Below are 137,077 nucleotides of genomic sequence, written 5' to 3' on the forward strand. Positions count from 1 at the left end.
TGAGACAGGGTCTTGCTCTGTCATCCAGGCTGGAGTGCAGTGGTGCAATCTCGGCTTACTGCAGCCTCAACTTCCCAGGGTCTAGCGATCCTCCCACCTCAGCCTCCCTAGTAGCTGGGACTACAAGTGTGAACCACCATGCTTAGCTAAATTTTTTTTTTTTTTTTTTGAGACAGAGTCTCACTCTGTTGCCCAGGCTGGTGTGCAGTGGTGCAATCTTGGCTCACTGCAACTTCCGCCTCCTGGGTTCAAGCGATTCTCCTGCCTCAGCCTCCCAAGTAGCTGGGACTACAGGCTCGTGCCACCACGCCTGGCTAATTTTTTGTATTTTTAGTGAAGACGCGGTTTCACCATGTTAGCCAGGATGGTCTCGATCTCCCGACCTCATGATCCACCCGCCTCGGCCTCCCAAAGTGCTGGGATTACAGGCGTGAGCCACTGCGCCCGGCCTAATTTTTGTATTTTTTGTAGAGATGGGAGTCTCACTCTGTCTCCCAGGCTGGTCTCGAACTCCTGGGTTCAAGCAGTTCTCCCGCCTCAGCCTCCGAGTGTTGGGATTACAGGTGTGACCACCGCGCCGAGCCCCACTCCCTTATTAAACCAATGCACAAGGAGCATCTACTATGTGCGAGGCACCCTCCATTTTACAGATGGGGAAACTGAGTTCCAAGCAGCTTTTGTCAGGAGTGGGAGCGAACCGTCCCCGCCCAGCCTCTCCAGTTGGGCGTTCCGAGACCACCTATGTAGGGTATTCGGCTAGCGCTCAATTAAACCGAAACACTGTCGCAGCGACCACAGGTGCAGACCACCAAGTCCACACCACCCGCCGCCCGGGAGTCCCCGATTAGCAGTTGGGGCGGGACCAAGTCCTCGAGCTCCCGCCGCCACAGCGGTTGAAAGCCCCACCCCCTGCGCGTGCGCGGTGCGCGTCCCGTCCTCCTGCTGGGCACCCGGCGTCCGCGAAGAGCGCGCGCGCTTCCGCCGGCGTCGGGCTCGCGCACGCGCACGGCGACGGCGGCGGTGGCGGCAGTTCCTGCTCTAGGCTGCGAGCGGCGGGCGGCTTCGAGGGGAGCTGAGGCGCGGAGGGGCTCGGCGGCAGCGGCGGCGGCTCGGCAGTGTTACCTCTCGGTCCGGCTGGCGCCGGAGCGGGCGGTTCGGTCCTTTCCGGGCGCGCGGGGGCGACAGCGGCAGCGACCCGAGGCCTGCGGCCTAGGCCTCAGCGCGGCGGCGGGCTCTAGTGCAGCGCGGAACCGGCCCGAGGGCCCTACCCGGCGGCACCATGAGCGTGGAGGCGTACGGGCCCAGCTCGCAGACTCTCACTTTCCTGGACACGGAGGAGGCCGAGCTGCTTGGCGCCGACACACAGGGCTCCGAGTTCGAGTTCACCGACTTTACTCTTCCTAGCCAGACGCAGACGCCCCCCGGCGGCCCCGGCGGCCCGGGCGGTGGCGGCGCGGGAGGCCCGGGCGGCGCGGGCGCGGGCGCTGCGGCGGGACAGCTCGACGCGCAGGTGAGCGGCACATGGCGGCGCCGGAAGCCCGGGCCCGGCCTCGGCGCCTGAGACCTTTCCCGAACCCGCCTCGGGCCCGGCCTGGGTTTGCTCGGAGTCCCCCATCGCGGCTGGGCTTGGGGCGACCTGTCCCGGGTCCCCTACTCTGGCTGGGCCTGAACTTACCTGCCCCAAGTCCTGCAATCTGCCCGGGCCTGGCCTGATCTGCCCCGGATCCCCCGCTCCGGCCGCGACCTGGCTGAGTTCCTTCGGCCCTCAACTCCTGGGCCGGGCAGACTTGCCTCGAGTCCTCCACTTCGTTCGGGTCCGAGCTAACCTGACCCTTTTCCTTTACCCCGGCTGGGTTTGCTCCCCGCCTGGGCCTGGGCTGACCTGCCTTGTGTCCCACAACCAGTCTGGCCTGGAGTAACCTGCTGCCTGACTTATCTGAGTTCTTCCATTCCATCCGGGCTAGGGTGACCTGCCCTGGTCCCTCTTTCGCAGGTCTCGGTATTCTGCCTCGAGTTCCCCTACGACCTGGGCCGGGTCTTGCTCAGGCCGGATCTTGAGTGACTTCCCTCAGTCCCCTTCCGGGAGTATCCAGGGTGACCTGCCCTAATCCTGTCTCTGGCCTGGTCCGGGGGTCCCGCCCGGTCTCCCCACTGGTGGGTCCGGCCGCCTGTCCCACCTCCCCCATCTGTGGTCGCAGCCATCTGGGCACCCCCCCTTTCCCAGTCACGGAGCGTAGGTTCGACTTTCCCCATGCATAGGGGCGCTGGCCAGCGGAAGGTTGAGGTAGAGAAGAATTTTTGCCTCCCATGGAGGAGCACATATTGGCTGGCTATTAAGATCATTCAGGAAGCAGGTTGTATTTTGTTTTTTCTTGCATCGCCTGTTGCTGAAACCGACCTGTTACATAACTCCACAACTCTTGCCTTGGAAAAGTTGGGTTTGAGTTTTGTTCCTCCAATAAGACAGCAATAATGGGTTTACATAAACGAGTCTGCCACGTTGGAAACTTTTATTTTTAATGATGTGGATGTTTAGAGAAGGTGACTTAGGTATTTTAAATGGGGGCTTGGGTTGGGAGAAGTATCGGGCATGCATTTCCTGGTCCTGGGTGCTGCTTGCCTGGGGTGGGAGAGGGGCTGGGGGTGCGCGTGTTGCACCGGGGTCTTGGGGAATGTCCTCATCACTCTCTGGATTTCAGGTTGCTTTCACCTTAGGCTTGCTTTGTGCCTGACCTCTCGCTCAGGTTTATTTTCTGAATGCTCCGACAGGGAGAAGCTCCGAGGCTCACCTTGGCACAGGTGTCCCTTGGCGTATGCTGGTGTTTCAGAGCTGAGGGAACCACTCCTTGCTCATCCAGAGTGAGCTCAGACCCTGTCCTTGCATGGGGGCTTACGTGGTAGTCGATTGAGTCACTCCCGTGGGTAGACCACCCACTTGGGCTTTCTTTTAGCCCCTAATGGAAGCAAAAAACATTTGACTCATTCTAACCCCATATTCCTTAAAATAGAAAGTGGGGTGTGAGGAGAACAGGTGTGCACGTATGGGTGTTTTTTTCAGTTTTGTTTACATTTTGTGAAGGGAGGGAGGGAGAGAGGAGAGTTCTCCTGAAGAAAGGAGCCTGAGCTGCGGAGGCCCCACCTCCTTGTAGTTTTCATGCCCTGTAGACCTTTCTGCTTCCGCAGCTGTGAAATGGGGGTGGCAGTTAGATTTTTATTCCTTTTAAACATAAAGGAAACCTAGATCCATGTGTGAGTCGACTGTAAAGGCTGTCTGTAATCTGACGTCCAGCCTGTCGGGGAGACTCGGTAAAGATCTCTGTGGAGCAGTGAGCCATGAGCGTGACAGCGCGGATGGGGGGGTTGGCTGGGTGTGAAAGGTAATCATTTTCTTGTGAATCCTTTTAACTGTAGCCAGCATAAAACAGCAAACCTGGGGCAGCCTTTAGTTCTGCTTTTGTTTCTGGCATTCCGTTTGGGATTAATTGTGGGGCATGTCCTTCTCTTTCAGTTGAAGGAATTGATTTTTTTTCCTGCACCTGAACACACTGGGCTGTACAAAAGGAGAGCATTAAAACGCTCCCCTGGAGGTAAACATTGCAGTTGAGCTCACTAGAGTTCTGACGACATCAGAGGGTTTGTCCTGTGCTACTTTTAATTGACCCAGATGCCCCACCCACCTGTTACCTGTAATTTGGATTTGTTTGTGGGGAATGGGAGTGGCACCCCTTTGCATCACAAGGGGAAGACCGGAATTTGGGGGCAAGGAAGTCTATGAATATCATTCAAGGGAAAGCGGAAGAAAGTTATCTCTTGTGTGGATTGATGGCAGTGTCTGCTAAGACATTTGGGAAGACTTTCTCTGTTTGTCCTCAGGAGTTGGCCGTGTAACCAGCTGTTAAGTTGGGGGCTCTTGGAAGGACCCAGAAAGCCTCTCATTCTGCTTTTTTAATTTTTATTTTACTGGGCAAGTGGCTATCGGCTGTCAAGTGCCCTGCAGTCACTTTTGCTTAACGGCTTTATTGAAATAGAATTCACTTGTCACAACATACAGTTTACCCATTTAAAGTGTACAGTTCGGCGGCTTTTATTTAGTATATTCAGAGTTGTGCAGCCATTACCACAGTAAACTTTAGAACATTTTTGTCACCCCAGAAATAAACCCTGCACCCCTTAGCCCATCCGTCTTACCTCCACAGCCCCAGGCAACCACTCACCTGCTTTCTGTCTCAAGATGTGCCTGTTCTGGGCATTTCACATGAACGGAATCATATCATATATGGTGTTTTGTGTCTGGCTCCTTTCACTCTACCTGATGTGTGAGAGGTAGCTACAAGGTGAGCTTCGTAGCTGTTCCCTGGCCGAGCATTCAGGAAAATGAACCTGATCGAGGTTCATCCACGCTGTGGTATGTGTCATCATTTCATTCCTTTTTTTTTTTTTTTTTTTTTTTTTTTTTTTTTGAGACAGAGTCTTGCTCTGTTGCCTAGGCTGGAGTGCAGTGGCGCGATCTCGGCTCACTGCAACCTACGCCTCCCAGGTTCAAGCGATTCTCCTGCCTCAGCCTCCCCAGTAGCTGGGATTACGGGTGTGAACCACCACACCCGGCTGATTTTTGTATTTTTAGTAGAGACGGGGTTTCACCATGTTGGCCAGATGGTCTCGATCTCCTGACCTTGTGGTCTGCCCGCCTCGGCCTCCCAAAGTGCTGGGATTACAAGCGTGAGCCACCGCGCCTGGCCAGCATTTCATTCCTTTTTAAGGCTGAGTAATATTCCATCGGTGGAATGGTCCAGATGGATGGACCATGTTCTGTTTATCTCGTCATCTGTTGATGGACATTTGGGTTGTTTCCACCTCTTGGCTTTTGTGAATAGCGCTGCTGTGGCCATGCGTGTACGGGTTTCTGCATGGATGTGTTTATAGACGTACTGGGCCGCGTAGTAACTCTGGGTTTAATGGTTTCAGCAACTGCGAGACTATTTTCCAGTGTGTAGCCACTTTCCATACCAACCCTACCTTAACTGGTTTTGCACAGTTGGTTTTCCCTTAATGTGTGTTGAAAGAGAGTGTGTCCCCACCGGGATGGGAAGGTGGCAGCAGGGGTGACTCCCTGCACTCAGGGCTGGTTCAGATAACACTCCTTTTCTTGTTTATGAAATGAAACTGATATTTATCAAAGCCCTTGAGATCCTGAGATGAAAAGCACTGACACAGTATTGCCAAGTGTCCTTAAGATAAAGGGACAGTTTTCGAGCATCTGTCCCTTTCCTGGGCCCTTCTCTGCCGCCACTTCTGCTCCCAGGACAGTGAAGGTAATTTCAGAAGTCCTTTGCATAATAGCTGGTGTTACAAGCCTTTTGGTCTGCCTGGTTGGAATATTGCCTCTTGACTGTAGCTTCTGCCCTGCATCCTTCAAACGGGAATTAGAGTGAAACTCTTTAAGAGTTGGAAATACTGCTCAGTATTAAGAAGGAACAAACTGTTGATACCTGCAACAACATGGATGTGTCTCATAATAATTACTTTTTTGAATATGTCATTCATCATATGATTTAATTCATAAAAAAATTCTAGAAAGTGCCAGCTAGCCTACAGCAATAGAAAGCAGACCAGTGGTGGCTGGACAGAAGGGTGGGAAAGGGGAGGCAGGTGACAAAGGGCACAGGAAACTTGGGGGTGATGGATGTTTTTATTATCGTGATTGTAGTGATAGTTTTATGGGTGTTTAAGTACATTGACGTATGTCAGTTTCTAAAATGGCACACTAAACATTTGCAGCTTATGGTATGTCAGTTATGCCTCAATGAAACTGGAAAGAAAAGTCAGGGAGATACCACTATCCACCCATTTTTTTTTTTTTTTTTTTTTGAGATGGAGTCTCGCTCTGTTGCCTAGGCTGGAGTGCGGTGGCACAATCTTGGCTCACTGCAACCTCCACCTCCTGGGTTCAAGCAATTCTCCTGCCTTAGCCTCTCGAGTAGCTGGGACTACAGGTGTGTGCTACCATGCCCGGCTAATTTTTTGTATTTTTATAGAGGCAGGGTTTCACCATGTTAGTCAGGATGGTCTTGATCTCCTGACTTTGTGTTCCGCCCTCCCCTACCTCCTAAAGTGCTGGGATTACAGGCGTGAGCCACTGCGCCCGGCCTGGCACACTTTTTTTAAAAGGCTGAAAGTGCTACTTGGGTTTTTTGTTTTTGTTTTAAGGCAAAGTCTCATTCTGTCACCCAGGCTGTAGTGCAGTGGCGTGATCATGGGTCACTGCAGCCTCGACCTCCTGGGCTCAAGCGATCCTCCCACCTCAGCCTCCCAAGTAGCTGAGACTACAGGTGTGTGCCACCACGTCTGGCTGATTTTTCTTTCTTTGTAGAGATGGGGTTTTGCCATGTTACCCAGGCTGGTCTTGAACTCCTGGGCCTAAGAGATCCTCTCACCTCAGGCCTCCCAAGTGATGGGATTACAGAGTGAGCCATTGAGCCTGGCGAAAGTGCTGCCTGGAACTCTCATGCCATACATCTACCTGTGACCTTAGCAGAGATGAAGGTGTGCGTACATAGGGCTGTGCCAAATGCTGACAGCATCTCTATTCATGAGAACCCCAAACTGGAAGCAGCCCCAGTGGCCATCAGCAGATGAATGGGTAAACAAAGCATTGTGTACGTTCAGTGGGAAAAATGTGTGCCTATTGGTTTGACTTGCTTTTCTTAGCTCACCTGAAAGTATGAGGTCTGTGGGTAGGTACAGACCTTTTAGGCAGCAACACGCATGTTTTTGTGCAGGTGCTCTGGGTGACCTTGTAGATAGATGCTGCTTGGTACTGGTCCCACTTTGTTCCTTCATCCTCAGGTCAGGTCTGCACTGCCTGTTCCCTCTCCACTCCTGGTAGCCTGTGGGAGTCACAGCTGAATAGTCATCTCGTACTGGGATTTTACTCTGAGTGCATGAGTTGTTTCCCCAGGAAAAACATGCTGTCTTTCTGGATTGTAAGGGACAACTAGCTAAAGCTCCTAGCCGACCTATTGTCCAGCCCTCACTCTCCTCCTGCCAGACTTCTCTGTATTGCCTCCACTTATCTTCAGTGTATAAACCTGGGCTCATTTTTCCTTTTGAAGTGGTAAAATACTCAGGATAGAAAGTTGCTACTTTGTCTTCAAAGCCATTGTCCTGACCCATCCTTGACTGTCCAGGTGAACACACCATCTTCTGCTGAGCCCTGAGATTATGACCAAGGCGGGGTGAGTTCCATGCAGTCTTGGGTTCCTAAAAGTGGTGAGTTTAAAATTTGCACATGTGGCTGGGCACAATGGCCTATGCCTGTAATCCCAGTACTTTGGGAGGCTGAGGCAGGCAGATCATTTGAGCTCAGGAGTTAGAGACCAGCCTGGGCAAAATGGTGAAACCCTATCTGTACAAAAAAAAAAAGAAAAATTAGCTGGGCCTGGTGGCGCCCGCGCCTGTGGCCTCAGCTACTCAGGAGGCTGAGGTGGGAGGATCTCTTGAGCCTGGGAGGCAGAGGTTGCAGTGATCCATGATCGCACCACTGCACTCCAGCCTGGGCGACAGAGTGAGACCTTGTCTTAATAAAAAGAAGAAAATCCAGGCCAGGCTTCGTGGCTCACGCCTGTAATCTCAACACTTTGAGAGGCCGAGGCCGGCGAATCACCGGAGGTCAGGAGTTCAAGACCAGCTTGACCAACATGGAGAAATCCCGTCTCTACTAAAAATACAAAATTAGCTGGGTGTGGTGGCACATGCCTGTAATCCCAGTTACTTGGGAGGCTGAGGCAGGAGAATCGCTTGAACCCGGGAGGTGGAGGTTGCGGTGAGCTGAGATCGTGCCATTGCACTCCAGCCTGGGCAGCAAGAGCAAAACTCCATCTAAAAAAAAAATGCTCATGACTTCATTTTGGCTTTTTGAATCCTCGGGTAGCCCGGGTGTGGTTTTAGGGTGCCAGAACGTTGGAGATAAGATGCCATTTACCTGGAGGAGTGTTGGCAAGTGTTTGGTTAGCACTTACCCCTTAGTAGACTTATTAGTGTGTTTTCAAATTGTTAGGAGTCTCCCAGTGATTATGTGAAAGTGACCTGAGCTGACACTTAATAGTTAGTGGTGAATACACGAAACAATTTCTATTTTTATCACAATTAATTACCCGGATTCAGGATGACGGGTTGGGGGGTTATGACTAATACTATACCAGGACTAACTAAAAAAAGAGTTCCCTCTCAGCCTAGCTACCACCACCACAAAAGCTTACCACCATCAGCTACCACCACATTTCTCTCATTGCTTGATTGAAGTCTGATGACCTACCAGGGAACCCCCTTCTTTTCTTTTTAGACGGAGTCTCGCACGGTCGCCCAGGCTGGAGTGCAGTGGCGCGATCTTGGCTCACTACAACCTCTGCCTCCCGGGTTTAAGTGATTTTCCTGCCTCAGCCTCCCGAGTAGCTGGGATTGCAGGTGCGCACCACCATACCCAACTAATTTTTTTGTATTTTTAGTAGAGACGGGGTTTCATCATGTTGGCCAGGCTGGTCTGGAGCTCCTGACCTCAGGTGATCTGCCCACCTTGGCCTTCCAAGGTGCTGAGATTACAGGCATGAGCCACCACACCTGGCCCCTTTAAGTGTACAACTTAGTGCTGTTTCGTAAATTTATGGAATTGGGCAGCCACCACAGCAGTGCCTTGCTGTCTCTGATTTCTCTGGTTTCTCTTTTGCTCCTTTCCGCTTCCTCCCCACCACCCCTTGTCAGACCCTGTGCTCATGCCCAAAGTCACCACCCGTTAGGGAGGTGTGTCCACTGCCTCAGATTGAGCCCTGCCCTGGGGAGGTCAGAAACATGGCCAAGCCCTGGCCCCATGCTCCCGCCTTTGAGCCCCGTGTCTGTTAACTTTTGCACCTTCTGTGAGCTGCCGGGCAACCTCTTCAGCCTGGCCCTGGACTCCAGGCATCCCCTGCTGTTTTCTTACTTCCTGGCCTTGCTGTGCTTGTGGGACTGAGGGCAGTGAGGCCAGCAGAGGGAGAGTGAAGCCTTTGACCCCCGCGGTTGCACTGTTAGAAGACAGCACATGCCGCCTGGCCAGGGTGCTGTGAGGGCCCCAGGAGTAGGAGTGGGCTCCCCTGTTAAGGGAAAGCCTGTGGGAATGGCGCCTCTGGAGTTGTTCAGAAGCTGTACCTGCCAGGCAGAGGGGTGGGCACAGCACTTTGCCTAGAAGGAGGGAGGGTGGATGTGGGGCCAGTGGGGCCAGTGGGGCCAGGGCAGGGGCCGGGCTGTGTCCTGGAGCCTTTAGGAGCTGCTGGGGTGCCTTGACCAAGGCTGGGAGGAGGGCTCTGAGATGGCAGTGGCGGGGGTTAGGGGAGGGGCTGTGGTATTGGAGGTTGGGCAGTGTGGCCCAGGTTGGACCCCGAACGGATGGAGGGGCCACGGGGCAGTGGAGACGGAGGACACCGGGATCAGGGCTGTGTGTGTACATGTGTGTATGCATGAGTAAGTGTGTAAGTGTGTGTGCCTGTAGGAACCGCCAGGGTACCGGGTGTCCCCTCCCAGTCCTCACAAGGAGCCACAGACTTAAAAAGCAGCTCCAGCTCCTGCCTGTGGTCTCATCAGGGTCCATAATTCCCCAGGCTGAGCCGGGGCTCTCTCCACTGGGGAGTCACCGTCCTGAGGGCCTTGTGAGAGGGAGAGGCCTCCCCAGAGCGGCTGCAAGGAAGCTAAAGGGCACATGCTAGGCAGCAGCTCACAACTGAGGGGCAGTTTGTGCTTGTCATGGTGGTGAGAGTGCTTTCATGGTGGTCGGGATAGTCTAGCTTGGCAGAGAAGGGCCGTGACACCCAGCTATGCTCTGTGGCATTCAGAGCCGAGGGGCCTGGCTGGAGGGGCTGGTGGGAAAGGTGGGTCCGGGCCCTGGCACCAGTGCTGTTCAGGGCTCCGCTGTCACGGAGGGTTCATGGCCTTGAACTGTCCTTGCTGGAGCACGTACCTATGAGAGCAAAGTTCTGCTTTCTCTGATACGTGGAGGGCTGCTGGGTCCTGGAGTCCGGTGGCTGGCAGCAGGTCCTCGTACCTTTTTCTGTGTTGGTCAAATAGCAGCTTAAGAGCCAGGTAACTCAGCCGGGCTTCTCAGGTCCTGTGGGCCTTTGCCAGGATGGTGTCTAGATGTGTAAGGGTGGCTCGTTGGGCTCTGGAGAGCCCTTGAGACAGTGAGCATGGCATCTTCCTGAAACATCAGCTCCTTGCAGAGCGAGTGCAGGCTCCTGGCGGCCCCGGGAGAGGGGGCTGCAGATCCCAGGCAGAGGTGTTTGGTCAGAGCTGCGCTGCCTGCACCGTCCTCACCTCTTTTTCAGTATGGGGATCCATGGCGCATAGCTTGCAGCCCCGCTGCATCCTCGGTGTAGAAATGTCTACGATGAATTCTTTAACATACAAGAGCTGGTGAGCCCTGTGCCTCCGTCTCCCTGATGTGACAGTTGTGAAGGTTTTCTTCTCCCTGTTTTCTTTTTTTTTCTTCACTGGTGTGTGTTTTTAAAGCAAGTCTTTTGTGTCCTTTCACCTTTGCGTCTGAGGTGGAGCCCTGTGAATTGGCGATACTCAGCCATTTTGACCTGCAATATGTAGTATGCATTTCTAGAAGCAAAAAAGGGCGCCTATCCTGAATAGCTGCAGCGCCGTTATCAGACAAGCAGCGTCAACAATGGCTTTTCACGATTGTCCGATATGTAGGGACAGTTGGCCTCTCTCCATAGTCAGATTCTTTCCTGGGATCCTGGAGGTCCGCTGTTGAGATGACGGCTGTCTCTGGGCCCTGCTTTCTGAGCGGCCTCTCCCGCTGCTTTTCATCCCGCAAAGCTGCAGTCTGGTCTGGGTTGTTGTCCTGTGAGGTGTGCAGCTTCTGGACTGAACCCCTCATTGTCACACTTCAGCTTCTTGCTGCAGGTGTGGAGTGGATTTCATCTCAGGCTGTGGGCTCCTGGGAGAGTGGCTGATCCCTGGGCTGGGAAGGCAGGGGCGGCCTGAGGTGAGCTGGGGATGCCTTGCACACTCGGCCCGTTGACATGAACCTCACGCGGACTCTAGCACACCTGGCTGGAACAAGGGTCTGCCGGTCCACACAGGTGCCATTGGTGAGAGGGGAGGCAAGAGGCACTTCCTCTTTGGGAAGAATAAACGTGAGCCTAGGCAACATATTGAAAAATTAAAAAACTTTCCAGGCGTCATGCACACCTGTAGTCGCAGCTACTTGGGACGCTGGGGCAAGAGGATCTCTTAAGTTCAGGAGTTTGAGGATGCGGTGAGCTATGATTCTACCACCACACTCGAGCCTGGGTGGCAGAGCAAGACCCTGTCTCAAAAAAATAAAGGAATGGAGAGCCTGGGGACCGCTCTGTTGGGTGGTGGGACTATGTGAAAGATGGTCAACTCCTAGCAGTTTCACGTGGTTCAAACTAATAGATTAAAGGAGGCTAAAGAGACATCACAAATCACGTGCAGTCATTAACTGGGACTTGGATTTTTAAAAACCTGTAAAAGACATTATGAAGACATTGGGGTGATGGGTGAATGTGTATTAGCCAACAGTGTGGCAGGCTGGGTGCGCTCATGAGCCAGCTGTTTTGTGGGGATGCGGAGAAAGCCCTCCCCCTGGGGCCCGCCACTGTGAAGTGGGTCAGGAAAAGATAAGTGTGTGAGAGCAAGAGGGGGAGTCGGAGTGCAGGGGGATGTGATGGAGAGTGTCCAGCTGGAGGGGTGTGGGGGTCCGATTTCTGTAGCTTTGGAATTTTTCAAAATAAGAGGAAATATCAGGGCAGAATCCTTCCAGTTTGGGGGCCAGACCTCCTGGCAACCCTCTGCCTTGAGAGGGCTCAGAGACCCTGCAGCTTCTTGGCAGTCATCACTCTGAGGGTGTGGTGAACTTCCTATTCCCTCCCCTTTTTTTCTTTTACAATTTTTTTAATTAAAAAAAATTTTGGGGGGGTGCTGGGTGCGGTGGCTCACACCTATAATCCCAGCATTTTGGGAGGCTGAGGCGGGTGGATCACCTGAGGTTGGGAGTTCGAGACCAGCCAGACCAACATGGAGAAACCCTGTCTCTACTAAAAATAGGCGTGGTGGCGCATGCCTGTAATCCCAGCTACTTGGGAGGCTGAGGCAGGAGAATCGCTTGAACCTGGGAGGCAGAGGTTGCGGTGAGCCGAGATTGCGCCATTGCACTCCAGCGTAGGCAACGAGAGTGAAACTCCGTCTCAAAAAAAAAAAAAAAAAAAAAATTTAAATAGAGATGGGGCCTCACTATGTTGCCCAGGCTATTCTCGAACCCTGGGCTCAAGATCCTCCTGTCTTGGCCTCCCAGAGTGCTGGGATTACAGGTATGAGCCACCACGCCTGGCCTCCTGCCCTCTCTTTTATTTAAGCCTTGGACTTAGAGAATCACAACGAGCTGCTTTGCCTTTTGAGCTTGGCCTTTAGCCAACAATGTTGAGGGCCTCCTGGGGTGCAGGCTCCATCTAGGTGCTGGGCTCATGGCAGGGAGTAGGACAGACAATGCCCCACGGGGGCCCTGAGGTGGGGTCAGAGGATGCCTGCCTGAGAGGCACCCTGTGGACCTCACCCTGAGGCTGAGGGAACAGCAGGTGCAAGGCCTGCACGCTGGCAAATGCAGACAGTGGTGCAAAGGTTGGAGTAGATGTCTGTGGCCTGGGAGTTTATGATGGCACATTTGGGGGGATTTTTGAGTTTCTGAATTTGAATTTCTGTGGTTTTCGTCTGTAGGAATGAAGTGACTTTCTTTTTTTTTTTTTTTTTTTTTTTTTTTGAGACAGAGTCTTGCTCTGTCACTGAGGCTGGAGTGCAGTGGTGTGATCTCGGCTCACTGCAGCCTCCGCCTCCTGGGTTCAAGCGATTCTCCTGCACGAGGATTACAGGTGCGCATCACCATGCCCAGCTAATATTTTCTATTTTTAGTAGAGACGGGGTTTTGCCATGTTGGCCAGGCTGTGTGTGTGTGTGTGTGTGTGTGTGTGTTGTTAAGAGAGACAGGGTCTTGGTCTGTTGCTCAGGCTAAAGTTCAGTGGTACCATCATAGCTCACAGCAGCCTTGACCTGCTGGGGTCAAGCAATCCTCCAGCCTCAACCTCCTGATTAGCTGGGACTACAAGTGCGCGCCACCACACCTGGCTCATTTGTGTATTTTTTTGTGGAGACAGGATCTTGGCTGTGTTGCCCAGGCTGGTTTCAAGAACTCCTGGGCTCAAGCGATCCTCCCAAAGTGTTGGGATGACAGGTGTGAGCCACCATTCCTAGCCTTGAAGTGACCTACTGTTGTGCTGCCCTGATGCATGGTCTGAGTTCTGGAGCGTGTCTATGGGCAGAAAGCCCCTGTATAGCTCTTAGATGGACTTCCAGAATGTGGTTTTAGTCGTAGCTAGGTTCACATCCAGAACTAAAGGAGTTAGAGACCCCAGTTCTGGGGCCTCGTGTATGACTAGGAAGTGGGAATTCTAGGATATGTCTTTAAATACTGTGTCCAGAGCAGAGGTGATGGGAGAAGCTGCTGTTTTTGTTTTTGTTTTTTTTTTTTTTTGAGATGGAGTTTCGCTCTTGTTGCCCAAGGTGGAGTGTGCAGTGGCACGGTCTCAGCTCACTGCAACCTCCGCCTCCTGGGTTCAAGCGATTCTCCTGTCTCAGCCTCCCGAGTAGCTGAGATTACAGGCATGTGCCACCACGTCCGGCTAATTTTTTTTTTTTTTTTTTTTTTTTTTTTGTATTTTTAGTAAAAACGGGGTTTCACCATGTTGGCCAGGTTGGTCTCGAACTCCTGACCTCAGGTGATCTGCCCTGCCGAGGAGCTGCTTCTTGGGCTTCCCAGCCCAGTGGTGAATGCCTGGGATGGGTACAGGGAGGCCTTGCCCCTCCAGAGCCTCCCTGGTGAGGGGATAAGTTGACAGCCTCAAAGGACTTTATTGGAGTGGCAGCTCTGTGCCAGCTGAAGATGATGACCCTCTTGTCCTTCACCCATCATGTCCCCTGGCGTGGGCTGTGGAACTTCTCTGTGCCAGGCACTGTCCCCTACTGCTGTTTTAGCTCATTTCATGATAGTTCCTAGGGTCAAATGTATTTTTGAAATTAATGTTTTATCTTGAAACTTTTCAGAGAGTGAAGGGAGAAGTTAACCCAGAAGTCAGCTTGTGTTGTGACCAGATCACTGCAGGGCAGCAGTGGGCCCAGTGTGCATCTGCGCGTGCAGGTAGCACGTGCCCACGCACCCCAGCCAGGCGGGCTGGAGGGGCCTCTGTGGGGTGCTGCGCCCCATGAGCACCTGTCCCTAGGCTCGCACAGGTGCTGCATCACACAGCAAGGGCATTAGGCCGAGGGGCTGCCTGGGGTGCCGGGACTGGCAGTGGGGAGATTTGGTGCCGTCCCTAGGGGAGCTCCCATCACTCCTCCCTGGCCCTTAATTTTGTGCCACCTTGTGTTCCGCCATGACACAGTGCTCCCGCTGCCTGACCCCGTGCTGGGGTTAGGTGGCCTATGGGGGCCATGCCAGGGACTGTTGGCCATGTCATTTGAGGTGCTGGTACTTGGGAGCGGCATGAGGAGCCCCAGTGGCTGTGTGGTCTCCTTGCAGGTGTCCTGTGCAGTTGTGGCCTGATGACTTAGAGCCATGCGCTGTCTGCCTTTGCTGAACATGGAAGAGGCGCCTTCAGTGAGGGTGTGGCCTGGGTTGCCAAGGGTATTTCAGTGTTCAGTTTCTACTTCATCCTCAGGAAAGGGCTGCCTTGAAGAGATGGGGAGGGTGAGGTGGCAGTGGATGTGGCCAGTAACATTTCCACATCCGCATGGGTGGCAGCCTCGTAGTGTTTGATGAGCCTTACACCGTGGTGGGTCTGGCATCATGAAGCTGTCCTCAGGGCACACTGCTGTCAGTCTGTAAAAGTCACCCTGCTCGTTGTGGTCCTCAGTCATGGGAAAGAAGCGTCTTCCTAGGCATCCTGGTTGTGGGCATGGACGTGGCTCTGTGGCTAGGCGGGAGTTAGACCAGCTGTGTGGGGGACCAGGGGGTGCAGGAGGCCACCAGTGGCCCTTTTTTGGCCAGGTAGATTTGCTAGAGAAGAGTGAAATCCAGTCAGAACAAGGGAAACTGTCACAAAGCAGAGATGAGGCCAGGGTGTCACACCAGACTCATCGAGGCTGGTTCTTCTGCACTGAGTTCTGGAAGCTGCAGCCTCACTCAGGTGACACTGCGTTCTGCTGCAGGTTGGGCCCGAAGGCATCCTGCAGAACGGGGCTGTGGACGACAGTGTAGCCAAGACCAGCCAGTTGTTGGCTGAGTTGAACTTCGAGGAAGATGAAGAAGACACCTATTACACGAAGGACCTCCCCATACACGCCTGCAGGTGAGCTGGGCTCAGCTGGGCCTGGGCATGTGCTGGACAGGTGGGTGCCTCTGGCACGAGCCTGGGACACTCACCTCCCAGGTACAGGGTGGCGCCCTTGTGCTGTGACTCTGGGTGGCGGTGTCCTCAGGAGTAAGGAAATTGCTCAGGCCATGTGCACAGCCAAGGCCTGTTACCGGTCGGAAGGTGGGCTCAGCAACCTCCGACACCCTGAATTCACCAGCTGGTGGGAAGTTTTCCTTCCTTTGGCCTCCTCAGACCCTGGGGGCATTGCCTGGTACCTGCGCACTCACTCATAGAAAGAATTTGTCATGGCATTGGGTGAGCATCTGGGGTGGGAGAGTGAGTGGAGCAGCTGAGATACCCTCACAAAGCGGTTGCTGCAGGGTTCTGGGGCATCCCTGCCTCCCGCTGCCTTGGCCGTGCCTGGAGAATTGGACGTGAAGACAGTAGTTAGTGGATAGACCTGCATGTTGACAAATTTAGAATTCTCATCTTGAGTGGGATCGTCCCTTGTTGAGGCTTATTTCTGTATTTTTGTGACACACAAGTGAGGAAATGTAGATTAGAAGAGGGGAGAAGGTTTTGGCCAGGCACGGTGGCTCACTCCTGTAATCCCAGCACTTTGGGAGGCCGAGGCGGGCAGATCACGAGGTCAGGAGATCGAGACCATCCTGGCTAACACGGTGAAACCCCGTCTCCACTAAAAATACAAAAAATTAGCCAGGCATGGTGGCGGGCACCTGTAGTCCCAGCTAGCTACTTGGGAGGCTGAGGCAGGAGAAGAATGACATGAACCCAGGAGGCGGAGGTTGCAGTGAGCTGAGATCACACCACTTCACTCCAGCCTGAGCGACAGGGCAGGTTTGGGCCTGAGCCCTGCCTCTGTCTGTGGCCACCCACCTGGGCCCCTCCCTGCAGCTCCTCGCCCGCGTGCTGCCCAGTGCTCCGGGAATGAGGCTGCTCTTCGCTAGGCTTGGTGGGCAGGCGCTCTTTCCTGCATCTCAGCTCTTCACTCATTCTCATTTACAGATGTTTTCATGTATGTAATTGTGTTCTCTTAACACACAGAGATGGCTATAAGTCCTGGTGCAGCTCTGGGGAGCTAGCATTTTGGGGTTTGGTATGTGGATTTTCAGAAAACCACAGCCAGTGGTGGGGTGAGGCTCTCCTGAGGCTCCTCGCTTGGGCTTCAGGGCCTGAGCTTGAGGGCGCTGCCGACCCAGGGTCTGTGCCCAGCTCCTTGGGAGCACAGTGCCCTCTGCTGGAGCCCAGAGCTCACCATGACCACTGGGTCTGAGGCTGGGTTCCTGAATTTCAGGCCAAAGAACGGGGACTAGAATGGCCCTGGAGGAGTGAGGCCTTCCTCCAGCAGGACTCTCCTTGGAGGTGGCTTTGCTCCTCATCCCCTCGGAGTTTCTGCCACATACCCAACCCCTTCCCTGCATTCTTGGATTTGGGAAGCCCTGGTTAACTGGTTTGATTTGGTTACTGGGATTGTTGGGGTTGAGTATGTGTTTAATGAAGAACTTAAAAATGTTGTCAGAGGAAAGAATTTTACATCTTGCCAAATGAAAACCAGAGAGCAAGCTTCCAGCTGTGACTGTCGCTGTTTTGATTTTTTAGTTACTGTGGAATACACGATCCTGCCTGTGTGGTTTACTGTAATACCAGCAAGAAGTGGTTCTGCAACGGACGTGGAAATACTTCTGGCAGGTAGATAATCAGACCATGCATGTGTCTTTAATCAGTGCTGTGCTCAGATTTGTGTGTAAATTATGGAAATGTTGAAGCAAAGCGCAATATAAAATCACGCTAACAAACCTGGTTTTTTTCCTCCTCTGTGACTGGTTTAACTTGAAACAGATGGTGGTGTGTGAATGCCTTAATGTATTTACCCTTGATTTATTCTCTGTGGCTCTTTTTATTATGCAAGTAGGGTTGGCTTAATTCTCCTTCCCAGTTTTTATTTCGATTTTTCTGCAAGATGAGCTCTTGGCACACCCGCTGATCTTCATTAATGGGAGGATGTTCCCAAGGCAGTAACGGGCATCCAGGGGCGCTGGTTCCTGAGCAGGCTCGCTCTGGCCTGAGCTCATCGGAGCTGTCCGGAGGCTAATTCAGGCCAGATCCTGAATCATCGGCTTCAATTAAGTTCACTTGACCGTCGGCGCTGGGCTTGCCTTCCTGATGTTGATCAGCTGCAGCTGGACTGGGTCGCTTGTTCTGTGTTTGGGACAGGACAGTGTTCTCCCGGTGCGCAAATTCCAGGGGGGGGAGTTCGATGGTCTTGCCCGAGTGGTGGGACTCTCGTCCTGGTGGGTCCCGTGCCAGCGGCTCCCCTTCCCCTCCAGGTTGCTGTGTACAGGTCACTCCACTGCTGGAGAGGATGGAGCAGAGCCTGGGAGGCAGAGCTCCGAGGTGCTAGCAAGGAAGTGTGGGGTCTTTTTCTGAGGTTCACGTTCTGGAGAAAGAAAATGACCAAAGCCCAGAGGCAGGCTTACTTGCGCTGACACAAGCCCCTCGTGTGCCTTTGACAGCTGTGGGTCTCGGAGGGTTACAGATGGAGCAGTCAGATCTCATGGCATCTCTGAGTTAGTAACTTGAAATATGGTGTTATGAGCAAGGCGAGAAAGGGGCTGCTGTTTTTTAAAAGATTTTAAAGAGGAGTATCTTCTGGATAACCAAAAGACGTTCTTGTCCCATTTTCAGAATCTTCTGGGTAATTTAAGTGTTGCTATGTTTGCATTTAGTTCCTCTTGTGCAGGAAAAGCAACTAAATAAAACTTCTCTTAGCTGGCAACCCCAGCTTCCGGTCAGCATAGCCAAGAACAGGGAAGTGAGCAAAAGGGCCTCTGAGAAACAACAGGCTCGAGCCAAGCACCACTGAGCATTCTGTGCGAGGCCCAGGGGAAGGTGAGGAAGCAGCCGCTGGCCCTCAGGGAGCTTGGCTGTGACAGGGTGAGGATGCATGGGAAGACACGGAGACAGCTGATTTTACCCACGTGGCCGGCAGGGCTCCAGAGTGGAGTCGGGCTTTGGAGATGCCCAGAGCGACCATGGCTGGTTAGAGAATCCTGGGCCTCGTGGCAGGGAGAAGGGTTAGAAGATTAGCTGAGCTGAAGCTTTTGGCAGGAATGGTTTTCCAGAGGGGAAGAGAGAGGGCGCAGTGAGGAAGGCTGGGAGGCCCTGCAGGCATGTTCAGAGCTGCTGGAGACACCGAAAGAGCCCAAAGGCAGAGTAGCTGGGCATCCTTGTTGGATACGGCAGATAGGTGCTGGAGGGTGGCTGGCTTGGCGCAGGGCAGGGTTCAGCCCAGACTGCGGTTTAGGTGAGCAGTGTCCTGGCCACGTCGCAGCAAGGAAGGAGCCGAGCCAGCCAGGGCTTCACACACAGCCCTGGGCTTCCGCAGAACAGCCCCTGCCTCTGCTCAGCCCTTTTATGCTTTTTATGGGGGTTTCCAGTCGCCTGCTTATCAGATTTCCTGGCCTGCAGCAAAGCAGGAGGGACTGTTGCTCCTGCAAGTAGGCACAGGGCCTCTGAGGAGTGATTTCAGAAGAAGCCACAGAAGATGGCGGCGGGGGGTGACCTTGGAAAGAAGGGGCCGGGGCCTTGTGGGAAATGTCTCCGACCCCACGGCAGCCCTGGGCCAACAATGGGTTAAATTAGGCCTGGTAAGTTGGATTTAAGAAAGCAGGATTTTTTAAAAAGGCAGGAACTATGTGAACCGTGTTAAGGAAGTTTTCCTTAAAAGTGGTTCAAGTTGGGATTGATTTTTGTGCTCAGTGGGGAGCTAGTTTGGGGGAGGGCTGGTCCCCAGAGATGCCAGATGGATGAGGTGTGACTGCCTCTGCTAATGGACCGTGAACGGTACCGGAACTTTTAACAGGGGCCCGAAAATTGGAAGTGGTGAAAAGCCAAACTTTGGGTGTTAACCGTTTATCATTTCCTGGTTTCAGCCACATTGTAAATCACCTTGTGAGGGCAAAATGCAAAGAGGTGACCCTGCACAAGGACGGGCCCCTGGGGGAGACAGTCCTGGAGTGCTACAACTGCGGCTGTCGCAACGTCTTCCTCCTCGGCTTCATCCCGGCCAAAGCTGACTCAGTGGTGGTGCTGCTGTGCAGGTGAGTGGTCCCCAGATGTCTCCTGGGGGTGACCTTTAAGCTCCAGCCGTCTCCTCACAAGCCTTGGCCCAGCCCAGCCCAGCCCAGCCGTGGCTCTAACTCCAGGGAGTTGTCCTCCAAAGATGGTTTTTGCTGAAGGGTGAGGCATGAGAGCGTTTAGGGCTGAGGCTTGTTAAGGAGTTGGCAGTGCCGTGTAACTCTTTTGGGGCATTCTGGCTAAGTCATAAAAACAATTCTGTAAAAACAAAGTCTGTTCTGAGTTTTAAGAGTTCAGAGCTCAAGTGCACGGGGAGATGCGATTTATTACTAACAGTTTGAAGGTAATGTGATCACATAATAAAACGCAGGGCACGCCCCTTTGGGTGAAAGGTCAGCATGGGAGGGGGCCCTCCCTGCTCTGGGGCTTCAGGGAGGGGAGCTGGTCCTCACGGCCCCCTCCCGCTCTGCAGGCAGCCCTGTGCCAGCCAGAGCAGCCTCAAGGACATCAACTGGGACAGCTCGCAGTGGCAGCCGCTGATCCAGGACCGCTGCTTCCTGTCCTGGCTGGTCAAGATCCCCTCCGAGCAGGAGCAGCTGCGGGCACGCCAGATCACGGCACAGCAGATCAACAAGCTGGAGGAGCTGTGGAAGGTGGGGCTGCCCAGCGGGCCGACCCGTGCCTTCGTGTGGTTTCTAGTTGCGGGGAGGGGAGTGTCTTCAGAGACGGCTTGACCCAGTGAGACCGCTGGAGATTCTCTGAAAGGAACTCAGGCAGACCTCTGCCACCTCTACGTGGAATGACCTCAGGGCACCTTGGTCACCTTCCATCCAGGCAGCCTTACCTGACCGAGAAGATCCTGGCCTTGGGGAAAGGAAAGCTCTGGCTGCTGGAATTTTTGTCTTGCCGGGGTGAGGATGGGTGGTGGGAGGGAAGAATGGGGCTGGCTGTGGGCAGAGCCTGGACCTGCACAGACAGGTGGGCTGCGAGAGTGTCCTGGGGAAATAGGTTGGTGTCGAGATCGGCACAGTCAGCTGAGACAGAGGGGAGAGGAGAGGGTGCCGGGTCAAGTAGTGGGTGCCTGGCCCTCCTTCAACAGACAGCCCTCACTTTTCCCCCACGGAAGCCTTTCTGTGATTCCAGCTGTTTAGGATTTTGTGATAAAGTAGTTCTAATAACTAGGCTAGAAGTTTTCATTTGCCTCCCATTCAGTCAGAAATCTCACATAGGAACTGAAGTGCAAGTTAAAATATTTTTTTAAGCATTGTTCAGCCGGGTACCTTTCCACTTGGATTTTCGGGTTGCCAGATGATTTCATCATTCCCATTTATATCTGAACAGACCAGAAAATGTCCTATCCCCACCAGCTTGGCACTCACTGAGGGAGCTGGCCCCCAGGGGAAGAGCTGCGGGCCCATGTTGGTCTGGCTCAGGATTAGCAGACGTGGGAGACAGGCCTCCCAGGCTGTGGACACAGCGAGAGAAACCGGTGGTCTTTGTGGCAGCCTGCGAGGAGGGTTAGCTGCTCTCGTTCACAAGCTGGGCATGCTTGGAGGAGGCAGCTGGCTCTGAAGGTGCCTTCTGCTGTGGACAGTGTCAGGCTGGCGCCTGGGGCTTTGTAGGCAGGTTCACCCAAGTACCGGAACCCCGCTGGGGTGAGGAGCAGCAGCTGAGGCCCAGGCCGGTGTGCAGCTCCCTGTGTGGCATGGAGTTCCCGTTCCCAGGGTTCTCCTTGCAGGTGGGGCTGCGCCAGAACCCCTCCATGCCACCCACCATGGCCCATTCTGAGAAGTGGCATGTGTGCTCCATCCCTCTGGTGCCTCTGCGCCCTCGTTCATTTGCATGTAGGGAAAAACAGGATGAGTGTGGCGCGGTGTTGTTGTCTTCTAGGAAAACCCTTCTGCCACGCTGGAGGACCTGGAGAAGCCGGGGGTGGACGAGGAGCCGCAGCATGTCCTCCTGCGGTACGAGGACGCCTACCAGTACCAGAACATATTCGGGCCCCTGGTCAAGCTGGAGGCCGACTACGACAAGAAACTGAAGGAGTCCCAGGTGATGTGTGCAAGAGGGCTTGGCCTGGGCTGGGCTCTGGCTCTCACAGCTCTCTCCTCAGGCTTCCAGAGGGAGGTTTTCTCTCCAGGCTGTGGGAGCTGATGTGGGCTGCAGCCGCGACGCCTGAGAGTTGGAGCTTGCGGATCCGGGCCTGGCAGCCCGGTGGTCTGGACCCCCACCCTCAGATCTGACATCAGCCTCAGTGTTTTCTGTTTAAATCCAACACATCTTTCCCGGTGGGGTCCACAGCTTTGCCCACAGTTGCAAGAGTTAGACTTGGGCGTGATCCCTGTGAAGACCACATTTAGGCAGCGGGAGCCCTGGAGCGCTGACCTCCCCTCCCTCCCTCCCCTCCTCTTTCTGTCCCTCCCTCCCCTTCTCTGTCTCTTCCTCCCTCCCACAGCAGCTGCTCCCTGGCCACGGATGCCTCTGGTGTGCGGTGAAGCCTTCAGACGGGATCGGCCCGTGTGTGTTCCGGGGACTCCTAATGGCTTCTCTTTCAGATGTGCCCTTGGTGGCATTTGGGGCTGTCAGGTGCCACTCACGGCGCCTGCTCTCATGGCAGAGGCTTGCTGTAGGGCCCGCTTCATGGGGCCTCGGGCATCTGGAGGCCAGGCCCGGGCCTGTGCTGGAGGCTAACCGGGGCTCTTGTTTTTCATGTGCTCAGACTCAAGATAACATCACGGTCAGGTGGGACCTGGGCCTTAACAAGAAGAGAATCGCCTACTTCACTTTGCCCAAGACTGACTCTGGTAATGAGGATTTAGTCATAATTTGGTTAAGAGGTGATTTTAAGTTTTAAAATATTTGTGACCATAAGTAGCATAAAATTCCTAGTTCCACCCTTGTAAAGTGCCCCTTAATTTGAACTCTCCCTGGTGGAAGCGACGGCATGGGTTAAAATGGCCACCTCTCTCACTTTTTTACCGCAAGACATGCGGCTCATGCAGGGGGATGAGATATGCCTGCGGTACAAAGGGGACCTTGCGCCCCTGTGGAAAGGGATCGGCCATGTCATCAAGGTCCCTGATAGTATCCTTCATGTGAAGAGGGTGGGACCGGCTGGTGGGAGAGGAAAGTGGGGGCATCACGTGGAGGCCACCGTGGATTTGATGCTCACTGCTGGGCCAGCATCTCATGCTCTGTGGTGGGTGCTGGTTGGCATCGCCCTCCACTGCTCTTAGGAGAATCGCAGGGCCTTCACCTTCAGGGGACAGCTGGTTATATGGTTGTTTCCCCTCTGCCCGAATGGTGATGTTGGTGATGCCACTTGTGTGGTGCGTCCCTGGACTGACTCGAGATTAATGTGGCTGCAGGAGCGCCTTACCTGGACGCTGACCCTGCACACGGAGGTTCCAGAAGCCAGTGGTCACATGCAGACCCTCTGAGCACACACTTGCTCCCAGGCCACGTTTGGGAATGTGCAGTGACCTCATGGTGACGCAGGCTGCCGGCCAGAGTGGTGCAACTATAAGGCACAGGTGCAGTTAGAGGCCTGGGGCGGGGATGGGTCCTAGGAGAAGACACCGCGGGTCGGACTGAGGCTGCCTGTAGGTGACTGGCCAGTGCTGCTGGGGCCTGACCATTCAGCGGTGGGCTCCACAGGGGTAGGGAGAGTTGTCTCCCACACCCACCCTGGGCCTGACAAGCTCATCCTGAACACGTGAGACCAGTTTTGGGGCTCGGGGTCGAGGGAAGGGTGTTGCCTACCCGCCACAGCCTCCTGGAGGGCAGGTTGCTTGTGTATGTGGAGCCCTGTGCTTGTCCGTACTGGGAGAGGCGTTGTTTCCGTGGAACTGTGAGAAGAGCTGCTCTGGCCAAAGCTGGGTTCCCCGAGCTCTGCCTGCCCCTGCTGGCCACATGTGCAGGAGCTCCTGGCGAGGTCCTGGGGCCCTGGATGTTGCTGCTCCCTGCTGGTGAGCGCTGCTGGCTTCACTGCCGCCCTCTGCATCTCTGAAAGGGGCCTAGATGGGTGGCTGGGAGTGGCAAGGAGGAACTCCAGGCTGGCTGGGGGTGGGACACCGGCTCATGGTGAGGTAGAGTCTTTCCTCAAGGATGCTGTCCTTCTGGTCTCTGGTCTGGTGTTGGCTGCACGTTTTTAGCGTTTGGTGCAGAGCCAGCGGTGTCTTAAGTAACTAAATTTTAAAAACGCTGTTTAAAGAGCGTGTACCAAGGGCGGCCCAGAAAGGTCAGCCCGGCTTTTGACAAGGATGCAAACTTAACTCAGCACACAGATTATGGCGATGAGATCGCCATTGAGCTGCGGAGCAGCGTGGGTGCACCTGTGGAGGTGACTCACAACTTCCAGGTGGATTTTGTGTGGAAGTCGACCTCCTTTGACAGGTACGTCTTCTCATCGCTGCCGCCTGTTCCCTGGTTGCCACCCGTGGCATCTTTATGAGCCCTCCCCATCACTGTGGAGTGGGGTTCCCCACCCAGCTCTGCAAACTCAGGATGCCGGTGAGGCGGCCACGGCTGTGCATGTCGCCAACCCCAAACCCTCCTCACAGGATGCAGAGCGCATTGAAAACGTTTGCCGTGGACGAGACTTCGGTGTCTGGCTACATCTACCACAAGCTGCTGGGCCACGAGGTGGAGGACGTAATCATCAAGTGCCAGCTGCCCAAGCGCTTCACGGCGCAGGGCCTCCCTGACCTCAACCACTCCCAGGTGCGCGCCGTCCTCAGCGCGCGGGGCCTCGCCCACGGGCCGGGACACAAGCGGAGGCTGCCCCTAACGGCCGCTTGTATTGAAGGTTTATGCCGTGAAGACTGTGCTGCAAAGACCGCTGAGCCTGATCCAGGGTCCGCCAGGCACGGGGAAGACGGTGACGTCGGCCACCATCGTCTACCACCTGGCCCGGCAAGGCAACGGGTAGGGCTGACACAGCCCCTGCGGGCAAGACCTGGGAGGGCTTTAGGGTAGCCAGATAGAAGGCCTGCTGCTGGGAGCCTCGGGCTCTGTCACACCGAAGAGAGCACGTGGCAGGTAGTGTCGCTATGGTGCCTACCGCTCTCTATGTGACATTATTCGTGTCAGCTCCAGCCTTGGGATTGCATTTTAGTAACCAGATCTGCTACTGGTTTAGAAAACTGGGGGCAGGGGGGGCATGGCTGCAGCAGCATGAGTTCCATGTGCGGCACTTTATAGCATGGCGGGAGGGTGCAAGTTCCAGCCTTGGCATTGCTTGCAGTGGGTAGAGCTGTGAAGGCTGGGCTGTTTGGATCTGAGCTCCTTCAGTATCGTGTCATTACTGCCTGTTAAAAATGACAGGAGTTTAAGGCCAGCCTGAACAGGGTGAGACGTCTCTACAAAAAAAAAAATTCAGAAATTAGCTGGGGGTAGTGGCGTGCACCTGTGGTCCCAGCTACTCAGGAGGCTGGGGTGGGAGGATCGCTTGAGCCCAGGATGTTGAGGCTGCAATTAGCTGAAATCACACCACTGCACTCCAGCCTGGGCAACAGAGCAAGAAAGACCCTGTCTCAAAAAACAGAGTCTTGGCTTATTACGTTCACCGAGCTTCCTCTGGGTAAGCACTGAGCCGCCCCAATGGTGTTGCAGGCCGGTGCTGGTGTGTGCTCCGAGCAACATCGCCGTGGACCAGCTAACGGAGAAGATCCACCAGACGGGGCTAAAGGTCGTGCGCCTCTGCGCCAAGAGCCGTGAGGCCATCGACTCCCCGGTGTCTTTTCTGGCCCTGCACAACCAGATCAGGAACATGGACAGGTGTGTGTCGAGGCCATCCCTCCCAGTTGGTCCCTGAGCTTCTGCGGGTGACGTGTACAGAGCTCAGGCACCCTGCTGACCCGCATGTGCTTCCAGCATGCCTGAGCTGCAGAAGCTGCAGCAGCTGAAAGACGAGACTGGGGAGCTGTCGTCTGCCGACGAGAAGCGGTACCGGGCCTTGAAGCGCACCGCAGAGAGAGAGCTGCTGATGGTGAGTGCCCCTCCCGCCTGCAAAAGGGCCTGTGGGCTGGCAGCCTGATGGTTTTTGTTTGGGCCAAAGCACCTATTTGAATTGTTGCTTTGCTTCTGGAAAGAGAACTTAGATGCTCTCTACTTGGCCTCTCTGTGCTCAGTTGTACAGTAAATTAGGGACATCTTGCTGCCTGGAACACGGTCTTCTAGGGAGTCTCCACTCCCTGCTAGCCTCCACTGGGATCCGGCAGTGGATCTAGAACACTCCTGCTCTTTCATAACCAACCAGCCTGAACTGGAATCAGCCTGAGTGCAGGTTCCAGCAGCTCAGCACTGCCCCTTGGAGGTTGTCGTGAGGCACAGAGCTCTTGGTGTGGAGGGGTTGCCTTCTGTGAAACATGACCGTTTAAGGACCTTAAAAGTTTGTAATCACCACAGCCTGGACCACGTATCTTGTCCGGGAGGGACAGCTTGTTTTTTATAGTGTCAGGGAGGGTGAGAGACAGGAGAGCTTCTGTGTCCTGTCCCACCTGCCCTCCGGGGTCTGGTGGCGTTTACAGTGCAGGTGCCCTGATGCCTCTGCACCCTTCCCCAGAACGCAGATGTCATCTGCTGCACGTGTGTGGGCGCCGGTGACCCGAGGCTGGCCAAGATGCAGTTCCGCTCCATTTTAATCGACGAAAGCACCCAGGCCACCGAGCCGGAGTGCATGGTTCCCGTGGTCCTCGGGGCCAAGCAGGTGGGCTGCCTCCCCTGCCCTCTCCTGTGTGAAAACTCGTGTGTGTGATTCTTGGTGTTTGTCTTTTAAAACACCTTGTATTAACGCAGGATGCCCAGCAGAGTGTGCACACATGGGGCTCCCTGAGGGGTTTATAGAGGGTGGGCTCTGCCAGCTGCACGTCCAGTGTGTGTGGTGAGCAATGCCCCTGTGGCCAGGTGGTGTCCTGTGCACCCTGGGGCCCCTACTTCCTTGCTAGTGTGTGTTAAGGCCGATTCACACCTGAGCTTCTTGACTTGTGGGGGCCCCTGTTCCTACAGCTGATCCTTGTAGGTGACCACTGCCAGCTGGGCCCAGTGGTGATGTGCAAGAAGGCGGCCAAGGCCGGGCTGTCACAGTCGCTCTTCGAGCGCCTGGTGGTGCTGGGCATCCGGCCCATCCGCCTGCAGGTCCAGTACCGGATGCACCCTGCACTCAGCGCCTTCCCATCCAACATCTTCTACGAGGGCTCCCTCCAGAATGGTGTCACTGCAGGTAACAGGGCTCTGCCCAGGGCAGGGGCTTTTACAGAGAAGTGGCATCAAGGGAATGTGGACTGGGGAGAAGGAACTGGCCCATCAGTTTCCCCTGAGTGGCTTCACATAGCCACTGCTTGAGTTCAGGGCACTGTGTGCCCAAGGTCTTGGTGGTATGGTCTTGGATCAAGTGGTGTCTCTGGGGCATGTGGGGAGCCTGTGTTCTCTGTAAAACTCAGTCATTGCCTGAGAATTCATCCAAGCCTCATGTGGCAGCATGCACAGCAGCCAGGACAGGCTGTTAGGGGAGCTGAGCCCAGGCCTTAACATGGGCCATGTGTTCAGTGCTTCATGAAGAACAGCTGTTCTCAGGGCCTTGGCCCCTGGGGTCCACAAGACTGTGTCCGGCTTCCCTGGATAACACAGAGGCCTCACCTGCCCTTTTTCACTCTGCCGACGCTCGCACTGCTGGTGACCCACTGGTGCTTCTGCAGGAGTCGGCCCAGAGCAGCCAGACTGTGCCTGGATCACAGTAAGAAACGCCCTGGATGAGGAAGTGAACAGTACATCTTACTAAGCCTCGAGTGTTTCACTGTGACCAGATAAAATTTCTTGTGACACCTTTGGGTATGCCGGCGCTTGAAGGAAGGCCTTGTGGACACACCCTGGGTATTCATCCCAAGGCGTTGGGCAGACTTTTTCCAAAAATGATCGAACCTGTCGCTTCATGGAGAACAAGTGGCAACATCTGTTACAGTAGTAAAATTCAAGTGAAAACCAGAATTTTGGAAAACTTAACGTTGCTTGCCATGAGCTTGGTGTCTTCCCAGCACCTAGAGACTTTTCTGGTGAGGTCTTTGGGGGTGACAGATGGAATGTTTCCACCATTGCCGGTGAAATGTGTCAGCCTTTGGAAGACCTACTTGACTCAGTGGGAGATCCTTCCTAAAAATGACCAATGTAGTGTCACGAAGTCACATGGGGATGGAGCGGCAAAGAGTTGTCACAGGCGTGCGGAAACCTATCTCTGTCCAGCTTGATGTGGCTTCGGGGCTGGAGACTCCCAGCCGTGCAGAAAGGCTGTAAAAACAAACCCATCTCCCTTTCCAGCCACAGGCATCCATGAGGCCTGGCTTCCCCACGGCGTCCCCAGAGCCCAGGAGGGTGGACTGAGCAGAGGCAGACCCCAGGGCCCAGCTGCCTCCGATTCAGCCAGATAGTAAGGAGATTTGCAGAAATGTGAGACAGGACCACTTTTCTTACTTAGCTTATTTTTGGAGAAATAACTAACATGTAATGGGTTATTTTTAAATGAATTAATATATTTTTTAAATTTCCAAGTTTAGAGAATACAGTTATCCTTATAGCTGTTTGGACTCCCTAACTTTTGAGAGTGTAAAGGGTCCTGAAAGCTGCCGACACAGCACCTCATGAACTCCAAACCTGTGGGGTTGGTATTGTCAGGCCTAGTTACAGGAGAAAGTGAGGCTCAGAGCCCACCACCCGGGTTGGGCCGCACCACTCTGCCGAGTGGCAGGTCGTGGGAGTTGACGCCACTGTTGACACCGCAGGGACACCGCTGTTCCCAGCGCATGGCAAGGCTGAAAACAAGCCCGCAGAGACCTCGCTTATGCTCTGGGGTGTCTGAGCACTGGCTGGGAAAGGCGTGGCTCGGCGGGCGCAGGCTCAGACCCCTGATGGTCCCCAGGGCATCGGCCCAGAGGGCAGACGCTGGTGCACACTGCTCTCTAATTGATGCACAGCACATAGTTCACACCCAGTAAGTACATTTCAGGAAATTCTCTATTGAAGTGTAAACATGTGGCCACATTACAAGTGTCTGGCTCAATGAGTGGTTACTAAGTGAGCATATTTGGATAGCCAGCACCTGAAGCCAGAACCACCTGACCAGCTGTGAGAAGCCGCCTCATCCCTGCAGGTGGCCACCATCCAGGAGTGCGCATCCACAGCAGCCCTTGGGCTGAGGGACTTCTGAGCTCATCCGGCGGCCCCTGCGCTCACTGTAACAACAGTGATCCACTTACAATGATCCACACATACGGTGATCCACACATAACGGTGTGTCCTGGCATGTCTGGCTTCCTCTGTCCATGTCAGGCTGGTGCTGTGCAAAAACACTGGTTTTCTCACACTGATCGAAGCTCCCAGTAGAGTGAGGAGGGCACCTGTGAATTGAGAAACTGAATTTACCGTTTTAAGGAAACGCAACAGGGCCCAGAAAAGCCAAGATGAGCACGAAGAGCCCGAAGAAAGTGGCTGCTCACACAGCAGGACGCCCCGGCCCCCCAGCTGCAGTGTTGGGCCCCGGCCCAGGAGGGAGCCCAGAGACAGAGCCACCGGTCCACAGGCCCTCAGCAGGAATGGACAAGGCTGAAGGGCAGGGGCACACAGTTGGCTCAACAGTGTCACACACAAGTCAGTTGTAGGGGCTGTGGCGCCTTTAAGGCAAGCTTCTGGAAGGAAGCAGGAGAATAGCCTGTATCCTGGGGTTGGCAGAGATCCAGGCTGCAGGAAAGCCCTGGCTGAGACCCTGTTCCCTGTTCAGGGGCTGAGCCAGCTCTGTGCTGGCCATGGTGCTCTCGGTGGCCTCTCCTCAGCCTTGCCCAATCCTGGGCATCTCTGGCCGGGGGACCGGCTCAGGTGACCTCACCAGGGCCTCACAGATCGAGGTCTCCTGCCCCAGGACCTGCAGCGCTGTAGTGTAGCATCTACATTGCGCTGTATCTGAACTCAGTTGAGGCAGGCTAGGGCTTTTGAAGTGTTACCTCTTTCCCTCCCCTCACAGCGGATCGTGTGAAGAAGGGATTTGACTTCCAGTGGCCCCAACCCGATAAACCGATGTTCTTCTACGTGACCCAGGGCCAAGAGGAGATTGCTAGCTCGGGCACCTCCTACCTGAATAGGTGAGCAGGGACAGGCCCACCAGCATCTGCAGGCCTTGGGGACAGCTTGAGAGGTTGCTGACTCATTCTACTTATTTTATTTTTAACATGGGACTGAAACTTTTTTTGCCTTCATCCCCTGTTTAGACTCTAAACCATGTTGTTTCTGCCTCCTTTTCCATTGTACTTGTTTTTTATTGGGCAGATACTTGCTAATCCCACATGGCAGCCTTTTCTGCCCCTCGAGACTCCCCTGGTGAAAGCTGGGGAAGCTCAGCCGTGCAAACGCCAGTGATGGCAGCTGCCTTCCCGCAGGGTGTCATGTGTCTGCACCCCTCACGGCCTCCAGCCTCAGGGCTCGGGATCCCACAGGTGGAGCCCAGCACTGAGAGCCTGGGTTTCTTAGGACCGAGGCTGCGAACGTGGAGAAGATCACCACGAAGTTGCTGAAGGCAGGCGCCAAGCCGGACCAGATTGGCATCATCACGCCCTACGAGGGCCAGCGCTCCTACCTGGTGCAGTACATGCAGTTCAGCGGCTCCCTGCACACCAAGCTCTACCAGGTGCGCCGCACCCTCGGGCACACTTGGTCTCCTGGGTCATGCAGGGGTATTGACCCTTGACCTTTAAGTTACCTCCCCAAGAGGGGCCCATCCTGGCTGGAGCTCAGAGTGGCCCAGGAAGCACCAGCTGGCCCACCCTCTGGGGAGGGCACAGACAGCACATCCCCACGGACCCTGCGAAATTCCACATGGTCAGGACAGAGACGTTGAGAAATATGTCACAGGGATCAGAAACACGGGCTAAGATTGGCACATCAAGGTGTTTTCTCGGGACAGTTGAAACAAGTCCAAGGTGGAACGGCAGTGGTCTGTGCCTGCTACGCAGTGGATGTTGTGCTGTGGAGACCATGGTGTTAACACCTTTATTGACACCCGGATGAAACACCCACCGCGGGTGTGTGGGGAGGAGGCACAGCTCTGCCTCCACGGGGAAATGAGCCCAAGTGCTGAGTCTCAGTGGCTACATGGCAGTGGTTTCTGTTCTGTTTTTGAGCACGGCTCAGGTGCTCTGGGATGAGCACGTGTGCTCTTAGTGCTGAGAAACAAATCCCTGTGGCTAAAAGAGAACAGGCTGGGTGTCATGGCCCACACCTGGAGTCCCAGCACTTTGGGAGGCCGAGGTGGGGGAGTCGCTTGAGCCTAGGAGTTCCAGACCAACCTGGGCAACGTAGGGAGACCCTGCCTCCACCAAAAAAAATAATACCTGGGTATGGTGGCATGTGCCTATGGTCCCAGCTACTCAGGAGACTGAGGTAGGATCAGCTGAGCCTGGGAGGTCAAGGCTGCAGCGAGCTGAGATCGTACCACTGTACTCTAGCCTGGGTGACAGAGCAAGACCCTGTCTCTAAAGAAAACAAAACAAAATGGCAGCAGAGCCAGGACAGCCCCTAGGTGCGGTGAGCAGGCACCAGGCCCCAAGCTCCCGGGTGGGATTTGAGGGTGGGTCTTGGTGTGTTTCCTGCATTTTGGGGGGACTGGGAAGGCAGCCTGCTGGCTTATAGTGACCACAAAGCTCCCTTCCAGGAGGTGGAGATCGCCAGTGTGGACGCCTTTCAGGGACGCGAGAAGGACTTCATCATCCTGTCCTGTGTGCGGGCCAACGAGCACCAAGGCATTGGGTTTTTAAATGACCCCAGGCGTCTGAACGTGGCCCTGACCAGAGCAAGGTAGGGAGGCTGCCTGCTGCGTGCTGCCCAGCCGCTCTAATCGGTCCTCACTTCCCAGGGAATTTGGGGCTAGGGTTTGGGGGTTGCCAGGGCCAGAGGTCAGAGGACTCTGAGCAGCAGTTGAGAAACAATGTCTCACTGCAGAGATCTTTGTTTCCGTGTCCTGGGGGTGTGCTGTGGCCCCTGTGCCTCAGCCCAGCAGGATGTATTTTTCCAGGCCCTTCTGGTCTGATTCAAATAAATCTTGTGTGTGTCTGTCAAGTTGTTTAATCTGAGAGCCTGTAAGTTTTGGTCCTGTCCACTATTTTTGGTTCTAAAATACGACTTTTGTGAACTGCTGATAGCAGAAGGGACCCCGAGAACAAGGTGTCCATTCTGTCATCCCACATAAAACTAGACATCAGGCCGGGCGCGGTGTCTCATACCTGTAATCCCAGCACTTTGGGAGGCCGAGGCAGGTGGATCACCTGAGGTCAGGAGTTCTCGACCAGCCTAACATGGTGAAACCTCGTCTCTACTAAATACAAAAAAATTAGCCGGTCGTGGTGGCACATGTCTGTAGTCTGAGCTACTTGGGAGGCTGAAACAGGAGAATCGCTTGTACCTGGGAGGCGGAGGTTGTGGTGAGCCGAGATCGCACCATTGCACTCCAGCCACTGGGCAACAAGAGCAAAACTCTGTCTCCAAAGAAAAAAAAAAAAAACACTAGACAGCAAGGACCCATTCACCAGCTGGAAGTCGGGGGGACCTGGCCCGTGGCTCCACCCAGCACAGGGAGAGAGCCTGGCGCTCCTTCCGGCTCACATGTGCGGTGGTTCTCCTCTAGGTCACCATGGCTTTGTCATTGGTTACTCCCTCTTTCTAAGGCGCCCTCTTGTTTGGTGGGCAGTATTGGGTGGGTCCCCCCACAGCTGCGTGAGGTGGGCTAGAGGAGCTGGGCATCGGGTCAGTGCCCCAGCCTGCTAGGGGCCCTGTGGGGCCGCCTGTGCCCCGGTGCCTGGAAGGCCGACTCTTGACAGCAGGTCTTCTCTTCAAATGTATCCACCCAGCCAGTTGTCTGCCCTGGGGCTGCTTAGAGTCGGCCACAAAATCAACCTGTGTGCAGGGTCAGTGGCTTGGCATTGGGCTGTGGGGCCTGTCCCTGTGGCTGGCAGCCTGCCTGCTGCCCGGTCCATGCCTCTGTTGCCTTGGATTTGGGTTCTGAGTGAATGCAGCCTTGCCTCTTGGACCGTCCTGTGAGACGGGCAGCTCTCCACCTGCGTTCTCAGCACTGCGCCCTTGTTGCAGGTATGGCGTCATCATTGTGGGCAACCCGAAGGCACTGTCGAAGCAGCCGCTCTGGAACCACCTGCTGAACTACTACAAGGAGCAGAAGGTGCTGGTGGAGGGGCCGCTCAACAACCTGCGCGAGAGCCTCATGCAGTTCAGCAAGCCGCGGAAGCTGGTCAACACCATCAACCCGGTGAGCGCCTGCGCAGGACAGCAGGGCAGCACGGAGAAACCCGGGCCCGAAACACTGCTGGGAATGTGCCAGCTTGGCCCGTGTGCCCGTGAGCTGAGGGAGGGCTCTCCTAGGGGAGGGTGGGCCAGCCCACTTCCTGTCACCCAAGCTGTGTGTGGCATTTTTGGCTTGGGGCTGCTAAGTCCTGGGTGGCCTCTGGGAATTGGGCTCAGGGTTGCTGTGCTGCATGCAGCAGCCTGGGACCTTGGACACGGGCAGTTGGAAGCTTTGCAAGCCCAGGGTGCCTTGGTAGTGAGGGGGTGTGAAGCTTCCTGAGCTGAGGCCCAAGGGTCAGCATCAGAGCCCAGGTCTGCCGAGGAGGGCAGGCGAGACCCAGAGGCCATGAGACAGCAGCTCCCTCCTGTCTCCAGGGAGAGCCCCTGGCACAGTGTCAACATCCCACAGCTGCATACCTGCCACCTCCCAGGCCACTGGGCCCATGGGAAGTTGTTCCTTCTGTTGAGATGACAAATTCCTCACCTATCTAAACCTTCGCAGGGAGCCCGCTTCATGACCACAGCCATGTATGATGCCCGGGAGGCCATCATCCCAGGCTCCGTCTATGATCGGAGCAGCCAGGGTGAGTTGCTCAGCAGGGGACCTGGCCGACCCCTCGTCCTCACACCGGGATGCTGGCCATTCCCACCGCTGCAGCTTTAGGTGCCCCCATCTTTCTCCTCTTCAAGGGCGGTGCCTGGCTCCCTTGGCCTCCCCGCCCCTAGGGCATCTCTAGCCCCGGAGCACCCCTAGGGTGTTTGTCTTTAGCTAGAGTTTATTCATTTGTGTTTCCTGGTGATCAAGCTAGTTAGCTTTTTCTTGCCTTTTGGTAGGGCAGGGACTGCATGTAGTACAAATAGAACATTTACATAAAAAGGATTTTTTTTTTCCTTTGGTAAATGCAGGGTGATTTTCATTTATTTTATTTTTTTTGTTTAGAGACAGGGTCTCGCTATGTTGTCCAGGCTGGTCTCGAACTCCTGCCTCAAGCAGTCCTCCCGCTCAGCCTCCCCAAGTGCTGGGATTACAGGCGTGAGTCACTGCACTTGGCAAATTTGCAGGTTGTTTTTTTTTTTGTTTGTTTGTTTGTTTTTTTTTGGGAGACCGAGTAGTATCGCTCTGTCGCCCAAGCTGGAGTACAGTGGTGTGATCTTGGCTCACTGCAACCTCCCCCTCTGGGTTCAAGCGATTTTCCTGCCTTGGCCTCCCGAGTAGCTGGGATTACAAGCACCCACCACCATGCCCGGCTAATTTTTGTGTTTTTAGTAGAGACGAGGTTTCGCCATGTTGGCCTGGCTGGTCTCAAACTCCTGATCTCAGGTGGTCCACCCACCTCGGCTTCCCAAAGTGCTGGGATTATAGGCTTGAGCCAACACGCCCGGCCCCAATTTTCAGTTTTTAAGATCTGTGTAGGCCAGTGATTCCCAGCAGACTCTCCTCGGGGAAGGTGCCTACCCAAGCACCCAGCCCCAGGCAGGCTGCTGTAGTTAACATGGAGTCCTGCGAATCCGCATCTTCAGCCTGGCCAGAGCCAGGACAGGTGTGCAGCTCCGGCAGACTGGCTGGTGGGGTGGGTCGGGCATCGCTGGGGTTTGACCGAGGCAGGTGATATCTGCCGTGTTCCACTGTGATTTGCAGGCCGGCCTTCCAGCATGTACTTCCAGACCCATGACCAGATTGGCATGATCAGTGCCGGCCCTAGCCACGTTGCTGCCATGAACATTCCCATCCCCTTCAACCTGGTCATGCCACCCATGCCACCACCTGGCTATTTTGGACAAGCCAACGGGCCCGCTGCAGGTGAGCATCCGTGGCTGCGGCTGGGTGTGGCCCTCCCGAGAGCTCTCGAGGGTGTGCTTGTCTATGAGGCGCTGACCTCCTTCGGATCACCCTGGACTGCTGTCTTTCAGGGCGAGGCACCCCGAAAGGCAAGACTGGTCGTGGGGGACGCCAGAAGAACCGCTTTGGGCTTCCTGGACCCAGCCAGACCAACCTCCCCAACAGCCAAGCCAGCCAGGATGTGGCGTCACAGCCCTTCTCTCAGGGCGCCCTGACGCAGGGCTACATCTCCATGAGCCAGCCTTCCCAGATGAGCCAGCCCGGCCTCTCCCAGCCGGAGCTGTCCCAGGTGAGCCCACCCCACGTACAGAGCCCTGGGACGGGACTTACCTGAGTGAGGGTGGGGCTATGCACCTGAAACATGCCCTCTGAAGAGCCCCAGAGAGCTGGCCTGGCCCATGTCCACTGTCTGAATTACCTGTCCCTGAGCTGGGATCATCAGAGTGGGTCTCCTCCTGGGTGTTAGTTTGGGGACGGGTTTTCCATTCTTTTCTCTGGGGCTGCTGAGGGCTGGGTGGATGTGAGCACCCTTGGCCTGTGGCTTGCTTACCTCCCAACCTTGTCTTTCAGGACAGTTACCTTGGTGACGAGTTTAAATCACAAATCGACGTGGCACTCTCGCAGGATTCCACGTACCAGGGAGAGCGGGCTTACCAGCATGGCGGGGTGACGGGGCTGTCCCAGTATTAAAAGGCAAGCCCCCCTGGAGCAGGCCTGGCCCCACCCCAGCCTCAAGGAGAAGGATGGGAGGGGGCTCTCCCCAGGGAGCTGCACTGGAGGGGTGGTATCTGGAAATGTGTGCTGTGCCTGGTGGGGGTCACAGGCCTCCAGGGTCAGCTTGGCCTGTGCCCTTCACCGCTAGTCAGGGTGGCTCCCCACGGAAAGGGATGTGGAGGCCCCTCACCCCACCCTACCCCATCCTGTCTGCTCCGGGGATCACCGCAGGACCTCAGTTTCCTCATCAGAGTTGGGGAGGGCAGCTCGGGCTCTCCGTCACTGTCCTGTGTGCTGGGTACCTGTGGGGCTCAGGTTGCAGCCTCTCACCGCCTCCTGCCCTTCTCCCTCCTGACAGGTGGCGGCGGAAGAGCTAAGCAATGTGGCTTAGTCCATCAGCATCTTATTCTGGGTAATAAAAAATAAAAATAAACGGATACCTGTTTTCCACTGCTAAAACTGAAGCACCACTGTGTGAGCGACAGGAAGGGAGAGCGCACGAGGGAGAGGAGCCGAGGCCGAGCGCCCCCTGCTGGCCCGCGGCGGCGAGGAGCAGAGGGAGCGGAGGAGGGGCCGGCCCGCGGGAGCCGCGGCCACCAGGAGGCCCCGCTCCGTCCCACCGGGGCTGCGGCCAGGGCGGAGGGAGGAAGACCCTCATCTCAGAGTAGCCCTTTCCTCTGTTCTTTTATTTCTTTTTCTCTTTGATTGAAAGGGGACTACGTCTTAGCAGGAAAAAACTTCGCATTTCTGTGCCCGAGCAGGCTCCTTGCAAAGACAGCAGCGTGCGGGGCAGAGCCCCGGGAGGGCGCGTCTGTCCACGCCTACCGGACGCGCGTCGCACTGCCTGTGTTCTCCGAGGGCCTTCATTTAAAGAAAATAAGGGTGTTTGGGGTTTTTCTGTTTTTTTTTTCAAGATTCTTTTAAAGGAGTACTGAAGAATACTTTCCTAAGTTTGTCTCTCAAATCTTAGCGGTGGACCTGGGAGATGTGAGAAGCTTCCAGAAACAGTTTAAATAAGCCAGCGCCACTGGAGAAGAGGAGCAACACCTGTGCCGTGGCCGGAGGAGGATTTTTGTTGTTGGTTTTAGCTTCCAGTGGCTTCTTGCTGCGGGGCATCGGGCCGCTGGGGTAGCCGCCCGCCGAGCCTGGAAGCTGCTCGTTCTCCGCTGGACTCAGAAGCCAAGCTGCTTCCCACCTGGACTCGGCGCAGGGCCCCGCACCTGTGAGGAAGGTGCTTTTGGCCCCATTGCGAGGGGCCTTGGCCAGGACTGGCCCTGTGGCCAGGAGGCGAGAAGGTGGCTGTTCCCGGATTGACGGCTTTTTCCTGGGGGCCTTTGTGGAAGATTTGGTGGAAGGACAAGAGGGCCTGTCCCTGTCCCCATCCCCAGGAGGTACCGACGGTCCCTGTGCTGGTTAGACACACGGAGCACTGCATACCGAAAGCCCAAATTGGGAGCTCTGCCTGCCGGCAACTTTGCTGATGGGGTGATTGCTGCTTCTAGGGGGTAAGGAAACAAGTTACAGAAATTACCGCGTTCTGTGTGAAGGGGCTGAGGGTGTGGTGTCATTGGCAGAGGGTCATTTTAGGAGAGCTGCCCCAGTCCCTCGAACGCCTGGCTTGGGGTGTCATTCTGCCTGGCAGCCAGGCCTCCAGCCTCCCCTGGCCCGGGCCTGGGGCCGTCACTGGCCCTGATCCGAACACCTCCAGATTCCGGCTTCTACATGGGACAGACGGGGACGCACAGGCCACCTTCCTTCTGGCAGGGACTCTTATTTATTCCCATTGCTCTAGGGCTTTCGGTTTCCCCTTCTTCCGGTAGGCCGCGTAGAGGCATGCACTGGGTAGGTTTCCGCGGTGACTCCGCGGCGGCCTGAGGGACGCTCCCTGCCCCATCCCGGCTGTTGGGCTGGGCCGCTTTGCCTCTGCTTCGCCCTGTGCTGTGTTCTCCAGCTTTGTAGCAGCAGCCTTGACAAACCCAGGCGCACTGTACCAAGGCAATGTAACTTTTGATTTTCGGTCAATTTAAGTTCTTTTGTCACCAATAAAATATTAATAAACAGTTTTGACTTCACACCAAGGTTGGATAAAATGCAGGGGGTGGAGGGTGCTGGGGTTGGTGCCCTGGCTGAGTGAGGGGTTGGGGTGTGAAGGAGGCCACAGGGCGACAGGCAAAGCCCAGAAGGGACAGGTCTGCCTTGCAGGACTGAAGAAGGGCGACCCCTGCCCCTGGGCCCCTCCCGTAGGCAGCACCTGGGCCCGTCGGGGCGGCTCCCCGGAGTGGCGCGTTAGGCCTCTGGCAGGTGGCCTGGAGGTGGAAAAGCCTATCCGATCACCAAGGCTGAGGGGCGCCCTCCCCATCCCCAGGCAAGGAGTCCAAGGAGACCAGCGGAACAGACCACGCGGCGTTTATTGTTGGGTCCGCGTCCCCGCCCGCCCCGGGTTAGCGGCAGCCGCACTCGTCCACCACCATGTCCTCATACTGCCGCAGCACCACGTTGTCGCTGTTGTCAAAGAAGAGCACGGAGATGGGCGACAGGCGCGCGGGCACGCAGCAGGGCAGGTCGGCGGCTCCCGGGGCGGCCGCGTGCATGAGCGCGCGCAGCACAGCGTGGTTGAGCGCCGGCGGCCCCCCGGAGCCCGACAGCGCGACGGGCAGCGCGCACTGACCCTGGCAGTAGTTGGCCAGGAAGCCGCGCGGTGCGATGACCCAGCGGTGCCAGCCCACCTCGCGGAAGCTCACGTACAGCCGCCGCGCGCGACAAGCGCCCCCAGGGCCGCCGCCCAACACGGGTTCGGCGTCGCGCCGCGGCCGGGCCAGGGGGTGGCACAGGCGCGGGTCGAGGGTCACCAGCAGCAGCGAGGCCTCGGCCAGGCGCGCGCAGGCGGCAGGGGCCCGGGGGCGCAGCGCCAGCGCCAGGCGGAGGCTGCGCGGCCATGAGGCGTTGAGAGCCCAAGCGGCGCCCAGTAGCTCCGCGCGCACTGGCGGCCCCAGGGCGGGCACCAACTGGCGGAGCAGCACCGGCCCGGGGTCCGCGCCCGCGCCCTGGCCCGCTTGCGCCACGCTCAGCTCCCAGCCGCCCTCCGGGGCCGCCGCCGCCGCCGCGAAACGCAGCTCCAGGCGGGCCCGGCTCGGGCGCTCAGCGGGTTCCACAGCCGACAGGTCGAAGACGACTGTCCACTCAGGGCAATGCCCCGCGGCCGAGGCAGGCTCCGAGGCCCGGGTGGGCGCACCTGGCGAGGTAGGGACAGGACTTGGCTCGCGCTGCGTCCCCGGCCTGCCCATGGGGTCTCGGTTAGGGACAGGGAGGAAGGTGAACGCTGGGGCTTGGGGCGCACCGTCCGTGGGAAGGCTGTGAAGCGGCGGGGTGGGCTGATGGAGTGGGGGCAGGGCATGAGTTCCAAGGAAGGCGCCCTGCGGGGTGCGGCGTGGGGGTGGGCTGCCCTCGGCGGGGGGCTTAGGAGGAGGGGTGGCCGAAGTGGGAGACATGAGCCAGAACCTGGGCCCCTGGGGAAGCCATGCTAGGGTGTGGGGGTGGCATCTACACGAAGGCATTAGTGTCAAGAGGTGGGGGTGGGGATGGGGTGGGGATGGGGTTGGGACAGGGCTTCAGCATCAAGCAGAAGGACTGGTCTTGGGAACCCCCTGACATGTGTCCCCGGCGTGCAGCAGAGGACGAGGAAAGGGTGGGGTGCGGTGGCCGAAGTTGCTAGTAGCCTGGACAGGGCGGGTGGGCACCCTCGGAGCCGCTCGGGCATCCCCGGGCCACTCTCGAGGCTCGCCCTGCGAGGTCTGGCCTCCAGGACCAGTGCCCCCAGCGAAAGCCCCACTCACCGCGGTCCGGGATGTGGCGCACGATGTTTCCGGCGACCCCCAGCTCCTCCACGTGGCACGGTTGCAGGGTGACCCCTGGGAACGTCCGCCGCGAGCCAGACCTGGTCTCCTGGGGGTCCCGGCGTCGAAACAGGCGCCACATGACCGGGGGAACCGGCCGGAGCCTGGGGGCACCCTGGGGCTCATCGCGCAGCCCGAGAGCCTGGAGCAGGGCGGCGGCTGGGCCTGGGGGCACGGGGGCGCTGGTCGGGGGCAGCGAGGGCAGCAGCAGGGCCAGGAGGAGGAGGAGGTGGTGGCCGCAGGGACCTTGCCGCGGCGGTGGCATCTTCCTCCCAGGTGATGACCAGAGAGTGCGCAGGGTCCGCGGCGGCCGGGGACCAGTGGGCTGAGGGCGGGGCCGGTGTCCCCGGAGGGGCAGGGGTCCTGGGGGGGCGTGGCCGGGAAATGGAGGCAGGATGAGGGGGCGGGGTCCCAGGGGAGGTGGCGGCGGCCCTAGAGGAGCAGAGTTGGAGGGGGTGGAGGGGCGCCAAGGACGGGGGGTGTGGGCGGGGTATTCGGGGTGGGGCCGGGTCCACGGGGGCGGGGCCGAGGGGTTCAGAAGCGCTTGTCCTTCACTAGGCCGTTCCTCAGTGGCTTCCTGGGGGTCAGAACCGGGGCAGGTTAGCCTGGGAACCCCACGCGGCCGCCTGGCCCTCTTTCCTGCTTCTTCTCTGGCCGTTTCACACCCCCTGGCTCCTTTTACCTGGCCAGGCCCGGGCCTCGCCTTCACCCTGCCTCTTCTTCAACCTGACCCGTAGGCACGTATGTTCCTCCTGGCACCCTGGCACTTCCTCCTTGCTACCCCCTCTCCAATTAAACCTTCCTCTTCCCCTCCTCCCTGCCTCTCCAGGCCGCTGGAGGGCAAAAGCCACGTACCAGCCTGGGCCTGACAACTCCACCGCCTCCACAGTGGGACCCTGCACATCCTCCTCTCCTCCACCACCCACCCCACGAAGGCTAGTCCTTGACTCCAGTGGCCCTGGCTGGCATCTGCTGTCCCTACTTACTTCCCTTCCATGTTCTTTTCTTTTTTTTTTTTTTTTTTTCGGTCTTACTCTGTGCTCCAGGCTAGAGCTGTGGCACGACTTCCAAGGCTCAATGGATCCTCCCACCTCAGCCTCCAGAGTAGCTGGGATTACAGGGGCATGCCACCACTCCCAGCTTTTTTTTTTTTTTTTTTTTGAGACAGAATCTTGCTCTGTTGCCCAGTCTGGAGTGTGGTGGCACAATCTCAGCTCACTGGAACCTCTGCCTACTGAGTTCAAGCGATTCTCCTGCCTCAGCCTCCCGAGTAGTGTGGTGGCACCTGCCACCACACCCAGCTAATTTTTGTATTTTTAGTAGAGACAGGGTTTCACCATATCACCCAAGCTGGTCTTGAACTCCTGACCTCAGGTGATCCGTCCACCTTGGCCTCCCAAAGTGCTGGGATTACAGACGTGAGCCACCGCTCCTGGCCCCAGCTAACTTTTTTATTGTTTGTTGAGATGAGGTCGCTATGTTGTAGAGGTGAGGTCGCTATGTTGCCCAGGCTGGTCTCAAACTCCTGGGCTCAAGCAGTCAGCCCTCCTCCGCCTCCCAAAGGGCTTCTGTCACTTTAATTCGCTCTTCTCTTAGGCTGAAGCTCAGCTTCTCTGCATGCATTTCACAGCCAACTGGCTGTCCCCATCCAAGGACTGTTGGTCTTTATCTGAAAGGAGATAAGCCTTGCTTGGACCTCCCATCTGTCACTTGTCTTCTGATTTTGCCTGCGATCCTTGAGACCGTAAGTGGTGTTTCTTCGTCCACCCTTGTGGCTTCTCGATTCTTCCCGTAAGTGACACACTCTCCCCTTTTGGCTCTCGGAATGACTCCAGGGATTCCATTTCTGCATCAACACCTTTGGTATAAGGTGGGGGTTTGCCCTGAGGCTTACGGGAAACAAAGACACACCCTGACTGTTTTCCAGAGGGTTCCCGTGCTTTCCATTCCTGCCCTCCAGGATGGTCTTTAGTATTTGCTAAAGGTTTTAAGGTCTTAGGTCAGTTTCTCCACTCAGTTCCCACAGAGAGTATAGATTCCTCTAATGGTAAAGTTTAGCATCGGCGCTTTTTATCAGAGCTTTCCTGCTGATTCTTGTTTGTTTTTTCTGCAAAAGCTTCAAAGTGTTCTCTACCCACTCAGAAACAGCTGTCAGTATTTGCCTTTTGGGGTGTGGGTGGGGGTGTACCCACCTTGGGGGAGATAGCTTTTCTCTGTTATCTTTTTTTCTTGTTTTGTTTTTTTTTTTTTGAGACGGAGTCTCGCTCTGTCGCCCAGGCTGGAGTGCAGTGGCACAATCTTGGCTCACTGCAACCTCTGCCTCCCAGGTTCACAGGATTCTCCTGCCTCAGCCTCCCGAGTAGCTGGGATTACAGGCATGCACCACCATGCCCGGGGTAAATTTTTTTTTTTTTTTTTGAGACGAAGTCTCGCTCTTGTCCCCCAGGCTGGAATGCGGTGGCATGATCTTGGCTCACTGCAACCTCTGCATCCTGGGTTCAAGCGATTCTCCTGCCTCAGCCCCCCAAGTAGCTGGGATTACAGGTGCCTGCCACCACGCCCAGCTAATTTTTGTATTTTTAGTAGAGATGGGGTTTTATCATGTTGGCTAGGCTGGTCTAGAACTCCTGACCTCAGGTGATCCACCCGCCTCGGCCTCCCAAAGTGCTGGGATTACAGGCGTGAGCACCGCGCCCCGCCAATTTTTATATTTTTAGTAGAGACGGGATTTCACCATGTTGGCCAGGCTGATCTCGAGCTCCTGACCTCAGGTGATCCATCCGCCTCAGCCTCTCAAAGTGCTGAGACTTATGGGCGTGAGCCACCATGCCGGGCCCAGATGGCCTTACTCTGATTGACACCTTTCGGCTTCTATCCACCACTGTGGTGAAAAGAGTCAGAGCGAGGGTGCAGAGAGAGAAGGATGATGCAGGCACTTTCTAGATGTTTCTTCATATATGAGGAGGAGAGGGAGACAGAGGAGACAGGGCCCCCTGGGGTCTTGCAAGGGTTTTGCCCCAAATTGCTGTCAACACTGACAGACTAGTGTTGACACTAGTCTATCACTAGAGAGGGAGTCTGGGGTGAAATTGGGGGCTGATTTGAGATATTTTAGAAGATGCTGGAAATGTCAAACATGGGAGATGGAGAATGACACTCAGCGGAGCTTCGTGGCTAGGAGAGAAATGTGGGAGTTGGTGTGGATTAAGTGTGGGCAGAGAAAGGGCCCCAGAAGAGGAAGAGGCCAGCCAGGAGGCCAGAGAGACAGAGCAGGAGTGCAGAGCAAATAAAGGGCTTCAAGGGCCAGGAGCAGTGGCTCACGCCTGTAATCCCAGCACTTTGGGAGGCCGAGCCAGGCGGATCACCTGACCCTAGGAGTTCGAGATCAGGCTGGGCAACACAGTGAGACCCCATCTCTACAAAAATTTTAAACATAGCCGGGGCCAAGCATGGTGGCTCATACCTGTAATCCTAGCACTTTGGGAGGCCGAGATGGGTGGATCACCTGAGGTCAGGTGTTCAAGACCAGCCTGGGCCAACATTGTGAAACCTCATCTCTACTAACAAAAATACAACAATTAGCCAGGTGTGGTGCACAGGCCTGTAATCCCAGCTACTCGGGAGGCTGAGGCAGGAGAATCGCTTGAACCTGGAAGGCAGAGGTTGCAGTGAGCCGAGATCTCACCACTGTACTCCAGCCTGGGTGACAGAGCGAGACTGTCTCGAAAAAAAAAAAGAAGAAGAAGAAGGGGAGGGGACTCTCTGGGGTTAGCACCAAGAGAGCCACATGGGAGCTGGACAGGAGTGGTCTTCGGGATGAGGGGAGGAAGACTGGGCACAGCTGGGCTTGAGGAAGACCCAGGAGGATCTAGGAATTCTGCTACAAGGGAGGGAAACAGGCTGATGAGGCCAGTGGTGGAGAAGAGCAGAGAGCACGTTCTCTCCTGGGTTGAAATGTCCTTGAATAGGCAAAGCTGGGTGAACATCCCTAGCCTCAGAGAGAGAGGGACTGTTGTCCACTGTAGCAGCAGGTGGACATCCTCACCCGGCCACTCCTGCTTTCTTGGGGACATGTTGGCCAGATTATCAGTGCAGGAGATGATGATGATGGGGACAGCTGGTGCCCAGGAACCCTCAGGAGGGAAGATGCTCCTACATGGGCCAGACATAGGCGCTGAAGTTCACAGTTTTCTATTTTTATTTTTTGAGACAGGGTCTTGCTCTGTTACCGCAGCTGGGGTGCAGTGGTGCAGTCGTGGCTCACTGCAGCCTTGACCTCCTGGGCTCAAGCCATCCTCCAGCCTCGGCCTCCCAAAGTGCTGGGATTACAGGTGCGAGTCACCGTGCCCAGCCCAGTTCTTTAGAACTGCTGCAGGGGCGGTGGCAGGTGCAGCAGAGGTGAAAATGGGATTTACGGAGTATTGGGTGCAGGTCACCAGATCCAGAGAGAGGTGAGAGTGTCTCAATGGATGGCTGGTCCCGGCAGCCCCTGAGAGGGCAATGGGGACTTTGGACAGAGGGGCTGGGTCATGACAAGGACATGGGAGTGACCACAAGGAAGCTACGGGCATCAGTGTAGGAGAGAAGGGTACTGGCTACCCACATCACCAGGGGTCCCCTGAGGGCCATGAGGAGGACAGGGAATTCAGAGGAAGGGGTACAGATGAGGGGACCCTGGAGGTGAGGCTGCTCAAGAAGCAGCAGTGGGGTGCAATGGGGTGAGGAAGAGATCAAGCCAATTAATTGCTCTCTGATTTGCTTCATGCCTCCTGAGTTATCTAAAAGTGGTTCTCGGTCTTGGTTTTCTGAAGGGTTCCAATCCTGATTGGATTTTCGGAACCAGGCAGTGGCTCATGCCTGTAATGCCAGCACTTTGGGAGGCTGAGGTGGGAGGATTGCTTTGAGGCCAGGAGTTTGAGACCCGACTGGGTAATATAGTGAGATCTCGTCTCTACAAAAACACTTTAAAATTAGCTGGATATGATGGTGGGTGCCTGTGGTTCCAGCTACTTGGGAGGCTGAGGCGGGAGGATCACTTAAGCCCAGGAGGTTGAGGCTGCAGTGAACTATGATTGAGCCAGTGCACTCCAGCATGGGCGACAGAGTGGGGCCCTGTCGCTAAAAAAAAAAAAAAAAAAAAAAAAAAAAAAAAAGAGAAAGAAGAAACAGGCTGGGCGCGGTGGCTCACGCCTACAATCCCAACACTTTGGGAGGCTGAGGCAGGAGGAACACTTGAGGTCAGGAGTTCAAGACCAGCCTGGCCAACATGGTGAAACCCCATTTGTAAAAATACAAAAATTAGCTGGGTCTGGTGACACATGCCTGTAGTCCCAGCTACTCAGGAGGCTGAGGCAGGAGAATTGCTTGAACCTGGGAGGCGGAGGTTACAGTGAGCTGAGATCACACCACTGCACTCCAGCCTGGGCGACAGAGCAAGACACTGTCTCAAAAAAAAAAAAAAAAAAAAAGAAGAAGCTTTTGGATTCAACTGTTAAAACGGTAATCCACCTGGAATCCTCTCTCTGCTGTGGAGAGCTTTCTTTTATTAAACTTTTGCTCCAACCTCAGACTTTGTGTCCACGTTCCTTGATTTTCTTGGTCGTGAGACCACAAGCTCAGACAACACCTTAGACAATAAGACCAGTGACCCTGACCTGCTTCACCATTGACAAGTGTCCTTATAAGAGAGAAGAGAGACGGAAGAGAAGAAGAGAAAGCCCTGGGAAGACAGAGACTGAGACTGGAGTGATACAGCCACAAAACAAGAAATGCCTGGAGCCACCAGAAGCCCAAGAGTCAAGGAGGGATCCTCGCCTAGAGTTCCCAGAGGGAGCACCGCCCAGCTGACCTTGATTTTCAACATCTGTCATCCAGAAATATTAGAGAATAAGTTCCTGTGGTTTTAAGTCACAAGTTTGTGTTACTTTTGTTGTTATAGAGTCCCTGGGAAAGTAACATTCAATGCCTTTTTTTCACTGCAACCTCTGCCTCCCAAGTTCAAGCGATTCTCCTGCCTCAGCCTCCTTAGTAGCTGGGATTGCAGGCGTGCGCCATCATGCCTGGATAATTTTTTGTATTTTTAGTAGAGACGGGGTTTCACCATGTTAGCCAGGCTGGTCTCCAACTCCTGACTTCAAGTGATGCACCTGCCTTGGCCTCCCAAAGTGCTGGGATTACAGGCGTGAGCCACCGCGCCTGGCCTTCAATGCCATTTTTGATGGTCTCTCATACCTGTTTTTAAAATAAACTTTTTTGTTTGTTTTGGTTTGGTTTTTTTCTTTGTTTTGAGACAGGGTCTTGCTCTGTTGCTCTGGAGTATAGTGGTGTGATCACGGCTCACTGCAGCTCCCTGGCTTAAGCAATCCTCCCACCTCAGCCTCCTGAGTAGCTGGGACTATAGGTGTGTGCCACAACACATGGCTGGGTTTTTTTGTTTTTTTGGGTTGTGTGTGTGTGTATGTGTGTGTAGAAACTGGATATCCCTATATTGCCCAGGCTGGTCTTGAACACCTGGCCTCAAGCCATCCTCCTGCCTTGGCCTCCCAAAGTGCTGGGATTACAGACGTGAGCCACCACGCCTGGCCAAACACTTTTTTATTTTAGAATAATTTTAGATTTACAGAGATGCTACAAAGGGAGTAGAGGGAGCTCATGTCACCTCCATCCAGCTTCCCTGACATTACAGCTTACATTTCCATGGCACATGGGTCGCAGCTAAAGAAACCAACATTGGTGCTTTGCTATTAACTAAACTCTCCATATGATTTGAATTCACCAGCTTCTTGGTGAAGGTCCCTTTCCTGGTCCAGGAGCCCATGCTGCAGGTGGCATCTGTCTCCTTGGTCTCCTCTGACCCTGGATTGTTCCTCAGTCTTTCCCTGTTTCCCATGATCTTGACAGTTTCTGGGCATCCTGACAGGCTCTTTTGGAAGACGTCTCTCAGCCTGACTGCCTTCATCCCATCCTGTTTTATACCCAACTGCGCTAACTCCGGCTGTCCTTGGAGGAATTGAATTCTGCTGGTGGTGCCTATGGGATCAATCATCGCAGGATGTTCCCTGATACACTCTGGCACTTCTGTGCAGAGTCCATGCTTTGCCGTCCTAGAGGACATGCCAGCTCTTACCCTGTGTTCTGATGAGACATCCTCAGCGGGGACAGAGCCAGACACTGGTGGGGCTGGGAGGTCTGGCTTCCTCTTGTTCTGGGTTCTGCACCTCCAAGGATGTCCCCACCATGAGCTCACTGTTCTACAGCAAGAGGACCTTCCTGGTGTCTAGATGTGGCCAAACTGGTGCCCCCTTTAGCCATTGCCACCTTTGGAAGACTCCTTGGGGAGACCTAGCTGATCTCTGGAGAATTCCCGACTCAGGCCAGCTGCAGTGGCTCATGCCTGTAATCCCAGCAGCTTTGGGAGGCTAAGGCATGTGGATCACTTGAGCCCAGGTGTTTGAGACCAGCCTGAGCAACATGAGGAAACCCCAGCTCTACAAAAAATACAAAAGTTAGCACAGCATGGTGGTGCATGCCTGTGGTCCCAGCTACTTGGGAGGCTGAGGCAGGAGGATCACTTCCTGGGCCTGGGAGGCGGAGGTTGCAGCGAGCCGAGATCGTGCCACCGCACACTCCAGCCTGGACGACAGAGTGAGACCCTGTCTCAAAAAAAAAAGAATTCTTGACTCATGCTCAAAGGACAGTGCAATCTAACACCCTCAAAAGGAGGCTCCTAACGCCGCATCTGCCAGAACCCATGTGACCCTGCCCCAATCCCATCTCAGTCAATACCAGCTCGAGCCAAAAGTCTTGAGTCGTCTTTGATTCTTTTATTTCTGTTTCATCTACACCCAAGGCGAATCTGATGGGTTCTCCCTTCCAAACAGGGTGGGGGGTCTGATGCTCCTCTGCCTGGCTACAGCCCCGGATGTGTTAAATGTCTGCATCTCACACCTCCCGTTCCAAAAAATGTCACGGAGCTCTGAGCCACTGCTTCCCTGAAACCATCGTTCCCACGTCACTGATGGCCCCCACTGGCCAAATCAGAGGGCCTGGCTGATGAGCACCTTCCAGGGCCTTCCACAACCTCCTGCCCTGGCTCCTGCTCAAACACTCCTCACGTTGCCTATGAGACACTGCACACCCCGACTCTGCTTGTTACCCAATTCGGCCTCCATTCATCCCTGGCCCAGGCACCCACTGCCTGCCCCAGGCCTGGGACTTCGGACACCATCTGGCTGTCACCCAGGGCTGGTGAGGCTCGTGGGCTGTCTCCTTCCCCAGGACTCCCTCCTGGGCTGGACTGAGTCTGAGCTCCCAGCCCCAGCTCCTGTTTGGCCGGGCAGTGGGCTCCCCTGTCAGACTCGGAGGCCAGATGTCTCAGCCCAGATGGAGCCTGGGCTCTCTCTGCGGCCCTTGGCGTTCCTTCCTCCCCAGCCCCACTGCCACCAGCTCCAGTGGCGACATGGGTCAGAGGTCGTCATCCAGCCTGGCCAACAACTACTCCTCACCACCCATGGGGCCCTGGCTCGCCACTCCGGCCACGCCAGCCACTAGGCCTGGCCCTCAGTGTCCCTACCGCCAAGACCCTGCCTGTCGCCCTGCCTGCCCCTCCCCAGCCTCTCCCTCCCCTTCCTCACTGTCCTGTCCTTCAGGGTACTGGCCACATCATCCACGCCTTTATTGCAAGTCTCTGTTTTGGAGTAGGCTTGGGGGGCAGCATCCGCGTCGGCCTCATCTGCTGCTGGGTCTTGGGGGCCTGCCCACAAGCACGCTTGGACGGGTGACACTAAAGGAGGGAACGCAGGGCGCGGGCCCCTCCACACTCACTCGGCTTTGCTGGGCTTCAGGCTCTGGGCCTCGGCTGTGTCATACTCTCGCAGGTCCTTCAGCTCGCGCACCTGGCCTGTCAACACCTTGGCTGCAAATGCCACGATGTACTGCGAGAGGGGAGGGGAGGTGCCAGTGAGAAGAAAGCCCGCCACGCCACTGCCCTGCTGACAGCTGTATGCTCCTGTCCCAGGCCCTCCACACAGGCTGTCTGCCACCTAAGGTGCCCCTCCCCGGGACTGCCTGAGGAAGGGACAGGGATTGGGACGAGGACGGGACCGCCACTGTGGAGGAGAGCTGGGGCCAACTCACCAGGAACCAGTAGAGGTTCATAAGGGTGAGCAGCAGCAGGAGCGCATTGAAGAAGAAGTAGAAGGGGATGTCAGGCACTGCCCGCAGACTGCAGTGACTGGTGGCATACAGGACCTTGAGCGGGAACCAGTAGAGGCGGAACCAGAACCTGCGGTGGGAGGAGTCAGGAGGCCGTGGGTGGAGGGGGACGGTGCCCTACCCAGTCCCTGTCCTATCCCGTCCTAGACCCACCCTTGCCCCCTTGTCCCATCCTTGCCCACCTCTGCCCACCTATTTCTTTTCTACTACTGCTCTGTCCCCCTCCCCTGCCATGCCCCGCCCACCTTGCCAAGGCCCCACATCCTTCCCTGCCCAGCGCCCCCTTCCCTGCCATGCCTCACCCACCTCGCCAAGGCCCTACCTCCTTCCCTGACCAGTCCCTCTCCTTCCCTGCCAGGCTCCGCCCACCTCACCATGGCCCCACCTCCTTCCCTGCCAGGCCCCACCCACCTGACCAAGGCCCCACCTCCTTCCCGGCCCAGTCCCTCCCCTTCTCTGCCAGGCCCCGCCCACCTCACCAAGCCCCCACCTCCTTCCCTGCACAGCGCCTCCCTTTCTCTGTCAGGTCTTCCCCACCACACCAAAGCCCTACCTCTTTCTCTGCCTAGCCCTACCCTAACCCTGCTTGGCCCCACCTCTGGCTTGCTCTGTATTAGTCTAGCTCCTCCCCTTCCACGCCTGGCCCAACCCATCTCACCAGGCCCCTCCCCTTCCTGGATCCACCCACCTCACCTGGCTTATCCTTTTCTGCCCAGCCCCACTCCTAGCTCAGTTGGCCCCACCCTAGTCCTACTCCTTTCCTGTAAAGCCCCGCCTCTTCACAGTCCCACCCAAATCATGAGGCCCCTCCCTTGTCATGCCACACCCACCTCACTGGGCCCCGTCTCCTTCCCTGCCTGGTCCCGCCCCTTTTCTGGCCACACCCACCTCACCAGGCCACACCTCCCTCCCTGCCCAGCACTCCCTACCACTCACCAGCTGAAGCCGAAGCTGAGGCAGCCCAGGTCTGCTGCCAAGGCATGCAGCCGATGGTAGGAGCCGCCGCGGGACTTGAAGTAAATGTTGAGCTTGGTGAACTCAAGCTGCACGTCACTGATATCGTGCAGGAAGAGCACAAGGATGCCCACATTGTGGTACCTGGGGCAGCAGCAGGCAGAGAGGAGAGGGCGGCTCACACTGGGGGACCTCCACTCTGCACTAAGGCCCCCAGCACAAAGTCCCTGGGCTACACCTCAGGCTCCCCGTGGGCCTCTTCAAAGCCACCCTTCCTGGCTTGCCTGCCCTGCCCATCTCCACTTCCCAGGATGCCCTTTCCTCACTGTCCCCCACTTAGCTGTGCACCCCCCAACCAGACCCTCATCTTCCCTGCCTCAGTGTCCCCGTGTGGCCCAGGGGGCTCCCTGGAAGTTTATTTTTCTTTTGAGACAGGGTCTTGCTCTGTGACCCAGGCTGGGGTGCAGTGGTGTGATCGGGCCCACTACAGCCTCAAACTCCTAGGCTCAAGTGATCCTCCCACCTCAGCCCCCGCAGGAGCTGGGACTACAGGAAAGCAACACCACACCCGGCTAATTTTTTTAATTTTTAGTAGAGACTGGGTCTCGCTATGTTGCCCAGAATGGCCTCAAACTCCTGGGCTCAAGCGATCTTCTCACTTTGGCCTCCCAAAGTGCTGGGATTACAGGCGGGAGCCACTGTGCCCAGTCTTGGAAGTTCCTTGCTGGCCCCTCCTCATCTTGGTGACCTCTGACCCTCTATGACCTCCGACTCTCACAGGCCTGGGCCACTCTATGTCCAGATCCTCCATGAACTTGTCCCTCACTTTGGACACCACCACCATGGTGAGACTTCCAGGTCTGTACGTGCAGCCTGGCCATCGCTGCAGGAAAGGCCTCTGCCACAGCCCATTAGGATCCTTTTTTTTTTTTTAATTTTTTTTTTTTTGAGACAGAGTCTTGCTCTTGTTGCCCAGCCTGGAGTGCAATGACACGATCTCAGCTCACCGCAACCTCCACCTCCCGGGTTCAAGCAATTCTCCTGCCTCAGCTTTCCCAAGTAGCTGGCATTACAGGTATGCGCCACCATGCCCAGTTAATTTTGTATTTTTAGTAAAGACGGGGTTTCACCATGTTGGTCAGGCTGATCTCGAACTCCCAACCTCATGTGACCCACCTGCCTTGGCCTCCCAAAGTGCTGGGATTACAGGTGTGAGCCACCGTGCCCAGCCCCATTAGAATCTTAATAAGCCCAAAGACCATCCCCTGTCCTTCCGCAGAGTCTCCACCTGACAGATGCACTGCCCGAGGGGCCTGGATTCACCCTGGACTTGGGGAAGTGTCTCTCACCAAGTCCCTGTTCCTTGCTCTGTCTCCTGCCACAGGTCCTTTGCACGTGCTGTCCCCATGACCCAGCATGCCAGTGCCTGGTGTTCAGCACCTCCCTTCACTCCTTTCAGTCTCTGCTCATCTGCTCATCTGTCACCCCCAGACCAACGCACCTACACCTAACACCTGCAGCCACAGTTTTTTTTTGGAGACACAGCCTCGCTCTGTTGCCCAGGCCGGAATGCAGTGGTGAGATCTCGGCTCACTGCCACCTCCGCCTCCCGGGTTCAAGCAATTCTCCCACCTCAGCCTCTTGAGTAGCTTGGACTACAGGCGCTCATCACCATGCCCAGCTAATCAGCTCATTTTTTTATTTTTAGCAGACACAGGGTTTCACCATGTTGGCCAGGCTGTTCTCGAACTCCTGACCTCAGGTGATCCGCCCACCTCGGCCTCCCAAAGTGCTGGGATTACAGGCATGAGCCACTGCACCTGGCCTTTTCTCCGTAATTCTTATCACCTTCAAATGAACTGTTCCTTCCTTCCTTTTTGGTTCTATCATCTGATTCTGCCCTCTAGAGAGCCTTGTCTGATAGAACTTTCTAGAACTATGGCAACGTTCTAAACCTGTATTGTCCAACATGGGAGCCACCAGCCACTTGTGGCCACTGAGCCCTTGAACTGTGGCTTGTGTGGCTGAGGAATGGAATGGGGGCTTTTTAAAATTATTTTTTAAACTAACCAGATGTGGTGGCTCACACCTGTAATCCCAGCACTTTGGGAGGCTGAGGCAGGTGGATCACTTGAGGTCAGGAGTTCAAGTCCAGCCTGGCCAATATGGAGAAACTCCATCTCTACTAAAAATATAATAATTAGCTGGTGTGATGGTATACCCCTGTAATCCCAGCTACTTGGGAGGCTGAGGCGAGGCGGGAGGATTGCTTGAACCTGGGAGCCGGAGGTTGCAGTGAGCCAATGTCATGGCACTGCACTCCAGCCTGGGCGACAGAGCGAGACCCTGTCTCAAAAAAATAAGTAAGTAAATTAATAAATAAGATAAAGTAATTTTAAAAATATATTTATGTATGTGTTTATTTATTTTTGAGACGGAGTCTCACTCTGTCGCCCAGGCTGGAGTGCAGTGGCATGATCTCGGCTCACTGCAACCTCCGCCTCCCGGGTTCATGCCATTCTCCTGTCTCAGCCTCCTGAGTAGCTGGGACTACAGGCGCCCACCACCACGCCCGGCTAGTTTTTTGTATTTTTAGTAGAGACAGGGTTTCACTGTGTTAGCCAGGATGGTCTCGATCTCCTGACGTCGTGATCCGCTCGCCTCGGCCTCACAAAGTGCTGGGATTACAGGCGTGAGCCACTGCGCTCAGCCTAAAAATTTATTTATTAGAGACAGGGTCTCCCTATGTTGCCTAGGTTGAACTCAAACTCCTGGGTTCAAGCAATCCTCCTGACTCAGCCTCCTAAGTAGCTGGGGGACTACAGGCATGAGCTACTGCTCCTGGAGTTTTATTTAAGTCTAATTAAAGTTGAAAGGGCCACCTCTTTGTTGCTCTATATTTGTGGGGCGTGGCTACTCTATTATCGCAGCTAGAGTGGCTAGTCCCGTAGGAATAGTATATGAGCAGTGTATTTCATTTTAAAGTTTCTGTCGGCCACATTTAACAAGAAAGAGAAAACAGGTAATATTAATTTTAATAATGCATTCTAATTAATTCAGTATATCCAAAATATTGTCATTTCAATATGGAGTCGAGATAACAAGGCCAGGCGTGGTGGCGCACGCCTGTAATCCCCGCACTTCAGGGAGCTGAGTTGGGAGGATCACTTGAGCCCAGGAGGTCCAGGCTGCAGTGAGCTATGGTCACGCCACTGCAATCCAGCCTGGGTGACAGAGCGAGACCTTGTCTCAAAAAAAAAAAAAGAGAGAAATAAAAGGGTGGATAAGATATTTTCACTCGGTTGTATACAAAGGCTTTGAAGCCGGGGTGGGTTTTATGCACACAGCACGGTGAGGTTTGGACAGACTCCATCTGAAAGGCTCACTGACGGCCGTGGTTGGCTCTAGAACATCAGGGTGTGTCAGCTGCGTTCACAGCCGTGCCCCCATTGCTTGGGCATGGCAGGTACTCAGGAACTCCTGGGTGTGTGACCTGGCTGGTCAAGGGCAGCGTCTGAGGAGCTGGGTGGGTGAGTGGGGTGCGGTGGCTATGGCTCTCTGGGCCTGTTTCACCCCATCCCTGCGGAATCTCCCTCAGGAATCTCCAGGCCCACATCCCCTCCTCAGCCTTCCTCCCTCTGGTCTGTCCCCTCGTTGGACCCCTGAGCACTCCGACCTGATGTGATCCCCTCCACGGCCTCCTCTGTGCCCTGCAGCAACATCATCAGCCTCCGCACTCTGTGTGGGCTGTGCCTCGGCCCCCTGCCACCCGATCCTGTCCTTACCGGAAGGCGTAGGAGGAGACGATGAGGATGAGAGTGACCACGTGGTGGAGCAGCATGACCACCGAGTCCTTGCGCCAGGTGTCCATGTATAGCGTAGCGTAGATGGAGTGGCCGTAGAAGCTTCCCTGGAGCAGGTAGGCGGCTGCAATGTCCCGTGGCACTGCCATGCCCGGCATCCAGTCTGCAGAGAGCCAAATCTCACAGTCAGGGCGCTGCGAAGCCTCTAGACAACCGCCTCCATGACCCGATGACACCCTCCAAGCCACACGCGTCCTCCCAGTACCCAGATAACTGTGAGTGTCTGATTGCTGGCTTTCCATTTCCAATTCTTTTTTTTTTTTTTTCGAGACAGAGTCTCCCTCTGTCGCCCAGGCTGGAGTGCAGTGGCGTGATCTCAGCTCCACGTCCTGGGTTCAAACGATTCTCCTGCTTCAGCCTCCTAAGTAGCTGGGACTACAGGTGCATGCCACCAAGCCCAGCTGACTTTTTGTATTTTTAGTAGAGACGGGGTTTCACTGTGTTAGCCAGGATGGTCTCGATCTCCTGACCTCATGATTCGCCCGCCTCAGCCTCCCAAAGTTCTGGGATTACAGGCGTGAGCCACCACACCCAGCCATCTTTTTTTTTTTTTTTGAGACACAGTCTCGCTCTGTCACCAGACTGGAGTGCAGCGGCACGATCTCAGCTTACTGCAACCTCCACCTCCCAGGTTCAAGTGATTCTCCTGCCTCAGCCTCCAGAGTAGCTGGGATTACAGGCGCCGGACACCATGCCCGGCTAATTTTTTTCTATTTTTAGTAGAGATGGGCTTTTGCCATGTTGGACAGACTGGACCCGAACTCCTGACCTCAGGTGGTCTACCCGCCTCGGCCTCCCAAAGTGCTGGGATTACAGGCGTGAGCCACTGTGCCCGGCCAGGAGGGATTTTTATTTTAGGAAGAGTTTTGGGTTTCTAGAAAAATTGAGCAGATAGGACAGAAAGTTCCTTTCTCTCTTCTGCCCCAACACACCCACGGATTTCCATTTCCCTGGCTTTAAGTGGCATATTTGCTACAAATGCTGAACTAATATAGACACATTATTATCATTATATACATTTTAAATTTTTTATATATATTTTTAGAGTAGGTCTTGCTCTGCGGCCCATGCTGGAGTGCAGTGGTGTGATCATAGCTCACTGCAGCCTCGACCTCCTGGGCTCAAGTGATCCTCCCAGCTCAGCCTCCTGAGTAGCTGGGACCACAGGCACCCATCACCATGCCTGGATAATTTATTTATTTTTTAATTTTTGTGTTGCCATGTTGCCCAGGCTGGTCTCGAACTCCTGGGCTCAAGCAATCCTCCTGCCTTGGCCTCCCAAAGTGCTGGGATTACAGGCATGAGCCACCTCAACCAGCCCAGTGCCCCTTCTCGTTTTTTTGTTTTTTTTCTTGAGCTGGAGTCTTGCTCTGTAGCCCAGGCTAGAGTGCAGTGGCGGGATCTCGGCTCACTCCAACCTCCATATCCTGGGTTCAAGTGATTCTCCTGCCTCAGCATCCCGAGTCGCTGGGATTATAGGCACCCACCACCATGCCCAGCTAATTTTTTTTTTTTCAGTAGAGACAGGGTTTCATTGTGTTGGCCAGGCTGGTCTTGAACTCCTGACCTCAGGTGATCTGCCCGCCTAGGCCTCCCAAAGTGCTGGGATTACGGGCATGAGCCACTGCGCCCGGCCCTCTCCCTGTCTTTGTCTTAACAGGTCCCTGGCTTGCGGGTGTCCTGGGCCCACTCCCTGCAAATCCCTGGCCCTGACAGAGGCGGCTGCCCATGGAGTCTTGCCATGCCTAGGCACACCATGCCACCAAGCGCAGGGTCTCTCACCAAGTGGGTCCTGCCTCACCTTCCCCTCCTCCTGCCTCCTGGTGCACCTGGCCACCACACTCAGGTGATGGGTCACACACCAGCCCACCTCACCACGTCCACCTCCTCCTCTCCTCAGCCACATCCCCAGAGGCTGCCAGACACCAAAGTCAAGGGCTATGCTCTGGATGGGCACGGTGGCTCACACCTGTAATCCCAGCACTTTGAGAGGCCGAGGCAGGAGAGTTGCTTGAGTCCAGGAGTTCGAGACCAGCCTGGACAACATGGTGAGATGTTGTCTCTGCAAAAAAAATATAAAAATTAGCCGGGGCCGGGCATAGTGGCTCACGCCTGTAATCCCAGTACTCTGGGAGGCCAAGGTGGGCGGATCACAAGGTCAGGAGATCGAGACCATCCTGGCTAACACAGTGAAACCCCGTCTCTACTAAAAATACAAAAAATTAGCTGGGTGTGGTGGCGAGCGCCTGTGGTCCCACCTACTCGGGAGGCTGAGGCAGGAGAATGGCGTGAACTTGGGAGGCGGAGCATGCAGTGAGCCGAGATTGCGCCACTGCACTCCAGTCTGGGCGACAGAGCGAGACTCTGTCGCAAAAAAAAACAAAAAGCAAAAAAAAACCCGGGTGAGGTGTTGTATGCCTGTAGTCCCAGCTACTCGGAGGCTGAGATGGGAGGATCACTTAAGTCCTGGAGGGAGGCAGAGGTGGTGGCAGGAGCTAAGATGTTGCCACTGCACTCCAGCCTGGGAGACACAGCCAGACCCTGTCTCAAAACAAAACAAAACAAACAAACAAACAAAAAACAAAAAAAGGCGGGAAGCCATGCTGTGCTCTGCTCATACCAACCTGGAACTCTCTGGGTTGCTCCCCATTCTCTGGCCACTCCCTTTCTGCAGACCCCCGAGACAGACCCTCCAGCCTCCATCTGCGGCTTCCTAGCCCCTGCCTTGGTGACCTGCCCTGCAGCCCAGCTGCCTCCAGATGCCCCATGAACCACCTCTGCGACAACTTTCATCTCGGCCTGGCCCCTTCTGCAGCCGAGTTACACTAGGACCCCCATCCAGGGTCCCCTCTTTGGCCCATGCCACCCCCACCCCAGTCCAGGCACTGTTGTCTCCTGCCCACATCTCTCCAGCGATCCCTGGCCCCCATGACTGTTTGTCCACTGTCCTCACTCAGCCCTGATGGCCATGTACACACAAACGGTCAGCATGACCCAGCAAGTCCACTAGGGTGTGTGCCTGACAATGGAAAACAGGGACTCAAAGAGATACTCATGTGTCCCTGTCCACAGCAGCACACAACCAAACAGCAGACACAACCCAAATGTGCATCAGTGGATGGATGAAGAATAGACAGGCTACCTCCACACAGTGGAATACTATGCAGCCATGAAAAAGAATGAAGCACGGATCCATGCTACAATGTGGGTGAACCCCAAAAACATGATGCTGAGTAAGAGAAGCCAAACACAAAAGGTCACACAGTGTGAGACTCCAGTGATCTGAAATGCCCAGAACAGGCAAATCTACAGAGACAGGAAGCAGATTGGTGGCTGCCAGGGGCTGGGGGAGAGGACTGGTGAGTGACTGCTAATGGGACGGGGTTTCTTTTTGTGGGGGATGATAATGTTCCAGACCTAGACAGAGGGGGTGGTTGAACAACACTGTGAATGGACTAAAAGCTGATGAACTGTTCGCTTTAAAATGGTCAATTTTTGGCCAGGAGGCGGAGGCAGGTGGATCACCTGAGGTCAGGAGTTGGAGACCAGCCTGGCCAACATGGCGAAACCCTGTCTGTACTAAAAATACAAAAATTAGCTGGGCATGGTGGCGCATGCCTGTAATCCCAGGTACTCGGAAGGCTGAGGCAGGAGAATCACTTAAACCCAGGAGGCGGAGGTTGCGGTGAGCCGAGATCACGCCATTGCACTCCAGCCTGGGCAGCAAGAGTGAAACTCCATCTCCCAAAAAAAAAAAAAAAAAAAAAAAAAAAAAAAAAAAAAAAAAAAAATTGTGGTAAGATTTATATGGCAAAAACTTACCATCTAAGCCATCTGTTAAGTACACATTGTTGTGCAACCGTCACCAGCAGCCATCTCCAGAACATTCTCCTCTTCCCCAATGGAACAGTCCTCTGTCCCCACTAAACAGTCTCTCCCCATTCCCCTCCCCCCTCCCCCAGCCCCTGGCACCCCCCCATCCCACTTTCTGTCTCTATGAGTGGGATGACTTGTAGGAACCTCATATAAGTGGAATCACATAGTATTTGTCTTTTTGTGATTGGCTAAAGTGCCTGATTTCAAGTTATACACATTTTACCTCAATAAAAAATGGAGGCCAACTGAGGTGGCTCATGCCTGTAATCCCACCACTTTGGGAGGCCAAGGTGGGTGGATCACTTGAGGTCAGAAGTTCAAGACCAGCCTGGCCAACATGGTGAAACCCCAGCTCTACTAAAAATACAAAAATTAGCCAGACGTGGTGATGCACACCTGTAGTCCCAGCTATTCGGGAGGCTGAGGCAGGAGAATCGCTTGAACCTGGGAGGCGGAGGTTGCAGTGAGCTGAGATGGTGCCACCGCACTCCAGCCTGGGTGACACAGCGAGACTCCGTCTCAAAAAAAAAAATTAGCTGGGTGTGGTGGCTCATGCCTGTAATCCCAGCTACTCGCGAGGCTAAGGCAGGAGAATCCCTTGAACCTAGAAGGCAAAGGTTCCAGTGAGCTGAGATCACACCACTGCACTCCAGCCTGGGCGACAGAGTGAGACCCTGTCTCTAAAAAAAAAAAAAACTAAACAGGCTAGGTGAGGTGGCTCATGCCTGTAATCCCAGCACTTTGGGAGGCCGAGGCAGGCAGATCACCTGAAGTCGGGAGTTCAAGACCAGCCTGACCAACATGGTGAAACCCTGTCTGTACTAAAAATACAAAATTAGCCAGGTGTGGTAGTGCATGCCTGTAATCCCAGCTACTCCGGAGGCTGAGGCAGGAGAACTGCTTGAACCCAGGAGGCAGAGGCTGTGGTGAGCCAAGATCGTGCCATTGCAACAAGAACCTGGCAACAAGAGCGAAACTCCGTCTCAAAAAAACAAACAACAAACAAACAAACAAAAAACCCTCCCCTATTCCACACCCTATTCCAGAATTTCCTTTTTTTTTTTGAGACAGAGTCTTGCTCTGTCGCCTAGGCTGGAGTGCAGTAGCGTGATCTCGACTCACTGTAACCTCTACCTCCCAGGTTCAAGCAATTCTCTTGCCTCAGCCTGCCGAGTAACTGGGATTACAGGCATGCATCCCCACGCCTGGCTAATTTTTGTATTTTTAGTAGAGACAGGGTTTCACCATGTTGGCCAGGCTGGTCTCGAACTCCCGGCCTCAAGTGATCCGCCCACCTCAGCCTCCCAAAATGCTAGGATTACAGGTGTGAGCCACTGCGCTCGGCCCTCTTCGGCCCTCTTCCAGAATTTCAATGAAAATTGTTTGAAACTCTGAAATGCCCTGATCGTCTCCATCCTGACTCTCCAGAAACATGTGAGCCCGAGCTTTTGCCCAGGGCCACCTCGCTGGATCTGTTGCCCACCTTTCCAACAGGGGCCCCTCAACCCTCCTGTAGCTTTACCTCCCCACAGGATAGGGGGGAAGTCCTGGCTTAGTTCAGGGGTCTCAAATCTCCTCTCCCTCCTTTTGTTTTTTGAGAAAGGGCCTCACTCTGTCACCCTGGCTGGAATGTAGTGGTGCAATCTTGGCTCACTGCAGCCTCGACCTCCGGGCTCAAGCCTCAGCCTCAGCCTCCTGCCTCAGCCTCCCCAGGAGCTGGGACCACAGACACACGCCACCATATCCATCTAAGCCATTTGTTAGCTAATTTTATCTTTTTATTTTTTGTAGAGATGGCGTCTCACTATATTCCCAAGGTTGGTCTCGAACTCCTGGGCTCAAGTGATCCTCCCACCTTGGTCTCCCAAAGTACTGGGATTCCAGGAGTGAGCCACCATGCCTGGCCTGTCCCACCATGCCTGGCCTGTCCCACCTCTTCATACTCGTATCCCACCTGCTGTTGGGACACTCAGTGCCATCCCTGCCTTGTCTCCATCCCTGAATCCAGAATCTTGGTCTCCCTGACCAGCCCCCATCTCACAAGACCCTAGCATCATCCTCACCCTCTTCCTTTCACACCACCTGTAGGGTGGCAGCAAATACTATCAGCTCTGCCTTCTAAACATTTCTAAAATTGGCCACTTTGCTCCCATCCCTTCCCCTCAGCTCAGTCCTGGTGGGAGTCCCTTCAGGCTCCAGCTCCTGCTGTCAGCCCCCTCCTGGACCCCTGGGGTAAATGCCCAACCCAGGGTGACATCCCTCCTCTGCTCCCAGCCCACAGATAAGTAACAAATCCTGACCATGGCCTCCGAGTCCTGGATGGCATGGCCCCCACTCGCCTGGACAGCAGTCCCTGCCTCTCCTGCCTGCCCCAGGCACTTCCAGGCCCTCACTCAGTCCCCTTCAGTGGGGCCACCCCTGTCCCTGCTAAAAACTGCCCCTCCCCACCTCCCCAACACAGCACACTGCCTCTTCTCTCCACACAAGTTTTCTCGTCCACACTTATTGCTGTTGATAGACCGCATACTGCACTGTCTGTCGCCCCTGCCACATGGCCAGCTTCATGAGGGCACAGGGCTTTCTCTGACCCGTTACTAGCTGTGTCTCAGCTGTGGCATACAGTAGTCGCTCAATAAATGCACATGGAAATAATCAGCTAACGTGAGTGTCATTTACAAAAAGCAACTAAGGCTGGATGAGGTGGCTCATGCCTGTAATCCCACCACTTTGGGAGGCTGAGGTGGGAGGACTGCTTGAGGCCAGGAGTTCAAGACCAGCCTGGCCAACATAGTGAGACCCCATCTCTACCAAAAAATACAAAAAAATTCGCTGGGAGTGGTGGCACACACCTGTGTCCCAGCTACTCAGAAGGCTGAGGTGGGATGATTGCTTGAGCCCAGGAGGTCCAGGCTGCAGTGAGCCGTGATCGCACCACTGTACTCCAGCCTGAGCAACAGAGTAAGACCCCGTCTGGGAAAAAAAAAAAAGAAGCTAAAGGCAAGTCCATTCCAAAATGTTAAGAGAGGCCAGGCACGGTGGCTCATGCCTGTAATCCCGACACTTTGGGAGGCTGAGGCGGGCGGATCACCTGAGGTCAGGAGTTTGAGACCAGTCTGGCCAACATGGTGAAACCTCGTCTCTACTAAAAATACAAAAATTAGCCGAGTGTGGTGGCACGTGCCTATAATCCCAGCTACTCAGGAGGCTGAGGTAGGAGAATCGCTTGAACCTGGGAGATGGAGATTGCAGTGAGCCGAGATCGTGCCATCGCACTCCAGACTGGGTGACAGAGTGAGACCATCTCAAAAAAAAAAAAAAAAAAGTTATGAGAGTTTGATCTTGGGTCATCCGTCTAGAAGAAAAACTGAGCAACAGCTAACACCTCCCTCCAGGAGATCAAGGTGTGTTACATGGGAAAAGTGGCCCCACAGGTGGCACATCCACTGTACACTCTGGGCTCTGTGCCACCAGGAGCCCTCTAGGCTGTTCCCATCACATGGCAGGAAACAGCTATCATGTGTCTTCCTGGCCCACAGCCCTGGTGGTCCTCGCAGGGCAGAGAAGCCGCAGCCCCCACTGCCCCATTGAAGATGGGGTTTCCTGCATCAGCCTGCCCAGTGGCAATGCCGGCCCTGCCCTGCATTCTCTGCCAGGACAGGTCACACAGAGCGCACTGCAGCCACCTCCCTGCCCAGCCCACCCGGAGCCCAGGCCACATCCACTCCAATCAACTGGACACAGCCACTTCTTATCATCTTCCCCTCCACCCCCCCACCCCCAGACAGGGTCTCGCTCTGTTGCCCAGGCTGGAGTGCAGTGCCATGACCTCAGCTCACTGCAACCTCCACCTACCGGGTTCAAGCAATTCTCCCATCTCAGCCTCCCAAGTAGCTGGTACTACAGACGTGCCCCACCACACCAGGCTAATTTTTGGTAGAGATGGAGGTCTCAGCATGCTGCCCCAGCTGCTCTTGAACTCCTGTGCTCAAGTAATCCTCCCACCTCCGCCTCCCAAAGTGTTAGGATTACAGGTGTGAGCCAGTGAGCCACCACGCCCAGCCCACTTCTCATTCTCATCATCTTTTTTTTTTTTTTTTTTTGGAAATGAAGTCTTGCTCTGTCACCCAGGCTGGAGTACAGTGGCACCATCTCAGCTCACTGCAACCTCCGCCTCCCGGGTTCAAGCTATTCTCCTGCCTCAGCCTCCCAAGTAGCTGGGATTACAGGCACATGCCACCATGCCTGGCTAATTTTTGTATTTTTAGTAGAGAAGGGGTTTCACTATGTTGGCTATGCTGGTCTTGAACTCCTGACCTCAAGTGATCCACCTGCCTCAGCCTCCCAAAGTGCTGGGATTACAGGTGTGAGCCATTGCACCAGGCCTCATCATGTTTATCTCCTCACCAAGATGGTGCAAACCAAGGGGACCCTCTCACCTCCACAGGGCAGCCAGAGGAAGCATTTTGTCATCCACAAAACCCAATCCTCTCCATGCTGTGCTTAAAAACATCACATTCAGGCCCGGCGCGGTGGCTCACACCTGTAATCCCAGCACTTTGGGAGGCCGAGGCGGGCAGATCATGAGGTCAGGAGATTGAGACCATCCTGGCTAACACGGTGAAACCCTGTCTCTACTAAAAATACAAAAAATTAGCCGGGCATGGTGGCGGGCGCCTGTAGTCCCAGCTACTCAGGAGGCTGAGGCAGGAGAATGGCGTGAACCTGGGAGGCGGAGCTTGCAGTGAGCCGAGATCGCGCCACTGCACTCCAGCCTGGGCGACAGAGCGAGACTCTGTCTCAAAAAAAAACAAAAAAACCCACCACATTCAGGAGGAACTCAAACTGCTGCCTCAGCTCTCTGCTGCCACCCTCCTCCTGTCCCCATACAATGTGAGTGCCTCCGGGCCTTCGCACATGCTGTTACCGACACCTGGAATGCCTGCCTGGACCCACACAGGGGTCCCTCCAGGATGTCTTCCCTGAGCTCCAACACGGCCAGATACCCCCTTTCCTGTCCCCAGGGATCACCTTTGTCTTGGGGCTGGCTTAACTTCTGAGACACCCATAGGAGCTCTGATTCTGATAAGCATCCCCTTACACTGTTCTTTTTTTCTTTTCTTTTCTTTTTTTAATACGGAGTCTCGCTCTGTCACCCAGGCTGGAGTGCAGTGGCGCGATCACGGCTCACTGCAACCTCTGCCTCCCAGGTTCAAGCGACTCTCCTGCCTCAGCCTCCCGAGTAGCTGGGATTACAGGCGTCCACCACACCCGGCTAATTTTTTGTATTTTTAGTAGAGACGGGGTTTCACCGTGTTAGCCAGGATGGTCTCGATCTCCTGACCTCGTGATCCGTGATCCACCCACCTTGGCCTCCCAAAGTGCTGGGATTACAGGCGTGAGCCACTGCGCCCGGCCCTCTTTTTCTTTTTGGATACAAGACAGTGTCTCACTCTGTCGCCCAGGCTGGAGTGCAGTGGCATGCTCATAGCTCCCCTTGGCCTCTAACTCCTGGGCTCCAGCGATCCTCCTGCTTCTGCCTCATGAGTAGCTGGGACCACAAGCCTGGCGTCTTTGTGTTTTAAGCAGAGCCCTCCTGGCCATCCCCTCAGGGCCTACCGTGGAAGACAGATGGCGGGTCATGGAAAAAGGGGTAGTCGGTGCCAAACAGCAGGTAGGCACTGTAGCTCCAGCTGCCCAGGTAGAAGAGAAACTTCCAAGCGCTCTCGGGCATCTTGGCGGCATCTCTGGGCTGGAGGCGGCACCGCTTCGCCAGGGGCTATGGGGGAGAAGACGGGCGGGCAGCCATTGGTGCTGGGGGCCAGAGACTGCTCCTTCAGGGTGGGGAAACTGAGGCCCAGGGACTCCCCAGGCCGGGCAGCACTGGGAAGGCCTGTCCCCCATGCCCACAGCCACCTGGAGCATAAACAGAGCCCACAGGCGCCTGCCAAGGCTAAACTTAGTGCCCAGCTGTCCGGCCGCGGCGGTGCTGGGAGGGGAGTGAGGGGGGAGGCCCCGAGGGGAGCAGGAGGGCTCTGGGGGCCGGGAGGGGGACACTTGGGCTTACGGTGAGGGAGACAGATGGATGCGTCAGCCCAAGGGAGTTGGGCTGGAAGTGACCCTTGAAGGGAACATGGAGGGGTTATATGGGGGCATCTTGGGAAACACAGAGAGCCCCATGGGACCGACACATAGGGGAGAGGAAGAACTTGTGAGGAAGCCGCCCCTTCAGTGCGGGAATCTGGAGAGACCAGAGGCTAGGGGGCTGGGAGAGACTGGGGGGAAGGTGTGGGGGGGACATGGGAACTTGGGGGCGATGAAAGGGGAGGAGGGGCTGGAGGCAAAAAAAGGGGACAAGAGACGGAAAAGGTGTCACAGGCGAGCTGAGACCCTGAGGGGGTATTGGGAGTGCAGAGGAAGCTGCTGGCTCCAAGGCAGGGGTTGGGGAGTGCGGTGGGTGGGTGCGGGGGGCTCAAGCTCCCTGGGGGCGGGGCTCCAGAGCTGCCCGGCCAAGCCCCGCCCCTGGACAAGTCCCACCCCCTTCCCAGAGGCTGAGGGGGCCGGAGCCCAGAGCACCCAACAGTTGTCATGGAGACAGCTGGAGCCGGCTCCGGTAACCCCTGGCAACGAGGCTGCTGCCAAGAAGATGAGCTTCGGAACACCCGGCAGCCCCTCCACCCATTTCTGAGGAAGGGCGAGCCTCGAAATGGGGCGAGCACCCCACCCAAGGGGCTGGGGAGGGCCCCCGGGCTCCGCCCTGGTAGTCTACCAGCCGCCACATCCTCCTGTCCAGCGAGGGTGGGGGGCCGCTTGCCCTCCTGGGTCTCGGACTTCCCAGCTGGAAATCGGGAAGAAGGCAGGGGCAACAAGCAGGATAAAGACCACTGCGGACCCAGGGAGGAGCCCTGGACAGCCCTGTCTCCCCCTCCCACAGCAGGGGTGTGGCTGGGGTCTCTCCCCCATGTGGGTGATATGGGGACGGGAGTGGGGAGAGTGGCAGTCAGACAACAGCCCATCATCGACCTCACAAGGGCCAGCCTCTTCCCGGCCAGCAGAGAAAGGCCCCTTTGTTGGCGCTGGGCACACTGTCCCTGCACCCTCCAGCCAGGCGGGCGGGGTGACACCAGCTGGTCCACGGGGGTGTCCAGGCCAAGCTAAAGGCCCAAACACCTTCCAACCAGCTCCTGCCACAGCGACCCCTCCCCAGGGAAGTGAGTGGGGTCAGGCGCTAATGTCACCATCATGGTCACTCTCTCGTAGGGGCGATGGTCTCAGCAGAAACTGGGGAATTCTGCTGTCGCCTCTTGGAGGCAGCACTGTCCAACCCTGAAGCCCCGGGCCATGTCACCTCCAAGGGAGCGACCACTGGCGTGGACAGAGCACCCAGGCCCTTGCCATCCCTGGTCGGAGGGTGGCGCTGACCCCAGACAGGCACAAGGCAGCGACCCGGCAGCTCCTGCCTCTTCCCGATTGCAGCGGGCAAGCCGGCCCCGCCGCCGCACGGACCCCGCAGAAAACCGGCAGCAGACCTCGCTCCAGGCCAGCGCGCAGCCCGCATGGCAGGGAGGCGCATGGCGCAGGCCGCGGTGCGCCGATCCCTCCCGTTCCCGGTCCTGGGCTTCTCAATGTCTGGCTCGGCCCTGCCGGAAAGAGCGCGCGGTGGCCGGAGCCATCCACCGCGCGAGGCCCCCTGGTCCCAAACTGACCGGAAAGGGCCGTGCCTCGGTCCCCCACGTCTCAAACATCCCACCTGTCTCGGGCCCCCCCATGTCCCAGACTCACCCCAGCCCGGCCACACCCCCGCATCCACCCGGTTCCCCCACGCCGCACTGTCTGAAGGGGGCGCGCGGCGGCCCGAGAGACCTTATCCTGGGGCTCCAACGTCCTGGGCCTCTCCAGCCCGAGGCCCCCACCCACGTTCCGGCGACCCCTTCATCCGCAGCAGCCAGCACTGGAAGAAAGGAACGCGCCGGCGGCCCCAGGTCCCCGGTCCCGGCTTCCCCCAGTCCGGGGTCCCCTCGTCCCGGACCCCCGCCACACTGACCCGAAAGAGGCGCGCAGTGGCCGCGGAGCGCAGCGCGGTCCAGCCCAGCGCGCCGAGCGCCAGCAGCAGCAGCTCGGGCGGCGCCAGGTGCGCGTGCTCAGCCAGGCCGCGACGCGCCAGCCCCCAGCCGCAGTCCGTGCAGCCTCGCGCCGCCGCCAGCGCGCTGCCCCAGCCGCGCTGCACTAGCTGCGCGTAGCTCGGCATGGGCTCGGGCCCCGTCGGCCCCGCCGCGGGCCCTGCCGCCGCCATACCGCCCGCTAGCCCGCCGTGCCCGTCGCCTGCGCCCGCCCGCGGTAGCCGACGGAGCCGCGCGCCCCGCGTCACGCGCCGCAGCTGGGCCGGGGGCGCGCGGGCGGGAGAGCGGAGGGCGGAGGGGCGGGACCGGCGCAAGCTCCGCCCCGCCGGGGGCGCGGCTGGGGGGCGGCCGGCGGGGACGCGGGGCGCCCTGGAGGCGGGCCCGCGCCCCTGCCCATTTCCCAGCAGAGAAACTCAGGCGTGGGGAGACGGGGGCCGGAGCTGGGGGCCCGTTGGACCTGGACCCCGAGAGACCCCGCGCACCGCCGTGTCGCGCCCCCATGCCTGCCCCGCGCGCCGCCCGCTCCCCCACCCCACCGCGCCGTGCCCGTGACGGGGGGCACGGGGGACACTAGCAGGCAGTCCCCTCAACTGGCGACTTCCGCTCCTCCCGGCCCTCCAGCACGCCACGCCGCTCCCGCTCCATCGCCCCGGCCCGCTCCGACCTCACCGTTCTTGGAGCCCTCGCTCCTCCTCAAGGACCCGAGGCCTGGCACGCCTTGGCACAGTCTTGGGACCATCCCGTGGCCTTCCCGCATTCAGGAGGCGTAGGCTCAATGAAACATTCTCATTCTTCAAAAGGACACGGCCCACGCCAGGGCGTTGGGAGGCGCACCTAGTGGAGACGCAGCTCTCTGCCCTACACCAGGAGCTTGGCAATGGGGTTCCAGCCTGGACGCGGGGACCCTGGGCACTTCCCAGGCATCTTCTTCTGCAGGTCTGCAGAGCGGGCTACTGGGACAAAGGTGTGATGGGGGCTGCTGAGATGAGGGGGTTCTCTGAGGGTCACTTGCTGCTGTTTGTGACCCTGGGGAACCCGGGGGGTGGCTCCCCAACATCAGGTTAATACAGGAATTGCAGAGAGGCTGCAGGAGTGGCTGCCAACGTGGGAGGGACTCCCAATCTGGATCGACTGTGACATCACTGGGACCACCATAAGTGACTTTCCAATGCACTGTTCATTGACAAGGCCCTATGCCCAAAGCCACTGAAGGCCATCGAGGAAGACACTGGTCACCTCTGTTAGGACCATCTCCCCAGGCACTGCTGCACCCCCCCATCCTAACCCCCAGGATGTCCCCACACCTGGCCTTCAAGGTGCAGGATGCAGGGATGAGTCCTGCAGCAGCCGCGCTGGCTCCCACACACCTGCACCTGACCTTCAGGGGCACAGGTGAACACACCTAGTCCCCACACCCAGTCCCCTACACACATCCAGGTGGCCCTGCATGTGGCCACTTCTCTGCATCTGCACAGCCTTGCCCCACCCCCCACCCCCCCCACCACTACCCTCTAGGACCCTCTAGGGTTCTGTCTGGTATCCTGGCTTCCTTCTCACCCCACAGAGGCGAGAAGGTGGCTGCGACACTGTTGGCCTGTTCCTCCTCTGCTTGCAGCCCTCCATGGCTCCCATCCCACCCAGGGAAAGCCCAGGTCCTCACTGGCCGCCCTCACAGTGCCCTGTTTCCCTCTACCTGTGGGCTTTCCTGCTGTTCTTCCAACATGCCAAGCTCTGTCCTGCCTCAGGGCCTTTGCACTAGCTGTTCCCCCTTCCTGAAATGCTGTTCCCCTAGGTACCTGCATGGCTCTTCTGCCACCTGCTCAGGCTGCCCCCGACTCTGAAGTCCCACACACCCCTCATGTCTTTTATGTCTGCTTGGCACTTGTCACCATCTGCCCCTACATACATACAGCTCCTCATTTTTTTTTTTTTTTTTTTTGAGTTGGAGTCTCGCTCTGTTGCCCACACTGGAGTGCAGTGGTGCAATCTCAGCTGACTGCAACCTCCGCCTCCCAGGTCGATTCTCCTGCCTCAGTCTCCCGAGTAGCTGGGATTACAGGCGACTGCTACCACACCCAGCTAATTTTTGTATTTTCAGTAGAGACAGGGTTTCGCCATATTGGACGGGCTGGTCTCGAACTCCTGACCTCAAGTAATCTGCCCACCTTTGCCTCCCAAAGTGCTGGGATTACAGGCATGAGCCACCATGCCTGGCCTCACTCTTTATTCTTGAACGTGGACTCCATATGGACTAGGGGCCTAGTGTAGGGGCAGGGCACTAGGCCTGGCCTGGTCAATAGTTCAGGTCCAGCCGGAGGCCAGAGATGTGACTAACGCCACAACCTGCCTGGCAGGCAGAGGGGGACGAGGGGGATATGCTCTCAAAGGTCCAGCCAGGCCTGTGGGGCAGCCGTGGACAGTCCCAGCCACCTCCCTCCACCCTCTCGGCCAGCACTATCTGGTCACCATGGCGCCCATCGGTCATGGGAGAGGCGCCACCCGCCCACCCACTGGCCCCAGCTCAGCCTCGAATTTCTTTTTGGCGGGTCCAGCCAGGAGGCTGCCAACGGGTGGGTGCAGGGCAGGAATGGAAGGCGGCTCTACTGGCAGCTGGGGACCAGGCACCCAAGGTTGGGCAGAGGTCAGTCTTGAGGCCGATGTCCCCCCACCCACCCCAAGGTCTCCTCCCTCCAGGAAGCTCGGCCTGGACCCTTCCTAATGTCCCTGCCCAGGGAGTTCTCTTTTGCCACTTCCCTCCCCTACCAGGCTGGGGGTGGGGGTTGCTTGCTGTCCTGCCCTGGTAACCAGAGACAGGGTCTGGTTTCAAATGAATAGGCCTGGGTGTGTGGCTTGGGGAAACCCAGTGTCTTATCTTTTCCCTGGGAGATAAGCCCAGGCCAGGCTCAGAGGTCAAAGGGCATGCATCCCCATCCAGCGCCCCTTGACCTCACAGCCCTGTGCCACTGAGGGACCTCTGCACCGGTCATGCCCACTGCCGGGGTGCCTGTCCCCCAGAACCTAGCCTGGCAGCTCCTTTTTGTTGTTTGGGTGGGCACAGCTCAATGGTGACCTCATCTGGGAGGCTCCGGCCAGCCCACTGCCACCCACCCACCTCCCTCCCTAAATGGTGTGGCCGCCTCTCATCGTGGCTGGGTGCTTGGCCCCAGGACCCCGGCCACAGCAGGACTCTGCCTTGGAGGAGGGTTTGCGGGGCAGCAGGAGCAGCGCCTGGGGTTAATGCTGACCCCACACGGCCCCTCTGGCTTTGCTGAGCTGAGGCCTGAGTTTTTCCTGCCCTGGCCCCCACTTCTTCCAGGCCACTAGGGGTTCTCATTTTGAATCTTGGTGCCCCTCATGATAGCGGCATGACTTCTCTGTGCCTCAGTTTCCCCCGATGCCAACCAGGGCTGCTCAGTGGCCTCTAGGGGCCAGGGTGAAGCATGGGGACAGGGTGTACTGCCTCTGGCCTGGCAGGAGCAGGTTGTGGCTGTGTGAGGGGCGGGGTGGGGGTCTGCACAGCTGCTGATCGTCACAGACCCTGGTCTCCAGGAACAGCCCTGGACGCCAGTGCCCCAGGACTCTCCCTGAGCGTCAGCTCCCACATGCCCCCAGCAAAGTGACCAGAGCACATCATCAGGTGGAACACCCTGGAGTTGAGATATTTATTAACAGATGGGGGTGCTGAGGGTGGGCTCCTGCCCCCAGAGGGGTGGATGCCAGGTGGGAAGGGCTGCAGGGCTCCTGGCCTCTGTCCTGGCTTCGTGGTCCTGACAGCTCTGAGCCAGCCTCAGGCGCTGGGAGCGTACTGTAGCACCAGCCTGTCAAAGTCGTTCTCCTTTAGCAAGACACATGGCAACACAGGGTGGGGGCGGGGTGTGGGGAGACAGGTGGAGGGAGAGAGAGGGCGCATGTGAGCATAGGCTGAGCTCCAGATGCCCCCTGGCCTGGCTTTCGGGGACAGGCCACCCCCGCCGCTCACCTTGGCCTGGTACTCCTTGATGAAGGGATGGGACCTGTGGGCGTCCTTCAGCTGGGACAGGTATCGGTTTGTCACCTGCAGGGGAGGCAGGGAGGCAGGTGAGCCGAACACGGGGACCCCACGGTGGCTCTGACCTGCAGGACAGGGGTGGATGGGGGTGAGAGCCACAGTACCCCAGGGGGCTCCTCACCCTGCCTTGGGACTGGGCTGATCTCGGAGAACCTTCAGGGTGGGGGTGGAGGGATGGGCCTGCCCCTGGAGAGGCGCTGGCATGGAGCTGGCCTCCGTACATGGTGGGGGATGTATCGTGGTGTTCAGGGGAGCAGGTTGGGCAGGGCCCCAGGTGAGGATGGGTTGGGGGGCACAGGGTTTGTGAGGGAGGTGGGCTGCGGTGGGCACACTGTATACAGAGTTTTCCCAGGGGCCTAGAGATTAGGGCCTGGACCCTAGGCTGGGGTCCCAGGGTCTGGACATTAGGGTTGGCCTGGAGCCCTGGGGACCGCTTACCTCAGGGGGCTTGCCCAGGTGCTGGGACAGGACGATGAGGTTGACCAGCGTCTCCGGGTAGCCACTATCCTGGTGACACAGGCAGACATGGGGAGGCAGGGTCAGCCACTCCAGCCCCCATGCCTGCCCGTCACCCCCACCTCAGGCAGCACCACACAAGGTCACCTCCTCAGAGGTGGGGTGGGACTGACACTGCCCACCGCTCTGCAAGGTGGAGATCTCAGATGATACGGTGCCAAGGGGCCAGCCGTCTCACTGAGCCTCAGTTTCCCCATCTGTGGTCCAGCCTGGGGTGCGACCCCTTGTTTATAAAGATTTGGGAAGGTTGTATTTGTCCCACACACCTCAAAGCCACGGGGCCCAGACCCAGATGGCTTCAACTCCTGCTGTACAATGAACCCCGAGGCCATGGGCGGACCTGCCACCCCTGCACCGGCTCCCAAGGAGCCTTGAAAGAAACCTCAGCAGGGGACCTTGCCTGACCCACTCACTCTAGGCTCCCAGCACACAGGACCCTAGGAAACATCTAGGCCAGGAGACCCAACCAGAGCCCCGGTGTCTGCTTGGAGCACAGACACACCAACCAGGATGCGCCCGGAGCCCGACCTGCCCACGGCGGCCCATGGCAGGGCACCTTTTTGGAGACTGGACTTTTCTGAGCCTCAGTCTCCACCATGAAGGGGGACACCAGCTTGCGCTCACAGGAACAGCCATGAGGTGGCTACAAAGGGAAGCGGGGGGACCTGAGTGCCTCCCAAAACCCAGCAAGAATGCAGGGTGACGTGAGTCACGGAACATGTCACCTGAGAGGTATAACAAAAGCCCCCAGAGGATGCGGCCATGAACACAACACGCATCCAAGTGTTCTCAGGCGGCAGGGAGGGGTAGGGTGGTGGAGGAGGGTGCCAGTCTCACCCCTGGGGCAGCGAGAGACACACAGCCGGTCTGAGATTGCACATCAGGCTGGGAGTTCCTGACCAGCCCAGACTGCTCAGAGCTAAAGATGGACCCTGCTCAGGAGGAGCAGTACCCGGCCTGTGATGGGGCCAGCCTGATACCCCTTGGCCTGCCCCGCTCTGCAAACAACTTTCTGATGATAACTCAGCCCCTGGAAAGTCAGACAGGGAGGTGGGCTTCACCAGTGTTTGTCAGTAGATTAGAAGTGTTTCTCAGCTGGGCGCACTGGTGCACGTCTATCATCCCAGCACTTTAGAAGGCCAAGGAAGGTGAGAATTGCTTGAGCCCAGGAGTTCAAGACTAACCTGGACAACACAGTGAGACCCCACTTCTAACAAAAAATACAAAAATTAGCCACACATGGTGGCATACCCTGTTTCAAAAAACAAACAAAAAACCCCCCAAAATTCATTTCTCCAAAATGGAAAAAGCTTTGATGTCCTTTGTGATTATAAAAATAATAATCCAGGCCGGGCACAGTGGCTCACGCCTGTAATCCCAGCACTTTGGGAAGCTGAGGTGGGCGGATCATGAGGTCAGGAGATCGAGACCATCCTGGCTAACACGGCAAAACCCCGTCTCTACTAAAAATATAAAAAATTAGCTGGGCGTGGTGGTGGGCGCCTGTAGTCCCAGCTACTCGGGAAGCTGAGGCAGGAGACTGGCATGAACCCGGGAGGCAGAGCTTGCAGTGAGCCGAGATCACACCACTGCACTCCAGCCTGGGCAACAGAGCAAGACTCCATCTCCAAAAAAAAAAAAGAATTCCACCAAGCATGGTGGCTCACACCTATAATCCTAATGCTTTGGGAGGCTGAAGTGGGACGATCACTTGAGGCCAGGAGTTCGAGACCAACCTGGGCAACACAGCAAGAACAACCCCGTCTTTACAAAATATATATATATTTCTAATTTAACATAACATAAACTCTTCATAAAGACTGCAGATAGCCAGGCGTGGTGGCTCATGCCTATAATCCCAGCACTTTCAGAGGCTGAGGCGGGTGGATCACCTGAGGTCAGGAGTTTGAGACCAGCCTGACCAACATGGCGAAACCCCGTCTCTACTAAAAATACAAAAATTGGCCAGGCGTGGTGGCAGGTGCCTATAATCCCAGCTACTTGGGAGGCTGAGGCAAAAGAATCACTTGAACCCAGGAGGCGGAGGTTGCAGTGAGCTGAGATGAAACCACTGCATTCCAGCCTGGGTGACAGAGTGAGACTCCATCTCAAAAAAAAAAAAAAAAAAAGAAGAAAGGAAAGAAAGGAAAGGAAGGAAGGAAGGAAAGAAAGAAAGAAAGGAAGGAAAGAAAGGGAAGAAAGGGAAGGGAAGGAAGGAAGAGAAGGAGGGAGGGAGGGAGGGAAGGAAGGAAGGAAGGAAGGAAGGAAGGACTGCAGACACCAGGCTGGAGATGACTGCAGCCACCCTGGGCAGGCAGCGCTCTCTCAACGAAGAGCTCCTGTCCACAGCATGCTCTCCCCTAAATAAGGACTGGGAGTGTCTCTCCAATACCGAATATGTACTCAGGTGAGGGGTCCATGTGCAGGCCCCGGGCAGGCAGCTGAGGTGACAACAAGGTCGGCTCAGACCACTGAGGCCCAGGCTGCCCAGATGCCCCATTTCTGTGAGGCCGGAATCTGGATTTCTTTGCAGGTGAGATCCCTGCTTTGTGGATCTCGCTGCTGACTGGGCCTTAGAAGCCCTGTGGGGCCGCACGCACACCCAGGGGGTCTCTGCTATACTTGTTTCTGTCCGCCCTGACCCTGCCCTCTGGCCGCCTGGCCTTCCCTCCGTCCCCACTCTGGGACAGGCTTGTGCCTACCTTGTCTAGCGCCTCCTGCAGCAGGCCCTCGGCGGCCTCCCAGCGGCCCTGGGCCATGTGGCAGGCTGCCTGCCCATTGAGCAGCAGCAGGGTGGGCGAGCACTTGTCAGCCATCTCCTGGAAGATGTAGTAGGCATCCTGCAGCTTCTCACCGCCCTGCAGGGAGGGTCCCGCATCATCGCCTGTGCCCCTGCTGCCCGGCCCTTCCCCCATCGGCCTCCTCCCCTAGCGGGGGGACTCCAGCACTGCACAGAGACGAATCTGGTGTGCCCGGTTCAAGGCACAGACACTCCACCATGGGGACTGCCCGTAACTTGTACTCTGCTGATGGGGCCTAAAGACTCGCGGCCGCCTCCCGCCCCACCTCCCATCCAGCTCCCGGAGTGCTGAGTACACAGAGGTGGAATCTGGGGCTTCCAAGGCCTCAGTGCACAGGTGGCTGGGCCAGGGTCTGAGTGGGCACCACTGAGTCACTGGGCATGTCAGAGGAGGAGGAGTCAGCTCTGTGACCAGCAGCCCTGACCTGTCCACTTGCTCAGAACAGCGGGACACTTGCAGGGGGAGCCTGAGGCCAAGGCGGGCTGTGAAAACAGCTCAAACTACCCGAGAGGGCTGGCGGGGCCTGTCCTACTACACTAGACGGTCACTGGAAGTCCGTCTGGGTGAGGCTCCAGTCCCGTGGCGGGCAGGGACGGGGAGCACATTTTTTTTTTTCTTTCCCAGAGTTTCGCTCTTGTTGCTCAGGCTGGAGAGCAATGGTGCGATCTTGGCTCACCACAACCTCCGCCTCCTAGGTTCAAGCGATTCTCCTGCCTCAGCCTCCTGAGTAGCTGGGTTTACAGGTGCATGCCACCAAGCCCAACTAATTTTGTATTTTTAGTAAAGATGGGGTTTCTCCATGTTGGTCAGGCTGGTCTCGAACTCCCAAGCTCACATGATCCACCCGCCTCGGCCTCCCAAAGTGCTGGGATTACAGGCGTGAGCCACTGTGCCCGGCCAGGAAGCACATTTTAACAGGCCCGCACAAAAGAGTGGCTCAGAAGGGGGCCAAGTCCCAGATACCAGGAGAGGGGCTGTTGCCAGGCGGAGGCGCCCAGGCCTGGTAGCTGAGGACATCTCCACCGCTGCTATGGGAACACTGAACTCCGTCCCTGGCTGGTGACCAGGACCCTGGAGAGCAAAGCTGAGTCGCAGAAAACCCCAGGAAGCCCTGAGGGGAGGAGGGCCTGCCAGGCCAACCCAGACCCTCGAGTACCCCCGCACCTCAGGCTCAGGAACCCGTTCCCGCCCCCACCATCTCTTCGCTCTGGCTCTGGCCAAGTCGCTTGGCTGTGAGAAGCCCGGAATGGAGTCAAGGCTGAGTTGTGCCAGGCTGGCAGGGAGCCATGGCCTGATCCTGGAGCCCCACTGGAGTGGCCAGTAGCCTAGGCACAGGTGGGGGTGCCCACAGACCCTGCTCAGCCAGGTGCCCGCAATGCCCGCCCACCTCATGGCCCAGGGCTCACCGTGGCCAGGCTGACCCAGGCAGTGGCGAGCTGGGTGAGGGTGGCATCCTCGTCCAGGTCCTGCATTCTCTTCAGCTCCTTCCTGGGGCGGGGACAGATGACGGAGGGGCTGAGTGGCCGAGGGCCCTGGCCTGGCCATCCCTGCCTTGTTCCCACTTGGGGCCCACCGGAGCCTGGGGATGGTCCCCGCTTTGTGCTCCACTGCATGCTCATACCCCACGACTAAGTGCCCGAGCCACCCTGCCCGTCCGACCATGTGCAGGCTCCGGGAAGGTGGGACTGGCGCCAGCTATGGTCCCCCGGGGTGGCCAGCACAAGGTAAGGCTCGGGAGAGACTCACTCCACGGAGGATGGAACGCAGGGAAGGACGACGGAACTACAGTGTGAACAACTCTGAGGCAGGGGAGTCCTGGACCCCCAGCCATGGCCTCCAACCTGGTGATGCCATGTGCAGGCCCCGCCAGCCCCATGGCACAGTTAAAAGCTGGCCAAGTAACATGCTGCTCCGGGCACAACGTCCACTCTCCCTCCATGAAGCCCACCCTCACCCCATGGGAGAGGCCTGCCACCTACTGCATAGAGAGAAACTGAGGCACAGAGAGCCATGGCCCTCCTCCCTGGCAACATACTGCAGGGAAGGGCTGAGTGACGGCAAGCTACCCCCATGGAAAGGAAAGACAACAAGAGTAATGACAGCACCACAGACGCTCTGGGCCGTGGCTCAGTGCGGGTGGAGAGGGGCGGGAAGGCTCACCGGGCGAGGTCCAGGCGGTCTAGCTTCAGCAGGATCTGTACTGTCATGGCTGTGCTGCAGGACAGGGCCAGGGGGCGGTCAGCGGGTGGCCACAGACACATTGCCTGGCCGCTCCACACCCAGGGCTCACTGTGTGTGTCTGGGATGTTCCTAAGTCCTGTGCTTAGGACCACCAGCACCCCCCAGCAGAGGGGGACACCCTCACTCCCATATTTCACCACTCAGCTTCCTCGGGCCTGGGAGCTGTGGGCGGGTACCGAGGACAGGGTTCCAGGCCCCGGCCCACTCACTGCCTATCTGGAGAAGCAGCCTCCATGGGCTGTGCTTGCAGATGGAGGGCCCTGCCCGGACTCAACACCCAGAAGGCGGTTGACGCTCAGGAACAAGGCCCTAGCGGAGGGCCACACACCCACCCCTGCACCAGAGCCCTGGGGCCACCCACTCTCTGCAGGTCCCCTCATCCCCTCATCCCTCTCAGCCCCAGGCGGCTGTGACCACGAATTACTCGTGAGGCCTCTTGTTCTTGTTTTCCCGCCAACAGGAGCCAGCACCTGGACCAGCACCGAGTCCGCCGGCTTGCTGACAGCGTGACATCCCTATTTATTTTCTTTTTTGTGTATGAGACAGGGTCTGGCTCTGCCACCCAGGCTGGAGTGCAGTGGCACCATCACGGCTCACTGCAACCTCCACCTCCCAGGCTCAAGAGATACTCCTGCTTCCCCCTCCCAAGTAGCTGGAAACATAGGTGCATGTCACCCTGCCTGGCTGCGCCCTGCAATTCTAAGCCCTCCATGGATGGAGGTGGGATGGGAGCAGATCCATAGCGACCATGAAATGCCCAGCTTGCAACTCACAGTGGAAGGCAGGCACTGCAGGGACAGCTCACGGGGCAGAACTGACACACTTTCTGTGACCAGTGCCCTGGACATGGCCCAGAGTCACATCCTAGGGTGGAGGGGGACACCAACCTTGCAGGGCTTCAGCACCCCAACCCCAGAGGGCCCTGGAGGAGAGCCGGTGTGGGGGGCCCGGGGAGGCCTGAGAGACTGGGCCCAGGGCCGAGACACAGAAGGCTTCATGGGGGGTTGGGACACAGAAACCAAGCAGAGACAAAGCCGCTTTCTGCTCTGCCCTTGGGAACAGAGGGTTTGCAGCCTGGGCACCGTGTCCTTGGATCCGCAGCCTGGTGCGCAGATGGGAGTGCCTCCCACACTGGGCAGGGGGGCTGGAGCCTGGACAGCAGGCCAGGGCCTCATTTCAGCACTGCCTCATTCTCTGCTCCCACGACGACAGCCAGCGAGGCCGTGCGCAGCCTGGAGATGTGGCAGGGGGCACTTGCCTCCCTGGGCTGGCCCCAGAGCAGGGCGGCCACTCACCACTCCAGGCTGTCCCCCTGGTGCAGCGCACGCAGGGCGGCATCTGGGTTCTGGTCGTGGAGATAGATGGAAGCGGCCATGAGGAGGAAGGTGGTGTTGGTCACGTCCACGCTCCTGCTCATCTCTCGGTCCAGCTCGGCCACAATGCTGTCCCTGCAAGACACAGATGCTCAGGACCCACAGCTGGGGTGGCCTCTGTGGGACCTCGAAGGGTCCCCTTCCTTGGGAGCAGACAGGTCCAGAGAGAGTGAGCCAGGCCCTGCGGGTGCAGAGCAGCAGCAGGCTGAGCATTGAGCTGTCCCGACACGTCCTCCCCCTGTTCCTATGAAGCACCTCTCATGCTGGGCCAGGCAAGGACCCGAGGCCGGGAGATGTGGGGTGGGGCGCTCCAAGGGGACATGAGGAGGCAACGCCAGTCTCACACCAACCTCACCCACCTTCCTGAGGAGGCTGGTGGGCCCAGCTGGGACTCCTGACCATAACCCATCAGCCCTGTGGGCTTCAAGGCCACGTCTTCTAGCAGGAGGTCGGCCTGGGTGCCGAGGGGCCGTGCAGAAGGATGGGAGTCCTGGGGCACCCCCACTGCTGGGGCAGCTGCCCTCAGTCCCTGAGAGCCCAGTGTGCTGGCTGCACCCTGAAGATGGCCAGTGCGCTGCGAGTCAGGGCCAGGCTTGAGCCCAGGCGAGGCTGAGGACCGGCTCGGCTCCGAGGGCACAGGTCACCCATGCCTCCGTGTCCCTAACTGGATCCAGACCCTCCATTCCCCCATGGCTGTTGAGCAGCTAAAAAGAGAAGGCAGGGGAGGGGGCCACCCTAGACCAAAGCTGGTGTTCTTCTGGATTCACACGCAGCTCTGTGACCACATAAGCATCCACACGCGTCTGGGGGCTGTCTGCCCAGGGCCTGTGTCTGAGGTGTCACTGAGGGCATGGTATGTCTGATACCAACCAGGCTCCACTGAGGGCTCGCCACAGTGCCAGGCCCGACAGACAAGTGACTTCAGGTCTGAGTCTGTTTCCCCATGCTGAGGGACCATGTTACAGGGATCATGCGGGGGAGGAGCAAGGAGCTCCCAAGACCACCTTACAAAGCTTCCTGAGGCTCCAGCACACAAGGGTGCGTAAACACTGCCAGCTGTTGTAGCGTTGGTACTGTAATGTTGTCATCCTAAGGTGTTACAATTACCAATGGGGCCAGGCACTGGGGCTCACACCTGTAACCCCAGCGCTTTGGGAGGCCAAGGCAGGAGGATCGCTTAAGCCCAGGAGTTCAAGACCACCCTGGGCAACATAGTAGGACCCTTTTTACTACAAAAAAGTAAAAAAGTCAGCTGGGCCTGGTGGCACCTGTAGTCCCAACTACTTGGGAGGCTGAGGCAGGAGGATGGCTTCAGCCCGGGAGGTTGAAGCTGCAGTGAGCTGTGGTCACACCTCTGCACTCCAGCCTGGGTGACAGAGGAAGACCATCTCAAAAACAAACAACAGCAACAAAACCAATTACTGGGTGGATAGCTTGAGCCCAGGAGTTTGAGACCAGCCTGGGCAACATGGCAAAACCCCATCTCTTTTTTTTTTTTTTTGAGACGGAGGCTCGCACTCGCACTTTCACCCAGGCTGGAGTGCAGTGGCACAATCTCGGCTCACTGCAAGCTCCTCCTCCCGGGTTCACGCCATTCTCCTGCCTCAGCCTCCCGAATAGCTGGGACTACAGGCGCCCGCCACCACCCCCGGCTAATTTTTTTTGTATTTTTAGTAGAGACGGGGTTTCACATGTTAGCCAGGATGGTCTCGATCTCCTGACCTCGTGATCCGCCCGCCTCGGCCTCCCAAAGTGCTGGGATTACAGGCGGGAGCCACTGCGCCCGGCCCGGCAAAACCCCATCTCTAAAAAACATACAAATTAGCCAGGCATGGTGATGCGTGCCTGTAGTCCCAGCTACTCAGGAGGCTGAGGTGGGAGGATCACTTGAGCCTGGGAGATCAAGGCTGCAGTGAGCCAAGACTGTGCCACTGTATGCCAGGCCGAGCGACAGAGCAAGACCGTATCTCAAGAAAAGAAAACAAAATCAAAACCAAAACCAATTACTAATGGATGCTCCTGGTCCCCGGGGTGTCCTGTCAATGAGGTCGCGGCTGTGCAGCCAGATGAACGCACCACAAGCCCCTGCCTGGACCGCCTGCTCTCCGGGGCTGCTTTTCTGTGATGCTCACAGCAGCTGCTGCTCCTGGGGGACCCAGGGTTCCCTGCCTTCACTCCAGCTGGTGAAGCGCAGGGTGGGAGAAACAGTGGCCCTGGGAGGTCACCCGTCCGAATGTCCTGGAGCTGCTGTGGCAAAGCACCACAGCCCGGGCGGTTAAGGACAACAGGGCTTCGTTCCTCACAGCTCCGGAGGCTGCAAGTCTGAAGTCAAGGTGGCAGCAGGGCTGGCTCCAACTGGAGGCTGGAGGGCAAGGCCGTTCCAGGCCTCTCTCCCAGCTCTGGTGGCTGCCGGCCATTCGTGCTGCTCCTTGGCTAGCAGACATGTCACTCCAGTCTGTCTCTGTTGTCACATGGGCTTAACTCTGTGGGCCTCTGTCTTCTTTTATCTTTTTTTTTTTTTTTTTTAAGACAGTCTCCCTCTGTCACCCAGGCTGGAGTACACTGATGCGATCTTGGCTCACTGCAACCTCTGCCTCCCGGGTTCAAGCGATTCTCCTGCCTTAGCCTCCCAAGTAGCTGGAATCACAGACACCATATCCTGTTAATTCTGTATTTTTAGTAGAAATGAGGTTTCACCACATTGGCCAGGCTGGTCTCGAAAACTCCTGACCTCAGGTGATCTGCCCACCTCGGCCTCCCAAAGTGCTGGGATTACAAGTATGAGCCGCTGCACCCAGCCCTCCTTTTATCTCTTAAAAGGACATAAGTCCTTGGCTTTGGGGCCCACCCTAAATCCAGCATGTCTTCATCTCCTTATCTCTTAATTTGATCGGCAAAGATCCTTTTTCCAAATGATACCATATTCACAAGCATGTGGGATAGGATATGGACGTATCTTCTGGGGGACACCATTCACCCCACCATGCTGCCTCTGCAAATAAGTCAGCTCCTAGGAAGCCCAGGTTTCTTTGAGTGAAGGAAGGCGGTAGTCGGGGCACTGCCTCCGTGGGCCAAGGAAGAGCAGGATCACAGCGGAGTCTCCCCGTGCCAGACCCTCACTCCGACCCCACAGCAGGAGGGGGCAAAGTTCCTGGGTCTCCACAGCCCAGCCCTCTCTCCCCTTGGCTGCCACCCATGGGCGTTTGACCAACACTGGCCTGTGGCTCAGGGGCAGGACAGGCGTGGCCTCACCCGCCCTCCCACTGGGCTCCAGGGGAGACACTGGCAGGTTGCAGTCCCTGACTAGCTGGGACTAGTCGGGAGGCTGAGGTGGGCAGACCGCCTGAGCTCAGGAGTTCGAGACCACCCTGGGCAACATGGTGAAACCCAGTCTCTGCTAAAATACAAAAATTAGCTGGGCATGGTGGCACACGGCTGTAGTCCTAGCTACTCAGGAGGCTGAGGCACAAGAATCACTTGAACCCAGGAGGCGGAGGTTGCAGTGAGTCGAGATCGCACCACTGCACTCCAGCCTGGTGACAGAGTGAGACTCTGTCTCTAAGTAAATAAATAAGAAAACTGATGGGAGGGCCCTGCCCCCGCTGCGCCCTGGGCTATCTTGGGGCTCTGGGTGGTGCAGAGGGCTGCTCGGTAATTGGTATTTTCAGTTCTAGGTTCAGAGAGTGCCTTGTGGTCCATGAGGGCGTGTGCACACACAGCACTGTCTCTGACCCTCCTCTTTGAAGCAGGACCCATCACCAGCCCCCCACTGCTGTGCAGGTGAGGGAAACTGAGGCACAAAGCAGCAAGGAGCAGAGGGGAGACGCGCCTAATCTGAGGGATGCTGTGCGCTGCACGCCATGCCCCCGCCCACCCAGGTTCATAACCAACAGGCCTTGGAGAAGGCCCCGCGCCCCAGGCCAACCCATTCTCCGGGGCCTCACCTCCGGCTCTCATGGGCGAGGTAGTCAGCGAACATGCGCACAGCCTGGAGCTCAGGGGCCGAGGAGGGCTTGATCTCGTCCAGGACCACGCCGAACTTCCTCTGCAGCAGGGACAAGGCGTCAGCTGCACCCGTCCACCCCAGAGGATTTCCATGTCTTCAGCTTGGCAGGGAGAGCCCCAGACAGGAAGCCCCTGCCCCACCAGGGACCCCTCAGCCCAGCAAGGGCCACCCCTACTGCAGTACACTGTGGAGGTCGGCGTGGCGTCACCTGTCATGAGCAGCCAGGTGTGCCCTCATCTGCAGGGCCACACTGCCCATGCCTTGAGCTGGGGACCCTGGTAGGTAACTGTCTGTCCCCCGGCAGCTGTCCACCTCTGGTGGTGAGGTAAAGGGCGTGTCACCTGGGGGCAGGGCAGCAGCAGTTATGGGGGTTGTGAGATGCGCTTCTATAAAGCAGGACATGCCCCCAGCCAGCCCTGCCCACCTACTGGCCCTCCAAGGATGCCCAGACTGATACCACTGTCACATCTGCAGCCGGGGGCCCGTCCGTCCCTCACTGTGTTCCCTCCTAGATGGTTCCCCCTTCTTTTTTTTTTTTTGAGATGGAGTCTCGCTCTGTTGCCCAGGCTGGAGTGCAGTGGCATGATCTCGGCTCACAGCAAGCTCCGCCTCCTGGGTTCATGCCATTCTCCTGCCTCAGCCTCCTGAGTAGCTGGGACTACAGGTGCCCGCCACCACGCCCGGTTAATTTTTTTGTATTTTTAGTAGAGACGGGGTTTCACTGTGTTAGCCAGGATGGTCTCAATCTCCTGAACTTGTGATCCACCCACCTCGGCCTCCCAAAGTGCTGGGATTACAGGCGTGAGCCAACCACGCCCAGCCTTTTTTTTTTTTTTTTTTGAGATGGAGTTTCGCTCTTGTTGCCTAGGCTGGAGTGCAATGGCATGACCTCGGCTCATCGAAACCTCTGCCTCCCAGGTTCAAGCAATTCTCCTGCCTCAGCCTCCCGAGTAGCTGGGATTACAGGCATGCACCACCACACCCGGCTAATTCTGTATTTTTAGTAGAGACAGGGTTTCTCCATGTTGAGGCTGGTCTCGAACTCCTGACCTCAGGTGATCCGCCTGCCTCGGCCTCCCAAAGTGCTGGGATTACAGGCGTCAACCACCGGACCCAGCCCTCATTCTTATTTTTTTAGAGACAAGGTCTTGCTCTGTTGTCCAGGCTGGAGTGCAATGGCGTGATCACAGCTCACTGCAGTCTTGACCTCCTGGGCTCAACCGATCCTCCTGCCACAGCCTCCCAAGTAGCTGGGACTCCAGGCACACGCTACCATGACTGGCTTATTTTTTAATTTTTTTTGTAGAGATGGAGGTCTCACTATGTTGCCCAGGCTGGTCTTGAACTCCTGGCTTCAAGCGATCCTCCCACCTCAGCCTCCCAAAGTGCTGGGATTACAGGTGTGAGCCACTGTGCCTGGCTCCTACCAATTATTTTAGAAAAAAAAAAATTGGCTGGGCACATTGAATCACGCCTGTAATCCCAGCACTTTGGGAGGCTGAGGCAGGTGGATCACGAGGTCAGGAGTTCGAGACCACCCTGGCTAATGTGGTGAAACCACGTGTTTATTAAAAATATAAAAATTAGCCGGGCGTGGTGGCACGCGCCTGTAGTCCCAGCTACTTGGGAGGCTGAGACAGGAGAGTCACTTGAACCTAGGAGGCAGAGGTTGCAGTGAGCTGAGATCGAGTATGACAGAGCGAGAGACTGTCTCAAAAAAAAAAAAAAAAATCAAGAAGCTGTGACCCAGGTCCCCTGGCCTGGCAGTCTCGGGCCTCCATGACACAGCCACCTTCACATGCTGGCTGTTCACAGTCACTGGACGCTGCAGGCCTGGGTCCCTGCTTTGTTTACTGTCCCTGCCACCCACTCTGTGGTGCCTTCCTGTCCCCAGCCCCATCCTCTACTCTGTTCATCACTCTCGCCCCCCGCCAAGGCCCGCACTCACCTGCGCAAGGTACGCTCTATACAGGAAGACGTCCCTCTCCACATCTGTCTCTGGGCTTGACAACTGTGGGAAACAATGTGAGTCAGGACGCACAGTGGGAGGCCCGGCGCAGCCCACACAGGGTAAGCATGACAGACAGGCCCCTGTACACTGGGGACAGGTGGCTTCTCTGGCAGGGTTAGAGGTCTGAGTCCCAGCCCTGATCTTCCACAGCCCGAGTGGCCTCTGCTGGGGGTACCCTACACGGGGGGTGCCTGATCTCATCCCGCGCTGACACCACCCCAGGAAGGAGGCTTGCTCCCAAGTTCAGTGTCTGCTCCAGCCACACTTAAGAAGCCAGGGTGGCGCCCGCACCTCTAACTTCTGGACATGGGGCCATTGTGGCTTGATTCTGTTCTGCTTTTGTCTCAAGACATTTTGAGCTCAGTTTGGCTGCCCCAGTGTGGTGACATCTGTGTCCTGCCCTGGCCAGGGGAGACCCTGGAACGGCTCTGTACTTGGGCCACACCCCCACAGCCCAGCCACTGCACAGAACTGAGGAGCAAGAGGGAGGTGCCCTGTGGCAACATCCATTTTGGGACGATAAGGAAGCTGCCCCTGAGCCCAGGCCAGGCAGGGAGGCTGGGGCCCCTCCTCCAGAACACAGCTTTGCATGCTGCCCCCGGAGGCTGGCTGACTTCCCGGGGTGCCCATGGCAGGTGGGCACAGTGCAGCTCAGCCCGTGGCCTGAGGGTGCTTGCTCAGGCCCCTGGGGGCTTCGAGAGGAAAGTACAGCTGGGAAGGGGCCCAGCCACCTTGGCATCGCCACTCCAACAACCTCTAAACAGAGGGAACTGAGAAGGCTGTCAGCAAGAGGGCCTGCCAGCTGTCAAGACACAGGGTCAAAGGACCCGGTGCCCGAACCAGGGGGAGTCACTCTGCCCTGTCCTCTGAAGCCGAGAACCACAGATTCCAAGCCACATCTCTTCCTTCTCCCCAGCCTGAGGGAGGAGCGTGGATGTCTAACGTGTCCTCACCCCAGGCCACCGCAGACCTGACTCAGGCTGCCATTGCCAAGAGGCCCCAGCAGCTTCTGCTCAGGCCCTGGTGGCCAGAGTGGGTATCTGGCTATGATTTGGAACAAGATGCCATCTAAATAAATAACTCCTAGAAGAATGTCAAAGGCATGCGGAGGGTGGAGGCTGCAGAAATCGAGCCCCACCTGCAAATGGGATGGACAGGTGAAAGATGTACCTTCTCAAGTATGCAAAGAAACATATTATAGGCCGGGCATGGTGGCTCACGCCTATAATCCCAGCACTTTGGGAGGCCGAGGTGGGTGGATCATTAGAGGTCAGGAGTTCCAGACCAGCCTGGCCAACATGGTGAAACCCCATCTCTACTTAAAAATACAAAAATTAGCCAGGTGTGGTGGCGGGCACCTGTAATCCCAGCTACTCAGGAAGCTGAGGCAAGAGAATCACTTGAACCCGTGAGGTGGAGGCTATAGTAAGCTGAGATCACGCCATTGCACTCCAGCCTAGGCGACAGAGCAAGACTCCGTCTCAAGAAAAAATAAATAAGTAACTCTCAATCAACCTTCCGAGATGGACATCAGTTAGGTGACCAGCCCAGGGCCGCATGCCACCGTCAGTTAAAAAAGAGACAGGACAGGTGTGGTGGCTCACACCTGTAATCCCAGTGCTTTGGGAGGCCAAAGCAGGAGCACTGCTTGAGCCCAGGAGTTTGAGATCAGCACAGGCAACATAGCAAAAAGCATAGTCTTTTTTTTTTTCTTTTTTTTTTTTTTTTTTTTTGATGGAGTCTTGCTCTGTCACCCAGGCTGGAGTGCAGTGGCATGATCCCGGCTCACTACAACCTCTGCTGCCCGGGTTCAAGAGATTCTTCTGCCTCAGCCTCCTGAGTAGCAGGGACTATATGTATTTTCAGTAGAGACGGGGTTTCACCATATTGGCCAGGCTGGTCTTGAACTCCTGACCTTGTGAATCAGCTGCCTCGGCCTCCCAAAGTGCTGGGATTATAGGCATGAGCCACCGCGCCCGGTCTGAGACCCTGTGTCCATAAAAAAATTTTAAATATTAGCGGGGTGTGGTAGCGTGCACCTGTAGTCCCAGCGACTCGGGAGGCTCATGAAGGAGGATCGCTTGAGCCTGGGAGGTCGAGGCTACAGTGGACTATGATCATGCCACTGCACTGCACTCTGGCCTGGGTGACAGACTGAGACCTTGTCTATCTTTAGGGAAAAAAAAGAGACAAAAGCTGGCTGTTGGGCTTTCAAAGTGAGAACACAGTGGGGCACCATGGGGGGCACCAGGGTGGCCTCAGCCGCCCCTGTGTGAAACGCAGGTGCCCAGGAGACTGTGCGTGCAGAAGTGCTCAGAGGCTGCAGAGTGCACTGGAGAGACAAGAGTGCCGGGAAGCATAACAACAACAAATGTGCAGACCGTGACCCTGATGTGAGGCTCTGGAACCGTTATGGTTTTCCTCGACTCCCAGGGACGATCCTACCATCAGGACACATGTGTGTCCCCAGGGTGGGAGAGCACTGCTCTTCAACCCCAAGGGCTCACTAGGATCACCTGGGAGCCCAGAAACCAGCAAAGCCAGGAGACCACGTCCACCAAGGTCACTTGGCCCTAGGATGGCCCCAGCACTGGCCCCAGGTGGCTTAAGATGTGGCCACGGTCAAGGAATCAGGGTACTGTTTGGGAAGGCGGGTGACAGGATGGGGGCCCTGTAGCCAGAAACCTTGGGGGTAGTAACTCTCCCTTCTGTCCCTGTAGCCAGAAACCTTGGGGGTAGTAACTCTCCCTTCTGTCCCTGTAGCCAGTAACCTGACCACACTCGGCCGTCAGCAACTCAAGGCGTATGAGCTACTTCAACCCCAACAGCTGGGCGGTGCCTGCCACCTTGTGGGCAACTGGCAAATGTCTGAGAAACCCAGAAATGTCATGATGGGAGCCTAGTGCTGGGGCAGCAAAGGGCAAAGACATGCCAGGCGCTCTCCCTGGGGCCACCTCAGGTGGGGCTGAGGTTGCTCAGGCCACTGTCATGAACTACCACAGACCAGATGGCTTAAAAAATGTATTCCTCAAAAATTAGCCAGGTGTGGTGGCACACGCCTGTAATCCCACCTACTCGGGAGGCTGAGGCAGGAGAATCGCTTGAACCCAAGAGGCAGAGGTTGTGGTGAGCTGAGATCATGCCACCACACTCCAGCCTGGGCAACAGAGCAAGACTCCATCTCAAAAACAAAAAAACAAAAATTAGCTGGGCGTGGTGGCGGGCACCTGTAATCCCAGCTACTCAGGAGGTTGAGGCAGGAGAATCGCTTGAACCCAGGAGGAGGAGGATGCAGTGAGCTGAGATTGTGCCACTGCACTCCAGCCTGGGTGACAGAGTTAGACTCTGTCTCAAGAAAAAAAAAAAAAAAAAAAAAATAGTATTCCTGGCCAGGCGCGGTGGCTCACGCCTGTAATCCCAGCACTTTGGGAGGCTGAGGTGGGCAGATCACTTGAGGTCAGGAGTTCGAGATCAGCCTGACCAACATGGTAAAACCCTGTCTCTACTAAAAATACAAAAATTAGTCCAGGAATGGTAATTCATGCCTATAATCCCAGCACTTTGGGAGGCTGAGGCAGGCAGATCACGAGGTCAGGAGTTAGAGACGAGCCTGGCCAACACAGTGAAACCCCATCACTAGTAAAAATACAAAAATTAGCTGGGTGTGATGGCACACGCCTGTAGTCCCAGCTACTAGGGAGGCTGAGGCAGGAAAACCACTTAAACCCGGGAGGCAGAGGTTGTGGTGAGCTGAGATGGTGCCACTGCACTCCAACCTGGGCAACAGAGCAAGACTCCATCTCAAAAACAAAAAAACAAAAAAAGTTAGCTGGGTGTGGTGGCGGGCACCTGTAATCCTAGCCACTTGGGAGGCTGAGGCAGGAGAATCGCTTGAACCCAGGAGGAGGAGGATGCAGTGAGCTGAGATTGTGCCACTGCACTCCAGCCTGGGTGACACAGAGTGAGACCCTGTCTCAAAAAAAAAAAAAAAAAAAAAAGTGTTCCTTGACAGTCACAGTCCTGGAGGCCAGAAGTCCCAAATCAAGGTGTCAGCAGGGCCACACTCCTTCCAAAAGTTCTAGGGGAGGATACTTCCCTGCCTCTCCCAGCTTTTGGTGATGGTGACATTCCTCAGCTTGTAGCCACATCACTCCCATCTCTGCCTCCATCTACTCTGTGTCTCAAATCTCCCTCTGCCTGTTTTTTTTTTTTTTTCTTTTTCCGGTGGCGGGTTCTGGTGAAGACAAGAAAGCCTACTAGAAACATTCTTTTTTTCTTTTTTTTTTTTTTTTTTTTTGAGATAGGGTCTCACTTTTGACACAGCAAGAGCACCAACATCTCAGACAAACACTGCCACTTTAAGTTCCAGCTCCCTTTCTAGCCTCATGCATTTTAAGGAAATTTCTTTTTTCTTTTCTTTTTTTTTTTTTTAGAGAAGTCTCACTCTTGTCCCCCAGGCTTGAATGCAACGGCTGGATCTCGGCTCACTGCAACCTCCACCTCCTGGGTTCAAACGATTCTCCTGCCTCTGCCTCCCAAGTAGCTGGGATTAAGGCGCCTGCCACCATGCCCGGCTAATTTTTGTATTTTTTAGTAGAGATGGGGGTTTCAGGTCAGGCTGGTCTCGAACTCCTGACCTCAGGTGATCCGCCTGCCTCGGCCTCCCAAAGTGCTGGGATTACAGGTGTGAACCACCGTGCCCGGCCAGGAAATCACTTCTAACTACAAGCAGTCAGAAAGAGGAGACAGTAAAACACAGAAAGACAGCTCAGGCAGAGAGAGAGTGGGGAGAAACGTTTCTTGGGTAACTGCCAAACTTCACCCTCATACAATGGGCCCCAGTAAAACAGTGGGCCTTAATAAGCACATTCCTTTCCCTTCAGGTGCACTAAAATAGGGAAGCTAAAAACAGACTAGGGGGGTATGCCTGCAGCTGCAGAAAGATGTATGGGAGGCTGCAGAAAGATGTATGGAGGCAGAAAGATGTTAGTACGGTGGCTAACACCTGTAATCCCAACACTTTGGTAGGCCAAGGCGGGCAGATCACAAGGTCAAAAGATGGAGACCAGCCTGGCCAACATGGTGAAACCCCGTCTCTACTAAAAATACAAAAATTAGCTGGGCCATGGTGGCGCGCGCCTGTAATCCCAGCTACTCGGGAGGCTGAGAAAGGAGAATTGCTTGAACCTGGGAGGCGGAGGTTGCAGTGAGCCGAAATCATGCCACTGCACTCCAGCCTGGCGACAGCGCGAGACTCTATCTCAAAAAAAAAAAGAAAAAAAAAAAAAGAAAAGAAAAAGAAAAAAGACGTACGGGAACAGACACACAACTCTCCCTCCCAGATAAGCACAACAAAGAGACACAGAAGCAGTCCAAGCCTCTGATAAACTCTCCGACCCTGAATCCTCAAAAACTCTTAGTCTGTAAAAGAGTATGCCTCTGACCCAACTCGGCCAGAAGGCGCCTCTCAGGTTTGTTTTCTCTAAAATAAACCTGTCTTGACTGGCAAGCCACCTTTCGTGTTTCTTTACTCTTTAATTCTTACAACTTTGTCACCCAGGCTGGAGTGCAGTGGCGCGATCTCGGTTCACTGCAACCTCGGCCTCCGGGTTGTAGCGATTCTCCTGTCTCAGCCTCCCGGTAGCTGAGATTACAGGTGCCCGCCACCACGCCCGGCTAATTTTTGTATTTTTGGTAGACCCATGGTTTCTCCATGTAGCCCAAGCTGGTCTCGAACTCCTGGGCGCATGCGATCCGCCCGCCTCGGCCTCCTAAAGCACCAGAATTACAGGCGTTTAAGCCACTGCGCTGGGAAACTGTGTTATCATTCTGAGTCCAGCGGAATACAGTGCCCGTCCATAAAAGTGCTCAATGAAGAATGAATGTACGAATGGGTAAGCTCTGGGAGAAATAACCAGGCTCGATGAGCAGGGAAACGTCCTTCACTGAAATTTAGGGTTCTCATCCGTAAAATGAGGATAAGCAACAGTCTCCATCTCACGGGAACTGAAGGTATGGCTGAACAAAATACACTTATTGTCACTACAGTGGCATAAACACCTGCCTTACTCAAAATGCCTTCAAGGGCGCAGAGCGAACGCTGTACGAGTGAGCAGTACCGTAAACTGTTACTGCTCTGGGTTCTGCCATGGGACAGTGATTACTCCTCACTGAACTGTGGAAGAGGTGCCCAAAAAACGCGAGAAGAAAAGAGAAAGTTTTTAGACGCAGAACGCGGCTCGCGGCCATCAGGCAGCGTCCTCCGCCTCCGCCCCCAGCGTCCCCGCGCCCCTGCGCGGCCGCACCTTCACCCGCTGCGCCTCGTTTATGCACTGCTGGTAGCTGCCGATGTAGAAGGCGTTCTTCACGTCGAACAGCTCGTCTACCTCCCCGGAGCCGCCGGAGGTCGGGCCGGGGGCCGGAGGCGCCATGTCGTTGTCTTCTCCCCGCTCCTCTTCCTGAAAGACACGTCGGCAGGAACCAAGACACCTCCACGGGCACGCTGGGAAATGTAGTTTACTTTTTCCGAGTGGCGGCGAAATAAGCCAATGGGAAGCTCCACAATAATAAGCAAGGGGGCGGAAGACGTAAGTGCGTCACGCAGAGCATCTCGGGAATTGTAGTGTGTTTCTGCAAGCCAATGGGATCCGGGGAAACAGGATAAGGATGCGGTCGAGGCTGGGAATGGGCTGAGGGAGCCGGAGAGGGTGGGACCTCGCAGGAGGCAGATCCAATAAACAGGAAGATTTTTCTCGTGACGTCGTCGGTGCGCGCCGGAAGCGCGAATCACACGGGCCCCTACACGGCTGGCCACAAGGATGGCAGGCTTCGCGGAGCTCGGGCTGTCATCGTGGCTCGTGGAACAATGTCGGCAGCTGGGTTTGAAGCAGCCCACGCCCGTGCAGCTCGGCTGCATCCCAGCCATCCTGGAGGGTGAGTATGGCCTGGGGCCTTCCCCAAGAGGCGTCTGCGCTCTTCTCGACTCCTTTCCCTTCTCGCAGCCTTTGCTCATTCCGGTCCCACGAGGCGAAGGGCAACCTCGGACGTTACAGGAGATCCGGGATTCCGGAGGACGACTGGACAGTGTTGGCATTTAGGTTGCATGACTGACTCGCTTTGTGTCCGTACGCAAGTGATGTAATGTGTGAAATTTTCATAGTCTCAGCACAGGGAGGGTTTGATGAATGACTAAAAGATAGTATCGCAAAATCCTGCAGACCTGGTACTGCTATCTTTATTTTACAAATAGAATTTGAGGCTCTCAAAATTGCTGGTAGATCCAGGACTCCTTGGTTCTGTGATTGCTCCTCTAGCCCAACCCAGTTTGACCATTAAAGAGAGGCCCACAGGAAGCCTAAGAGTGACAAGTCAGGGATTAAATAAACAAATGAAGGGGTCAACAGGGAGCACAAGATGCATTGAGGGAAGGGAATTCTGGGTTCCGCAAGTTCACGTGCTCCTGGACGGAGTTAGAATGAGGTGGTGGGAAGCTGTGGGTATCTCGGGTCAAATGGATATGGGTTCCAGTCCAGCCTGCCACTCACTGGCTGTGTGTCCTGGGCAGGTCTCTGAAACCCAGCTGTCCACACATGGAGGGTGTTGATGCTGCTTTATCTCCAACCCAGGTCGAGACTGCTTGGGCTGTGCCAAGACAGGCAGTGGGAAGACAGCAGCGTTTGTCCTTCCCATCTTGCAGAAGCTGTCTGAGGATCCCTATGGCATCTTCTGCCTCGTCCTGACACCCACCAGGTGAGCCCCCAGCAGTCCTCCTGGGTATGGGTTAACCAGCTGTGCTCTCTTGGGCAAGCACCTTTCCCTCTCTGAGCGCCTTTTTCCCACATGTGAGATGAGGATGAAAATCTTGCTACCCACTTCTTAGGGGTCCTGCAGAGTTAAACAAGATGGCCCGGGTGCAGTGGCTCACACCTGTAATCCCAGCACTTTGGGAGCTCCAGGTGAGCGGATCACTTGAGGCCAGGAGTTCCAGACCAGCCTGACCAACATGGAGAAACCCCGTCTCTACTAAAAATACAAAAAATTAGCTGGGCATGGTAGCGCATGCTTGTAATCCCAGCTACTCAGGAGGCCGAGGCAGGAGAATCACTTGAACCCAGGAGGCGGAGGTTGCGGTGAGCCAAGATCGCGCCATTGCACTCCAGCCTAGGCAACAAGAGTAAAACTCTGTCTCAAAAAAAAAAAAGAAAGAAAGAAAGAGGCAGGCAGCAGAAAGGGTACTGGGGCCTGGGCATATTGGAGCCAGTTTGAGAAAGGCCTTGAATGCCAGGCGGAGTGTTAGAATTAATTCTAGGGTGTGTGAGCAGGAAAGGTCGTGGGCCAGGCAGAGGCCAGGACAGAGTTGGTTGGGGGCAGAAAGGAGGCTGATGCTTGAGACCCTCTGGCTGGGGCAACTGGCTGGTGGTGAGGCCATTGCTGAGAGGCGAACTGGGAGAAGGCACAGGTTTGGGATAGGAAGAGATGCTGAGGCCAGCTTGGGTTGGGCTGGTGAAGGAGGGATGTTCCAGGCTGAGCCTGGCGAGGGGGCAGGGGCCACAACGGCCTCCAAGGCTTCAGCATCAGAGCCTTTGTGAACAGGACCGGGCAAGTCAGGAGCTTGGGAGCTCAGGGAGGAACCCTGGGGATGGAGAGGGGAATGGGGGGCAGGCCCAGAACCACTACCTGACCCAGCCTGGCCCCTTCACACCCACAGGGAGCTGGCCTACCAGATCGCAGAGCAGTTCCGGGTCCTGGGGAAGCCTCTAGGGCTGAAAGACTGCATCATCGTCGGTGGCATGGGTATGGGAGCTGGGAGGCGGGGGAAGCCCCAGCATGGGACCCTAGCAGCTTTGGACCACCTGCCCAGCCCTGCCTCTCATGCTCTGTTCCCCAGACATGGTGGCCCAGGCGCTGGAGCTCTCTCGGAAACCGCACGTGGTCATCGCCACGCCGGGGCGCCTGGCAGATCACCTGCGCAGCTCCAACACTTTTAGTATAAAGAAGATCCGCTTCCTGGTGAGTTCGCCCCGCCCCTGCAGACCTCAGGAGCTGGGCTCGGAGCCTCCAGGCCCAGCATCAGAGCCTGGGGCACCATCTCATCCATTTAGGAAACGTATGTCCCTTAGACTGTCCGGTAAAATGCTAGGAACAGTGACAAGGACCGTTCAAGGACCAACAAGAGCAAGAGGGGGCCCAGTCCTAGCAATGTTATTTGGGGGTAGGGCCTTGCTGAGACTTGGGTGAGGGGCAGGCCTCCCTTGGAAGGAGGTACTCCAGGGCATAGGGTCCACGTCCACGCCTCTCAAAGAGGCCTGTTTCAGGAGTGTCCAAGACCCAGGGCCATGTATGGCACCCTCACCCCTGCCCCCATTGGCACGGCAGGTGATGGATGAGGCAGACCGGCTGCTGGAACAGGGCTGCACTGACTTCACCGTGGACCTGGAGGCCATCCTGGCAGCCGTGCCAGCCCACAGGCAGACACTGCTGTTCAGCGCCACGCTGACCGACACGCTCCGGGAGCTGCAGGGCCTGGCCACCAACCAGCCCTTCTTCTGGGAGGCACAGGCCCCGTGAGTCCACAGCCCAGACAGCGTGGGGAGGGCAGCCCCATCCTACAGACAGGGACACTGAGGCGTGGCGGTCTACCTGTCCATCCCCAGGGTGAGCACCGTGGAGCAGCTGGACCAGCGCTACCTGCTGGTGCCTGAGAAGGTCAAGGACGCCTATCTGGTCCACCTGATCCAGCGCTTCCAGGATGAGCACGAGGACTGGTCCATTATCATCTTCACCAACACGTGCAAGTGAGCGGGGCCCGCCTCTCCCCTCCCACCGCCCTTCAAGGGAGGAGGTGGCCCGATGTCTTTGGTCTGGGACACACAGCCAGTCTCAGCACTCCCCAGCCTCTGCTCAGCCTGGAGGTCATGGGGGCTTCCCTCAAGGAGCCAAGATCCCTCAATCTGAAGGTGCAGCCGGCCTTAGGGGTTCCTCAGCCCAGCCCTTGATGGAAGGGCCAGGAAACCCCTGCAAGCAGCTGTTTGAGCAGCCCATTCGCTGTGTTCTGGGGGTGTCACTGAGCTTTCCTGGGCATCTAGTCCCATCTCAGAGGAAGTTGTGACAACTAACAGGCCTGGTGTGCGTCTGCGCAGACAGAGACCCCTGGGGAGGGCAGTTCACATCTTCTTCATTGAGCTGTTTGGGAAGGTCATGGAGAAGCTGGAGGCTCTGCCAGCACGAGCCAGGATAGAAGGGCGGAAATCAAGGCGCTTTAAACGTGTTACCTCCCAGAAGAGAAAAGCTGGGACTGGGCGCGGTGGCTCACGCCTGTAATCCCAGCGCTTTGGGAGGCTGAGGTAGGCGGATCACCTGAGGTCAGGAGTTCGAGACCAGCCTGCCCAACGTGGTGAAACCTCATCTCAACTAAAAATACAAAAATTAGCCAGGCATGGTGGCGAGCACCTGTAGTCCCAGCTACTGGGGAAGGTGAGGCGGGAGAATCACTTGAACCCGGTAGGTGGAGGTTACAGTGAGCCGAGATCGCGCCACTGCACTCCATCCTGGGAGACAGAGCGAGACTGTCTCAGGGAAAAAGAGAAAAGTTTGGCTGTAGGGTGGCTGTCAGGCACGGCAGGATCCAGCAGCTTATGTGATGGTCCCCATCCTTTCTCCCTGTGCTGCTCTTTCTCCTCTGTTTTCCTCTGCTGGCTCCTTCTTGGCCTTCTTGGTAACAGTGACCACCCCTAGCAAGTCAGTTTCCAGACTTGCAGCCCTGCAGTCCCAGGGCCAACTCTTGTCAGTTCCAGCTCCAGGGAGGGATCAGCAGAGAGGACATCAGGCAGGCGAGGCGTCTGCCAACCCTCATCCTGCCTCTTCTCTTTTTTTTTTGAGAGTCTCACGCTGTCCCCCAGGCTGGAGTGCAATGGCGCAGTCTCGGCTCACTGCAACCTCTGTCTCCTGGGTTCAAACAATTCTCCTGCCTCAGCCTCCTGAGTAGCTGGGGCTACAGTCATATGCCACCATGCCTGGCTAATTTTTGTATTTTTAGTACAGATGGGGTTTTGCCATGTTGGGCAGGCTGGTCTTGAACTCCTGGCCTCAAGTGATCCACCCGCCTCAGTCTCCCAAAGTGCTGGGATTACAGGCGTGAGCCACCGTGCTTGGCCTGCTGCCTCTCCTTTCTAAGCTGCATGAGGCCACTGTGCTAGGTGTCTTGAGTGGGTGGGGGCAGGAACACCTTCCCAGAACCTGAGAGGTGGAGGGGTTGACATGCTAGGTGTCTTGAGTGGGTGGGGGCAGGAACACCTTCCCAGAACCTGAGAGGTGGAGGGGTTGACAGGCACATCCTTCCCGCCAGGACCTGCCAGATTCTGTGCATGATGCTGCGCAAGTTCAGCTTCCCCACCGTGGCTCTGCACTCCATGATGAAGCAGGTGAGGCGACCCCGGGGCCCGCCAGCCTTACCCTGGGACACCTCCCCACCTCAGACATTGGCCCCGATCCTTCCTTCTGCCGGGTGCCTTCTTCCTGCTGCCTGGTCTCTTCTGGTCCCAAAATATCGCAGCTCGAGAGGCCCTCCCTGACCATGTCTCTTTTAGCCGTCATTCATTTGTCCTGGTCTGACTTCTCATGGCCATCTTCCTCAATGGACGGCTGGGGACTGTCCTGGCCTCCACCCTGTCCCCAGGCCTCACACAGAAAACCCTGCCTTCATGCATTCCTGATTTTCTTCCCAACCCTGTGCAGAAAGAACGCTTTGCCGCCCTAGCCAAGTTCAAGTCCAGCATCTACCGGATCCTGATTGCAACAGACGTGGCCTCCCGGTGAGCAGCCCCCAGTCCCCTGCCAAGGGCACTCCCTCTTTTACTACAAAGCCCCAGAGATGAGAAGGCTGACCTCAGGCATGTCAGGCAGCCCCAGCCTCCCTGCTGAGTGACCCTGGGTGAGTCCTAGCCTCGGTTTCCCCCCATGTCAGTGGAGCTGACCAGCCATCTCTGCCTCCAGGGGCCTGGACATCCCTACGGTACAGGTGGTCATCAACCACAACACCCCCGGGCTCCCCAAGATCTACATCCACCGAGTCGGCCGGACAGCACGTGCAGGTGAGCAGTGGAGGGGGAGGCCGAGCCTTGGGCCTCTGTCCCTCCAGCCTGCCCAGCAAATTCAGGTGGTAGGCCGTGGGTAGGGTGCAGCCCACAGATGAGAGCTACTCGGGGCCATGTTTGCAAGTTGGGGAGTTGTCCTTTCTAAAGCAAAGATGAATCCCAGCTACTCGGGAGGCGGAGGCAGGAAAATCACTTGAACCTGGGAGGTTGCAGTGAGCCGAGATTGCACCATTGCACCCCAGCCTGGGCAAAAAGAGCAAAACTCTGTCTCAAAAAAATAAAATAAAATAGGCCAGGTGCGGTGGCTCACGCCTGTAATCTCAGCACTTTGGGAGGCCGAGAAGGGTGGATCACGAGGTCAGGAGTTCGAGACCAGCCTGGCCAACATAGTGAAATGCTGTCTTACTAAAAATACAAAAAAATTAGCCAGGCATGGTGGAGGGCGCCTGTAATCCCAGCTACTCAGGAGGCTGAGGCAGGAGAATTGCTTGAACCCGGGAAGCGGAGGTTGCAATGAGCGGAGATCGTACAATTGCACTCCAGCCTGGGCGACAGTGTAAGACTCTTTCTCAAAAAATAATAATAAACTAAAATAAGTAAATAAAATAAAAATGTAAAATAAAGCAAACGCAAGTGAGATGCTGCCTTCACCCAAGCCAGGTGATGAACTGAGCAGTGTGGGGCTGCCCCCCGGGAGAGTGCATACACAGCCCCAGCCCCCACTACTTGCTGCTGCCTCGTCAGGGAGGGGCACGGTGTCCATGAGATGCTCTCAGTTCTGGAGCCAGGAAAGATGTGGTTGCTGGGGTCAGACTGGGCCTGGACCTTCTATCCTGACCCTGTGGTGCTGGGCAGGTTACTTCCGCTCCCCAGACCTCACATGGCGGATAATGAAAATGGTGACATCCACGTGGGGCTGCCATGAGCGTCACGGACCTTGTCCACCATCAGTGCAGTTTCGGCCCTAGTCACCGTCACAGAAGCAGCAAGCAGAGATCTTGGGCTGAGGCCCGTCAGGGCTAATGGCTGGCATTACTTAGACTTGGTTCCCTGGCAGCCAAGCCAAAAAGGGAAATCGGGCAGTAACTAACTCCTGTGTAAGGCCAGACTGGCAGACCTGCCTCCCCCCAGCGACCCGTCCTCCACACAGTGGTCCTGCTTGGGGTCAAGCCCAGACACTCTGGGCTGATCCCTCCCAAGCACAAGCCCTTGTTCAGCATCTCCAGGAGGACCCCTGAGCTGCGCAGCTGTCAGGATCTACCCTTATTTGCCCCATGTCCTGACCCCCAGCACATAGCAGATAACTGGCACATCCCCACAGGGCGGCAGGGTCAGGCCATCACGCTGGTGACACAGTATGACATCCACCTGGTGCACGCCATTGAGGAGCAGATCAGTGAGTGGGGTGGGGGAGGGGTGGGTGGAGAAGGAGGGGTGGGGTGGGCAGAGGTGGGCACCTTGGGGTGAGACTCATTTTCCCCTGTGAGACACCAGCTGGCCTGCTCCTGTGAGCAGATTTAGGCTGGGGCTTCCTTCCCTAGGCACCCCCAAAACAAGTTCTTTTGCCCATTTATTGAAACAAACTCCCCATAGTTGCCGCCAGCAGCTGAAAGCCACATCAGTCAGGAGGGGACTTGGGTTTCTCAGACTGAGGTGTGTGGAAGGTCCCTGAGATGTCAGAGGCCCCATTGACAGGGTCTGGGCCTGCTAAAAACCCCTGGGAGTGGTTTCATATGCAGCCAAGACAGACACTTCCTTAGGTATTTCTGATCACTGCATAGACTGTCCTGAAATTTAGAAACATCTGGACTTGGCCAGGCACAGTGGCTCACACCTGTAATCCTAGCACTCTGGGAGGCCGAGGTGGGTGGATCACTTGAGCCCAGGAGTTTGAGATCAGCCTGGGCAACGTGGAGAAACCCTGCCTCTCCAAAAAATACAGAAACTAGCAGCACACGCCCGTAGTTCCAACTACTCAAGAGGCTGAGGTTGGAAGATTGCTTGAGCGGAGGCTACAGTGACCTGATTGAGCCACCACGCTCCAGCGTGGGCGACAGAGTAAGACCCTGTCTTCAAAAAAAAAGAAAAAAATATCTGGATTTTAAAGGACACTGTTTGCAAGAAATTAATATTCATGGTTAAACTCATAATGCTGCTAACACCGAAAAAAAATTGGGAGGGGAGGCTGAGGCACGAGAATGACTTGAACCCGGGAGGCGGATGTTGCAGTGAGCCAAGATAGTGCCACTGCATTCCAGCTTGGGTGACCGTGAGACTCTGAAAGACAGCGGTCCGTACCTTCCTTACCTCAGAAATCCCTGATCTTGCTCAGCTGACCCTTACCTGATATGACCCCAGATGGCCTTGCATACCCCACAGCATGGGGAACTCACTACTTGGCTGAACTCCCTCTCCGTGTCACGTCTCCTCCCCACCCCCACCCCCGGCTTTGCTGTCCCCACAGAGAAGAAGCTAGAGGAATTCTCCGTGGAAGAGGCCGAGGTGCTACAGATCCTCACGCAGGTCAACGTGGTGCGAAGAGAGTGTGAGATCGTGAGTGTCAGAGGCGGGCGGGGACTAAGGTGCTCTCCAGGGCCGGGGGTGCTCCCTTCCAGGTGGGTCCCCCGTGACCAGCATCTCCTTACCCCACTTTCCCCCACCAGAAACTGGAGGCGGCCCACTTTGACGAAAAGAAGGAGATCAACAAACGGAAGCAGCTGATCCTGGAGGGGAAGGTGAGGGCCGAGCCGGCAGGTAGGGGGTGGGTGGCCAGGTTCCCTGGGTGGGGCCACCAGCTCAGCCATCCCCTGGTCCTCCCTGTGCCAGGACCCTGACCTGGAGGCCAAGCGCAAGGCCGAGCTGGCCAAGATCAAGCAGAAGAACCGGCGCTTCAAGGAGAAGGTGGAGGAGACGCTGAAGCGACAGAAGGCCGGCAGGGCTGGCCACAAGGGGCGTCCACCCAGGACCCCGCCTGGGTCCCACTCAGGCCCAGTCCCCTCCCAGGGCCCAGCCTGAGCCCCACACGGCCATCTGCCCAGTCCTGGACTCTTCCATGGAGCTGAGGGTTGGAGGAACCTTCCTTGGGGGCAGCGGCCCTTCCCGGGGGCCTACCCAGTGCCCCGCAGCGGAACCCGTGGGCGCTCATGTTGCACGGGCCCTGCTCCTCTGCCCCGAAACCACTGGCTGGCCCCTTCCCCGAGCCTTGGCCAAGATTCAGGCTGCAGGGGAAGAAAGAACATGACCGGGAGGTTGTGACCCCAACCCAAGGTCACCCCCCAGGGGTGCCGCATACAGGAGGTGCTCAATAAACGGGTCTTTTGACTTCCTCAGTCTGACTTTTGAAGAGCAGGGGGACAGGAGAGGTGGAGTGCAGCCTCTGGTGTTTCTCAGGTGTCTGCCCAGAACACCACGTCCGTTTCCACCAGGCAGGCCCAAAGTTTTGCAGACAAACTACCTGCTCGAACGGCCATGGGATTTTGGGTCCTGAAGCCCCTTCTCTGGGCTTCCAGTTTTCTCACCCGGAGAATGGGCATAGCAACTGCCCTGCTCTCCGGAGGCAGCTGTGAGGCTTCGGTGAGGTCAGTTCTGTGCCAAATGGGCACAGCTATGAGTTTCCCTGGCCACCCACCTGGCCACATCTGGGGGTTGTGGCCAGAGTGAAGGGGCCATGAAAGTCCAAACTTGGCCAGACAATGTGGGCTAAGCCCAAGGGGACAGGCAGAGAGACACCAGAGCCAGGTTCCTGGCTGTGTGGCCTGGGCACCTCCCTCGGACTCCAAGCCTCACCCCTCATCTGCAAGTGGCTTATAACTGCCACGTGGATTCAGGGGCACCCAAAAAGAGGCAGGGAAAGGGGCCAGCGACATGTTAGGTGCCCAGATACCCACATACCACACACACACAGCCACGCTTAGAAATGTAATCTGGGGATCTAGAAATTCTACACAATGAGAAGCTCAAAAACAGCCCCCAAGCTGCCAACAGCCAGAGCCAACTGGGGCCCACCCCAGCCCGGCCCAGCCCACCCAGGGCTAAGTTGGGACCCCCAGTCCCTTTCCAGGACGAATGTGCCCAACTATGTCGCCTGCAGCCTGGCCCGCATCCCAGGCCGGAATCGTTCATAGAAAACCAGCCCCAGCTCAGGGCGCAGCCTCAGCCAGGCGGGCCAGGCCCTCACGCAGCTCACTCAGCTCAAACAGCCTGACGTCCAGCAGCTGCGCTGCCCGGCCCACCTCGGCCCGCGCCCGCTCCCGCTCTGCCCGTGCCTCCTCCAGGCTGCGCTCCGTCGCCCGCAGCTGGTGCTCCAGCTCCGCATTGCGGGTCTCCAGGTCCTGCCAGGAAAGGGTGGGCAGGGTTGGGGGCCCCAACAAATCACCAGTCCTGCCCGAGGCGTCCAGAGTCTGACCACCTTCATGTCCCTCTTCCGCCCAGAGCCATCCTAGGGTGCCCATCACACCAGGAATAAAATGCACACCCCACAGGGGCCTAGCTTCTGCCCTCATTTCGTTTGTTTTTGAGATGGAATTTCGCTCTTGTCACCCAGGCTGGAGTGCAATGGCGTGATCTCGGCTCACTGCAACCTCCGCCTCCCAGGTTCAAGCAATTCTCGTGCCTCAGCCTCCCAAGTAGCTGGGATTACAGGCATACACCACCATGCCCAGCAATGGCTCACACCTGTAATCCCAGAACTTTGGGAGGTGGAGGCAGGTGGATCCCCTGAGGTCAGGAGTTCGAGACCAGCTTGGCCAACATGGTAAACACCCATCTCTACTAAAAATACAAAAATTAGCTGGGCATGGTGGTGCACACCTGTAGTCCCAGCTACTCTAGAGGCTGAGGCAGGAGAATCGCTTGAGCCCAGAAGGCGGAGCTTGCAGTGAGCCGAGATCACGCCACTGCACTCCAGCCTGGGTGACAGAGTGAGACTCCATCTCAAAAAAAAAAAAAAAAAAGTCCGGGCTCGGTGGCTTACGCCTGTAATGCCAGCACTTTGGGAGGCCAAGGCAAGCGATCACGAGGTCAGGAAATCGAGACTATCCTGGCTAACATGGTGAAACCCCGTCTCTACTAAAAAATACAAAAAATTAGCCGGGCGTGGTGGCGAGCACCTGTAGTCCCAGCTACTCGGGAGGCTGAGGCAGGAGAATGGAGCGAACCTGGGAGGCGGAGCTTGCAGTGAGCCGAGATTGCGCCACTGCACTCCAGCCTGGGCAACAGAGAGAGACTCCGTCTCAAAAAAAAAAAAGTACCCCCTGAACATTTCTCAGATAAAGCCTTTAGCAAAAGCCAAGCCAAGGCCAGGCGTGGTGACTCACGCCTATAATCCCAGCACTTTGGGAGGCCGAGGGCAGATTGCTCAAGGTCAGGAGTTCGAGACCAGCCTGGCCAACATGAGGAAACCCCATCTCTACTAAAAACACAAAAAATGCCCGGGCATGGTGGCACATGTCTATAACCCCAGCACTTTGGGAGGCCGAGGGCAGATTGCTCAAGGTCAGGAGTTCGAGACCAGCCTGGCCAACATGAGGAAACCCCATCTCTACTAAAAACACAAAAAATGCCCGGGCATGGTGGCACATGTCTATAATCCCAGCACTTTGGGAGGCCGAGGCGGGCAAATCATGAGATCAGGAGTTGAGACCAGCCTGGCCAACATGGTGAAACCCTGTCTCTACTAAAAATACAAAAAATTAGCTGGGTGTAGTGGCAGGCGCCTGTAATCCCAGCTACTCAGGAGGCTGAGGCAGGAGAATTGCTTGAACCCGGGAGGTGGAGGTTGCAGTGAGCTGAGATCGTGCCATTGCACTCCAGCCTGGGCAACAGAGCGAGACTCCATCTCAAAGAATTAAAAAAAAAAAAAAAGCCAAGCCAAGCCAGACCTGGTTCCAACGCAGGCTCTGTGATCTCAGGCTGAGAACAGGAGGAATTGATGGGGTCTGGCATAGGAATGCAGCAGGGACTCAAGCATTGCTTGTTGAACCCATAGATGGATATGAAACTGTACCAATAGCCACTGTTCACACGGCACCTGCTGGGCATCAGGCCTTCCACGGGACCGGGCCTCTCAATACTTTATCGTCTTAGGTAGATATCGTCCTGATTGTCTGTTGAGGTGACTGTCACCCACCATCACCCCACCTCCTGGTGCCCACACACACCTGCACCTTCTGCTGAGTCTCCTCGCGCTCCGCAGCCTCCGGGGCCTCGCGGGGCCCCCCAGTCTGACTCTTCAGGGTCTGAATCTCCTAGAGGAGAAGAGTTCCCAGGGTCTGTTGCGGGGGTCCTGGCTTTCCCGCAGGAGGTGAGGGAAGGCGAGGCCCAGGAACCACACTTGGCACTCACCTGGTCCTTGGTTTGCACCAGAGCTTCCAGCTGTTCCAGCGACTGGCCCTGACCCGGCCCCTCCTTCTCGCTGGCGGGGGTCACCTCTGAAGCTGCCTGAGCCTCCAGCTCAGCCACCTGTGGGACAGGAATAGCAGCCTCTAACGCCCCCGCCTGCACTCTCCGTTGCTTGCCCAACCTCTAGGGAATCTGCCTCCTGTCTGGCCACGCCCAGGACCGAGCATCCAACTTCCTTGGTTGGTGCCACCACCCCCCTCTTCACAGCTTGGACTTTAGGTTCTGATCACCCTCTGAGGTTGGCATTGTCTCAAACCCATTTTACAGAGCAAGAAACTGAGGCTGGGTCAGTGACCTGCTGAGGTCACACAGCCAGTCCATGAACCCAGGGCAGATGGGAACTGCGGAGGCGCGGGCTCCACAGTTGCCCGGGCCAGGTGGGGGTCTCTCGGAGGGAGGGGTGCCCTCACCCGCTGCCGCAGCCGCTCGGCCTCTGCACGCTGAGCCTCCAGCTGCTGCCTCCACTGGGCTGCGGCGGCGTTGGCCTCTCGCAGGGCGCCTGCCAGCTTGTTGTTGCTGTCTTGCAGTGCGAAAAACTCGGCCTCCCACTGTACCTCGCCCACGGAGCTGCAGGGACACGAGGTCGGCAGTGGGTGACACAGGGCTGGGGGGCGGAGTCGGGCGATGCTGGGCTAGGGGGCGGGGCCAGGGGTGGGATAGCTCTGGGCTTAGGTCAGGGCGAAGGCTGGCGAAGGTGCGGAGTCGGGCGCAAAGTTGGACTAGGGGGCGGGGCCAGGGTGGAGTGGCACTGGGCTGGGGGCGGAGTCATTGGCAATGCTCGGGTAGGGGGCGGGGCCAGGGTGGGTGGCGCTGGGGTGAGGCGGAGTCACGGGCGATGCCGGGCTAGGGGGCGGGGCCAGAGGAGGGGTGGCTCTGGGCTAGGGCACGGAGTCAGGGCCACGCAGGGCTGGGGACGTGGCGACAATGAGCGCTGAGCTTAGGGATGGGGCAGTCCCGCAGAAGCGGGGTCTTGTCGAGGACTGAGTCAAAGAAGGGGGCACGTGGAGACCGCCCAGTGACACTGTGGAATGTTGAGGGAGGGATGGGGGGTTGGGGAGAGTCAGCCGATGGGGGCGTGGTCAGGGTGGTTATCCTAAGCCCAGAGAGGCATCGACGGGGCGAGGTTAGCAGCGAGAAGAGACAGGTGTGGGGGTCAAAACGGAGGGGCGTGGCCAACGCAGGGTAGGGGCGGGGTCGGCTCGGATGGGGCAGCATTCAGATCCTCGTCCCCTTCCCCAGGTCTTGAGTCCACAGTTAGATCCCACCGTCCTGGCACTCCCTTGGCTTCCGAGAACCGCCTCCTTGTCCCCCACCCCTACCCCTGCCCCCCGCCCCTGCCACGCCCCCAAGTCCCGCCCCTCACCCCTCAGACAACATCTTCTTTAGCCGCTCGCGCTCTGTGGGGCCGGGGGCATCAGCGCTCTGGCTGCGGAACAGTTTTTCCTCGCCGGGGCCGTTGGCACTGACGAGAGGGCTCGGGGGCACCTATGCACGGGGAAAAGAGTAGGTCACGACCCCACATCAGCTGGGATCAAGGCTGATGTGACTGGGGTCGTCACATCGGGGGTGCAATTGACCTATGCACCCTAAGCAGGTCCTTCACAGCACAGGATCCAGAGTGTGTCCCTCCCCACCTCACCCACCCTCCTATGGCCCCTAGGCTGGGAGTTCCATGCCCACGCCCTCAACCTTGCCTTCCTGGGTTTTCACCACCCCCAGGAGCAAGTCTGATGCAGGTTAGTCTAAACCAAGATACTTGGAACCTATAAGGTAGGGGAGGGGGACAATCGGACAGCTCCCTGCTGTTCCCTTCCCTGCGGCCGAACTTCAACATCCCGTTTAGGATTTCAGCAGGAAGCACTGCCCAGGCCGAATTCGTGTTTCATGAGCAACCCCACTGCCTGGACCACTGGCTCTGGGCGTAGACAAGCCGGCGGGTGCCCTGCAAGAGGCCAACGCCACTGCAGCCCAGTGGAGGCAGCAGCTGGAGGCTCATGCTTTTTTCATCTCTGCAACCCCTGTGCACAGCCCTGGGCTTGGTACACAGCAGGTGCTCAATAAATAATGCTGAATAAATTAATGTGGGAAAACACGCAGGGACAGTTCGTTGTTCTGCCTCACACTTAGCCATTTCTTTCTTTTTTTCTTCGAGACAGAGTCACACTCTGTCACCCAGGCTGGAGTGCAGTGGCACGATCTCGGCTCACTGCAACCTCCATCTCCTGGGTTCAAGCGATTCTCCTGCCTCAGCCTCCCGAGCAGCTGGGACTACAGGTGCATGCTACCACGCCTGGCTAATTTTTGTATTTTTTAGTAGAGAGGGAGTATCACCATGTTGGCTAGGCTGGTCTCGAACTTCTGGCCTCAAGTGATCCTCCCACCTCAGCCTCCCAAATTGCTGGGATTACAGGCGTGAGCCACCGCGCCCGGCCACACTTAGCCATTTCAATTTCTAGTCTTCCATCCGGCCATCTGAGCTGGTTTTGCTACTGGGACCTACTGGGTGCACCCCACCGGCCCCAGGCAAGGTCCAGACCCTCTATGACACGCTCCACACTGCTCCTCCGTGGTCCCTGCCGTGGGTCTTTTAGGTCATCTGGAAGCATTGGGTCTTGAGGACCAGCAGAGTGCCCCGGTCTCCCAATATCAAGGTCCCCCAATATCAGTTGAGCGCCTGGCTGACTCACAGGTGCCCAGGCAGGCATAGGGGAGTAGGGAGTGCTGACCTGGTGGGAGGCGAGCCCCAGGGCTGGACTGGTGAGCTCCCCGCCATCCTGAGATTTCTCCCTGGCCAGCCTGGCTGCTTCCTTCACTTCCTGGAACTTCTCAGCAAACTAAGGGAGTGGGGAGGAAAAGACAGTAAAACCCCAGCCCATCCTCCCAAACAGGTCACCATCACTCAGTGACAGCCCCGCCACTTTCGAACTGTACCCATCCCCTTATCACACACCTTGGAAGAAGGAGAGAAAGTTTGAAAAATGATGTACCACGGTGGGTGGGCAGGTGGCATCAGATCACAGAGGTGGCATTTAAATACACTGGGCCACACTGAGAAAGGGAAAGGAATTCTCATTTCCTCTTTTTAGGAAAGGGTCTCACTTTGTCACCCAGGCTGCAGTGCAGTGGCATGATCTTGGCTCACTGCAGCCTTGACCTCCCTGGCTCAAGTGACCCTTCCACCTTACCCCTCCACCAAGGAGCTGGGACTACAGGTGTGTGCCATCATGCCTGGCTAATTTTTTCTAGAGATGGGGTCTAGCCGTGTTCCCCAGAATGGCCCTTTTCCTGTTATTTTTATTTATTTATTTATTTTGAGATGGAGTCTTGCTCTGTTGCCCAGGCTGGAGTGCAGTGACATGATCTTGGCTCACTGCAGCCTCTGCTTCAGCCTCCCGAGTAGCTGGGATTACAGGCATGCACCAGCATACCTGGCTAATTTTCATATTTTTAGTAGAGATGTGGTTTTCACCATGTTGGCCAGGCTGATCGTAAATTCCCGGCTTGAAGTGATCCGCCTGCCTCAGCCTCCCAAAGTGCTGGGATTACAGGCACAGCACCCATCCTTTTTTTTTTTTTGAGACGGAATCTCGCTGTCATCCAGGCTGGAGTGCAGTGGCACCATCTCAGCTCACTGCAACCTCTGCCTCCCAGGTTCAAGCGATTCTTCTGCCTCAACCTCCCGAGTAGCTGGGACTACAGGCCCGCACCACCACGCCCAGCTAATTTTTGTATTTAGTACAGATGGGTTTTCATCATATTGGCCATGCTGGTCTCGAACTCCTGACCTCGTGATCCACCCACCTCGGCCTCCCAAAGTGTGAGAATGACAGGTATGAGCCAACACGTCAGGTCCCTTTTAATCTTTATCAGGGCTATTTCAACAAAGAGAGCCTCAGGTGGGTGCTAATCTGTCTTTAACACCTGTTATTATTCCTTTATAACAAAGAGATTAGGTCTCAGGCTCTGAGAGACATCAGAAGTCAATGAGAAAGTAATCATCTCATTCTTGTTTTTGTTTTATTAAATGTTTACATGTTTACATTTACCACCTATTTATGACAAAGCAATACTAGTTTTCCAGTTAGGATAGGATATGATTCCCCCCACCACCCCGGTCTTAAAATAAATTTCCTTAGTTTAAAAATAATTTTTTAGGCCGGGTGCGGTGGCTCACACCTGTAATCCCAGCACTTTGGGAGACCGAGGCGGGCGGATCATTTCAGGTCAGGAGTTCGAAACCAGCCTGGCCAACATGGTGAAACCCCATCTCTACTAAAAACATAAAAATTAGCCCGGCATGGTGGTGGGCGCCTATAATCCTAGTACTTGGGAGGCTGAGGCAGGAGAATTGCTTGAGCCCAGAAGGTGGAGGCTGCAGTGAGCCGAGATTGTGCCATTGCACTCCAGCCTGGGTGACAGAGCAAACCTCCATCTCAAAATAAATAAATAAGGCCATGTGTGGTGGCTCACGCTTGTAATCCCAGCACTTTGGGAGGCCGAGGCAGGTGGATCATGAGGTTAGGAGTTCAAGATCAGCCTGACCAACATGGTGAACCCCCATCTCTACTAAAATTACAAAATCAGCCGGGCATGATGGTGCGTGACTGTAATCCCAGCTACTTGGGAGGCTGAGGAAGGAGAATCGCTTGAACCGGGGAGGCGGAAGTTGCGGTGAGCCGAGATCGCGCCATTGCACTCCAGCCTGGGGGACAAGAGCGAAACTCTGTCTCAAAAAAATATAAATAAATGATTTTTTAGGCCGGGCGCAGTGGCTCACACCTGTAATCCCAGCACTTTGGGAGCCTGAGGCAGGCGGATCACCTGAAGTCAGGAGTTTGAAACCAGCCTGGCCAACATAGTGAAACCCTGTCTCTGCTAAGAATACAAAAATTTTAAAAACAAGAATTTTGTAAAAATACAAAAATTAGCCACATGTGGTGTGTCTGTAATCCCAACTACTTGGGAAGCTGAGGCAGGAGAATTGCTTGAACCTGGAGGGAAGAGGTTGCAGTGAGCCGAGATCAGGCCACTGCACTCCAGCCTGGCAACAGAGCTAGACTCTGTCTCCAAAAAAAAAAAAGATGTAAATTAGAAAGGTAAATTGTCAGGGCCGGGCGCAGTGACTCATGCCTGTAATCCCAGCACTTTGGGAGGCTGAGGCAGGTGGATCACGGGGTCAGGAGATCAAGACCATCCTGACTAACATGGTGAAACCCCGTCTCTACTAAAAATACAAAAAAAATTAGGCGGGCGTGGTGGCAGGCACCTGTAGTCCCAGCTACTTGGGAGGCTGAGGCAGGAGAATGGTGCGAACCTGGGAGGCGGAGCTTGCAGTGAGCCAAGATCACGCCACTGCACTCCAGCCTGGGCAACAGAGCGAGACTCCGTCTCAAAAAAAAAAAAAAAAGTAAATTGTCTGGGTGCAGTGGCTCAAGCCTGTAATCCCAGCACTTTGGGAGGCCAAAGTGAGAGGCTTGCTTGAGGCCAGGAGTCAAGAACAGCCTGGACAACATAGTGAGATCCTGTCTCTACAAAAAATAAAAATAAGAATAAAGACATTAGCTAGGCATGTTGGCATGTGCCTATAGTCTCAGCTAGTCAGGAGGCTGAGGTGGGAGGATCCCTTGTGCCCAGGAGTTTGAGGCTACAGTGAGCCATGACTGCACTGCTTCACTCCAGCCTGGACAACAGAACAAGATCTTGTTAAAAAAAAAAAAAAAAAGAAGAAGGGAGGGAGGGAGGGAAAAAAAAAAAAGAAAGGTAAATTCTAAAGCTTCTAGAAGAAAACAAAGAAAGCCTGGTGTGGTAGCTCATGCCTGTAATCCCAGCACTTTGGGAGGCCGAGGCAGGTGGATCATCTGAGGTCAGGAGTTCAAGACCAGCCTGGCCAACAAAATCCCATCTCTACTAAAAATACAAAAATTAGCTGGGCGAGGTGGCGGGTGCCTGTAATCCCAGCTACTCCAGAGGCTGAGGCAGGAGAATCGGAAGGTGGAGGTTGCAGTGAGCCGAGATCGTGCCACTGCACTCCAGCCTGGGGGACAGAGCAAGGCATTATCTCCAAAAAAAAAAAAAAAAGAAGAAGAAGATCTTCGTGAAAGCGCTCATCATCAACAAAACCACGGATAAAGATAATAATGGAAGTATAGAGACGGCACAGGGTGGAGGGAGGTGAGGATGAAGATATTGCTGGGGCATGTGGGAAAGTGCCCAGCCCAGCCCAGCCACCCATTTGATGTCCCAAAGAGGAGCAGGGTGTGTCCAAAATTAGAGCTAGAGGCAGTAGAACTAGGACTCAAGAGCAGGTGCAGTGGCTCATGCCTGTAATTGCAGCACTTTGGGAGGCCGAGGCGGGCAGACCATTTGAGGTCAGGAGTTCGAGACCAGCCTGGCCAACATGGTGAAACCCTGTCTCTAATAAAATACAAAAAATTAGCCGGGCATGGTGGTGGACTCCTGTAGTCCCAGCTACTTGGGAGGCTGAGGCAGGAGAATCGCTTGAACCCGGGAGGTGGAGGTTGCAGTGAGCCAAGATCACTCCAGCCCATCTCAAAAAACAAACAAACAAACAAACAAACAGAAAAATGAACTAGGAATCAAACCAGGGAAGCTTAAAGGGGCTTCAGTCTCATCTCATCCTACAATCCCATCCTGCAGATGGGAAGACAGAGGACCTGCCCAAGATCCCAGAGTGAGCCCAGGAGAAGACTTGGGCCCAGTCTCATCCGTTCCCTCCACTCTCCCCATCACCTGGCCCACCTGTGTCAGATGCTGTTCAGAGGCAAAGCCCAGGCCGTAGACTGTGTTGGCGCGACTGTCCGCCCACTGCCCGAACTTCTGGGAAGTTTTGGTGAAGGTCATGTTGGGAGTGACAGTGCTGTTGATGATGGCCTAGGGTCAGGGAACAAAGTTCAAGGTCGATGGGACAGATACTAACAAACATGAAACCCCCCAGGTATCACCTTGTATTAGAGTCTTGAAGGTCTTTACTCTGAACCATTTCAGGGGATAGAGACTAGGGCCTGGGAAGGCTCAGGGTTTCCCATCCCTTGGGCACACAGCAAGCCAGCCACCAGACCCAGGGTTGTCACCAGCACTCCTGGTGCCTCTGCAACACCCAGACCCCACCCGGACCTTGGCGCCCCCGATGCTGATGATGCGGTACACATTGCGGGTGGCATCGTAGAAATAGGAGACAGTGAGTGCGTGCTTGCCCGCCGGGATCCAGTTTCGTTTGGTGGCTGGGTCGATTTGGAACACGTGCGCCCGTGTGCTGAAGATTGGCTGCTCCCTGTGTGGGGAGAGGGTGTTTGGTTGGGGCCAGGCACCCCCCACTTAGAAAGCTCAGGGCCAGGCTGGGGGAAGTGGGAGCTCACCTGGCTGTGGACATTGGTCAGGCTGGGATGGGCAGGCTCTAGGGGGCGGCCAGAGAGGAGGCAGGAGCACTGGTTTGGCCTCTAGGGAGAGAGGAGGGACTATGAGTGTCCCTCAGGCCAGGCTGAGGGAGGCCAAGCAGGTTCCATCTCAGGACCCATCACCAGGTGTGCCCATCATGGAACTTTCAATCAAAAAGGCAGGAGAGGCCCAAAGTACACCTGGTGCTTTGGGAGGCTGAGTCAGGAGGATCCTTTGATCCCAGGAGTTCGAGACCATCCTGAGCAACGTGGAGAGACCCCATCTCTACCAAAAATTTAAACAATTAGCCGGGTGTGGTGGCATGTGCCTGTGGTCCCAGCTACTCGGGAGGCTGAGGTGGGAGAATCGCTTGAGCCCAGGAGGTCAAGGCTGCAGTGCAGTGAGCTATGGTCACGCCACTGCACTCCAGCTTGGACAAGAGAGTGAGACCCTGTCTCAAAAAAGAAAGAAATTATAAAAAGAAACAAAAAGGCAAGATAATTATTATAGATAACTCAGAGCAAGCGGACCCCATCTTTCTTTGTCTAGGGGAAGCCCCCACAACACCCTGTACAGGAGATGGCCCTCTGAGAGGAGCCTGGTGGCCGCTGACATCCAGATGTAAATTGTCCCGGTTATTGCACCCCCGTAAAGTCCCCTCCATCCTGGGCTGAGCTGTGGAGGCCAAATCTCTGCTGAGTTCTTTCCACCACATTCACCCATGACTGGCCAGAGCGGGGCTCTCCATCAAAAAATGGGCCATTGAGAGGTGTGTGGTACCAGGAGACCAGTTCCCCACTACACCCTGCAGAGGGACCCCACCCCCAGCAGCTCCCACCCTAGGGCAGAGGCACACCTTGAAGTCCAGAGTCCAAATCCCCAAGGAGCCCCCAGCCAAGTTAAAAAGACAAGAAGTAGACAAACAGCCAATCCCAATGCCCACCATGGGGGGCGGAGCAGAATCCACATTGGGAGACCAGGGCTCCCCAACCTCCCCATTGGGCCATTCAGCAACCCCGAATGTGCAGGGGACCAAGGAGGAGTTTGGAGGAGGGGGAAGACAGGTGGGGGAGGGGAAGCCCCGGCCCAGCGGCCTCTGTGGTCAAAGGGGAGATGCCCCCCCCATCCTGTCCTGGGCAGCTGCTGTCCTGGTCACAGGGTCTGAAACCGGAGCCCCTGAGTGGGGGTGGGGCGGCAGCTCTGGCCTGGACTGGGAGCGGGTCCTGCGCCGGGTGGGAGTTGGGGAACACAGGGGTCCTCGGAACCCAGGCCCTTCCGGTCCGGCAGCTCCTGCTGCGACTTGCAGCGTTTGGGGAAAGTTACTCACCAACTAGTCATGCGCCTCGGATGCCGCCGGCCACAGGGCTCCCGGAGGGGGGTCCGACACCGCCCGGTGCCCGGGATCCCCAATCTGGCCGGTGGATGAGGCCCCATCCCATGCACCCCAGTACGGGGGACGGGGGAGTTAATATTAATTCAGGATCCCATCCCCACCCGAGGCAGGAGGACACCCAGTGCACGCCCCAACTCCGGGACGCGCGCTCTGACCCTGGAACTTCCGAGATTCCCGCGACGCCCCCTGTCCCTGGGTCCAGAACTTAGGGGGACACCTCTTCTGTCTCCTCCAACCCCAGGTCGGTAACTCCGGGGACTCCCTCCATGCCTCCTCCTCTAACCGGGTCCGGGACCCCGGTCCTCCGCGTTGTCCTAGACTCCTAAACTTCGAGGACCCCTTGCCCCCCCACCAGTCCCTGGGTCCGGGACGTCCGGACCCCTCCCACGCCAGTACCCCACCCCAGGTCCGCAGCTTTGGGGACCTCTTCGCAGCCTCCTCCAACGCCGGGTCCAGAACTTTGGGAACCTCCCGCGCAGTCCCCTCTCAGACCCTGAATCCAGAACTTCGGGACCCCCGCGCTCCCTCCAGCCCTGGAACTTGGGGACCCCTCACGCCGCTCCCAGTCCCGGGTCCGGAACTTCTGGGGAACCCCCACGCCCTCCCCTTGGCCCTGGGACTTCGAGGCCCCCGCGCTCCCGGCGCAGGCTCGGCAGGCCGGGCTCACCCTGCCAGGTCGGCGCCCCGCGAGTGTCCAGGCGCGAGTCGGGTGCGGCCCCCGCGGCGCTGACTCCGCGCTGCCGGGCGCCCCGCTCGCTCCCTGGCTCCCGGGCCCGCGCCCTCCGCGCCGCCCTCCGCGCCGCCCGCGCCTTTGTCTGCGCCGCCGCCGCCGCCGCCGCCCGCGCCGCCTCCGGTCCCATCGCGGCCGGTCCCGACGCGGCCGCCGCCCGCCCCGCCTCCCCGGGCCGCCAAGGCCGCCCGGCTGCGCCCCCTGCCGGCTTTTTGCACGGGGAGGGGTAGGGGGGAAGGGCGGGGGCCGGGACTGGGGAAGGGACGGAGGATTGGGGGAGGGGGCTGGGGCGGTGGAGGGGGATGGGGGGGGTTGCGTGGGGTCGAGGTTGGGAGCAGAGGGTGGGGACAGAAAGACAGACGGAGAGGGACATCTGGGATGACAAAGAGACCCAGAAACAGAGACACGGGGGAGACAGGCGGAGAGATAGGAAGCAGATGGAGAGAGTTGCAGGGACAGCGATGTGACCTCACCCTCCTGTCACCTTCTCAGGGGACAGCTGCCTCTGTCCCCACTACCTGAGGTCATAACTTTGGGCCTGTGAGGGAGGTCAGGTCACTCCCGGGCTGACATGGGTGGCCCAGTGAGGTTGGGGAGGGGGCAGTGGGTCTCAGGGTCTGCATACAGTAAGTGCTCAATGGGTGTTGCCAGGAAACGGAAGAGATCAACTTTGGGAGGGAACGGGAAGCAAGACAAAGAGAGAGAAGCCTCTGTTCTCCTGCCCGCTCCATCCCTAAGCAGGGACGTCTGTCCACCTCTGTCCCTCCCAAGACGATGGTAAAAATGCCCACAATGGTTGGATTAAGGTTATCTTTGCTGTTGTTTGAGGGTTCCAAAATCCAAAGGCTGAGAGAATGTCTCCAAAGCATGGTTGTTTCCCCTCAGCCTCCACTGGCCTGGGTTTGTCACCTCTGGTCACAGGGAGCACCCCCTTCCCACATTTGCCAGGAGAGCGTCCTTCCGGAATTGAACTAGGATCCACCTCCCCAGCCCCAAGCCCATGTGTCCCACTTGTCAATCCTGGTGCCACCCCCTCTCTGGCACTGTCTCCAAAATCACATGGTGCCGTTGGTTCGTTTGTGGACAGAGGTCCTGCAGCTCCCTGGAACCAAGGCCTGTGGCGCCCTAAAGCTCTGATCTTACATTTGAGTTTTTCTTCTTTCTTCTTTTTTTTTTTTTTGAGACAAAGTCTCACTCTGTTGCCCAGGCTGGAGTGCAGTGGCACAATCTTGGCTTACTGCAGCCTCTGCCTCCCAGATTCAAGTGATTCTCCTGCCTCAGCCTCCCGAGTAGTTGGGACTACAGGTGCATGCCACCACACCTGGCTGATTTTTGTATTTTTAGTAGAGATGGGGTTTCACCATGTTGGCCAGTCTGGTCTCGAACTCCTGACCTCAAGTGATCTACCACCCTCGGCTTCCCAAAGTCCTGGGATTACAGACGTGAGCCACCACACCTGGCCGACACTTGAGTGTTTTGGCAACTTCAGAGAGGCTTTTGCTTTTCATCTCCAAGACCTCTGCTCCTGTTTCCTTTCCCTGTTCCTTTATTTCTGTTTCCTTCTAAGAAGAATAGTATATCTGAGCTGGCAGTTACGTTACATTCAAATTACCTTTAGGTGAATTCCAGGTCAGATTGTTTTTGGAGATTGACTCCTGGGCCAAGATCTGAGTCTTCCCCCATCCAGGCCTTTGCCCAAACTGTTCCTTCCACCTGGAATGCCCTCTCTGCAGGCATCTCTTCTGCCTTGTCCTTCCAGGCTCAGCGCCACCACCCTGTCTCCTCCTCCAGGAAGCCTCTCTGACTGCCCTGGCTTTGGAAGGGATCTTGCCCTCTCCTGTCCCAATCCCTGTGACTCTTTTCTTTTTTAAAGTTTTTTAGAGACGAGGTCTCACTATGTTGCCCAGGCTGGTCTCAAACTCCTGAGCTCAAGTGATCCTCCCACCTCGGCCTCCCAAAGTGCTGGGATGACAGGCGTGAGCCCAGACCCTTTCTGTGACTCTTATGTTACCTGTTTATTACATGACCAGGTCTGGGTGCTCCTCTAGGGCTGGCCCATCCCCATCCTGAAGCCCCAGTCTGACCAAGCACAAGAGCGACAGTTCATCCCACAGGGGAAACTGAGGCACAGACTTGGTTTCTCTGGCTGCTTCTAACTTCACGAGGCATCTGCACAAGGGAAGGATTTGGCTCTGTTCTCAGGCCAGAAGCCACGAAATGCTTGAACATTGTGGGGAGCAAAGAAAATACCGTCTGTTCTGTGCAAAAAATGACTTTTCTTTATTACCAACAAAATAATGGAAAAAATAAAAAAGTATCTGGGAAAGGTGCTGGCATGGCCAAGACTTCTAGGAGCTGTTTAGAGTTTGCCGAGTGCAGAACTGGGGCCATGTGGCTATTCTACAGGGGCAGCTGGGCGAGGGGCCCAGGCAGACTTTGCCCTTTGTGTGGGCAGAAAGCAACAGTGAAAGAGACAGTGAAGGGCTGAGTTGCTTCCCTGAGCACCGTCTCTGGTCTCTGGGAGGGGCTGGGACAGGGCTGGCCTTGAGCAGCCCCAACCTGAAGCTGGATTAGCCAAGTCTATGCTGAGGCAGTGGCTTCCTCAGTGTGGGCCTCAGTTTTCTCATCTGGAAAATGGGCCAATGCTTGCAGGGCTTCTAGTAGAGGGAGAAACATGAAGGATTCAGTCAATATCAGCAGCCGTCCTCTGGGGTGCCTACCATTAGGTTCGTGGGCAAAGGCCCTGCCACTCTTTGCTGCAGCTGGGGAAACTGAGTCTGTGCCTCAGTTTCCCTGCTGGGATGAACAGTCACTTTTATGCTGGGTCAGACTGAGGCTTCAGGATGGATGGGCCAGCCCTAGAGGAGCACCTAGACCTGTTTCATATAATAAACAGGTAACAAAAGAGTCATAGAAAGGGGCTGGGCTCATGCCTGTCATCCCAGCACTTTGGGAGGCCGAGGCTGGAGGATCGCTTGAGCTCAGGAGTTCGAGACCAGCCTGGGCAACATAGTGAGACCTCGTCTCTAACGAGGGCTGTCCTGAGCTGCTGCCCCCACCCCAGTCTGGGCCCTCTTCTTCCTAGGTCTGGAGGCCTCTTTCTAAAGAACTGGGCTGGGTGCAGTGGCTCATGCCTGTAATCCCAGCACTTTGAGAGGCTGAGGCAGGCAGATCACCTGAGGTCAGGAGTTTGGGACCAGCCTGGCCAAAACATGGTGAAACCCCGTCTCTACTAAAAATACAAAAATTAGCCGCGTGTGATGGTGCACATCTGTAATCCCAGCTACTCGGGAGGCTGAGGCAGGAGAACTGCTTGAACTCAGGAGGCAGAAGTTGCAGTGAGCTGAGATCAGGCCACTGTACTCCAGCCTGGGTGACAGAGGGAGAGTCTGTCTCCAAAAAAAAAAAAAAAAAAGTTGGGGGAGAAAGGAAGGAAGGAAGGAACAGACTTGGGATGTCCTTGCAGGGCAGGCAGAGGCCACCACCCCAAGGTGGCTGACTAGGAAAGCAACTTTCCTTTGGGGCTGAAAAATGGTGTGGGAGAATGAGCTTCCCACCTTAAAGGGGAAACCAAGCGGGAGCCCGAACAGCTCATTCAGCACTAAGAAAACTGCATTTGCAGAATGGCTTTTATGGCTTAGGCTCTGGTCTCTGCCTAGTTAGATCTGATCCAGCCTTTGGAGTGAGGCTAAAGAGTCTCTCCTCTCCAGAGGCTTTCTGTGCCACCAGAGCAGGGACAGTCCAGCTGCTCTTCCCCAAAGCTGGGTGCCCACCTCCCAGTGAAGGTCTCGGTGACTACTTCAGGTCTGTTTATGGCATGATTTGGTTACTGTTCACCTCTTACATGGATTTGTCCCTGCACCTAGAACAAGCCTGACCTGTGACAACTTTCTTTTTTTCTTTTTTTTGAGACGGAGTCTCACTCCGTTGCCAGGCTGGAGTGCAGTGGCACGATGTCGGCTCACTGCAACCTCCAATTCCTGGGTTCAAGCTATTCTTCTGCCTCAGCCTCCCGAGTAGCTGGGATTACAGGCACTCACCGCCACACCCAGCTAATTTTTGTATTTTTTTTTTAGTAGAGATGGGATTTCACCATGTTGGCCAGGATGGTCTCAATCTCCTGACTTCGTGATCTGCCCACCTTGGCCTCCCAAAGTGCTGGGATTACAGACGTGAGCCACCGCACTTGGCCCCTGTGACAGCTTTCTATGAGCACTTTCAGAAGTAGGAGATCCCCAGGTTCCAGCTTTCGACTTGGTGGCTTTCAGAATCACATGAGCCAGGGAGTGAATCCCAGCCCTGCCGCTTACCAGCAGTGCCACCCTGAAGAAGTCACTTTCCCTTCTTTGTGCCTCAGGTTCCCCATCCATAAAATGGGCATATGAATGGTGTTCACTTCTGAGGTTTACTGTAAGGATCTAATGAGTTCTTTCTTTTTCTTTTCTTTTTTTCTTTTGAGACAGAATCTTGCTCTGTCACCCAGGCTGGAGTGCAGTGACACAATCTCGGCTTGCTGCAATCTCTGCCTTCCAGGTTCAAGCGATTCTCCTGCCTCGGCCTCCCTAGTAGCTGGGATTACAGGTGCACGCCACCACACCCGGCTAAATTTTTGTATTTTTAGTAGAGACAGGGGTTTCACCATGTTGGCCAGGCTGGTCTCCAACTCCTGGACTCAAGTGATCCACCCGCCTTGGCCTCCCAAACTGTTGGGATTACAGATGTGAGCCACCATGCCCACCCCCCCCCTTTTTTTTTTTTTTTTTTTTGAGACAGGGCCTCACTCTGTTGCCCAGGCTGGAGTGCAGTGGCTCAATCATGGCTCACTGCAGCCTCAACTTTCTGGGTTCAAGCAATCCTCCCACTTCAGACTCCTGAGTGGCTGGGACTACAGGTGCACACCACTACGCCTGGCTAATTTTTGTATTTTTTGTAGAGATGGGGTGTCACTATGTTGCCCAGGCTGGTCTCCAGCTCCTGGACTCAAATGATCTGCCTGCCTCAGCCTCTCAAAGGGCTGAGATAACAGATGTAAGCCACTGCACCCGGCCTCCAATGAGTTGTTATGTGAAGAGAACGTGATTGTAGGTGCTTAATAAATGCTTGCTATTATAAACATCATATTTATTTTTGGTATGTGATTTTGATCCTGAACCAACTTCTTACTCTTTTCTTTTTCAGAAGTTAGAGGACTCCAACCAGGCCTGAACTCTCAAGGACAGAAATGGGTCCAACCTAGCATGACATCCTCTAAATCTTTAGCTCCCGGCCCCTCAGGTGCCCCCTCCAGCTACCTCCCTCTTCCTTCTCTTCATTCCCCAAGCCATAGCTGGTTGGGCCAACCTTCAGACATTAGCCTCTTTGCAAACTCCTATTCATCCCTCAAAGCCTTACCTTCAATGCTCTCCTCCCCAAGAAGCTCTCTCCTCCCCAAGAAGCTCTCTCCTCTACCTCTAGACCTTCTCCAGCCCTCTTCCCTCTTTCTGGCCCAGCCCTGACTCCTGGGAGTGTCTGTGTGCAGCTTTGACTCCCCCAGTCTGAGTGTCCCTCAAGGGCTGAGACCAGGGCCGATGTTTCCCTAGAGTTTGTCATCTTCCAGCATAGGGTGGACACATGGGGGTCAGGCAAAGGGGAGTTTGATGACTCAATACTATTGGTGATTTTGCATCACTTGAAGGAGACCCTGCCTTAAATTCAGAACTTGACTTCTGCCCACGGCTAAAGTTAATTCATTCAACAACCCCCCATGAAGCAACGGAGCCAGGCTCCCTCAGGCCCAGGCAAGAAAGGGTGGTGGAGTTGGGGTTGCCAGCACTGGTTTATGGATTTGAGGACCTAGGACAAGAGTGAGTTGGGGATGGGAGGAGGCAGTGCTTGAGGCCCCTCTGAGCACCAAACCTGGACCCGAGGTTCAGTTCCCGCAGACCTAATTACCCTAATTTGCCGCATGCACTAATTACCTCCCGGGTGCCAGGTGGCTGGGCGGGGCTGCCCCAATTTCCGGAGGTAGGTCGGGGCCCGATTATTTTTGGCTGTGGCGTCCTTGAAGGCTCTGCCATCAGTAGCGCTTGAAGGGCAGAAAGTGGGGCGGAGAAATTGAGGCCACATCAGGGGAGGCACCGCGGGAATTGGGGGTCGGCTGGCCTTGGAGCTCCCTGAACAGGGGGCCTTGAACCCAAGGCCTGAGAGTCTTTGGCACCTAGCCAGAGGTGGCAAGATCTGGAGGGGCATGGCCAGGCACGATGGCTCACGCCTGTAATCCCAGCACTTTGAGAGGCTGAGGCAGGTGGATCACGAGGTCAGGAGTTCAACACCAGCCTGGCCAATGTGGTGAAACCCTGTCTCTATTAAAAATATAAAAAATTAGCCGGGCATGGTGGCGCATTCCTGTAGTCGCAGCTACTCAGGAGGTTGAGGCAAGAGAATCGCTTGAACTTGGGAGGCAGAGGTTGCAGTGAGCCGAGATCCTGCCACTGTACTCTAGCCTGGGCGGCAGAGCGAGACTCTTGTCTCAAAAAATAAAAATCTGGAGGGGTTGAGAATCAGCCAGCTCCATGGTGGATTGGTCTTAAGTCTTTTTGTTTTGTTTTGAGACAGAGTCTCGCTCTGTCATCCAGGCTGGAGTGCAGTGGCACAATCTCGGCTCACTGCAATCTCCCCCTCTCAGGTTCAAGCAATTCTGCTGCCTCAGCCTCCCGAGTAGCTGGGACTACAGGCGCGTGCTGCCACACCCAGCTAATTTTTTCATTTTTAGTAGAGATGGGGTTTCACCATGTTGGCTAGGCTGGTCTCAAACACCTAACTTCAGGTGATCCGCCCGCCTTGGCCTCCCAAATTGCTGGGATTACAGGCGTGAGACACCGCGCCCGGCCCAGGTCTGTTTTTGATGTGATACTATGGCCGGGAAAGGAGCTGCCAGGGGGTGGGGGTGGGGTTAGTCAGATGGGCGTGGTTTCATATCCCAAGTCCCACCAGCTTGCTGTGTGTTCCTGGGCATATAACCTTTCATGAACTCTTTGCACCTTTCCTGAGGGATGAAACAGGTGTAATTTAAAAAGGGTGCTTTAGGCACTGGGGGTCGGAGCATGGGCAAAGGCCCTGAGGTGGGGCCAGGCAGGCCATGTTGCTGGAACATTAGAGAGGTGTCTAGAGTGGAGTAAGTGGGAGAAAAGCTTATGGGATTGCTGAGACCTAGGGGGTCACAGGAACTGAGCAGAGCCTCATGGGTCTTGGTGAGTTGTGTGGGTTTCATTCTGAAGGCACTGGGGAGCCGTGGGAGAGTTTGGAGCCAGAGAGAGACGGAGTTATCACATTGACACTGCAGGTCCTGGGTGGGGTTTCAGCTCTTAGGACAGAACGAGGTGTCTGTCCGTGTGCAGAATGGTCGCAGACCCTACCATTCTCTGAGCCTCAGTTTCCCCACCCTGAGCAGAGTCCTGAGACTAGGGCAGCCCCAGAACACAGTGGGCCCTCTGCCGGGGAAGCCCCACTCTACCCCGGAGCTCCCAAATGCTGGCTGTGCAGCCTACACAGCCTCCTCCCTGCCTGTCCCCGCATCCCACGCTCCTTCTGTGGCCCTGAGGGAGAGCTGTGGGAACAGAGAGCAGAAGCCCGTGGGGAAGGCAGCTCAGAGGGACTCTGGGGGCCGTGTTCCTACTTGATGACAGCCCACGCGGGGCTGCCGCACGCCGAATGTTCTCACAGCAGCCGGGTGACTCACATGCTACAGCCTCTTCCCTGGGTCTACCAGAGGGAGAGTATTCCTAGTCCCTAGGCACAGGCCGGGGTCTCTGTTTTGGCCACCTGTGCCCTGGCTATGCCCTGGCTAGGATCCCCCCAACCAACACACACCAAGGGACCCCTCTAACCGGCGGTGCTGCCCACCTCCTTGCTCCAGCATCTTCCGTGGCTCTCCTGGACACCTCAGAGAGAGGCTCAAGCTCCTCATTGCCCATTGGTCAAGCTGCTCAGCCCCACTTCAGAGCACTTGTACTGGGTCCCACGTATGGCCTGAAATGCCAGCTCTAAGGCTGTCTCCTCCAGGAAGCCTTCCAGCCCTCCCCACAACTCTGACAATCCTGACCGCCAGGACGAGGATGCGTCTGTGTCTGGCCCTGCCTCCCTCCCAGACTGGGGGCTCCCTGAAGTTCAGGCCCAGGACCCAGGCCTCTCAGGGGCTCCACTGTTATCCAGTATAGGAGTGCACAGAAGGGGCTCTGGGGGAGGAAGGCAAGGTCCAAGGCTGGACCCCATGGGCCTGACATGTAACCACATTATTTATGTATTTATTTATTTTTATTTATTTATTTTTTTTGAGACGGAGTCTCGCTCTGTCACCCAGGCTGGAGCGCAGTGGCGCAATCTCGGCTCACTGCAACCTCCGTCTCACAGGTTCAAGCAATTCTCGTGCCTCAGCCTCCTGAGTAGCTGGGACTACAGGCATGTGCCACCACACCCGGCTAAATTTTTTTTGTATTTTTAGTAGAGATGGGGTTTCACTGTGTTAGCCACAATGGTCTCAATTTCCTGACCTCGTGATCCACCTGCCTCAGCCTTCCAAAGTGCTGAGATTACAGGCATGAGCCACCACGCCTGGCATTAATTTTTATTTTTTTAGAGACAAGGTCTAACTCTGCTGCCCAGGCTGGAGTGCAGTGGTGCGATCTCAGCTCACTGCAGCCTCAGCCTCCTGGGCTCAAGTGATTCTCCTGCCTCAGCCTCCTGAGTCACTGGGATTAGAGGTGTGAGTCACCAAGCCTGGCTAATTTTTTAATATTTTGTAGAGATGGGGTCTCCCTATGTTGTCCAAGCTGGTCTCTAACTCCTGGGCTCAAGCAATCCTCCTGCCTTAGCCTCCCGCAGTGCGGAGATTACAGGCATGAGCCACTGCACCTAGCTAACCCCAGTTTCATAGAAGAGAAAACTGAGGCTCAGGGAGCTTGTCAGTTCCCCAAAGTAAAAGTCAGCAGAAGGCTGGAGGTGGTGGCTCATGCCTGTAATCCCAGCTCTTTGGGAGGCGGAGGCAGGCGGCTCACCTGAGGTCAGGAGTTCAAGACCAGCCTGGCCAACATAGTGGAACCCCGTCTCTACAAAAGTACAAACAAATGGGCCGGCCACAGTGGCTCACACCTGTAATCCCAGCACTTTGGGAGGCTGAGGAGGGCGGATCACGAGGTCAGGAGATAAAGACCATCCTGGCTAACACCGTGAAACCCCGTCTCTACTAAAAATACAAAAAATTAGCCGGGCGTGGTGACAGGCGCCTGTGGTCCCAGCTGCTTGGGAGGCTGAGGCAGGAGAATGATGTGAACCCGAGAGGCGGAGCTTGCAGTGAGCCAAGATCGCGCCACTGCACTCCAGCCTGGGTGACAGAGCAAGACTCCGTCTCAAAAAAAAAGAAAGAAAAAGAAAAAAATAGCCAGGCACGGTAGCTCATGCCTGTACTCCCAGCACTTTGGGAGGCCGAGGTGGGTGAATCACCTGAGATCAGGAGTTCAAGACCAGCCTGACCAACATGGTGAAACCCTGTCTATACTAAAAATACAAAAATTAGCTGAGTGTGGTGGCACACGCCTGTAAGTCCCAGCTACTCGGGAGGCTGAGGCAGGATAATCACTTGAACCCTTGAACCCAGGAGGCAGAGGTTGCAGTGAGCCAAGATCACGCCATTGCACTCTAGCTTGGGTGACGGAGTGAGACTTCATCTTAAAAAAAAAAAAAAAGGCCGGGCGTGGTGGCTCACGCCTGTAATCCCAGCACTTTGGGAAGCCGAGGCGGGTGGATCACGAGGTCAGGAGATAGAGACCATCCTGACTAACACGGTGAAACCCAGTTTCTACTAAAAATACAAAAAATTAGCCGAGTGTGGTGGCAGGCACCTGTAGTCCCAGCTACTCGGGAAGCTGAGGCAGGAGAATGGCGAGAACCTGGGAGGTGGAGCTTGCAGTGAGCTGAGATGGCGCCACTGCGCTCCAGCCTGGGCGACAGAGTGAGACTCTGTCTCAAAAAAAGAAAAAAAAAAGTCACCAGGAGGCTGGAGGTGGTGGCTCATGCCTGTAATCCCAGCACTTTGGGAGGCCAAACCAGGCAGATCACTTGAGGTCAGGAATTCGAGACCTGCCTGGCCAACATGGCGAAAACCTGCCTCTACTAAAAACACAAAAAATTACCCGGGCGTGGTGGTGTGCACCTGTAACCCCAGCTACTCAGGAGGCTGAGGTGGGAGGATCGCTTGAACCCAGGAGTTAGAGGTTGCAGTGAGCCCAGATCACACCACTCCACTCCAGCCTGGACGACAGAGTGAGACTTTGTCTCAAAACAACAACAAAAAGTCAGCAGAGAGGAAAGGCTGGTCCTGGAACCCCAGTCTGAGAGGCCAAGTCTGCTCCTTGCAACCTTTGGAGCTTTGCTTACCCAGGGAGCAGGTTGGGGGGTTCGCTCATCCACCTGCAGGTAGATTTGGTGTAGCCTGGGCTCAAACTCAAGGGGTCCAACGGCCCTTCCTCTCTGAGCCTCTATTTCCTCCTCTGTAAAGCAAGGATTATTCATCATTAATCATGTTTATTAAGCACTTAAGGCATCCAGGTCTGTTAGGACACCCTGCCCTCAGGGACCTCATGTCTGGTAGACAAGGGAACAAGGAAATGACTTCTGACAGGATTTTGCAAAAGAAAGAAAACCAGGCAAAGCACCAGGCCAAGACTGCAGTGGTTGCTGAAGGCTACTTTGTGGAGTTGGTGATTCAGGGCAATAGCACGCCCAAAGGCCCTGAGGCGGGGATGTGTTCAGCCCCTTGGGACAGCATTGAGGAGGCGGCTGTGAATGAAGCAAAGTGAGTTGGGGAGAGTGGGGAGGGCACCATGTAGGCTGGGAGGGCTACAGGCTGGGCATCAGGGACCTGTGGGTCCCCAGCAAGGAATGCAGACTTTATACTTAGAGCACTGGGGAGTCACGTAAGGCTTTTGAGCAGGAGAGGGCATGATCTGCTTTTTTTTTTTTTAGACAAGGTCTCACGCTTTCACCCAGGCTGAAGTGCAGTGGCGTGATCATGGCTCACTGCAGCTTCGACCTCCTGGTCTCAGGTGATCCTCCCACCTCAGCCTCCCAGGTAGCTGGGACTACAGGTGTGTGCCACTATGCCCAGTTGTGATCTTCTTTTGTGTTTAAATATTTGCAGCTGGGTGCGGTGGCTCATGTCTGGAATCCCAGCACTTTGGGAGGCCGAGGCAGGAGGATCACTTGAGTCCAGGAGTTCGAGACCAGCCTGGCCAACGTGGTGAAACCCTATCTCTACTAAAAATACAAAAATTAGCCAGGTATGATGGTGCATGCCTGTGGTCCCAGCTATTCGGGAGGCTGAGGCAGGAAAATCACTTGAACCTGGGAGGTGGAGGTTGCAGTGAGCCGAAATCGCACCATTGCACAATAGCCTGGGAAACAGCAAGACTCTGTCTCAAAAAAAAAAAAAAGATTTGCAGCCAGGCGCAGTGGCTCACACCTGTAATCCCAGGGCCTGAGGGAGGAAACTGGTCTCGCATAGCCCTTTCCCATCTTCCTCTGTCTCTCACGAGGTCCTGGATGCCAGCCTCCCGGTCTTATCGCTGAAATCTCAGGCCTCCAACAACAGGGAAACATCTGCTTTCCGGAGTGCAAGGATCTTCCAGGCCAGAGGGAGGTCACGGAGAAAGAGGATTGCTGAAACAAAGAGAAAGGGTCACACGTTGGGCGCTGACCGCATCAACAGGGGAGACACTGGCCGGGTGCGGTGGCTCACTCCTCTAATCCCAGCACTTTGGGAGGCCAAGGCAGGTGGATCATTTGAGGTCAGGAGTTCGAGACAAGCCTGGGCAACATGGTGAAACCCCATCTCTACTAAAAATACAAAAAAAAAATTAGCCGGACATTGTGGCACACACCTGTAACCCCAGCTACTCAGGAGGCTGGCTGAGTCAAGAGAATTGCTTGAACCTGGGAGGCGGAGGTTTCGGTGAGCCAAGATCACGTCGCTGCACTCCAGCCTGGGTGACAGAGTGAGACTCCACCTCAGAAAAATAAAAACACACAAACAAAAATTAGCTGGGCGTGGTGGCACACCCAGTAGTCCCAACTACTGGGGGGGCTGGAACAGGACAATTGCTTGAGCCCAGGAGGTCAAGGCTGCAGTGAGCTCAAATTGCACTGCTGCACTCTAGCATGGGGGACAGAGCGAGACCTGTCTTGAAAAACAACAAAGAAAAAAAAAAGAAAAACAACAAAGAAACAAATCCCAAAGTCAATGGGGACCAGAGTCTGGGGAAGGGTGTCAGTACCCCCACATCTTGGGATCCCCCCAACACCTTGGGGTCCCTCAGGCTTTAGCATCTATCCTGGGACCCAGGAGGGATGTAGCTGCTGGTGGCTGGGCCAAGCCCTTGGGGGTAACCCTACTGTTCTGGAGGGTACCATTCAGGGAGGTCATGACCAGTAGCTGAGGGGTTCCTGCAGGGCCCATCCAGGTGGTAGGTGCTCAGAAGTTGGCTGTTAACAGGTCAGGAGAGTGAGAAACAGAAAGAAACATAGACATACAGACTTGGAGAGCAGCTGCTTGGGGGCTGGCCTCTCGCTTCTAGATGAGACCCTCTCCTGGGGGGCCACTCAGAGTCCATCTGGGACACCACAGCCATGCCCACATGCAAAACAGACATTGTGTAGCTGGCCAGTGACCTCCAAGTCACATCTGCCAGAGCCCTCCACCTTCCAGCAGTCACAGGGCCCAGGGTGGGTGTTGAGCAGCATCTGGACCTGGCTCGAGGGCAGGTGTCTGGAGTCCTGTGGGAGGAGGGGCTGGCCCTTGAAAAGGCACCTGGGGAGACCACGTTGGATACAGGGATGCAAGGCACAGGCTCACTAGGGCCACTACCAGTGTGACAGTCTACACTGGGCTCTTCAAAGGGTAGGCAGGGTGCTTAGAGAGTGTTGGGGCTCAAGCTACACCTTTCCACTTCCTCACATGTTCATGCACCCACTCAAGCCTATCCATCCATCCACCCACCCATCCACCCACCCATCCACCCATCCACTCATTCGCCCATCCATCCATCCACCCACCCACCCATCTGCCTATCCATCCATCCATCCATCCATCCAAACACCCACCCACCCATCCATCCATACACCCATCCATCTTCCCATCCATCCAACCATCTATCCGTCCACCCATTCTTCCATTCATCCATCCATCCATCCATCCACCCACCCATCCATACATACAAACACCTATTCATCTGCCCATCCATCCACTCATCCACCCACCCATCCATCCATCCATACACCCATCCATCTTCCCATCCATCCAACCATCCATCCATCCACACATTTACCTATCCATCCACATATCCACCCACCCATCCATCCATTCACCTATCCATCTTCCCATCCATCCAACCATCCATCCACCCACCCATCCACCCATCCACTCATCCACCCATCCATCCATCCACTCACCCATCCATCCATCCATACACCTATCCATCTGCCCATCCATCCACCCATCCACCCACCCACCCAGCCATCCATACACCCATCCGTCTTCCCAACCATCCAACCATCCATCTATCCATCCATCCATCCACCCATCCACCCATCCATCCATCCACCCGCCCATCCATACATACATACACCCATCCATCTCCCCAACTATCCAACCGTCTATCCTTCCACCCATTCATCCGTCCATCCATCCATCCATCCATCCACCCATCCACCCACCCATCCATCCATCCATACACCTATCCATCTGCCCATCCATCCACCCATCCACCCACCCATCCATCCATCCATACACCCATCTGTCTTCCCATTCATCCATCCACCCATTCACCCACCCTCCATCCATCCACCCACCCATCCTTCCATCCATACACCTATCCATCTGCCCATCCATCCACCCATCCACCCACCCATTCATCTGTCCATACACCCATCCATCTTCCCATCCATCCAACTATCCATTCATCCATTTACTATCCATTTATCCATCTACACACCCACCCATCCAACCATCCAACCATCCAACCATGTGTACACTCATCTTCCCATATATTCATCCATTCATCGATCCATTATTTATCCATCCATCTGCCCATCCATCCACCCAGTCACCCATCCAGTCATTTATCCTCCATCCTCCATCCATCCCCATCCATCCCACCATTCACCAATCCCCCATTCCTATCCCATCCATCCATCCTTCCATCCATCCACCCTCATATGCAGGCATCATCCACGATCCACCCAACTCTACTTCCACTTCTCATACTTCTACTCATTCTTCAAGCCCCAACTCCATGTGCCTTCCTCCTTGCAGCCCTTGGTGTGGCCCAGACCCTCCCTGTCCCTTCCTCTCACCCAGGCCCGACCCCATGGAGCTAAGAGTGAATGCACCTGGCTCAGCTTTCAGACTGGAGGCTGCTTGAGAGCAAGGCCTGGGGCTGAGGCTTCTTGGGGGCCCAGCAGCACCAGTATGAGGGGGCACCGAGGAGAAGACCAGCAATTTCTGCCTGTGGGCCATTGAGGCATCAGGCCTCCAGGTTGGGGGGGATACCACCCCACCCACCAATAATAAAGCCCCTGTGATTTAAGCCCAATAAAAAGGCCCGGGGAAGGAATTCAGGCTTGGCCTGAGACCACTCCGGGGTCAGTAAGAGCTCTGGGGACAGAGATATCTAGGTTTGTGCTCCACTTTGTCACATATGCACTGTGTGACACTGAACAGGTCACTTTACCTCTCTGAGCCTCAGTTTTCCCATTTGGAAATCAATCTGTCTCATGTTAATTGCACATTTACAAGGAGTTGAGGCCCACATCAGGCCCCATCAGCTGGGATGTATCAGCTCCTCTCCAGGGGACAGGCCAGGAGGAGCTGGAGCGAGGAGAACAGGAAGGGAGGTTGAGAAGGTGGATGGGGCCAGGTGCAGTGGCTTATGCCTATAATCCCAACACTTTTGGAGGCTGAGGCAGAAGGATCATTTGGGGCCAGGAGCTTGAGACCAGCCTGGGCAACATAGCGAGACCCCATATCTACAAAATATAAAAAGATTAGCTGGGCATGATAGTGTACACCAGTGGTCCCAGCTACTCGGGAGGTCGAAGTGGGAGGATGACTTGAGCCTGGGAGGTCGAGGCTGCAGTGAGCCATGATGGTGCTACTGTATTCTAGTCTGGATGACACAGTGAGACCCTATCTCAAAAAAAAAAAAAAAAAAAAAAGGTGGATGGCACTGGTGGGGGGATGGGAGGGGTGTGGGACATAGGTGTATGTTTCCTAATGGATTCAGAGTTCTGTATTTTCTTTTTCTTTTCTTTTGAGATGGAGTCTCACTCTGTCACCCAGGCTGGAGCGCAATGGGATGACCTCGGTTCACTGCAACCTCCGCCTCCCATGTTCAAGCAATTCTCCTGCCTCAGCCTCCCTAGTAGCTGGGATTACAGGCATGTGCCATCACGCCCAGCTTTTTTTTTTTTTTTTTTTTTGGAGACAGAATCTCGCTCTCTCGCTCTGTCACACAGCTAGAATGCAGTGGCGCAATCTCAGCTCACTGCAACCTCTGCTTCCTGGGTTCAAGCGTTTCTCCTGCCTCAGCCTCCCCAGTAGCTGGGATTACAGGCACTCACCACTATGCCCAGCTATTTTTTTTTTTTTTTTTTTGGTATTTTTAGTAGAGACGGGGTTTCACCATGTTGGTCAGGCTGGTCTTGAACTCCTGACCTCATGATCTGCCCACCTTGGCCTTCCAAAGTGCTGGGATTACAGGCATGAGCCACCACACCCAGCCAATTTTTGTATTTTTTAGTAGAGACCGTGTTTCACTATGTTGGCCAGGCTGGTCTCGAACTCCTGACCTCAAATGATGTGTCCGCCTCAGTCTTCTAAAGTGCTGGGATTGCAGGTGTAAGCCACCGTGCCGGCCTCTTTTCTGATTCTCCAAATAATGTGTGCTCATTGTAAAAAGAGTTTTAGAAAGCACAGACACGTGTAATGTAAATAATCTAAATAGGTCCCTTGTCACAGCGTTTAATTTCCTTTATGAATTTTTAATACCTATTTACTTTATGCCTGGTGCTTATTGGTAAATTTTAAAATGTTGGCACAGGAAACAAGCTAAGTAAACAAATTCAGATGCCATCCTTGCCCTTGGCCCTAGCTGACACGGACCAGGTGCTCTGTAAATATCTGTTGAGTGAACGAAATTTTAAAAATAAAATCAATGCCCAGAAATAACTGTTACTAACACGATGGTCTATTTCCATCTAGATTTTTTTTTTCTTTCTTTTTTTTCTTAGCCCAAATGGAATTATACTATACACATGATTTGTCAGTCAAGGCCAAATTCCAGTGTACATTCTTGAGTTTAGAGACTTCAGCATCACTCACCTTGAAGCTTTTCTATGGTTTGTTAAACAGATCTCCTATGGTTGGACATCTAGGTCACTCTCTGGGGACAGCCTAACAAATAGAATAACACATTTTCTTTTTTTTTCTGAGACAGAGTCTTACTCTGTCACCCAGGCTGGAGTGCAGTGGTGCCATCTCAGCTCACTGCAACCTCCACCTCCTGGGTTCAAGTGATTCTCCTGCCTCAGCCTCCCAAGTAGCTGGGACTACAGGCACCCACCACCACGGCCGGCTAAGTTTTGTGTTTTTAGTAGAGATGGGATTTTACCATGTTGGACAGGCTGTTCTCAAATTCCTGACCTCAAGTGATCACCGGCCTCGGCCTCCAAAAATGTTGAGTTTACAGGCATGAGCCACCGAGCCCAGCCAAACACACGTTGTCAATTTTTCTCCTTCTCCTTTTCCTTTTTTTTTTTTTGAGACTGGGTCTCAGTATGTTTCCCGTCTGGAGTGCAGTGGCTATTCACAGGTGTGATCCCACTACTGATCAGCACAAGAATTTTACCTACTTAGTTTCCAACCTGGGCCGGTTCACCTCTCCTTAGGCAACCTGGTGGTGGTCTCCCGCTCCCCGGGAGGTCACAATATTAACACGAAACTTACTGTAGTCACCCAATTGGCATAGTGCACTACAGCCCAGAACTCCCGGATTCAAGTGATTCTTCCACCTCAGTCTCCTGCGTAGCTGGGACTACAGGCATTCGTCACTGAACCCAGCTTTTCAGCATTTTTGATGAATACTTAAGACCACACCACCTTCCATGCAGGGGACCTTACTTGGCTCCCAGCAGTGATGGGTGAGTGTGTCCATTTCTCTGAATGTCTGACATTTGCAAATAAATGTTAGAGATATTTGCTTTGCAAGATGTAGATTAAAATCAGAAGCCATAAACCAGACATGGCGCCTCGTGCCTATAATCCCAGCACTTTGGGGGGCCCAGGATGGAGGATCACTTGAGTCCAGGAGTTCGAGACCAGCCTGGGCAACACGGCAAGATCCTGTCTCTACCAAAAAAAAGTTTTTGTTTTTGTTTTTGTTTTTTTGAGACAGAGTCTCACTCTGTCATCTAGGCTGGCGTGCAATGGCATGATCTTGGTTCACTGCAACCTCCGTCTCCCAGGTTCAAGCGATTCTCTCACCTCTGCCTTACGAGTAGCTGGGACCACAGGCGCGCACGACCATGTCCGACTAATTTTTGTATTTTTAGCAGAGACGAGGTTTCACCATGTTGGCCAGGCTGGTCTTGAACTCCCGACCTCAGGTGATTCGCCCACCTCCTTGGCCGCCCAAAGTTCTGGGATTGATTACACACGTTTCCAAACAGTGGATCCCACAAGAAAAGAAGGTGTCATCGTAGGTGACAGAATGGAGGTCCCTCTCTGAGGGAGGGACCGCTGAGCCTCGAGTGAGAAGGCTACAAGGCTGGCAGGGAGGTCACCCCGTCCTATGGCCTAAGATTGTCCCCAAACATAAAGCTTGAACCCTGAGACCCCTTGGTTCATTTCCTTGGTCCTTGGCCAGCATTTAAACTCTCCCTTTTTTTATTTTCTTGAGACAGTTTCTCACTCTGTCACCCAGGCTAGAGTACAGGGCACAATCTTGGCTCACTGCAACCTCCGCCTGTTGGGTTCAAGTGATTCTCCTGTCTCAGCCCCCACGAGTAGCTGGGGCTACAGACAGGCGCCTCCATGCCCTGCTAATTTTTGTATTTTTAGTAGTAACAGGGTTTCACCATGTTGATCAGGCTGGTCTCGAACTCCTGACCTCAAGTGATCCACCTGCCTCAGCCTCTCAAAGTGCTGGGATTACAAGGGTGAGCCACTGCACCCAGCCTACACTCTCTTGACAAAGGTTTTTATAAATCCCAGTTTGGCTGGGTGCCATGGCTCATCCTTGTAATCTCAGTACTTTGGGAGGCTGGGACCAGGGGATCACTTGAGCCCAGGAGATCGAAACCAGTCTGGGGCAACACGGCAAAACCCATTTCTACAAAAAATAAAATAAAATTAGCCAGGCATGGTGGTGCGTGCCTGTGGTCCCAGCTTCTTGGGAGGCTGATGTGGGAGGATCGCTTGAGCCCAGGAATTAGAGGCTGCAGTGAGCCATGATTTTACCACTGCACTCCAGCCTGGGTGACACAGTGAGACCCTGTCTGAGAAATAAATAAATAAATAAATAAAAGACTGTCCGGGCCAGGTGCCGAGGCTCACGCCTGTAATCCCAGCACTTTGGGGGGCTGAGGCGGGCAGATTGCTTGAGCCTGGCAGTTTGAGACCAGCCTGGCCATCATAGTGAAATCCCATCTCTACTAAAAATAAAAAAATTAGTTGGGTGTAGTGGCACACATTGATAGTCCCAGCTACTTGGGAGACTAAGGTGGGAGAATCACTTGAGCCTGGGATCGAGGCTGCAGTGAGCCATGATCGCACCACTGCACTCCAGCCTGTGTGACAGAGTGAGGCTCTGTCTCAAAATGCCACCAACGACAAGAAAACCCATGACCAGCCAGGCGCAGTGGCTCATGCCTGCAATCCCAGCACTTTGTGAGGCCGAGGTGGACGGATTGCGAGGTCAGGGGTTCAAGACTAGCCTCCTGGCCAGCATGGTGAAACCCCATCACTACTAAAGATACAAAAAATTAGCCGGGCGTGGTGGCATGCGCCTGTAATCCCAGCTATACAGGAGGCTGAGGTAGAAGAATCGCTTGAACCCGGGAGGCGGAGGTTGCAGGGAGGCGGAGTTTGCAGTGAGCCGAGATCACGCCATTGCGCTCCAGTCTGGGTGACAGAGCCAGACTTTGTCTCAAAAAAAAAAAAAAAAAAGAAAAAGAAAAAGAAAAAGAAAAAAGAAAAACAAAAAGAAAATCCATGAGCACTCAGACCTGCAGCCAGTGAAGGCAAGGTAGAGATGGGACCCCACCCTTCAGCCTGTGTCTTACATTTTTAGGGGGCTAATTTAATTTAGAATGTCCAGCAGGGAAGTGTGTCTAGCTGGCCAGTGAGGGGCGCCTCAAGCTATCTTCCCACCTTGGCCTCCCAAACCACTGGGATTACAGGCATGAGTCACTGTACCCGGCCTGAAGGTCCCTTTTATAGATAAGAAAACTGAGGTTCAGAGCCGGCTTCTGCCCCTGCCCAACCTGCTGGCTTCTTCCTCAGCCAGCCCTCTCCACCTACTGCCTATTTCTTTCTTTCTTTCTTTTATTTATTTTATTTTTTTTTGAGACGGAGTCTCGCTCTGTCGCCAAGGCTGGAGTGCAATGGCATGATCTCGGCTCACTGCAACCTCTGCCTCCCAGGTTCAAGTGATTCTCCTGCCTCAGCCTCCTGAGTAGCTGGGATTACAGGCGTGCGCCACCACGCCTGGATAATTTTTTTTTTGAGAGGGAGTCTCGCTCTGTTGACAGCCCAGGCTGGAGTGCAGTGGTGCGATCTCGGCTCACTGCAAGCTCCGCCTCCCGGGTTCACGCCATTCTCCCGCCGCAGCCTCCCGAGTAGCTGGGACTACAGGCGCCCGCCACCACGCCTGGCTAATTGTGTTTTTGTATTTTTAGTAGAGACGGGGTTTCACCGTGTTAGCCAGGATGGTCTTGATCTCCTGACCTCGTGATCCGCCCGCCTCGGCCTCCCAAAGTGCTGGGATTACAGGCGTGAGCCACAGCGCCCGGCTCTTTTTTTTTTTTTTTTTTTTTTTTTTTTTTTTTTTTTTTGAGACAAAGTCTCACTGTTGCCCAGGCTGGAGTGCAGTGGCTCCGTCTCGGCTCACTGCAACCTCCGCCTCCTGAGTTCAAGCGATTCTCCTGCCTTGGCCTCCCTAGTAGGTGGGATTACAGGCGTGCACAACCACGCCCTGTTAATGTTTGTATTTTTAGTAGAGACGGGGTTTCACCATGTTGGCCAGGCTGGTCTCGAACTCCTGACCTCAGGTGATCCACCCGCCTCGGCCTCCCAAAGTGTTGGGATTACAAGCGTGAGCCATCATGGCCAGCCACTACAGCCTATTTCTGCATCTTCTGTTCCAGACAAACGGAAGAAACAAGGCCATTTATTGAGCGCCGGTGGTATGCTGAGCGCTCAACCTGCATCCTCAAAGAACCTCCATCCAACAGCCTGCTAGGAGTGGATCAACCGAGTCACAGAGGGGGCTCGACCCCCACTCACTGTAGAGAGGGGAAAGCTGAGGTTCAGAGAGGTGAAACGACACTCCCAGGGTCACACAGCAAGGACATGCAGGGGCAGGTTTGGGGGCGAGGCTATTCCTGCATCCACGGTATAGAAAGGGAAGGCGAGGCGCGAAGGTCAGCCAGTGCTGGAGACCAGACGGCGGCTCACAGGGATGAGTGGACTTGGGTCCCGCAATGCGCCTGATGGGGCGGGGCTATCCTCATTGCGTGGGCGGTGCCGGACCAAGCTGCCCCTATCAGGTGGAAGCGGGGCGGAGTGCACCTGGGCAGAGGGCTTGGGGGCGTGGCTAGAGGCTGAGATGCGCCGGGTGGGCTGAGGCTGGGGCTGGGGCCGGGGCCGGGGCCACGGCCATGGCTAGGGCTGGGCGGAGCAGGCGGCTCAGCACTGCAGCGGAAGAGCTTTCTTGCTACACGCAGTTGAGGCTAAGCTACCAGCAGGATGAAAGGGTCCTGCTGTGGGTGATCGTGCACAAATAAGGCTGCGAGGTCACGTTGTCCATGCACTGAGAGAAACGAGAGGACCCCCGGCCTCAGCTCCTAGTCCAGCAAATGGAGCCACCATCCTTGACTCCTGTCTGTGCCTGTCTGCGCCTCAGCAAGCCTCAGTCTCTGTATCTGTCGAATGGGCATGCCGAGATGGAAGGGATCTTTTGTGTACCAGAGCTGGTCCCTTCCCTGTGCCCCCATAGCCTCAGAATAAAGCCAAACACCTCACCTGTCCACCCTCAACTCCCTCCACCATCCCCCTTATTCACTGTACTCCAGCGACAGGCTTCCCAGTTGGTCTTTGCACAGGGCAACAACATTACCGCCCCAGAGCCTTTGCATATGCTATCTGAGCCGCCTACTCTCAGTTCTTCCCTATGACTAACTACTCCTTTAGGAGTCGACTAAATGCTACCATCCTGGCCAAAATAGCTTCCCCTCTCTGCAGTTTCAAATCCATGGAGGGAGTGGATTTTGGGCTAACTGGATACTACTACCAAAAAATATACATATATATGCCCGGTGCAGTGGCTCACGCCTGTAATCCCAGCATTTTGGGAGGCCGAAGCAGGTGAATCACCTGAGATCAGGAGTTCGAGACCCACCTGGCCAACATGGCAAAACCCCATCTCTACTAAAAATACAAATAAATTAGCCGGATATGGTGGCACACGCCTATAATCCCAGCTACTTGGGAGGCTGAGGCAGGGGAATCGCTTGAACTGGGGAGGCGGAGATTGCAATGAGCCAAGATCGCGCCACTGCACTCCCTGGGGGATAGAGCGAGACTCTGTCTCCAAAAAATAAAATAATAATAATTCCAAATGGACCTGAGATGTGAATATGCACCCTGCAAACACTAGAAGAGGCTATGTGCGGCCAGGTGCAGTGGTGCATGCCTGTAATCCTAGCACTTTGGGAGACTGAGGCGGATGGATCACCTGAGGTCAGGAGTTCAAGACCAGCCTGGCCAACATGGTGAAACACTGTCTCTACTAAAAATACAAAAACTTAGCCGGTCATGATGGCAGGTGCCTGTAATCCCAGCTACTCCAGAGGCTGACCCAGAAGAATTGCTTGAACCCGGGAGGCAGAGGTTGCAGTGAGCCGAGGTCATGCCACTGTACCCCAGCCTGGGCAACAAGAGCAAAACTCTGTCTCAAAAAAGAATAATAATAATAAGAGGGTATGTGTGTGTTTCTTTAAGGTCTGGGAAGGGAAAGATCTTTCATAATGATCAATCAGAGCCCAGGAGCAACAATGGGAAGGACGTGTGTATTCATATATGTATGTGTGTGTGTAAGAGTAAAATAGGCCGGGCACGGTGGCTCATGCTTGTAATCCCAGCACTTTGGGAGGCCGAGGCAGGCAGATCACTTGAGTTCAGGAGTTCGAGACCAGCCTGGCCAACATGGTAAACCCTGTCTCTACTAAAAATACAAAAATTAGCCAGGCATGATGGCGCGTGCCTGTAATCCCAGGCACTCAGGAGGCTGAGGCAGGAGAATCGCTTGAACCCAGGAGGCGGAGGTTGCAGTGAGCCAAGATCACGCCATTGCACTCCAGCCTGGGGGTCACAGCGAGACTCTGTCTAAAAAAAAAAAAAAAAAAAGAGTAAAATAAAACCTTTGGCCAGGCATGGTGGCTCATGCCTGAAATCCCAAAGCATTTGAAGGCTGAGGCAGGAGGATCACTTGAGGCCAGGAGTTCGAGACGAACCTGGGCAATATAACAAGACTCTGTCTCTACAAAAAATAAAAAATTAACTGGGCACAGTGGCACGTGCCTGTAGTCCCAGCTGTGTGTGAAGCTGAGGTGGGAGGATCACGTGAGCCCAGGAGTTTGAGGTTACAATGAGCTGTGATTGTGCCACTGCAACTGCACTCCAGCCTGGGAGACAGAGTGAGAACCTGTCTCAAAATAATAATAATAGGCCAGGCCTGGTGGCTCATGACTGTAATCCCAGAACTTTGGGAGGCTGAGGTGGGCGGATCATGAGGTCAGGAGTTCAAGACCAGCCTGGCCAACATGGTGAAACCCAGTCTCTACTGAAAATACAAAAATCAGCCAGGCGTGGTGGCGGGTGCCTGTAACCCCATCTACTGGGGAGGCTGAGGCAGGAGAATCGTTTGACCCCGGGAGGCAGAGGTTGCAGTGAGACAACATCACGCCATTGCACTTCAGCCTCGGTGATAAGAGCGAGACTCTGTCTCAAAAAACAAAAAACAACACCAAAACAACAAACAATAATAATAATAATAATAATAATACATTGAACAATGATCATGAGTTTTAAAAAATGAAAAAAAAAACAAAAGAAAACAATGAACTGGGGCCAGGTGCCGTGGCTCATACCTATAATCCCAGCACTTTGGGAGGTTGTGGTCGTGACACAGGAGATAGAAATTATTTTGGCAGACAGTGAGGGTAAAAGAGTCCTGGGAATTTCCCTTTTAACAAAAAGCAGCCCCCAAATCATTTCTTTCTTTTTTTAATTTTTATTTTTTGAGACGGAGTTTCATTCTTGTCACCCAGGCTGCAGTGCAGTGGCGCGATCTTGGCTCACTGCAACCTCTGCCTCCCGGGTTCAAGCAATTCTGTCTCAGCCTCCCAAGTAGCTGGGATTACAGGCGCGTACCACAACGCCTGGCTAATTTTTGTATTTTTAGTAGAGATGGGGTTTCACCATGTTGGCCAGGCTAGTCTCAAACTACTGACTTCAGGCGATCCACCCATCTTGGCCTCCCAAAGTGCTGGGATTACAGGCGTGAGCCACCGTGCCCGGCCTTCTTTTTTGAGATGGAGTCTCACTCTGTTGCCCAGGCTGGAGTGGAGTGGTACAATCTCGGCTCACTGATACCTCCGCCTCCCAGGTTCATACTACTCTCCTGCCTCAGCCTCCCAAGTAGCTGGGATTACAGGCATGTGCCACCATGCCCAGCTAATTTTGGTATTTTTAGTAGAGATGGGGTTTCACTATGTTGGCCAGGCTGGTCTTGAACTCCTGACCTTGTGATTCACCCACCTCGGCCTCCCAAAGTGTTGGGATCACAGGCGTTAGCCACCGTGCCCAGCCCCAACTCAGCCTCCCAAAGTGTTGGGATTACAGGCGTGAGCCACCGTACCCAGCCCCAACTCATTTCTTTTTTCTTTTTTGAGACAGAGTTTCGCTCTTTTTGCCCAGGCTGGATTGCAATGGCGCGAGCTTGGCTCACTGCAACCTCCCCCTCCCGGCTTCAAGCAATTCTCCTGCCTCAGCCTCCCGAGCAGCTGGGATTACAGGTGCCTGCCACCACACCCAGCTAATTTTTTGTATTTTTAGCAGAGACAGGGTTTCACCATGTTGGCCAGGATGGTCTTGATTTCTTGACCTCGTGATCTGCCCACCTTGGCCTCCCAAAGGGCTGGGATTACAGGAGTGAGCCACAGCGCCCGGCCAACTCATTTCTTTTCTAACAAAGAACAGCCTGAAAAATCGAGCTGCAGACATGGATAAGCAAGCTGGAAGCTTCCAGGGGTGAATGCCAGCAGCTGTGTCAGCGGAAAAGGGCCACCGGAGGGCCAGGCATGTTCAACATGGGGGCTCCAGCTTCCCTTTTTTTTGGTCACTTCGTGTACAGTAAAGAAAGAGGTTTTAGTTTGGCTGGACACGGTGGCTCATGCCTGAAATCCCAGCACTTTGGGAGGCTGAGGCAGGTGGATCACCTGAGGTCAGGAGTTCGAGACCAGCCTCGCCAACATGGCGAAACCTCGTCTCTACTAAAAATACAAAAATTGTCCGGGCATGGTGGTGGGCGCCTGTAATCTCAGCTACTCAGGAAGCTGAGGCAGGAGAATCTCTGGAACCCAGGAGGTAGAGGTTGCAGTAAGCCAAGATAGAGCCACTGCACTCCAACCTGAGCGACAAAGCAAGGCTCCGTCTCAAAAAAAAATGAACAGGCAACATGGCGCCAGCCAGCTAGATAACTCCTCTGCATAATAAAAGATTAAGAAGCCGGGCGCAGTGGTTCACACCTGTAATCACAGCACTTTGGGAGGATGAGGCAGCAGATCACGAGGTCAGAGTTTGAGATCAGCCTGGCCAAGAGACCAGCCTGGCCAACATAGTGAAACCCCATCTCTACTAAAAAAATTAGCCAGGCGTGGTTGCAGGCACCTGTAATCTCAGCTACTCAGGAGGTTGAGGCAGGAGAATTGCTTGAACCCGGGAGGCAGAGGTTGCAGTGAGCTGAGATCGCACCATTGCACTCCACCTGGGAGACTCAAAAAAAAAGAAAAGAAAAGAAAAAAAAGATTAGGGTGGGAAGGCCAGCTTTTCACATCCTATGCAAATTACACACCTAACCGTAACCAGGTTTTTGCACCCTATGCAAATGAAACACCTGGTCCAACCAATATTTTGTGCCCTATGGAAATCAGACACCACCTCCTTAAGCTCATCCATAAAACTCACTGCTTTTTACTGAGGAAGTGGAAACCCGTTCAAGATCCCTCTCTCTGCAGCAGAGAGAGCGCTTCTCTTTCTTTCGCCAATTAAACTTCCACTCCGAACCTCACTCTTTGTATGTCTGAGTCCTAGTTTTCCGGGCCTGTGAGACAACAAATCTCGGGTATTTACCCCAGACAACAGCACTACTCCAGTGGGAGGAACACTTGAAGCCAGGAGTTTGAGGCTGGCCTGGGCAACTTAGTGAGACGCCATCTCTATAAAACAAACAAACAATAAGCGGGGGCCAGGTACGGTGGCTCACGCCTGTAATCCCACCACTTCGGGAGGCTGTGGCAGGCAGATCACCTGAGGTCAGGAGTTCGAGATCAGCCTGGCCAATATGGTGAAACCCCGTCTCTACTAAAAATACAAAAATTAGCCAGGCATGGTGGCAGGTGCCTGTAGTCCCAGCTACTTGGGAGGCTGAGGCAGGAGAATCGCTTGAACCCAGGAGGTGGAGGTTGCAGTGAGCTGAGATCGCTCCACTGCACTCCAGCCTGGGTGACAGGGCGAGACTCCAACTCAAAAAAAAATTTAAAAAAGCCGGGCGCGGTGGCTCATGCCTGTAATCTCAGCACTTTGAGAGGCTGAGGTGGGTGGATCACCTGAGGTCAGGAGTTCGAGACCAGCCTGGCCAACATGGTGAAACTCCGTTTCTACTAAAAATACAAAAATTAGCCGGGAGTGGTGGCACATGCCTGTAATTCCAGCTACTAGGGAGAGTGAGACAGGAGAATCACTTGAAAGACAAGAGAATCACTTGAACCTGGGAGGCAGAGGTTGCAGTGAGCCAAGATTGTTCCACTGCACTCCAGTCAGTGTGGGTGACAGAGAGAGACTCTGTCTCAAAAAACAAACAAACAAAACAGTCAGCGGGGACAGGCTCCAGGGAGAGACGTTCTGCTGCCTGGGTTGGGAAGGCCATGAGAAGTTGGCTGAAGGAGGAGCCTAGGGAGGTTCCTAGATTTTCTGGGTGCTTGATGGACTCTCTCTCTGATTTGGGGAGGCTTAGGGAGCACTGGGCAGCTCTGAGAGTGGCCTGGGAGCCTGGCTGTGCCCCCTGCAATCCTGATGCTTTGGGGTAGGCAGGGGTTTGCCCCACCAGGCCGGAGGGCAGAGCAGTTCCTCTGGAACATCTCCCAATGCACAAAGGCTCTGGATGTGGGTATGACTGTGAACTTCC

General features: G+C 55.7%; 6 protein-coding genes and 1 long non-coding RNA gene across 19 annotated transcripts; 3 read left to right on the forward strand and 4 right to left on the reverse strand.

The window, feature by feature from the left end:
• Window positions 1-1,027: 1,027 nt before the first annotated feature.
• UPF1 (UPF1 RNA helicase and ATPase) lies at window positions 1,028-37,445 on the forward strand. 2 transcript variants are annotated; one of them, XM_024236989.3, is made up of 24 exons: window positions 1,028-1,510; window positions 15,256-15,395; window positions 17,022-17,111; window positions 19,355-19,522; window positions 19,972-20,152; window positions 21,390-21,551; window positions 22,219-22,336; window positions 22,485-22,583; window positions 23,786-23,894; window positions 24,062-24,221; window positions 24,307-24,425; window positions 25,113-25,277; window positions 25,374-25,488; window positions 26,065-26,208; window positions 26,508-26,721; window positions 29,509-29,626; window positions 30,012-30,168; window positions 31,192-31,334; window positions 32,622-32,796; window positions 33,334-33,415; window positions 34,471-34,632; window positions 34,743-34,960; window positions 35,242-35,364; window positions 35,744-37,445. In XM_024236989.3, exons 1-23 carry the CDS (start codon window positions 1,280-1,282, stop codon window positions 35,359-35,361), a joined length of 3,390 nt encoding a protein of 1,129 aa, XP_024092757.1. In that variant the 5' UTR covers window positions 1,028-1,279; the 3' UTR covers window positions 35,362-35,364; window positions 35,744-37,445. The 2 variants fall into 2 exon arrangements, with proteins under 2 accessions (XP_024092757.1, XP_024092758.1); XM_024236990.3 differs by having other exon boundaries at window positions 22,219-22,303.
• Window positions 36,719-39,543, reverse strand: GDF1 (growth differentiation factor 1). The gene is made up of 2 exons (XM_054539968.2): window positions 39,219-39,543; window positions 36,719-38,617 (listed from the first exon to the last, which is right to left on the reverse strand). Exons 1-2 carry the CDS (start codon window positions 39,541-39,543, stop codon window positions 37,827-37,829), a joined length of 1,116 nt encoding a protein of 371 aa, XP_054395943.1. The 3' UTR covers window positions 36,719-37,826.
• Window positions 38,278-47,225, forward strand: LOC134760631 (uncharacterized). The gene is made up of 2 exons (XR_010138444.1): window positions 38,278-38,625; window positions 46,179-47,225. It is a non-coding gene; the product is annotated as an uncharacterized LOC134760631 (long non-coding RNA).
• Window positions 39,687-66,087, reverse strand: CERS1 (ceramide synthase 1). Of its 7 annotated transcripts, none has more exons than XM_024238389.3 (7): window positions 65,226-65,560; window positions 62,801-62,960; window positions 53,231-53,411; window positions 49,428-49,589; window positions 48,414-48,561; window positions 48,102-48,211; window positions 39,687-39,855 (listed from the first exon to the last, which is right to left on the reverse strand). In XM_024238389.3, the coding sequence occupies exons 1-7, from the start codon at window positions 65,472-65,474 to the stop codon at window positions 39,813-39,815; spliced, it is 1,053 nt and encodes a 350-aa protein (XP_024094157.3). In that variant the 5' UTR covers window positions 65,475-65,560; the 3' UTR covers window positions 39,687-39,812. The 7 variants fall into 7 exon arrangements, with proteins under 7 accessions (XP_024094157.3, XP_054395938.2, XP_054395940.2 ...); XM_054539963.2 differs by lacking the exon at window positions 39,687-39,855 and adding an exon at window positions 40,265-40,947 and having other exon boundaries at window positions 65,226-65,497; XM_054539965.2 differs by lacking the exons at window positions 39,687-39,855; window positions 65,226-65,560 and adding exons at window positions 47,087-47,269; window positions 65,971-66,087.
• A 2,847-nt stretch (window positions 66,088-68,934) lies between these two features.
• Window positions 68,935-88,793, reverse strand: COPE (COPI coat complex subunit epsilon). 3 transcript variants are annotated; one of them, NM_001131113.2, is given in 10 exon segments: window positions 68,937-69,136; window positions 69,281-69,355; window positions 69,788-69,856; window positions 72,568-72,723; window positions 74,073-74,154; window positions 74,827-74,880; window positions 76,203-76,355; window positions 80,225-80,325; window positions 82,235-82,297; window positions 88,603-88,754. In NM_001131113.2, coding segments are annotated over 10 exon segments (927 nt in total). In that variant the 5' UTR covers window positions 88,729-88,754; the 3' UTR covers window positions 68,937-69,088.
• Window positions 88,794-88,872: 79 nt separating this feature from the next.
• DDX49 (DEAD-box helicase 49) lies at window positions 88,873-97,718 on the forward strand. 3 transcript variants are annotated; one of them, XM_024238383.3, is made up of 14 exons: window positions 89,063-89,230; window positions 89,299-89,421; window positions 89,923-90,046; window positions 91,005-91,090; window positions 91,185-91,306; window positions 91,673-91,860; window positions 91,951-92,091; window positions 93,642-93,717; window positions 94,031-94,107; window positions 94,289-94,386; window positions 95,711-95,785; window positions 96,854-96,942; window positions 97,053-97,124; window positions 97,216-97,718. In XM_024238383.3, exons 1-14 carry the CDS (start codon window positions 89,116-89,118, stop codon window positions 97,402-97,404), a joined length of 1,575 nt encoding a protein of 524 aa, XP_024094151.3. In that variant the 5' UTR covers window positions 89,063-89,115; the 3' UTR covers window positions 97,405-97,718. The 3 variants fall into 3 exon arrangements, with proteins under 3 accessions (XP_002828993.3, XP_024094151.3, XP_009251286.3); XM_009253011.3 differs by having other exon boundaries at window positions 89,299-89,394; XM_002828947.5 differs by lacking the exon at window positions 89,299-89,421 and having other exon boundaries at window positions 88,873-89,230.
• Window positions 97,719-98,294: 576 nt separating this feature from the next.
• On the reverse strand, window positions 98,295-110,421 carry HOMER3 (homer scaffold protein 3). 2 transcript variants are annotated; one of them, XM_024238120.3, is made up of 10 exons: window positions 110,244-110,421; window positions 108,165-108,245; window positions 107,923-108,079; window positions 107,548-107,679; window positions 103,515-103,622; window positions 102,152-102,273; window positions 101,199-101,355; window positions 100,732-100,848; window positions 100,548-100,634; window positions 98,295-98,720 (listed from the first exon to the last, which is right to left on the reverse strand). In XM_024238120.3, exons 2-10 carry the CDS (start codon window positions 108,176-108,178, stop codon window positions 98,529-98,531), a joined length of 1,086 nt encoding a protein of 361 aa, XP_024093888.1. In that variant the 5' UTR covers window positions 108,179-108,245; window positions 110,244-110,421; the 3' UTR covers window positions 98,295-98,528. The 2 variants fall into 2 exon arrangements, with proteins under 2 accessions (XP_024093888.1, XP_024093889.1); XM_024238121.3 differs by lacking the exon at window positions 110,244-110,421 and adding an exon at window positions 109,040-109,499.
• Between the last annotated feature and the right edge of the window lie 26,656 nt (window positions 110,422-137,077).

The sequence above is a fragment of the Pongo abelii genome, chromosome 20, assembly GCF_028885655.2.
Source record: "Pongo abelii isolate AG06213 chromosome 20, NHGRI_mPonAbe1-v2.0_pri, whole genome shotgun sequence".
In the NCBI taxonomy this organism is placed as follows: domain Eukaryota; kingdom Metazoa; phylum Chordata; class Mammalia; order Primates; family Hominidae; genus Pongo; species Pongo abelii.

Bases quoted from the DNA above. Each gene is read 5' to 3' on its own strand.
- GDF1 (XM_054539968.2), bottom strand. From the start codon at position 39,543: ATGCCACCGCCGCGGCAAGGTCCCTGCGGCCACCACCTCCTCCTCCTC. The intron at 38,618-39,218 runs GTGAGTGGGGCT...CTACCTCGCCAG, and splicing joins GCGCCACATCCCGGACCGCG to GTGCGCCCACCCGGGCCTCG.
- DDX49 (XM_024238383.3), top strand. From the start codon at position 89,116: ATGGCAGGCTTCGCGGAGCTCGGGCTGTCATCGTGGCTCGTGGAACAA. The intron at 91,091-91,184 runs GTATGGGAGCTG...TCTGTTCCCCAG, and splicing joins CATCATCGTCGGTGGCATGG to ACATGGTGGCCCAGGCGCTG. The intron at 95,786-96,853 runs GTGAGTGGGGTG...CTGTCCCCACAG, and splicing joins CGCCATTGAGGAGCAGATCA to AGAAGAAGCTAGAGGAATTC.
- HOMER3 (XM_024238120.3), bottom strand. The intron at 103,623-107,547 runs GTGGGCCAGGTG...CCACTCCCTTAG, and splicing joins CTGAACAGCATCTGACACAG to TTTGCTGAGAAGTTCCAGGA. The intron at 98,721-100,547 runs GTGTGTGTGGGC...CTTTCCTGGCAG, and splicing joins AGACTCAGCAGAAGGTGCAG to GACCTGGAGACCCGCAATGC.
- UPF1 (XM_024236989.3), top strand. From the start codon at position 1,280: ATGAGCGTGGAGGCGTACGGGCCCAGCTCGCAGACTCTCACTTTCCTG. The intron at 29,627-30,011 runs GTGAGCAGGGAC...TGGGTTTCTTAG, and splicing joins GGCACCTCCTACCTGAATAG to GACCGAGGCTGCGAACGTGG. The intron at 31,335-32,621 runs GTAGGGAGGCTG...CCCTTGTTGCAG, and splicing joins GTGGCCCTGACCAGAGCAAG to GTATGGCGTCATCATTGTGG.
- COPE (XM_063719074.1), bottom strand. From the start codon at position 88,728: ATGGCGCCTCCGGCCCCCGGCCCGACCTCCGGCGGCTCCGGGGAGGTA. The intron at 72,724-74,072 runs GTGAGCCCTGGG...CCCTCCCTGCAG, and splicing joins CCTGGGTCAGCCTGGCCACG to GGCGGTGAGAAGCTGCAGGA. The intron at 69,356-69,787 runs GTAAGCGGTCCC...CCTCCCCTGCAG, and splicing joins ACCTGGGCAAGCCCCCTGAG to GTGACAAACCGATACCTGTC.
- CERS1 (XM_054539962.2), bottom strand. From the start codon at position 65,474: ATGGCGGCGGCAGGGCCCGCGGCGGGGCCGACGGGGCCCGAGCCCATG. The intron at 48,562-49,427 runs GTGAGTGGTAGG...CTCCCACCGCAG, and splicing joins CTCAGCTTCGGCTTCAGCTG to GTTCTGGTTCCGCCTCTACT. The intron at 47,270-48,101 runs GTGAGTGTGGAG...CGATGGTTTCAG, and splicing joins CTGAAGCCCAGCAAAGCCGA to GGAAGCAGTGGCTCAGAGCT.